Source organism: Manacus candei, unplaced genomic scaffold, assembly GCF_025592945.1.
Source record: "Manacus candei isolate 608988 ecotype Guabito, Panama unplaced genomic scaffold, ASM2559294v1 h1tg000033l, whole genome shotgun sequence".
NCBI classification, from domain to species: Eukaryota; Metazoa; Chordata; class Aves; order Passeriformes; family Pipridae; genus Manacus; species Manacus candei.
Genome location: NW_026138081.1, coordinates 4709672 through 4853152, shown reverse-complemented (window position 1 = coordinate 4853152; position 143481 = coordinate 4709672). Strand labels below are relative to the sequence as shown.

The window sequence follows — 143481 nt, the reverse complement described above, 5'->3', positions numbered from 1 at the left end:
ATTTTTGCTTTCAGTACAACTCTAGCAGTACTCTGCTGTAGAGCACTGGCCTCAGAATAAATATTTCATATGCGCAGCTCGCTGGTGGCTGGGGAAAGTAGGAAGATGCCCAGATAAAACATGATGACAGTAGAGGAGCACTTCAGAAGGGATGCTGAGAGGGAAAGGTATGGGAGGGAGAGTGAAGAACATGACCTGAAACATTCTCTTACCACTACTGTGTTCCATAGGCTCTCTGCCCACTCTGGGTCTGCTTTGCCAAGTGAGAACTTGGAATAAGCATATGATGGTGTTTAAGAAGCATGTAAGATGGCTGAAAGGCAAAGGGGTGTTCGCAAATACAAGCAAAAGTGGCAATAAGAGCAAGCTCTGATACATCATTACCTTATTTAAAAAATAATTCTGTACTGATTATACTTTACACCACTGCAATCAAGATCACTATGGGAGTGTTCTCCTTGGTTGTATAAACATCTTATTGTAAATGCTGGTTTTTAGCCAAAATCTTGGGGTTGCTGAGTCAAAACTTTTTTATTTTGTTTTTTAAAAGTTCTTTATATTGGAAAATTTTCTCATCTATCACTTCTGGTGAATGAGCATCTCTACTCTCCTTTGACACTGTCATCACTTCCCAGTGTTTTCTCAAATGTCTTGTGTTTCACTTTCTGTTCTTTGGTTTGTTTTCAGAAGCAGAATAAAAGCTCCCAGATTTGGTGTTACAGAATCACAGGATGGTAAGGTTGGAAGAGGCCACTGGAGGTCATCTAATCCAACCTCACTGCATGCTCCTGTATAGGCTCTGGGCATAAAGAATTGCTGTGGTTTTCCCAGACAGCCTCCCAAGCTGTCTGTATCCTTGTTATTTCTAGTTTCTGTCAAGCAGGAGGGAGAAGGCAGGCTGTGATCTTAACCTTTTGTTCACAGGAAATTTCAGTGCACACAAGAACTGCAGCACCTGAACCAGTGCGTTCACCTTCTCACATGAACAAGTGCTATCAGCAGTAGGCAGCTCCATTGTCTGGTAAAGACCAAAGAAAAGCAAGCAAGCAGCAGCATGTCTCCTGCGGGCAGCCAACAGTGAGAAGAGCTGCTCTGTGCAGGTTACTTTGCTTTGTTGTTGATTCCATGCATTGCTCTCTCCCACCTACACTGGGTTGCTCGCTGTGCTGTGTGCATGCAATTTCCTTAAGAGTGTTGGTGTATTCTTCTGATTGTCACTCCCTGTTTCTGGGAAAAGAGTAAGCTGTTCAGTGGAAAATGTTACAAATTTATATGAAGAGATTTCAGCCTTCCTAATAATCTACCATTTACTTAGAAACGAAAAGGTTGTGTAAATATTGAACTACCCTGTTAGTCACTATTTACTTACCATGCAGCTTGTTATGGTAGGAAATTTGCTAGGCCGCCTTGTACAGTTCATTTCCAGAAAATCTTAGTGGGAAAGAAAAACCCTCCCAGATCTTTAAAGAAATTCTTGATCTTTAAAGAAATTCTTTCTTGTATTTCTACAGTCTCACAGACTGTATTTGCTTATTTCAGCTTTTTCTATTTAAAGCATTAATGTCAAGCCAACCTGTTTGTGAGAGAGTCAAAGCTGACTCTTCCTCTGAAGCAGCAAACCCAAGGCTTATCTGGGCTGCTTTCAGAGGAGAATATGAGATCTATCAACCAAAGTTCATCTGAGATTTTTCCCGCTCTCAAGTGATCATCTTACCAAAGCTGGTGAGTCTTCTCCAAGGTGAGTGGCTCAGTGGAGATCACACTAAGCTGTTTAAAAGCAGCTTGCAGACAAAGCATGTCCAGAAAGATACAGCTGCCTTGAGAATGGAAGAGCACAGGTTTTGACCATGGACATATCAGTTGTTTGCAGTATGTTCTGAAATTTAGCCTGTCTCAGTTGGAATAATAATTGAGAAGGATGACTTATTTCTGAACCTTTTCTTCTCCAATCCATTTGCAGTGGATTTTTTCACCCTAAGTTTCATAATAGAATAAGTGATGGAAACTTGGTCCTAATCTCTATTTATAACACATGTCACTTGGTAGCTAGAAAATCACTATTCCTCCAATATTTAAAGAAGATAAATGCAGTTAGGTCCACTTCTGAAATCCTGTACTTTCCTGTACTTTACTAGGATGTCACATCCTAGTAAACATATCTCTTGCTTACTGTGGCCATCAGAAGTTGATGTGGCCTGCTATTACTAAAGTCTTGGGCTGCCTTCATTTGCAGTTAATTTATTGCAGACAAGAACAAGACAGAATTGTTGTTATTACTGCATTGAGTTAAAATGCTTCATGTTAGTGAGCTTTCATCTCCTTTTTACAGACACTACTATTGACAGAGGTGCCCTTTACACCTGATGCTTTCTCTCATTTTCACTCACTCAGATTCTCTGAATGTCTTGGTTAGACCTGGGAAGCTCAGTGCTGTGCTGCAGGGTCCGCAGAGTACCAGAGTAATGCAAATAGCTGCAACAGCTGAATTACTGTGCACATGCATAGAGTTCTTAGGAATTCTTTAATAAGCTAATTCTAGCACATACATAATTTATAAAACACATCAGTGAACTCCTGCAGCTGTGTTGGGCTCCACTAATTAGCCCAGCTAATGCTATACTGTTATGAACAAGAACTCTGTTTCAAGCATCTGAGAAAATGGCAATTCTTTAGGGGGAAAAAACCCAAAAACAAAAACAGAAACACAAAAAAACCAAAAACCCCCAAAAAAACCACCCAAAAAAACCAAACAAAAAACAACCAACCAACCAACCAACCAAAAAAAAAAAACCAAACCAAAACTAGCACCTCACCCAGTGCATACATACAAAAATACCCCACAGTGCTTATGAAGGCTCTAGATTTGCTTAAGTTTACTTCAGTGGTTGTGCAGGTCAAAAGCAGAAAGGTCCCAGATGTGGTGTGTTCTGTGGTCACAGGAAAAAAGCAATCTGAATTTGATGTTTGTACTTTGCCTGATTCAAGTCAAGGACTTGAACTTGGGCCTCCTGCTGTTCACTTGAGCATCCTAAGCATCAGCATATTGCATTATTCAGGAGTGGGGTACTTCTTTTGTCTGAAATGCAAAGGGAATGGAAACAGTTCCACAAATACCTGGAGCAGAGCCTTGAGCCCAGCTCTGTTGGTTTATGGTTTCCTAAGAAAATGCTAGAAGATTTTTTTTCCCATCTCCACCTTGTGTGATCTCTATTCCAGAGAGCAAGAATGAGATGTTGAGCCAGTCTTGTATGCATGCCATTTGTCTTAAATGTAGTAGAGTGGTCCTTTCCAAATTGGGTAGAGTGGATATGATTTTTATTTGTTATTTTCCCGTAGAGATGTAATACCTACCTCCTGAGTGAGTGTCTGAGCCAGTGAGCTGTTCATTTTGGGGTATGGCTGGCAGGCTCAGCTCCTCCATCTCATTAATATTTTCCTGTTCAGTTCTAGCCTGATGTGTCTGTCAGCAGCTCTGGAGTAGCTGTGCAGGTGTAGGTTGGCATTGTTGCTGCTTCCAGAGCTGATCAGAGTTGTGCCCTTGCTGAAGAGGTCATTTGCACAGTGTGGCTGTTAAGAAGTATGTGGTGCGAATGAGTAAAAAAATTTTGTAAGTTCCTATAAACAGGCAGAAAAACGCCTGATTTTGAACTTTTGAAGGGGGACCAGGTCCCTTGCAGCCAGACAATGCCTCTGGCTATATGTCTAGCACTTTGACCATCATATGCTATGGGGATTGTTGGTTTCTATGTGTAATATGGTCCTGGGACCACATTACTATGAGCCAGTGGTTTGCAGCATTTTGCTTCACAAATGATGGCTTCTTATTAGCAGCATTAACAGCTGAAAGCACTAGCTCTTACATACTTACAGGGTTTGCATTTTGGCAGTTTCAAAATGATCAAAAAATATGATCTTTGGGAAAAGTCCTGTGTGTCAGTGACCTGCTTCCAGAACAAAGACTGAAATAAAACTTGCTTTGAGGAAAGCCTAATGCATATTTTCAAAGAGCTTTGGCTTTAGCTCAGCATTTAAGGTTAAAATACTCATGAGATAAATTTTGAACTCTTTAAAATATGGATGTATGGCAGAAAAGGAAACAGCATGAGCTTCAGAACTGAATTCTGTCAGGGAAAGGGAAAGGAGTTGAAATACATTTAAAAACAAACAAACAAACACCTCATACACTAAATACCAATTGACTTCTGAATAAAAGTTCATCATGCTTCAAAGTCTGGTTCCTAAAAGCCTCAGCAATATGTTAACAGAATTGACTTATCACACTTGAGCTTGTAAAGCTGAAAATTACTGATCTGAAGAAGTGAGAAGCCACAGCCAGGCCTCACACCCATCACTCTTTGAACAGGCTGGCCACAGGTGTGTTACCCAGTTGGGATCACTACTTCCATCTGCAGCCAGCATGGTTTCCAGTAGCAAGGCTGTCCCTGGTTCTGACCAGCTGATTCTGCCTCTTTTTTTCTACAACTGTCTGCCTGTTTTAGCTTCATATTGCCTCAGACATGCTGAAGAAAGATCTCTAGTGGAAAGCACCTTGGGTTAAGTTCATGTCTGCCTTTGGATCTTGGAGGGAAGTTCTGAGACTATATTTCAGGGTGATCTTTATGCAGCCTATTAAAACGAGGGAAAAAATACATCCTTGCAGAAGAAACAGAGCCTTCTGTGACTTCCCCTTCCTGAGGTTTCTAGGTCTCCTCAAGAAATCATGTACATTTTCCTTCTCTCTAGGACCTAGAGAGAATTCCAGTGTCAGGTAGCTAGAAAGCAAAAATGAAACTTCTTATCTCAGAAAGTCGCATTGCTCTGCTTCAGTGACATTTCCAGTATATTATGGCCAGATCTGGCATTTCCTGGCTTGGAATTATATCCCTGAATACATTTTTTTCCAAAGCATGAGCAAAGTCTGCTTCCCACCTATCTAAGCTTTGGAGAGAGAGAAAGGAAAGATGATCTAGGCTTCAACAATCTTGGTATGAGAGATGTACATGCTTTGAGCTGGTTATAAGTCCTCTATTCCCAAAGTTTGTCTTTCACATACACTGACTTTGCCATGGAATGCACTTTTGTGCATGCAGGGACGACAACAGCAGTCCTGCATTTCCTTTAATTCAGGGACTGAGAGTGATTCAACATGTCCGATGGGGCAGATCTCCAGACTTTCCATAAAAGAAGCTTTTTTTAACTTGTGCATGTTTCTGATGATGTGGAAGATCTATTTTTAATCTGGGAAAGTCTGTAGCAATGTTTTGAATTCCTAAACGGCTGACTGACTGATAATCTATCTGAAGAAAACTAGAAGCAATTTACAGCCTTAGGTGGAGATTTTTGTTTACTTACACATACTTCTAAAGTCAAAATTTTACAGTTTGTCACCCAAGGGCATGAGGGCTATTCACCTTTCATCTCCCCTGTATTTGGCCAGGAAGGGTGAATTTTCTCCTTCCCTTCACTAATGATAGAGCCACAAAAGGTGCAGATCTTTTGTGGCCCATCTTCACAGCAGTTAATGAACATGCTGGGACAGTAGATTGTCTTGCTAGAGACACACGAATTACAGCAGACAGCAGGAGAAATGGCTTGTTAATCACTTTGCTATGCTCTTAAGTTGCAAAACTGCACAAACATTGGAAGGCTTCAGTCTGAGTGACACATCTTGAGGTCTCCTACTGCTGGGCCTGAAATACCTTTGATGTTTCTCCAATTTAATGCTGTAGTCTCCAAAGCCAGTGTTTGTTTCCAGCCCAAGGGCAAGCCTACTTTAGTCTTATTCTTACCATATGAAAATTAGTACAGAACTTAGAGTCAGTGTATTGCTTAGCTGATTACATTTCTGAAGTTTAAACCAAATGAAATAGTCAGCTGATCATGCTATGCAGTTATACTGCCTAAAGGGAAGGATTTAATCTGTCTGCAGCTGGAGAAGAAAAAAACCCAAACCAACCTACCAAAAAAAAAACAACCCCCAAAACAGAAAACAAACGAACAAACAAACAAAACACAGCCCCCGCCCCCCCCCAAAAAACCCAAACCACACAACAAAAAAAGAAAACCACCCCGAAACATTTTAAACTACAAACTCTGAGCAAAAAGGAGACTGATAGTTGCATGAGCAGCTGAGAATTGCTACTGTGAAACTGCTGCAGAGGGGAAACCTATTCTCCAGAACAGAGGAAGCCAGACCTGTGCTGCTGGGCTTCTTATGGGAACCAGTTCAACTTCCAAAGCCGGCAGAAAGCTGATGGGTTTCTCCTGGGTTAGTGTGTTTGTTGACTCACAAGAAAAACCCCAGAAGGACCAGCAGGAGTGTTTGGTGGGAGCCAGGCTTGAAGAGGGGTGCTCTGATCCCTGTCATCAGTGGTAAGAGAGGAAGCTCTCAGAATCACAAAATGGTTTGGGTTGGAAGGGACCTTAGAGATCAAGTTCCAACCCCACTCCATAGGCAGGGATGCTTTCCTCCAGAACCAGGCTTTTCAAAGCCCCATCCAACCTGGCCTTGAACATTTCCAGGGATGGGGCATCCACAGCTTCTCTGGGCAACCTGTTCCAGTGCCTCATCACCCTTATAGTAAAAAATTTCATTCTAATATCTAATCTAAACCTACTCTCTTTCAGTTTGAAGCAAATGCCCCTTACGCTATCACTACATGCCTTTGTAGAAAGTCCCTCTCCAGATTTCCTGTAGCCCCTTTTAGATACTGGAAAGCTTCAATAACGTCTCCCCAGGCTGAACAACCCCAGCTCCAAGAGTTTCAGCTTTTCCTCACAGGAGACGTTCTCCATCTCTCTGACTCCAGCAAGTCCACATCCTTCCTATGTTGGGGGCCCCAGAGCTGGACACTGTAATCCAGGTGGGGTTTCCCAAGAGCAGCATAGAGGGGGAGAATCACCTCCCTTGACCTCCCGGTAACACTATCTGGTTACTCTTCCACAAAAGCATTGCCTTATGGAGGAGTGATTCACTGGGGAAGGAAGGAAAGGGGGGCCACTAGGACTCCAGTTCTTTCCCTTGCCAATACCACTTGTTATGACACCCTTGCTTTTGATTTCAGGATGTGAAGACCCCATTTCACTGTTGCTGGTAGCAGCGTATAATGGAGCTGCCAGAGTATCTGTGGCTTTCTTCCCTCCAGCCCTGACTTAAAATGGTTTTAGGATGTTTCCCTAGAAAGTCCCAATGCCAGACCAAGAGAGCTGGGTACTGGTGGTTTGCAAATGAGATTGCGTTTGGGGACAGTAAATGCAGTAATAAAATACATATTTATAATTAGCAAACAGTGAAAAGGGGAAGTTCACTGCAATAAATATGAATTAGAAATGAGGAAACATGGACAAACAATGAGGGAAACAAAGGTCATAAAGGAAAAAAGTGGAACACAGGGCAAGTAAGAGTGTTCAGTTAAATCCAGATCAGAAGGAACCTGTTGTTTTCCCAGGATGAGCTGAAAGTGCAGTTTACCTGCAGTAGCACAGGGAGGGCAGCAATGCAGCAGAACCTCAAGGTGTCCTGCCCCCACTTCAGGAAAGCCAGTGAGAAAAGCTGCAACTCTTGCTGGGTGTCTTCAAACAACTAGGAGTGGATAATTCACACTCGGAAATTTTCAGCTAACCACACAGAGAGATCTATGAACTGCTAATATAGTGTGTGGGGGTAGTAATAAGCCTTGATGCTCAGGAAAGCACTGAGGGACTGGGAAGCAGCCATGGAAACAGGATGACCTAATTCCAGTTCCATTGGCTTGCTTTCAGTGCCAACAGAATGCCAGAAGACTTGATATGATATGAGACCTAAAAAAGAAACAAGAAAATATCATCATGGCTAATTAAATAGAGCAAACTGATAGGGAATGGCATAGAAAATGGATTGTGTTGAGCTAAGCTTATTTTCAAGCCCAGCTGACAAATGTGGAAGTTGCAATAATGCTTGGGCTACTGTAGAGGTATTTTCAATGTCCAAAGGTCCAAGCATTTTCTATTACACTAGAGCAATACACATTCAGTGCATTCAGCATTAACCAACATTAACCTCAAGCAGCACATCATTAGAGACACTTCTGGTGGACAGCATGGCCTGAAATTAGTACTGATACATGTATTATCTTTATCAATAGTTGGGCAATATGCACAAGGGTAACTATGTCCTTTGCAGCCTTATAGTACGAGCAGGAAGGGTTGACATTGAGAATGACACAGTTCTGCAGCCTGTTGTGCCAAGAAGCCCACCCTAGATCAGACCCTGATAAACCTGGGGCACTTGTCTATGGGAAGAAAACAGCCAGAGAGGCAGGAATTTGTATGGTTGAGGGGTATAAAACAGACAAGTCAATGTTACTTTTTCCTAAAATCTTTCAGGATAATTAAATGAAACCAGACTCCAAGCAGTTCCAACCCTTCATGTGTTTGATTGCCATGCTATTGATCACCTTGTCTTGTGCAGCACAAGTCAAAACTGGGGATTTCTCACAGAGAGGTGTTTACTTGCAGCGCTGTGTCTGGGTGGCTGCGTGTTGTCGACTGTTCTGCAGGTGTACCACGGAGATGTGAGCAGTCCCTGTAAATCTTGTACTGGACAGCCCCATTTCCTGTTGGAACCTAGTGATGCTATGCATAACGCTCTGCAGAGCCCTATGCTCTGCACCTGCCTGAGGTACTGGAGAGGCAAGCTGAGAGAGGAACTCCTGGAAATGCATTTCAAATGTCATTTCAGATGACTAGGCTGCATGTATCCATCAGAAGCTACATTAAGCCCACATATGCCATTCCTAAAGTACTGCAGCTGGCTGGTCCAGTTGCCTGGACCCTGGCAAACAGCAGCAGGAGTATCCCTGGTGCTGAATGATGACCAGAGAAGGAGGTGGGAAATAAGTGCAAATGTGATTGTAACATCATTGCATCCTGTCTCCAAGGGACCACTTGGGGCAATGTGCTGAGACCACGGCATTTCACAGAATCACAGAATATGAGTTGGAAGGGACCCACAAGGATCATCAAGGCCAACACCTGCCTCTGCACAGGACCATCCTCAAGAGTCACAGCACGTGCCTAAGAGTATTGTCCAAATGCTTCTTGAACTCTGTCAGGCTTCCTTCCCCACTTCCCTGGGGAGCCTGTTCTAGTGCCCAACCACTCTCTGGGTGAAGAACCTTTGTATAATATAGAACCTAAACCTCCCCTGACACAACTTCAGGCCATTCCCTTGGGTCCTGTCACTGGTCACCACAGAGAAGCAATCTCTGCCTGCCCCTCCTCTTCCCCTCACAAGGAAGTTGTAGACTGCAATGAGGTCTCTCCTCAGTCTCCTCCAGGCTGAAAAGACCAAGTGACCTCAGCCACTCCTCATACAGCTTCCCCTCAAGGCCCTTCACCATCTTTGTTGCCCTCATTTGGACTCTCTCTAACAGCCTAATATCTTTCTTATATTGTGGTGCCCAAAACTGCACACAATATTCAAGGTGAGGCCGCCCCAGTGCAGAGCAGAGCGGGACAATCCCCTCCCTCAACTGGCTGGCGATGCTTTGCCTGATGCCCCACAGGACAGGGTTGTCCCTCCTGGGTGCCAGGGCACTGCTGACTCATATTCAACTTGCCATTGACCAGGACCCCCAGGTCCCTTTCTGTGGCACTGCTTTCCAGCATCTCATTCCTCAGGCTATACTTCTTGTTAGTCCAGTCTTTAACTGATGTTTTCAAGTCTATGAATACAGACAGCTCTCTGGAAAATAATCATGTCATCCATTTCTGTATGGAAACAGAGGGAGGAAGGATGGGATATACAAATATTTTTATTTCAGAGTGTTTTCTGTGCTATACTTCTGTGGTAGCATTCAAACTTTTTGAGAAATAGTAAACTAATTCACTAAACAGTCATGCTCTTGTTCACTAAGTTTGTTATCAGTTCATCTATGAAAAGTAGCAGCTTGAGGATTTTTCTCCAAAAACTTGGATTTTGCCTTGGTAGTACTTGATTACCTTCAACAAACAGAACTGATTTAAGTTCTTTTCTTATGAAAAGTATGATAGGGAAGCTGATTTATTCAGTCAGAGAATTCATCATAGCATAAACAGAGGAAGAGGCTGAATTAGTGTTAGTGAGAGATCTATGAGTGTTCCTGGACAAATTTTATTACTTTAACTCAAAGAGTCGACTCTGGCGCTTGGCTTTTTTTCCTTTCTCTGTAACACTTTCTGGTGGACTGCTCTGTGATGAATAATACCTTAGTTGTTCTTCTTTTCTTAAATAAATCTAATTATGTTTTTTCCATGCAGGAAATGGAATCAAATTATAGGTATCGCTCATTCATCCTTTTATAACTGATGTAATATTAGCAAGGCAATGTCCTGCTGGTGAAGAAAGCAAATGTGCTTGGCCCTGGGCACTTGGTAGAGAGTGGAATTATCTGATCAAATTACTCAGCTTCTCAAAGAAATAATTTTTAGATTATTTTGATGATTATCCATTCATTGTATTGTTCTGATCGGGTTGTTCCTAGCCATGGAAAATCACAGTGGTGGAGGAGCAATGCTGGATGGGGGATATGGATAGTGCTGAGCATGAGGATGCCACCAAGGCAGTGGGCTGGGATAATCCATCAAAATAAGCACTTGGTAATCTCATATGTATCTTGGATTCTTCTATAGGACTTAAAGTATGTCATCACATACATCTTGAATTATATATGAATAGCTGATTGGATGTAGCATATCTGTGTAACCACAGTGTTATCCACCCGCCTAAGAGCTGTCAGCTCCACCAGATGGGAAATGTCTGCTCCTGCACAGCCCGTCTGCAGTCTGTGTCTTCGTACTGTGTCAGAGACCCCAGTTGCTGCCAAACTAGGGTGGTCTCCACCCCAGCAGAGGATCTGGCCCTGCTGTAGAAGGAGGAAAACCTCATGTATGAGCATCCCACAGGGGAGAAAGTTTCTGTCCCTCCATCCTGCCCTGGCCAGCCTTCCCCAGTGTTTAGTAACACTCTGGCCCTGAGGGGCAGGCAGCACACCCAGAGCACCAAGGAGCTGCAGCAGGATGGGTCTTGGACTACTGTGGTCACGGGCAGCTGGCAAGGATGGTTTCTGAATCTCCCACTGTGGGGGCTTGCGTGAGGCCTGCTGAGAAGTTGCTGCTTGTGCGTTTATACAACTGTGGTAATAGAAGGGAGGAGAGGTGTGGACCTCCAGCATGGTAAATCAGTAGCAGGGTGGGTACAGCAGCACTGGCCTGTGTGCACTGCTGGATGAACAATGATAGTCCTCTCCATCCCTTGAGCAGTCAGGATCAGGGTCTCCTGCCCCCAACACTTGTACTGGCATTTGGGCAGGTGCTGACCATTTCACCCCAGGCATTTTGCAGCCTGTGTGCCATGGTGCCATCCGACACAGCCAGCAGTGGGCTCTATGCTCAGGCTGGAGCACACACAGGCTCTCAGGAAATAAATCATCTCTTGCCAAGGGTTGAGCCTGGTGTCTTTAAAAGTGGAGTTGCGGTGAAGCAAGGCAGGGGTGGCCCTCTTCTCATGGAGATGGACTCTGGACAACAAATGTGGGCACAGTCCAAGCCCCTCTCCTCACCTGTCTGCAGTGGACACAGTCAAAAAATACCAAATAGAGATCTCCTCTACCTTTATTCCTTGTGAGTAGCTGCTAGAAAATATGTCAAGTGTAAGTGCAGGACTAGGTCTGTCCAACCTACCTGCAGGGCTGGTGCCCTCAGCCATGCAAACAGACCCAAGCTCTCCACACGTGCTCAGGCAGAACATGTTGCCAGCAGATGGGCTCAGCACCCCCTTCCTGAGAAGGGGGCTCTTCCTTAGTCGTCCCCAGCCTGGGGAACTGACCTAGTCTGACCCCAGCTCTCTGTTTATTTCAAGTTTTATAGCTTTAGAAAAATTCCTGTCTGATGATCTAGATCTACTTACACCCCACTGCTGTGTAGTAACATTCCACCAGTGCTAAGCAATATTTCATTCAGGGACTAAATTTGCTGTCTGAGTTTAGAAGCTCTTCACCATTGTGGGAGCAGATCTCTCAAAATCTCTCTCAAATATTTATCTATTGCATCATGTCCAGAAAATGACAATCTGAACCATTTTTTTTGGACTTGAGAACTGTGAAAATCACTGCCTATTTCTCTGGGCCTTTTCTCCACATTGGACTAAACTCTCTATCCATGTGCCTGGGAGCTCTGGAAAGTCTGGATGATGGTGATGAAGGCAAAGAGTTAAGGCTTTGTGAGCAAGGACAAGCAGGCTAACCAGCTGAAAGTAGTTCTGTAGATTTGCTAAGAAAAGGGAGGTACTGAGGCCCTGGGGCATTCCAGAGTCAGCCGCTGTGTTTGTTCCCAACTCCAACTGGCTATGCAGATACTTTGGTGTCTCACCTCAGCCTCTGCTGGACAAATGTCTACAGTGCTGGGTTAAGAAAGACCTTGCCTTTAATAGAAGGAGAAAAAATGAAAAGTTTGGGACTGGTAACCTTGGCAAGAAGACTGAACATAACATAGGTCATGGTAGCTTGAGCTTCAGAGTTTATGAGATTTAGGAAACCTCACAAAAGGCCAAGAATGACTTATGGCAGATGACAGTCTCATATCTGCCTGACTACATGATTCTCCACTTCCCTCTGAACTGCCTTACTTGGGCTGCTGCCAGACAAGGTAGACCTCAGGCTTCAATCAACACAGCAATTCTCTTGTCCCTTCTGCTAATTTTTTCCCACAAACCTCCTACCTCTCCAGCCTTCAGCCTTGTCAAGGAGAACAGGCTGTAAAGTCTGCAAGGGCAAAGCACCTATTCCCTGGCTGCTGGTCCTCCCCCTCTGCCATCATGGCTCCTCAGTGAGCTGGTATGAATGAAGTCTGAATTTGGGCAGCTTCCTGCATAAAGGGAAAAAATCTTTCTTCACAACTAGCTCTGAGACTTTGTCAGCAGCAATTTCAAGTTCACTAAGTAACACCAATAAAAAGCACCACAACTGAACTGTTTCATATGGTCTAGTCAGGGACAAAGCCCTGGGAATGGACCTGCAGCTGGAGGAGGGCATCATGTGCCCCTGTGGAGTCCGTGGGTGGATGCTGCTCCCACAGCCTCCCTGCAGGAAGGCAGGCAGCCACATACCCCTCCTGTGCTGCATGAGCTCTGGCCACAGGTGAGCTGCCAGCTGGTTCCTCAGTCTCCCACAGCTGAAAGGGCATGAGGAAATGACAGAGGGTCTCTGTGACCTGTGCCTGAAAACTTTTTCCCTATCTGACATTGCCTCCTAATAGAATTTGACTGGTCAATACTGGCTAGTGTGCATAGGGTGAGAGCGTTTTAAAATGGGTGTTGAAAACTCTTTTGTGGAGAATTTCCAGCCTGCTTATTGCTCCAGGTGGGAGAAGCCTGGAGGAAAGCCACATGCATGCAAGAGTCTAGACATGTTTGATTTCTTTTTGGAATTAAAGAACAGAAGTCCCATAATACCCTTTTTTTTAGCATTTGTACAAGTAGCCAATATAAACAATTCTCTCACTGCCCTGAAATTTGGAGTTGCTCACAGGATGAAGCAGTGACCTACTGAACCTCTGGGAAGAGTAATATTAGCCTTTGTCTGGTCTGCTGCCTTCTTGGCTTGGTCTGCAGCCCAGCTGCCCTGAGGACCAGCGCAGGCGCTCTGGTGTGATGTGTCTCCAAGGTGCTTGTGGGGCTGCTGCTCCCATAAAAGGAGAGGAGACGCACAATGCTGAACTCAAGGACCCCCCATACTTAAGCACCAAACAAACCAGCTGCTTCTCAGATGCAGCAGGTTTCCCAACTTCACTTCAATCCACCTAGAGGGCTAAGCTACCGAGGACTTATCCTGGGATCTGTGACTGGCATTAGATCCCATGTGTTGAACACCAAGAATATTTTTACCATCACACCTGAGAGCTGTTGCTCAAGATGGGTTTTGAAGTGGTTACAGACATGAGTACATGACAGCAAGCCCAGGCTGACTCGCTGACAGATGACTTCTACTTAAACTGAGGTGACTTCTGAGGTCTCCAGCACCCTCACTGCAGACTGGCTTTCGTGCACAAGTGATGGAGTTTCTTGTCACAATATGAAACATTAGGATAGGTGTCAAGAAGGCCAGATAATTATTGTACTTGCAATCAAGTAAGGATGAGGCTGCTGATTCTTCTCTCACTGGTGGTGGTGCTGCTCCTTTGGGCTTTCCTAAGCCTTCTGGCCACAATAATGTTGTCCGGAGTTCTGCTGCTGTATCTTCTCCAGCTTGTTTTATACAAATGGATTTTTCTTTCCTGGGTTTTATGTGCCTGTAAGTTTGGTTCTACCTGCACACTCATGGCTGGAATTGCATTGAAGAGACACAATAAAGAACAACACAGAGCAGCGGCCCATATATCCTGCTTGGCTTCAAGTGCAGTGGAGTAGACGACAGCTTCCAGGTTGGACTCCTGAGCATGAAAATAGTTCAAAAAGGGCCAAAATCATACTGAGTGAAAAGATCTACTCAGGAGTCAACCTCCCTGACAACACAAACAGCCAAAAATGGGGGGTTCCCTTTAGTGGTAGGATGAGAGTGGGTAACATAAGAAATTCTTAAATGTGATGAAGGGATTGTTGCCTTTCAGCCAAGCCCTTGTCCTTGCCTTTTAGGACTTCAAGATAAAGAACTGGCATGTGAATCTAATCAGGACTTAGACAAGCAGCCAGGCTGATAACATGTTTCAAGGCTTCAAGCCCTCTGGATTCATTTTGGTTTAATCACTGTGTAGTTAATTTTACTTCCCAAAGCTGTTTTGCAGGCTCTTGTTGCAGGCTTAGTTCTTCTTCACATCCCATCTCAGGCATACATGGCACTGGTGAGTAGCCTTGCAGAGGTGCTACATCCTGCAGGCTTCTAGGTTGGTTGACTCCCTGTGCTCCATGAGCTTGGAAAGGCCACTTGGGGTCCCTGGCCCAAAGGTGCAACCCCAAAATGAGCAGTTGCTGCAGTTATCATGGCTGAAAATTCCTCCGGTATCTCTCTCTGCACTTCATTTCCTGCCTTGCTCTGGCAAAGCTCCCCGTTTCCATGGTGATGGTTTATTCCTCTAAATAGTTCCCATTCAAGAACAATATCATGGGTCCTTCTCTGTTGTTGGTTTAAGTAAAAATAACCTACTCTTCTCCTGGCATCAGTCTTGGCTGAAGCAATTGGAATTGGACACCAACCTCCACCTCTCTGATCCACCCATTCTCCCACCCAGAGATGACCCTTCTGCCTCTCTGCCATTCAGTGTAACCCTTGAGGACTGTCCTACTGTTCCTGACCTGTCCTACAAGGAACCTCACACACGTGGAGCCAGAAGGAAAATTCAGAGAGGAGGAAAGGAGAGACCAGCTGAGCTCTTGCAGGACAGCACTGCACTGTCCGACATCTGTCCAGCAGTGGAAGAGAAGCCTGACACCCTCTGCAGCCCTGCTCTTAAGCTTTCCTTGCTACGAACAAGGAAGCCTCGTGAGAACAGCATGGCCTGTGATGAAACGGTCTGTAGTGCTGTAGTGCTTCCTTCATCATCACAGCCTGGATGTTCAAAAGAGCTGCCAGAGAGGGAATCTTTCCCCTCCTCCCCAGTCTTTGGCTTCTAAAACAGGTTTGTTTTTTTCCTATGAGTGGAGCAAGGACTTGTAACCTGAAAACTGGAAACAAAAAAGAAAGAAAATTAAAAGGCTAAACTGCATATTTGGTAAATTTTAAGATGTCCATTTTATTGCATAAAAGTCTGAACAGGCAGCCTGGTCTCCATACAACAGGGGCCATTCAGTGTTTCTTGGGACACTTCCTTTTTGCTTTGCATAAAGCAGGAGACAGAGCATCTGGTTTCTCTGCTTCTCTTTAAATGCCAATGCACCAGTAGCAGATGTACTCAAGAGCCTGGAGTTCAATCATCAGCAAGGAGAGTGGACTTTGGGGAAGTGAATTCCCATCCATGAAAGCAGTTCCTGAATTACTGCAGAAATATTCTAACTTGCTCCATTAACTGCAGCCAGCACTGGCTTATGCTGAGAGAGGGACAAAAATCTGTTCACAAAAAATAAAAGCCTATAACATAACCTTCCAATTGTGTTTTGCTCTGGCACGCAAAACAGCATCCTAGGAATGCCAGGTTGCTGGCTAATCCAGAATGGCAGGTACCAGGTAAGTTTCTTTCTGCAATACTCAGGCTGCAAAATCTTTTAAAGCAGTTGCAGCAGCTTTCAAACAAGCAGTGGAACTCATCCTTATAAGGTGGGAAAGCTTCGTGCTCTGGTGTTATAAGATAGGAATGTGAGCTCAGCAAGGATTGCTTCATGTGAGCCCTTTATCTGAGAGATTGTTGATAAAACTCAAGAAGTTCACGTGACATAAGGAGAATTTCTCCCTTATCTAGAGGAAGCCAGAGATTGTAAGTCAGAGGTATAACACACAGGATGAGTTATGAGAAGGAAATGATGTAAAGGAGCCAAGAGTTTGAAAATCTGGCTGCTTACTTCTGTCCTATTGTGTGCTTTGGAGCCTCTATGCCTCTTAAAATACAGTGGGGGAAGATGCTGTGTTATCAAACAGTTCATTTGCCTCTTAGCAGACACCCACAAAGTTTACCTGGAAGAGATTTTTCAACAATTTAAACCTTTGTTTTAAAATGGCTTGTTTCCTTTACAGGCAAAGAGGAAAACACTGCTTCTTGGTATACAATATAGGCATGTCAAGTGTTAAATTCCAGGTATTTCCTTCACAGTCTTTTCAAAGTCTGGCTAGATACATCTTGCAGAGTTGCAAGAAGCTTGTGTGGTCCTCAGCTTCTCTTGACATGTCACTTTAGACAGTGTCTCTCTGCATGCTCCCTGGTTAATTTTGCCACCAAAACCCTCTTGCTTTCATCCCTCATGTCACTGCTTCTGCATATTTAATAACCTCTTTACAGCCTCTCCTCCACATGAGTCCTTTTAGCTGGTCTCAGTGCTTGGCCAAAATGCTACTTACCCCACCCAGCACTGTGTAATAGAAAGGCAGACATCACATGGTCCCTTCCCTGGTCCATGGATTCAGTAAGGCATGGGACTCCTAGCAAAACCAGAGGGCTGTGAGTGAAGGGCGGCATGCTCACCTAGTTCTCAGGAAGTATCCAACACACTCTGTTTGGCCAGGAATTCTCCACAGTAAAACCCAGGTACCACAAGAAGAGGTCCCCAGCAGTATTGTAGTTGTGATGCTGTGAGGCTATGCTATGGCATATACTGTTTTTCAGGCATGTTTTTTTTATCATAAGAGCTTGTCCTTCATGAGGAGCTCAGAGTATGTTTATTAAAGAATAGCCCTGAGTTATTTTCATCAAAGACAATATGGGCACTAGAAGTAGCATAATGGGGCTCATTGTGACTTGCTATTTTTCCAGAACAATGGTCATTGTTCTGGTGGAGCTGAGGACAGTTTGAGCTCTTACCAATTGCCATTTTCCTATAAACCAGGGTAAAAAGCAAAACAGAACCCGGCTTTTTAAATGGGCAGAGCTGCAGTGGTTTTTGCATTGCTAGTGTGACTAAAATGTGGTAAAAACACACTCCAGTCTCTCCAGCCAGCAGATAGGATGAAAAAGAGAGTGTTAGTGGAAGCCAGCTTTTTTTGGCCTGAGTAGCCTGAACAAAAGTGGCCCTGCTCTGAGTCCGTGGTTAGATCAGCTGTCCTCTCGGGTTCCCTTCAACCTGAATTTCCTGATGGTACTCAAGAATGATAGACTTCTACTGGTTTGCAAAAAAATTTGTCCTGAACTTTCACAGGCAGTAAAACCAGAATGAGATTCAAGATCCTAATGCCATTTGGAATTATAAGCTCAGGACCTGATGTGGTCTTCTGGTTTTGGTTTTAAACAGAGCCAGGGTATCCCCTGGTATGGAGCTTCACACCAGCCAACCCGCCGGCCTAGTGGTTCAGCCAGTGCCTCCCACCTGGCAGTCCATGCATGTGCATGTCCTCCCTGAGGGCAACACCCTACAGTGGTAACTCTTTCCAAGACTCCCTACTGGAGCTGGAAGGAGTGAGAGACATGTCTGTAGCTGTACATCAAAATGCAAGACCTGAATTTTTCCTCGTGGGACTAAGTGTAGAGTGAATTCTGCTTCTGCTCTGCCAGGGAACGTGGAAGGCAGATATTGGCCCTCTTCCTTCTACAGAGCATCCATCATGGGTTTATTTGAAAATAGAGATGTACACTGGGACCAGGCTGGTCTGAAGGTCATCTTGTGCCTAATAAAAGTGGATGGTGCTAATGTGAGAGGGTGCCACATGCAGCACAGGGCTGTGCCCAAGGGACACCACAGCCCCTTCTCTGAAACATCCACATCAACAGTGGCCCATGGAGATCTAAGGGTCTCTGGGATGCCTGTGCAGGCAGAGATGGGGGGAAACAGACCTGCTGACAGGAGGGACAAGTTTGCTCCAAGGAGATTGGTACTTCTGCTGAACCAGACTGGAGAACAGCAGAAGAAATTTTTCAGCCGTTTACACCCGTCTCTACTTTCTCCCACCAATGCTCTGGCAGAGCTGAAGTCTATTGATGTTTAAGAAGCTCTTGGAGCAGGTTTCTTCTCTCAGGGTGTTTTAGATGTATGCAATATGCTGTGACTATGCTCCCAGAAACCTGTTGGATGGGCTGGATTTCATAAATATGAATGCTAAGTTACAGATGAATGAACAGAGCAGATAAGCAGGTACAAGAGAAAATACTGCTGTAAATCCAAGGTGTGCCTCTTCTATAGCTTTGTTTGTGAATCAGGAAGAAGCCAGCGCTCAGTCCTGTTCAAGGTAGTGCTAGTTCTGGTATTGGGCATACACGATTTGGACTGAGTCTGGACTCTATTTCTCCCTCTTTTTAAAATTGCTCTTGCCAGAATTACCACTACTGTTGTGTGGAGGTTTGGGTTTTTTTTCCACTTGTGAAAGTTTTCATTACTTGAGTGCAAAAGCTATGATGCAAATGGCAGTCACTCCCAGAGAGTGCCCAAGGGCTGGGATGCAGCTTCACTGAAATGGGTCATGCTGCAAAATAATAAGGGGTAGGGGCCTTGTTCCAAAACACCTGGCATTGGCGAAGATGTTGTGCCATTGCTGCACTGCAAAAGAAGTGCCAGAGTCACCAGCCTTGGTCATACCCCTGCATGGTTGGGCTAGGACTCGCCTCTCCTCTGTGGTGGTCATACAGGAGGGGTTGGGCTTTCCCCAGAGCTATTTGAAAGTCTTGGGCAAACAAGGAGACTGGCCTTGGAGAGGAAACTCAGCAATTCAGCTGACAAATGTTCAGAGACTATAAACTGCAAAAGCATGGAGAAAAGGGGGAGTCCTGTGCTCTACACTTTGTTTTTCATGTATAGGTATCTCGGACACCAGTCACAAAAAGACCAGATGTCTGCAGACAACCCCGTGATATTTACATTTATTTTTAGCTAAAGGAATGTAATTTGTGGCTAATGTGATGGCTTGAGAAAACAGAATCTGAAAAGAGTGAAGTTATTTATGTCTTTCACCAAGACCCACACAGCCTGTTCCAGCAGCTTTACAGCCCCAGCCTAAGCCCCTGGGCAGAGGGGACGTGCAGGGAGATGTCACAATGCTCTGAGATGTGCTCAGCTCTACTATTAGCAGACACTAATTGAATATGTTATAAAGTGGTATTCCAATAACCTTAAGCTTATATATTCTCTGCTTTCCTCTCATTCAAGTCAAGCTATGGTTCTAAACTGAACTCTGCACAAGGGAGACCTGGGTACCTTTCAAAGTCCAAAATCAAGTCTTGCTTGAGTCAAGTGATGAAGTACTTAGATTTCTTTTATACAGTGTCAATTGTGTACTTTTTGCACTGTCTGTCATTCAAAGAATGGCAGTTTAGGGATCCAAGAAGATGAAGGGGGATGTTTGGTTATTTTTTTGCCTTGCAGAAAATCATTCTTGAATAAAGAGCCTGGAAATATGATTAATCCCAAAGCTGTATGTTCCAGAAATTATGAGTATGTGGAACAGAGTCTATGCACAGTTATGATGAAAATTACTTCCCAGTTTTGTCTGCTGAGAATCACAGGACCCCACAACAAGGTGCTGTCAGGAGAGGACTTAACCAGAACTTCCCAGCAAACCCCCTTAATTAACCAAGTTTGTATTTGTGCAGTGCTAGGGCTGAATTTGGCAATGCCTTGGCAGAGGTTGGCAAAAGTGTAATTTGTTGTAAGTTCCCTTGTATTCTTACTCAAATATTCACACATTTTTTATTTTTATTCTTCAGTGTACCAGGTACTCAGTATACCCGAGGTACACTTAAGTATGGTTGGATCTGAAAGAAACAGGAGGGCTAAAATACATTTAAGAGCTGTAGATCGAGGTTTACCAGCAGAGAACTAGACTTGCTTCTCTGAGAGCAGATTTCTGTATCTGAGATGGCTGTGACCATTAGGACTGTGTGTCAGTATTGTAATGATTTGTAGTAGAAAATAACGTATTTCACTATATTTCACAAACAAATATTGTCAATTCATTTTACAAAATTGTCAGCTCTCTTAATTTTTTCACATTTTCCCCTTCAGAAACTACTTACTATTCAAAAAGGAACAAACCACCCTTATAAACAGACAGGTAGACTATGCTGCAAGGGTTTTTCTTTTATGTGGGTGTTGCTATAGAGGAAGATTATAATCCAGCGTTCTTGCCTGTGGGGTATCCTGAGAATCATCCAAGTTCATCTATAAAAGTGGAGGATATGGAACCTCATTAGAAATTGTCAGGATATTTCACAAAATCTCAGTAGCTTGGCATTTCCAACTTCCCTCTGCTAGACTTCAGTGCTGTGAACAGTGTGGCCCAGAGATGCTGGATGCCAGAAGGGTGTTCAGAAGAACAGGATAGTGCCACAAACTCAGCTGCAGAGCTTCTGAGTCTTACAGTAAGACCGGGGCACTTTCTTTTTCTTCACAGGCTTCTATTTTCACCATTACTCTTCAAACTCACAGCTGATGCAGTACCTGAAAAATGATTTTCTTAGCTCAACCTTATGACAGTGAGTAAAGAGCACCTATGGCCCTTTACCACAACAGTACAAGGAAGTTTTAGAGGCTCATGCTTCATTAGCTCAGTTTCTCCAGCCATAAACATTTGGGTACAACATACATAACCTGCATAATGATTACTGTAAGAGAAAAACCTTTGATGCTTTTTCTGCCCCAGGGTCTGTGCACTGTCATCAACTATGGGAATCTTTCTGCTGGCCCCGACTATATCTCTAATTCCAAATACTTGCAGCCTTGGAAATCACAGGAGTTACTGCAGTAAAAATATTCTGTGAGATGAAGTAATTAAAAAAAAATATAAAGTTAGAGATGAAGAGATGAAGAGACTGTCCAGCACACTGACCTTCTGGCTTGTTCTCATCATCTCTCTTTTCCCCAGGCTGGGATGTCCTCACTTCTTGTCCAATGACTTTGAGGTGGTGGTCCCTGCTTGGGATCAGCTTCTCAGAGCTGTGGGTATAAGCAAGATATACCAGCAAGATATATCACCAAAATGCTAAGATGAAGGAGGACACCATAGTAACAAGTATCTCAGGTGGAGAAATGACCTTGACTGAGTAGAAAAATGCTGGAGACACAACAGCCACAGGGCCACCTCTGCTAGTGGGACTGGTTCTGTTCTTCCAAATGACAGCTGCCACCTCTCTTTGTGAGATTCATTCCTCTGGAAGATATGAGTGCCACAAAGCAGCACACTGCTGTGGGAAGATGACACTTCAGCCTTTAGCCCTTACTTTTAGCCTTTCTCTGGCAATTTTCATGGAAATTGATTCCAATTCCTCTGTAGACTGAAGAAAAGCAAGTGTTTGCCATCCAGTACTGGTGTTTTAAGCAAAGGCTTGGACAGATGAGATAGGGCCAGTGATTCAGTGACAGAGGAAGTGTACTAGCCACATGCCAAGGCTGCAACAACCTCTTCCCAAGTGGATCCAAGTGTTGCCATGCAGGCTGCCTCCTGGTCAGTTGAAAGTGCGAGTGCTGAAACCCCATCCACTTCTACCCTCTGAAGAAGATGGGGTAGGGATGTTCGGGGTATTTTTGGCCAGAAATAATGATGGTGAGTTTGCTGTTGGCCTGAACATAGGAGTAAATCACATCTTCCTTTGTGTTAACAAGTGGCCCTCCTTTTTCATCAGTGGAAGACCCAGGGGAGCTGTAAGGGCAGCTTTGACTTTCCAGAGAGGAAAGTACCACTGCTTTCTGCCTGTGTCCTGAAGGGCAATATAAAGCAGCATCTCTTTATCTGCACAGTTATTTAAACAGTGCAGATGTCTGGAGCAGTAAGCCCACCCCCAGACTCCCCATTTGGTGTTCTTCCTCTTGCCCCCTTTGAATCTAGCCCTTCATTTCTCAACTTCAGCCCTAACAGCCCCCCGCTCTGGCTCAGGAGGGAGAGCTGGGCCTGCAGGAGGGAGCTGGCCCGGGGAGCTGGCCCCAGGCTGGCAGTGGAGCTCTGGGACCCCTCAGCCAGTGGGACAGCATCATCCCGCTGCTGCTCAGCCACTGCCATGCTCCATACAAGGCTGGAAGGTTTCCACCTTTCCTGCAGGGGGGCAAGCCGGCCTGCAGGAGACAGCCTTACCATAGATGGCTGTGAAAACTTTCAAGCTCCCAGCCAGGCGCCGTGGGGCCAGGCACCAGCCCATCGTGGGCGAAACCTGGGGTAAGGGTGTGGCATGGCCCACCAGGGACACTTGGATTTTGTCATCGCACCAAGTACCAGCCACTGCTGGAGCTGAGGAGAGACAGAATAAGCAATGGGGAGTTCAGTCCACAAGTGCTGTGGTGATCTGGTGTGCACCACTTATCCAGAGGACCCAGTCAAGACTGCTGGGCTGGACAGCAACTGCACTAAACCCGTTTAAAGCTTCAGATGATGTCATGTAAAAGCCTACAGTTTGATTCCCAGGCACCCCTCACAGGGCCACATCTGCCCTTCCTGGAACAAGAGCATAACTGCAAGGAAGGGGTCTGCTTAATGCCTGCCCTGGAAAAAGAGAAAAAAAAAAGTCATTCAGGAAAGAAACATGTACCAACCCATAGGGGTTAATTGGTTGGTCCAACAAAAGACATGAGAGATTGGACTTCAGGTTTAATGTGAGGTCTGCTCCACCACTTTATATTATTTCTCTTCAGCCAATTCATCTCCCCTCTCTGCTGTTGAAGAAATAGTTGGGTTTTCTCAGGGGTTAAAAAAAAAAAAAAAAGCAGAATATATAAATGGACAGCAGGATGCCTGGGGAAGAGCTCCCAGGAATGGCAGACGACCTGCTTATGAGACAAACTCTGAAAAGTAAACATGACTTCTGAGCTCTGGCCCTGACTGCTGGGCTACAGCCAGAGAGAGCACAACTGGAACTTGCACACAGTCAGCAGCCCAGCCTGAATGCAGTGCTGCCTGTGCTGCCCTGAGGGCCTACTTCCCTTGGCCTGAAATTGCCACTGTCTATGTTTTTCACATCTCTCTTTATTTGCTGTTTCAAAGCTGATTTTATGATAGGCTTGGAGGGAAGGCATGAGTGGGTAGTCATGGTTCAGAGAGTCAAAGCACTACAGGAGAGCCCAGGGCTTCTGCTGCTGGTTTGGAGCCTCCTCTTAGAGAAAACATTAAAGGAAGCTGGGGAGAGCAGCTTACCTAGTTTTCTTGCTGAGTGGCTGCCCCTGCTGTATGCTGTTGGTGCTGTGCGGCGGCATCTTCCTCGCTTGTCTTACAGCTCTGGATATCTTGCTCCAGAAGTGTCACCTTCTGCAAAGAAGAGCTACTGGAAATATAAAGCTGCTGCTTCTTAAACAAGCAGCTTTCTGATGCAGGAGATAACTTTGCACTGTGCAGTTTGATTTCTGGTAGCTGTGCACACTTGCTCCCACTGTATGGAGAAGAAACAGCAAGGAGAATGAGCTAGTTAGGAGACAAGACTAATGACCACAAGATGATTTTCTGTACAAAGGTTGCATAAGCCGTAGCTGCTTTTATGCATCAGTTTTTACTTGTGGAACACAGAAGATTAACCTGCTCTGCAGGGGCAGGAAAGCTGCTGACCACCCAGGTGCTCCCTGCACCCTCCAGAGAAAAGGGGTGAAGGGACTTTTTAAGCAAAGCCCACAGCCATATCTCCTTGTACAACAGATAGATTTAGGCTCCAGCAAGTGTACTTTTGGAGGGCAAAGTAGTGGAGCAGTGACCATAGGCTCAGAGTGTGTGCTCCACTTCTGAGAAAAGTCTGAATTTGGATCACAGCCTCGCTGACTCAGCAGCATGTTCCCCACTCACTGCTAGACCACTACATGCTGAGAAAAAGCTGACATGCCTGCAAGGCTGTTGGTATGTTTTCCAGCTGTACCAACTACTATTCTGAAAGCAGTGAGGTCTTCCTCCACACCATGCTGTGCTAAGCTGTGCCACCTCTGCTGCTGGTGGAGGCGAGTGGCTTGGCATTGTACACAAGAAACCGAAAACCTCATCTGTTTTTTCTGATCTCCCAAGACAGCCTTAGCCCCAAGCATGGATTGTGAATATAGTTTTCAGTTTGATGTCACTGTGACCCATCTCACTATTGAAATAAACAATTGATACTAAAAGCATGAGGAGACGGAGAGGCCATGAGAGGTGCATTTAAAAGCCAAAACCAAGAGTGAGTGACACATCTCCTATGAGCATTTAGAGTATTGATGGTGAGTTTTGCTGGTAACTGTAACACAAAAGAGAACTGCCACTTCCTTCATGAGAGAGCTGCAAGTGGATTTAAAGCAGTTTTTATCCATGTAAGTGTACATAAATGTCTTTTCTCCCACAGCCCCTTTCACCTTAGTCACCTCTCAGCTGCGTCAAGTTCCTGCAGCAGTCATGCTGCAATGTGCTTTACACATGGGCATCTGATGAGACTGTCTAGGTCAGGTTCCATATATCTGATTTTACATTTTTATATCTCTACCATTGTAAATACTTTTCTTCCATCATTAGTCTCTTTACAAGCATGCCATGTTGTTTCATGGTACTGTCTTACCCTCTGAAACTGACTGTATTGCAGGGTTATGAAACACAGGGGAGAGGGATCCCCAAAGATGACACAGGATTCATCTTCCAAGCTCAGGGTGGGGCGGATTGTCCTTAAAGTTAAGCCTTTCTTGTAGCTGTTCTACTTGTTTTTTAAAATCTCCAGCTGTGGAGATTCAGCAGTTTGCTTTGGTGGTCTAGTCAAGTGCTTTGCTTTCCTGACCATTAGCAGATTCTCCAGTGGCTATGGCAAATGGTGTACTGTGTTACACTTTGCAGTAAACTTTTACATATTTGAGGTCTGCTACTGTGTCTCACTTAAATTTTTTCTTTCCTAGACTAAACAAAGCCTGCTTCTTTCAGTCTCCCCCCAAAGGTCAGGTTTTCCAGACCTCTGATCCTTCTTGTTACTTCTCCTTTGGACTCGCTCCAACTGATGCATATCTTTCTTAAACACTGGCACCCAAAGCGTGACACAGCACTCCATCCACGGCCTTACAAATGCTGAGGGGAACAGAAGGTTTGCTTCTCATGTCCTACAAATGACACTGCTTTGTACCTGCACTTCTGGACATGGATTTCCTGGGGGAAGGCCTGAGAAAGCTGCAGCTCTGGCATTAGCATCTGCCTACATAGCACACATGCCTTGCCATGTCACTGCAGTTGCATAGCATTCCCTGGCCGCTAACAGGACAGTCTGCTCCATATCTGTTGATGTCTGCTCTTCTGTATTTGCTCTGCAGAAATAACTGACATAGCCTCAAATCTCACACCATGGACTGCTCTGCCTAGAATTAGACTGCAGTAGATGCCTGGCCTGCTCGTATTGCATTTTGCATTGTATCAGATTTCTACCATCCATCACTCTCCATGGTTTCCCAGGTCTGCATCATTGCACAGAGAAAAAACTGTGAGCAAATGAACTTGATGCATGATCAGGTCTTACACCAGCTCTCTGCAACTTGTCAGGGATGGAGGGCGTGTGTGACCACAGCACAGAGCAATCTGGCAGTGCATTTCTGCAGCAGTATCTTCATATGCTTCTTCATATATCCTGCAGATCTTCCCCCAGGAATGCTTCTCTTGTGCAAAAGTGTCTCATGGAGGGATGGATGAAGCCTGGAGTCTGCAGACAGCTACTGACCACTGCAACAGCATGTGAAAGCTTGAGCAAACACTCCCAAAGCGCTTTGCTCTGAACATACCTGAGCACAGTTGTGGGTTTGGTCAGGCAGGGATGGCTGACACACTATTGCAACAACTGTGACCTACTGCTGCATGCCATTGGATAATTTTACTCCTTAGGTCCCTCTGCAGAACCAGCTCAGCAGCTGCCCAAGTTGCTTTGCTTGCTTGATGCTCCTGTGCACTGCTGAGCAGCAAACACCTTGCCCTTCAGGGAGCAAAGGGGCCTAGATGAGCAATGTTGGTCAAGTACTCCTTGCAGGATGAAAGTAGATACAATAGGTATATGATAACAGGAACATAGGACTGGAGCTGTAGTATCTTTTTCTACTGTTGTTCAAGTGACATCGTGAAAGCAAAGGGAGCAATCTAGTGTATGCTCTGCTAGAAAAGTAAAATCATCATTTTCACAAAATTACACACTTCAAACAATATTAGCAAATATGTATGAAGACAGCTCTGTAAGTCACTTTGGCCTTAAAGCTCATGCTCTGAACAAGCATGGCTGAGCCCCAGTCAGTAGAAGGAGGAGATAACATCCTCTTCAAGTACTTGTGCTTGAAGTCCAGGGTGAAGGACTGGGGAGTCAATTTTGGAAGCTGAGATAACAGGGAAGGGAAGCAAAGGGAAAGAGGACTTAGGATAGTGAGGTCACAGTAGAAGAGGAACGCAAATTGGGTAAAGAGGCTCTGAAGGAAAGAAGATGTTTTGTATTTGGGAACATCATATGGGCTGCTTTTTTCTTTCCTCCAAGCACGGCATTCCCACCTTGGTTGTTCCTTTTTTTTTTTTTGTCTCATTTCCAGCTATCCCTGGATGACCATGGCAATTATTCTGTGGCACTTCTTAAAAGTAGAAGTTTTACCTAATTTCTGGGCACAAGCCCCTCCCTCCCTAGTTCCCATGAAGCATGGTATACCCCACTGAGCTCCACCAAATAAATGTCTGCATTTCATAGGGGCTGAGTTCTTACTGGTAATGTGTCCTGGATTGGGCAAGTAGAAATTATGGAAAAGAATTTAACTTGCTAAATTCTTTACCATAACAGCCCAACACGCAGTTCAAATTTAAGTGCCAAATTCCAGAGCAAAAAAGTTTTTGTGTACCTGCAGAATATAGGGACTGAAACGCAGTTGTGCGACTTCCCAAAACAAAATTCAAGGGCCACTTCAATACAGCCTTGTTCACTGTTGTACAGTGGCCAAGCTCACCTGCCAGACCTAATCATAGAAGCTTATGGATGTTCTTGGCAAGAAAGAACATATGTCCCCAGGGAAGCTTGCAACCTGTAGCTAACATGTGAAGCACAAAGAGAAGGAGCAGCAAACAGTAACCAGAAATACCCCAGTGCCCTTGAGCTCCTTCCTCTTTTCTCTGTTTCAGGCTGAAGAAGTAGGATGTACATCCAACTGTTCCCACGGTGACTCTGTCCCCTGGCCTAGAAAAAGCCCACCCTCCCTTCATTGGATCAGAAACACCATACTGGAGACCCACTTGGTCTAGCAGGGTTTGAATAACACCCAAGGAAATCAGTAACAAAAGGAAGGGAAACCAGAGTACTGCTGTTGTACAGACACCTCTCCCATCAGCAGCACTGGCCTCTGTAGCTCCCCTTGTTGCTGTGCTTCCCTCTCCTATTGCAAGCTCATCCCTTCCCCTTCGTCATGCTGGTACAATTCTTTGCAAGTGCAAAGGTCAAGTGGATTTGGGAACTATCCCAAGTTTAGAAAGTCTTTTTTTCCCATCCTCACTATTGCTCGTAAGTTCAGAAAGCTCTGGCCAAGAACACTCACTTCCTTTTGTTAAGGAGTTTGTGAAAAGCTGGGATGGGCTTAGGAGTGAAAAATTAAGATATTTCCCAGAAATCCAGGCAAGAATTTTGAGAAGTGAGGATGAGGAAGTTAGAAATACAAATGTCAGGGAAAATTAGGAAAGAGGCTCTAATACACTAGAAACGTCACAGTAGTTCTTGATTTTTTAATATTTTATTGCACTGATGGTGTACATTAAATTGTCTAATTCATCATTCTGCCCCATGCAAGAATAAGTACATGAACAGGATATTGGCAACTAAAACCACTTTTCTGTTTATAGTATCACCAGCCCTCATAAGAGAGATCACTGGGTGTATTTTACATAGGTAAGAATAAACAACATTATAACTATGGGGATAGTTGCTTTGTGACTCAACTCCAGGAACCAAAGAGGTAGCATCCAGAAGATTCAGCCTCACAGGAATGCACTGCATGTCTTAAGGCTTGGATCTCCATGATGTTCAGCATTTCCTGGAAAATGATAAAAATCCCCACTCACTAAATGGCAGCTGACACCACTCACCACATTTGGGAAGGTCTGAAATGTGGCTTTCAGTAATGGGCTCTTAAAGTATAAGGGTGGGGAAACAGTAGAGTAGGACCCCTGCCTTAAAATACAAAGCCTGGAACTTTTCTCAAGGAATGTATTTCCTTCCGTCCTCCTTTTGTTTCCCCAGATCTTACCAATTCCCATATTCTTCCACATTCATCAGGTGGAAAGGGTCTTGATAAATAATAAAAATTAGAAGATGCAAAACTTTTATACATGTTCATTGTCTCTATCATGCGATTAGGCTGTAGCTGTTGATTCACAATTTGTTACTGGGTGTTCACTGAATGGTTGTAAGATATAAAAAGTGGCCCTTTCTCTTCAAACCTTAATGATTTACCTATTTTCCCAATGTAAATTCCTCCACCCTGCTCCTCAAGAAACAGCCATCATCATCTGCACCTCTCTGCAGTGCAGAATGGTGGGGGAAGTTTCTTTTGAGTCCATTACCAGCTCTCTAGAGTAACATGACTATTTTGCATTCCCTGGCACTTCATCATGAAGCACATCTAGGAGGATTTCCGAAGTGCCTGGTAGTTCTGGCTTACTCAGCTCTGCTCCCCGGAGCTGGAATGCCCTCAGTAGCCTGGTTTCCCAAATGGTCTCCAAATGGTTACATCTTACATTTCTTTTGAAAATCATGAGTATGACTGTATTTATATATTTAAATAATCTTTCTATCTCGAGTGATGCATCGCAGAGTCAATACAAGTCTCTGAATGGTGCACAGCAATTCTGATAATTATATTTGTGGTTTTGATGTCTGCAAGAGTACATAAGGAGCATCATACGACACATGAAGACAGAGTACCATACAGAGCATCTGTCCATTATAGTCTGCACAGTTATTTATGCCAAGAAGTGAAAGAATATATCCAATTTCACCTCCAATGTTTCTTAAGAATCAGGAGAAAAATTCCCCTCTTGCAAGTGGAGCTCAGGGCTAAATACTGCTTGATGTAGAGCATTTCTGCTCAATTCAACCTGATGCTTTGCAGTGTCCTTCTCGTCCATTCTCAGTATCCCTCTCTTCCACATTCCAGGGCCTAAACTCTCCGCTTCCTCTGCATGTGGATGAATTGGGACACAAGCTTACTCTGCTCTGGATAGTGTTGTGGAATGGTGTTTCTTTGGGCTTCCTCTCACTTTTGTGAGAGATGTCATTGTGCTTCTCAGTGAGACCAGGGGAAAGTAACAATTCTCCTGTCCTTTTTTCCCGATCAAGTGTTTGCGTGTCAGTACATTCCTTAAGATGTGTTTCTCTACTAGGGAGCTGCTAGATGAGCCAAACACACTTCAGTTTAGTGTTTTCCTGTCAAACAGGATATTTGTGGCCAGAAAGCAGCAGGAGTGTCTCGGAGGCCCTGGCGCAGTGCTGGGTGCTCCATGGCTGCACCTGCTGACTCCGGGTGTGAAGCCTCAGCCGCCAGAGCTGGCAATCCCAACCTTGACAAGAGGTTACCAGTCAGGAACAGGATAAAATGGTCTTTTTTTTTTTGCATTCTGAGTGCAGGCACACCTGTGGGACCCCACAAGGAAGCCACGTTTTGAGTGGAGCAGCGGCCTGACTGCAGGGCTGTGACTGAGCACCCTCACTCCGGGGCCGGCAGGATGAGTCACCAGCCCTGCCACACGAAATTATCCTCGCTGTGACAGGACCTGACACACCTGAAGTTGTGTCGAGGAGGTTTAGGTTGGCTATTAGAAAAAGGTTCTTCACCCAGAGGGTGGCTGGGCACTCCCAGGGGTGGCAGGCTCCCCAGGGTCACAGCACCAAGGCTGACAGAGTTCAAGAAGCATTTGAACAATACCCTCAGGCACATGGTGTGACTCCTGGTCCTGGTCCTGTGGAGGACCAGGAGTTGGACTCGATGATCCTTGTGGGTCCCTTCCAACTCCGAGTGTTCTGTGATACTGTGATTCTCCGTAAAATGCCGCCCGGGCTCGCTCCGCTCAGCCGTACCGCCTGTGAGGGCGCTTCAGTTACAGGCTCCCGGGTTCCCGCGCCCCATCCCGCCGCGGGACAAATGCCCCGAAAGCGGGGCTGAGCTTCTCCGCACGGCACCGCACCGCACCACGCCCCACCGCCCAGGCCCAGCCCAGCACACCCACCCGCGGCCTCGGCCCCCGCCGCCGAGGCGTCGGTGGTGATGGCGGTAGGGCGGGGCTACCGTAAACCGCCTATCGGGTCTGATTGGTACCGTGACGGACGTTAGAGATAACCAATAAGAGAGCACTATCGCTGATGGGTGTGGGCTCTGCCATTGGGGTCGCGGCCAATGAGCGGCGCGGAGGCGGGCGGGGGGCGGGGCGGTGTGTCGCGCCCCCGCGGCTCTGCGCGCGGCCGGAGTGGAGAGGTGGGAGCGGGCGCCGCCGCCGCGCGCTCGGGCTGAGCGGCCGCGGGGCCGGGACGGGCACAGCGGGCACAGCCGCGGGACCGGCGGGACGGGACGGGCAGGGCAGCAGCAGCCGCAGCCATGGATCACTACGACCCGCAGCAGACTAACGACTACATGCAGCCAGAGGAGGACTGGGATCGGGACCTGCTCCTCGACCCAGCCTGGGAGAAGCAGCAGAGGAAGGTGGGCGCACCTCTGTCCTCTCCCCTCGCACGCCCATCCGCCGTGCTGCCGGGACCCGGCCCCGCCGCCCGCTCCGCCACCGCAGCGGGGCCGGTGCGCGCTCGGCCGGGGGCTGGCGCGGCGCTGCGCGGCGTGGCGGGGCCGCGGGGGCGGGCGGGCGGGCAGGTGATGGCGGAACCGGGAGGGAGGGAGGGATGTGCGGCGGCAGGGCCCCCACAGCAACAGATGTCCGCCCTGTCACCTACACCTGGCCCGCAGGTGCGGCCGGGCGGAGCGGGCACGCCGGGGGGCGATGGCGGGGCCCCACCGCATCCCCCTTGCACGCCCGCCGCCGCCCGCGCCCCGGCCCCGCCGGCCGGCGGCGGGACGGCAATTGGCTTCTGGTTTGAATGGTGTGGTTTAGGGCAGGGCTTGCGCGGAGCTCATGTCCAAAAATGGTAACATTCGGCCCTTTTTTTAAACCGAAAGGGTGGCGGTGGGGAGGGGAGCTCAGGAGGAGCTCCGCTCGCTAGTTATTTTTTTTTTCCCCTCCTTCTTTAAACCAAAAGCATCCTGTATTAGATCACTCAGGAATCCTAATCCCCGAAACATTTCCGTTTTAGTCACTCCATCAGACAACAATAAAGCAGAATTTGGAAAGGCACTCATGCTGGCATGGCTGGGGCACCGCGGGGTGCAGCAGGCTCCCGCCGAGCTTCCCAGACAGTCACTCGTTCTCTCTTGGCTCTTTTTGGATCGCGCCTTGAGCTTCCCGAGCTGCGAGCAGGCAGGAGAACCCCAAACCTTCCATGCGAGAGGGGACGATATTGCCTTTTATACATGGATGATATATTAATATATATAGTGTAGCCTGATGTGCAGGGCTTTCTGTAAGGAGCTGGGAACAACTGGGAAGGATAACACACCAGTGAGAAGGTGCTTATTCCTCTTTAACCCTTTTCCTCCCCCACTCCTCTGCTTCCAGATTATGGGTTTTCAGGTTTTCCTGTTCAGAGCTGTCAGAAATGGTGCCACTTAGAAGTCTTTCCCCTGGAGCCTGATGAGTTAATCGAAGGTGATATCTACAGACCTTCTGTCATTGGTTTCCTCACTCAGGATCTTGAGTGGTGAGAGTAGAGAGCATAAGAAGTAAAGTATACAAACAAGGGTATTTAATGGAGAAAGAGTTGATAGTGTGTGAGCTTATGTTTCAACAAAGGAAAAGCGAGGAATGTAATCTTGATCTGGGGTGTGAGTCCTGGATGGCTTATCGGAAGTCAGAGCTCTGTTCCTTTGAGGAGGGAAGTCTCTTCCTTTTCAAAAGATCTGCCTGGCTGCGAACTCTGTTTCCAGGCCTACGCCTACGTCTGGCCAATACATCTAGAAACAGCCAGTGGGGCCCAGAGCGAGATGGGCAGCCTTGCTCATGGGCTGTAAAGGGAAATGGTTGTCATGCTGTGGAGTTTTTTTGCCTTTCATGGTGCAGAGTGAGGTAAAATATTTTCTGTATAGTGGGACGTTGATTTGGTTGTCAGAAGCAGGAGTGCAACGTTTGGATTCAAAAGAAGTCTCAAACCCCAGGTTGTGGTACATGCTGTAAATATGCTTTTAATATTACCTCCTTCCAGGAGACTTTAAGTCCTGTTGGTCCTATCACAAGAGGGTGACAGAGAGCTACTCTGTTAACTTGGGTTACTTGTGTAGAGGGGAGAAGCCAAGAGGGATTTTTAAGGAATGAATACATCTGCTTCAGAATAATCAAAGCCAACTTCTTTTGATGGTAGACTGCTACCAGTTGAACTTGATGTGCTGGGAGTCACTCTCCAGCTTGCTGAGCGGGAGGGCTCTATATGGTTAAATGTCAGTTATTGGTGGTGAGATCACTTTATTGTTTCTCTTCCTGCTGATAGACAACTGAAGCTGTTCCCTTCAGCCATGAGTGCAAGCTCATGGTTTTATGGGGACCCACCCCTCTGGTGTCTGTAGTTAGGAAGGATCAGATCTGGGAGTGATGGCTCTTCCCAGTTGCAACCCATCAGGTTAATGACCCCCCAGAGGGATTGATGACTGGAGCCCAGCCTGGGCAGGCTGTGCAGATATCAAAGACAGTCTCGATCCTCTCACGAGGGTCTGAATGTGACTAAAAGCCCTGTTGGGGTCTTGGGGCTTGCTTCCTTCAGAGGTGTGGAGGTAGCAATATCTACCAAGCATAAGCCTGGGATGTGTGGTGCAGTAAAACTGTCACTCCTTCTTGCCTGTGAAATGAAATCATTGCAGTAGTTAAATATAAATGTTCATTAAAGTACATGTTAGTTAATAGCTTATGGAGATGAACAAGAGAGATTCATGCTTCCCAAGTATTTGTGTAGGTTCTCTTCAGGCTCAGTCTTTTCTGGTTGACTCAAGTGTTTTAGGTTTTCCTTCACCTAAGTCTGATTGAAGTACTACTGAATTATTGTTGTATTTATAGCACTGAAGCCAGCCAGTGAGGCAGACTTGAAAGTCTGATGCTCGGGCCCTCTCTGGGAGCAGGGACAGCACGTCTAAAGTGGTGACATGGTCAGTAATGGAGTGAGCAAGTGTCTGTGCAAGAAGTGTCTGTGTCTTGCTGGCTGTTTTCAACCCATCCCCTTTGTGTCCTGGCTCAGTAAGGCCCTGTGGGCTGGGTATGGCTGTGCCACAGTGCTATCCTGCAAGGCTTTGTGCTGCTGGAACTAATTGAAACTTGGGAAGCAAGCAGTCTAGAGATGTTGCTCAAAGATGAATTATGTACAACTTCCCTTCTCCTGGCTGCACGGATTCAGCAGAACTCAGGGTGGATGTCAGAAGTGGGAGCATCTACTGATTTTTAGTAACAGCCTCTACAGGAGCATTATAAGGACAAGTTTGCTGAGTTTTTGGGAGCTGGTTTGCAGGTTCCCTCCCTGCACTGAGACAGATATTACAGCCTTTACTCTTTTGGATGGTGCTTTGCAATAGGTAAATAGGCAAAGTGCAGAGTGAATTTCATATTTGAAGGGTGAAACCTGGCCTCTTGAATATGATACAGAGAAGAAATGATGGTCTCACACCTCTTCCTACCTGTCTCTTCCTGGGAAGCTACTGTTTTACGATGTAGGAATAAAATGACAGTTTCTGGGAGGAAAGCAGCTTTCCATATGAAGCCTATTTTTCATGTCTATCAGAAGAGACTTTCTAAGAGGTTTTAAAGAGCTTGTCACAGCATTGCTGTTCCTAAGTGGCAAAAAATACAATGTGCAGAATGAATTCAGCTACTTTTCATCTGATATAAGCCTCTGCACAATCTTTTGTGCAGGAGCAGGGGGTCTCTTCTGGGGATTAAAATACTTCCTCCTTTGAACTACATCTCAGTAGTTTGAACTGTTGAACTCATCTCAGTAGTTTCTTTTAATAGCCTTTTCTTTCTTCTGCCTTCTCTCCTGTCTGGAGTCAAGCCTCCAAGTAGCACTAGCCAAGGCATAACAAGATTGATCCTTCTGTTTCCTAGTGTTACAAAGCAAAACTTGCTGAAAGACAGCGCAACAGACTCACCTTGCTGTCGAGATAGACAAGCTTGCCATGTAAAAAATACACACATGGGTGTTTAGTGGCCAAGAGATTGTCACTTATGCCCACAAGGACATTTCTCCCAGTTGATGACAAATGGCCAGCTGCAGTGTTAATATTTTCCTGACGGGCTGGTTCAGGAGCTGGATTTGGCATGAGGGACTAGGTGAACCACTTGGTGCTCAGCATACCTACCTCATCTTCGCAGGTGAGGTCAGGAGTAATGGTGAGAAGAGCAACTTCCATCCACTGCTTCCTGAGCATCCCAGAGAGGTCAGGAATGACACTGGGGTGAAGCTGGTGTTGTTGCGGGGGGGCTGGTAGGGGTCAGCCTTCAGGCCCTCCATGCAACAGACTCTCCCATTGGCCACTCTCATTTCATGAGCTGGCTGCTCAAGGTATACCTCATTCAGGTTTATTTTAAAATCTGACCTGAAGCAACTGTTCCAACCGAAGAGCCAGCAGGGAAACTTTAAATGCCAAATTGCTTTTTGACCTGACAGCTGCTGTCTTGACAATATGAGTAGGAAGCAGTGTTCATTTGCAGCATGTAGAAGACAGCCATATGTAACTTAAATGCTGTAGGGAATGATAGTAACGCTTTTCTTTATTTAAAACAAAAATGAAATTGATGGACATAAATGTCCTTGTCTTTATCCAGTGCTGCTCTACCTCATCAGGTTTGACATCTCTGTAGCAATGTGGCAATAAATGATATCTCTGTCTGAGAGAACTGCACTGTTCAGATTTGTGGTGCTGCTGAAACAGTGATAGCACAAACTTTGGGAGCACCTTTTCTACCCTAAAGAAGTGCTTACTAAGCACAGTGGTTCATGAACTTACAGAAATTCCCTGTTAGAAACTGCAGTCTCCCAGAACCCCTCTCATCACTCTATGCCGTGCACTGCATGTAAAGATACAGTAAACTAAAAAACCATAGGTCTTGTGACCCTACTGTGTCTGTATCCAGCAGGTCTTACTGCTCTTGTTATGATTTGAATTTTGCTGTGCTGTTTGAGATGGGGTTGTTAATGATAGAAAGTATCCGTTAAACAGAGCCCTCATGGAAACACCCCACCTCCAAGCCTGCTGGTAGCAGTGCTCAGATCAGGTGGTATGAGTGTGACTTATTATCTCTGAGAAAATGTAAAAGTCACAATCACAGTTTCTTTTTCCCTCCTACTCAGAATGCTGTGTAAGGGGGGAAACTAAGGGAAAGTAGGCATGGGTTAGAGGAGACCATGTTCTTTGAGGGAGACTCTATAACAGATCCCAAGGATCAACTTATGAGCATATGATACTCACCAAACTGTATTGAACTTTTCCTTCTAATCCTCTAGGGAAGGGTGAAACACCTCAAAGGCATCCAGCTATCAGCCCAGTGATGTAAAGTGTGTCTGTCTGGGGAATTTCTTGCTGACTGCTTCAGGCAATCAGTTTAAATTCTTGTGCATGTGATTTAGTAATGACATTTTTCCTGTGCATAAGTGCAAAGGCTAGAGAGGATAACATTATTTTCTGCCTTGACCACTTGCCTGCTTGCAGTGCTCATGGCTTAGGGCATCTGTGTGCCACTTAGGGCATCTTTAAGTAGAAGCTGTTTGGAAACCAGTTTTCTTGTCTGTCTGGTGAGAACTTGTCCCCTCGGAAGGAACCAGGTGCTTTATAATTCAAGTTTAACTGGATGTAACTGAGAATGTGGGCTGGTAAACCTGTTCAGTAGACGTGTTCGTGAACACTGGAATCACAGTTTTAGAGCCATGTGTGTTACAGTGGTGAACCAGTGAACGATAACTGCTCTTGCCAACCCTGAGGTCCCAGCTGCTCCTGGTGTAGGCACTTTGCTCTTCTCGTGTGTGCTGTGTGAGAGGTGCAGTTCTCATGCGTTTTTAATTGGAGGAGGAGCAGGGTTCAGTTGGCCTCCCCAGCCGGGTTGTGAGTCTGTGTGCTTTTCTGTGCTGCCTCACTGGAATCCACTGAAAACATTGACCTCAAGTTCTTAAGGTTGGCACAAGCAGCAGTGACTGAGATGGTGAAAACTTGCATGGCTGTGCTGGGGAAGGACTGAGAGTATTTTCCAGCTGCCTGTGGATTATCACTGTTGTGCCTGACACCTCAGCTGCTCTCTGGGGTGCGCTTACGCTAGAAGAGAATGGCTGTGCTCTTTCTTACGATGAGGTGTGGAAAGCAGTCACTGTAGAAAAGAGGCTGAAGAACTGTCTAGGGAAATGTTGGGAAGCTGCAAAAATACAACATACAGTGGACTTGTCTCACTTTAATTTGTTGTGTCTGCCCCAGGGGCTTGCTGGATGTACTGCTGTGATTTTTTTAGAGATATTTTGTGCAATCTAAGAAATGGTGTTTGAGAAGATGGAAGACAGAGTGCAACAGAGTTTTCTTTTGTATGAGAATATACAACTGATTTCTTGCCATGTGCGACTATTGGAAACATGATGGTTACCATAAGGAATGTGCTTAGCATGACTTCTACAAATCTTCTATAGCAACTGTCATCCCCTCACATATGTGAACTGTGCCTAAAGGGGGGTAAAAGACATATAATATGCTTGACAACTGCTAGGGTAGGAAAAACATAACCTCAGCTGGAGAGGCACTTACCTTTTCTTCATAGAGGTGTAAGATTTGCTCTAACTCTGGGATTTTGGGGCTGAAGCATGTTACCCAGAGCTTGGATCTGTTGGGATGAGTTGGTGTAGAGTGGTGAGATGAACTTGTCAGCAGCAGTACTGTCTATCTGGTGCTGGTCATGCCAGAGAAGTCTATTATTGAAGTCTGTAGAGCCACCCACCACTTTATTTTGATCCTGGCATGTGACACTGACATACAGGTTCCCAATAGTTACTCAGATCCCTCAGACAGAACTGGGGTCTTCTTGGGCAAATCATGAGAATGCTTAAGTGAGCAAATCATGAATATGATTAACAAAAAAAAGCTCACTTCCTGTTCCCTTCCTGCTGTTGCCTTCCCTGCTCTTGTTCCCTGCCTTCCCTGCTCTTGTTCCCCCTCTGCATGAGAGCAGAACTTGGTCATAGGATGTTTGTGGTGTGGCCTGCTGCCAGTTTTACCTCTTGGCTCCCTATTAGGCAGTAAAGCAGAACTGTTTTTTTCCCATACTGGTTTCCTGTCGTTGTGTCTTTCCCGCTCATCTGGCAATGAGTGTATCCTATTGGTAAGGGTTGGGTCAGGCCTTTGCAAGCCAACCCTTGTACCAGTACTGCAGCTTGCCGTCCTCATGCCTTTACCTGCAGTTGTCCTCCTCTTCTTCTTCCAAATCCATGGCTGCTTTGAAGCACTACAACATAAATGAGGCTCTGCAGAGACATTCTCAAACCTCAGTGCTCTGAAACAGCTCCCACTGGCAGGGCTGGGGTATGTGTGCATAAACAGAGAGGATTTTGGTCTCTCATCCAGATGAGTTCTCAATTTGACATTCTATTATGTAGACTGGAAATGTGTTCAACACTGTGATGTGAGAAATGACAGCAAAATTTGCCTTCCTATTGTATTAGAGCCAAGATGGGAAGTGCTGGCAAGTGAAAAGACCATGTCTTGGCTACACTGGCTCCAGTGGACACCAGCGTTGTGTGCTTCCATAGCACCTGTCTGTCACTCAGATTGGAGTGGTTTCAAGTAGGTTTCTGAACACCAGCAATCCAGAGCTAGTGGGCAATCTTACAGAAACACACAGGTGTGGATAGTTGATAGGTAGGTGAGGCTGCAGGGCAGATTTCTTAAGCAGCAGCTTTTTCCACATCCTCTTAAATGGCTTATGTGGTCAATGGGAAGGCAGGGATGACTTGATGGATGAGCTGGTTGCTACTTTGGCAGTCTGCTTGACTTTGCAGTGACTGAGCATTACTGCCTGTCCTTCAGGATAGCGCAGGTGGGCTCTGCTCATGTGTCCTGTGCGTGGCCCTCATTTTTCAGAGGACCTTGTGAAATCTTGTGTCTCTGTCACACAACACAGCATGGATGTGCAACTGGTTCACTCTGCTCCTTCCATAAGCACAGTGCTGGGTGGCTGGAGAAGTTTCACACAGAATACTTGTGTTTCCTTTTACAACACTGAGGACACCTCCCGTGTCCTACAGAGATGCCGAACAAAGGCCAGTTGGCAGTGGAGGAAGGACTTCTGCTTTCCGTGGCCTTTGGATCAGGCAGCCAGGACACTTGCTACTCCTCACTGCAACATATGGTGCTACGCACTCAGACTTCACTGCCGCTGTAAATGGAAGTTACATCTTCACTGCAGGAGCTAGCCCATAAAGGCCTCTGAGAGATGAGAGAGAGTGAGAGAACCATGTATGGTCTCAGCATCCCAGCTGAGTGCGCTTCTCTTCATCATGGAAAGTGATGTGTACATCCTAGAGCTCTGTTTCCTGGCCAGATTCCGTGGCACTACAGCAGCTGAATTTCTCTTGCTATCCAATGTACTTCCTTACCTGTAATCCCCCTCACTTTATTTAAATCTACCCTTCAGTAGATGAAGAGTTAGTTCTGCTACTTAAATGTATTAAACCCAAGAAAGCTCTAAATTTTGACTCCATGGGTGAAAACAAAGCAAACTAATTTCTTAACTACTAAACAATGTCAAAAAAAAGAGGCTGTTTAAAGCTGTTTGGACCACACCTACACCAGGGTTTATCAAAACGGAAAGCACTTAATTTCCTAAGGAAAACTTTGATTACTGCCAAAATCAGTTCCTGCTTTTTAAGCATATTTATGCTTCCAGGTGAGTTTCCTACGTGGCTTCTCTGGTCTGGGAGATGTGGAGGTCTCCCACCAATGAAGTAGGGGAGAGCAGTAGCTCCAGTGCAAGAGTGTGGTGGCAAAAGGAGTGTGGGGGTACGTTTGTTCAAGCTTCTGCCGTCCCTCTAGCTCTGCTTGTGGTGTTGCCGTACAAGAGGAGCCTGTCCAGAGGAAGCATTGTTATTGGCACACCTGGTTCTCTGCACACAGCGTGAGATCCTGTGCTTCGTCAGTGCTTGCTCATCAAGCACCTTTTGACAGTGGCACTTGGAGGTGGCTGCGCAGTGCAGAGAAGGCTGGGTGGGAGCAGTGGGGGAGTACATTCATGAACAGGAACCAGTCTGTTTCAGAGTGGCTGACATGTGGAAACTTGCTGTTTCCCAAGGGTTTTGTTGGGCCGTTGGGGAACTCTGGCCAGGGATGAGACTACTTCCAGCTGTGGTGAGCCAAGTCTGAACTCACTCTGGGCAAGATGCCCAGATCCATTGGTTTTCTCCTGGCAGAAATCCTCGCTCTCCAACTGGTGATACCAAGCTCAGTTTCTGCCAGTCCGCAGCTGAAGACCTCTGAAGGAAAAGAAAACAAGGAGACCAAGCAGAGCAAGATACTCCTGAGGAAGGGGCAAGGGGAGTCACTGAAGAGCTTGTGCAGGGGATGCCAATAGTGGTGTGTCACCACTAAGGGCTGGCTATTGTGGGTGAGGGCTGGTGAGAGGTGTAGGGACCTGCTTTTCCTAGGGCGAGTAGAGAAGTAAAAGTGGGTGGTTCTGGTGCAAGGGTTTGGCTTTCCTTGGTTAGGCAGAGCTACCTGACCTGCAGGGACATGACATATTGCTGGCAGTACCATCAGGGTAGTCATCTGTAAATGAGTATTGTTCCTGTCATTGTGGTTTCAACGCACTGGGGATTTCTTCTGTGAAGTAGGATATTGCTTTCCTCTTTTGTGGAAGGTGCCCTTTAGGGTGGGGAGACTGTATATCTGGGAGTCTTGCCTTCCTCAAAAAAGGTATGGCCACAAAAAACTTAATCTTCCAGAGTTGGCAGTCCTTCTTGTGCAGTTTCTGCATTGGGATAGGGCTTTTTGCAGGGATTCATTGATCCAGTTCGATTTTCTGCAGACTGCTCTGTAGTCAGATGCCATAAAAGAGGAAGGAGATGTGTGTGGCAGGTGTGCAGGGAACCTACCTGCATGTTTCTTGTACGGACTTCTGGTCCTCCCAATGCTGGCAACAATTGCTAATGAAAGGAAATTTATGCTCTTTTTGGTGAGTGTTCTTGGCTCTTGATAGTATGGGTGTTTGTATGAGGCTGTTTGGTTAGAGCTAGCATGTCTCTGCTAAAGAGTTTCTAAAATGCCTGTAGTCACAACTCCTTGCATGCTGAAACAAAGCATCTCAGGCATGATACTATGTCAGTAACTTAGCATGCACACACCTGCCTGCATCATGTCTTTTCAGTCCAGTCATGGAGAGGTGGTGGAGCTGACAGGACCAGAGTATTAACAGAAGACCTTTTGTTCCTGCAAACACACCTCCTCCAACACTGATAATTTTCATGAGCCAGCATATCATTTAGTGACACATTACACTGCTCCTTGCTGTCGCAGCCTGTTGCAAGTAGTCTGACCCAGCCAGCTACTAAGAGCCTCCTACGGGGTGGACTGCTGAAATCTGTTTCCATCCTAAACCCAAAGGAGTATATTCCTCCCCCTCCTATAATGGGTTGTTTCTTTAAAGCTGTTAACTGGCCATAATCCAACCATTACTACTGTAATTAGTGAACTGCTTACAGTAACTAAAGCATTTGAAGCATAATATCCTCTGTTTGCAGAGCTTGGAACAACTTTTGCCTGCAGTCCTGTGGGAGGTAATTACTGCCGATGGCCCAGGGGTGGGTGCAGGGGACACAGGGCAAGCCTGGCACAGCTGCCACACTGCCTTTTGTGCCAAGCCCCAGCTGGTGCCCTGTGGCCTTCCCACAGCAGGGAGAAGTCTAGGAGCCCCATAGATGTGAGCCGGTGTGCCTAGTGCTTATGGTGGTGATCTGTTGTCAAAAAGGAGCCTTCTCTTTGGAAGCTGTAGCAGAACACCGTGATGTTGGGTGGATCTTGCAGGGCAGCTGGTGACATTGAAGGTGTGATGTAGTAGGACTTAACGCTTGGTTTATACATGGTAGAAAATTGCTATGTCGCAGCAGGGCTGATGTCTCCTTGCTGTCAGGCTACCCTCTTAGTCCTATGTGCGGTGCCTGTTCTCGCCCTCCACCCACCAAATTACTAGCTTCACAGGCAAAACCAAGGGACTTTAGCTTCTAGCCCTGCAGATTGATTCTGCAGGACTTGGGATTTCCAAGCAGGCACATCCCTCACTGCATTCTTCAGCCACTTCTTTTGGGAGCAGTGAGGCAGCTTTTCTGAAGGCTTCACCTACTCTCCCCGGTATACCCTGACAAGAGGGCAGTACCAGCATGCTTGTCACTGTTCTGCTTCCTCATGTTTACCTCCTGAGATGAAGCTTGTTGTAACTTAAGCTCTTCCTTCTTGGGGAGGAGGAGGGGCATGGTGAGGATCAAGTGTGGGCATCTTTTAAAATGGAGAGCCCTGCTGGATGAGGAGGAGTGAGGGTGGATGAGAACATGCAAATACAGCAAGAAAAGGCCCTGCAGTGGTAAAATACCTATCTGCCCAGCTGCCAGCCATCAGTTGGCAGGCACACTGTACTCAGTAGCTGAGCAGGGTATTTGTTTGCAATATTTGGCCTGTGTTGGGGTCAGAAAAATGAAAAGTCTTTTTGGCCTAAGGAGGAGGTTTTTCAAAAAAACCCAAAGAACAACAGCAACGAAAAACCCCCCAAAACAAAAACCCACCACTACTAGCACCACTGTCAAACCTACCCACCCAAAACCCACTCCCGATGCAGGGTTTTCATTTTGCTCTTGAGCAATTATTGTGCAATATCTCCAGGCTTCATTCCTATATGGTGCTGGGCAATAGAGGCACTGTGTGCAGCATGGCCCTGTCAAGTGAAATGAACAGAGAAACAACCTTTGAGAATGAGTTTGTTCAATGTGCTCTGGACTTAGCCTAGGAAGGAAGAGATGTTCTCACCCCTTTGGACCTTATGCATGCTGTCAGCCTCTGCCACTGCTGTCTAATATACTTACCTTATTTCCCCAGAAATCTACTGTTGTCCCTGAGCTGTGTGAAAGGTTGAAAATATGCTTGTTGCCATGTCAGTCAGAGTGGTCAGTAAGGTGGGAAGAAAGTCTAGAGTGCCAGTGGCCAGAGATTTATGTGGTGGGCACTGTGATATGCCAAGATCTCTGCCTGCTGGCCTGAGCAGAGTCTGCCTGTTGCCTTGCACTCTACCTGCATCTTTCTGCAGTCTCTTGCTGGGCTTCTAGCTTGGAGGGTAATTAGAGAAAGGGACCATGTTTCTGCTCCATGTTTGTACACCTCCCTGTGCCACAGAACTCTGACCTGTGAGTGTGGTTCCCGGATGCTGCAAGGCGAAAAACACTGAAAAGATGGTAACCAATTTTAAATGTTCCTTTTTTTTTTTTATTTTTAAGTGTTTAAGACACTTGTGCCAATTTCAGCGCATCCTGTTTGTAGTACTTCCATGCAATGCACTTGAGTCAAAGAAATGATTTTCAGTTCCATGTTCATTTGGAACGCACTATGCGTTTGACTGGTTGTTGGTTTTAGGTGCTGATGCAGCCACTATCACTACACCCTGACTGCATGCTTCTCAATCTCTCTTCAGGACTAAATCTATTGATGGATCACTTCAAAGTGGTGCTTCTGTATTTCTGTCATCTTTAGCTTCAGATGTCTGCTTTCTCCACACCCTTTCAACTTGCTACAGTAGCAGAGCAGTATTCCGTAGTGTGTTTCTGATGTGGGTGTAACTAGAGAATAAAATCACCACCGTGCTACTTTTGTTAAATTTTGCTTTAGTTTAAAGCATCTTGTAGTACTCCGTGATATCTTTTTATACCTATATTTCTTTATCCCAAATTCTACCTCCTCCTCTTCTTTGTTTCCTTGTCTCACCTTCATTAGCAGGAGTTGGGGAGGGAAATCTCTGTTCCCATCTTACTCTGCCGTTGTGTTCAGTGATCCTATGCTTTGGATTGAAGATTGCTGTTCTGCTTAGGTGGGTTGTTGGCTTTCATGGTCTGATACATTAACAAAATTATGTGGTGCTGAAAAGACATTTTAAACTTTTTGTTAGTAAGATTTTAATAATTATCTTCATCTCTTTCATGTAGAGACTATTCTGGTGGTGTCATTGTTCTTCAGAGGTTATTTGGAAGTCCCCCACTGGCACTGTGCTCCAGCAAGCCTTGCTCTGCTTCTGAGTGGGGCAGCAGCAGGAAGGTTTGAGGTAGTGTTTGTACTGGGTATAGTCAGGCTTTGGGAATTGGAGGTGTGGATTTGGGGTGCACAGCCCATCCAAAGCAACAGCTCTCTAGGCAAAGAGCAAAGCTCTTCATCAGTGCTGGGGCACTGTACACAGTACACAAGTACACAGTAAGAGATGTCCTTTGGATAAGCATGCCTCTGGGAATGAGTATTGTCCATACTGTAGCGAAGAGTGAGGCATCTGCAAAGCTCACTTGGGTTTGTGTTCCCCTCTGACCTTCTTATTTGGTGGATTGGTAAGTCACATTCTCCTATGACTTCTCATGTGAACCCTTAGCACAGTTTTGTAAGGGTGCTAATTTGTCATGAAGTTGCAGTGTCCAGAAAAACCACCAACTTTCTCATCTTAGCAGAAGAGAAGTATTAGCTAGATGTGCCCGTTTCTATCAAGCTAACTGGGACTTAATTTACCCACTGTTTCCTGCTTGCTTTGCCTACCTACCTAGTTGATAAAGGGAAGACAGTTGATACAATCTTTTTGGATTTTAGTGAAGCTTTCAGGACTGTCTCTCACAGTACCCTTCTGGATAAAATGTCCAGCCCACAGCTGGATAAACACATCATGTGGTGGGTGAGCAATTGGCTCATGGGTCGAGCCCAGAGGGTAATAGTGAATGGGGTGACATCAGACTGGTGACCTGTCACTAGTGGAGTTCCACAGGGCTCCATCCTGGGCCCTGTGCTCTTCAACATCTTCATAAATGACTTGGATGCAGGATTGGAAGGGATACTAAGGAAGTATTAAGGTAACAAAACTGGGAGGAGCTGTTGACTCCCTTGAAGGTGGGGAGGCCCTGCAGAGGGACCTTGACAAATTAGAGGATGGGGCAAACACCAACCGTATGAAGTTCAACAATGAGAAAGTGCTGGATTCTGCACCTGGGATGGGGCAACCCTGGATGTACATACAGGCTGGGAAATGAAATGCTGGAAAGCAGTGCCACAGAAGGGGACCTGGTGTCCTGGTCAATGGCAAGTTGAATATGAGCCAGGAGGGCCAACTGTGTCCTGGGGGGTATCAGGCAAAGCATCGCCAGCCAGTCAAGGGAGAGGATTGTCCCACCCTGCTCTGCACTGGGGCAGCCTCACCTTGAATATTGTGTGCAGTTTTGGGCACCACAATGTAAGAAAGATGTTAAGCTGTTAGAGAGAGTCCAAAGGAGGGCAACGAAGATGGTGAAGGGCCTTGAGGGGAAGCCATATGAGGAGGGGCTGAGGTCACTTGGTCTGTTCATTCTGGAGGAGACTGAAGGGAGACGTCATTGCAGTCTACAACTCCTTGTGAGAGGAAGAGGAGGGGCAGACACTGATCTCTGTGGTGACCAGTGACAGGATCTGAGGGAATGGCCTGAAGTTGTGTCAGGGGAGGGTTAGGTTGGATATTAGAAAAAGGTTCTTCACCCAGAGGGTGGTTGGGTGGTGGAACAGGTTCCCTAGGGAAGTGATCACAGCACCAAGGCTGACAGAGTTCAAGAAGCATTTGGACAATACTCTCAGGCACATGGTGTGATTCTTGGGGATAGTCCTGTGCAGGGCTAAGGGTTGGACTCAATGATCCTTGTGGCTCCCTTCCAACTCAGCATATTCTGTGATTAGTGGGCAAAATATTTTACATCTGTATATTGGGGATAATGCATTTCAGAGCTTATAATATAGTTTATGTAGTGCTTATCTGCTTTTGGCTTATCAGCTTTGCTACTTCTGCAGCCTTACAAAATGGATGAATAAATGTGTGGTGTAATTGCTGTCTTTAAAGTGTATTCTAGAGAGTTTGCCAGAGGGTGACATAAGGTATATTCAAATTTGAGTCCCTGATGATTCCAAATACACAAATCTTATGTTTCGCACCTAATTTATTTAACTTTTGCATATGCAAGTGCTGAGTGTTCTCTCTTCATCTGTTTACTTGGGATAAGACTCACTCCAGATGCAGTTTTACAATCTTTAGTCCAGTCTGACTGTGCTTATCTGTCACTTGTTCTCAGCTGGATGCACTCATGATCAGTACCTGCATATGCTGTGGAAAAGTGAGTTTTCAGCCAGGTAAGAGTTGATCCCACTGAGCCTAAGGTTAAGAGAAGGAGGCGTCAAGGTGGGGAAAGTGAAGGGTAAATGCAGAGTGGGACTACCCACTTTAATGGCAGCTTGTCAATAAAGTGATCAATGTCAGCCATGAAACCAATCCCTTTGGAGCTGCAGCAAATGTAGACAGGACCTGGCTCCTGGCAGTCAAAGGAGCTTGAGGTTTGTGCTTTGTTCCAGGCTTCTAAATACCTTTTGCTAGGTTGGAAAGCAAAGCAATGCTTTCTCACTGTATTTAAGCCCTGCCCAAATTCCTTGAATTTTTGCAGCTTGGTCCAGGTGATAGTTCTAGTCTGCATGTGAAAAGAAAAAAGCGTCCACAAACTCTCCATGGGTAGGAATGCAGTTTAAAACCACCTCTAGCCATGCAAGATATCTGAGACTGAAGGAAGGGTTTTGGAGTGGGGAATGGAAATCTGCCTGACACAAATAAGTCATGTTGAAAGCTGTGAGACTGTGCTTATGGCTTGATAGAATAAGGGGGCTTAAATTAGCAATAGCTGCTTGAGAAATAGCTGTTCCTTCCTCCCCTTGCAAGGCACAGCCTCTGCATTACTCCAACATTTTCTACTTATGGACATGAACTGTGAGCCAGATGAAAGAACTTAATTGGTGTTAAAATTAATTTACCAATACAATAATAGGGAGAAGAGTTAAACCTAGATCTCTCCACAGTGAGGGAGCAGCAAGAGAACGAGAAAGAACTGGAGAGAGTCTAAGAAAAAAACCCAATCTTGACTGTTTTTGCTGTGGAAATAAATCCCAGCACATCTGTGTTCTGAACATCACATTGCCTTGGTCCCCAAGCACTGGCCCTGGACTGGGATTTGGCATCTGTCTCATTTTCAAGTCCAGTGCAGTCTTCTGCCTTCTGGAAGCGAGTGCTTAATGGCTGGTCAAAGAACTGCTGTGCAGCAGCTGCTGAGCTGGGAAAGAAGCTGCTTCTGTTGCCTATGCAGGAATGTTCGCTGCCTCCTCTTAGGCCCTGTAGAGATTGCCAGAGCTCAGTGCAGTTCTCACAAACCCAGTTGCTGAAGCTTTGAAGAAACAAAGCTGCTCAGCAAGTGCAGTCTTTAGCCATCCAAGTTTGAAAGATCAAAACCTGAAGACTTTGCCATGCTGCTTTGCAGAACACCAAACTTCTTCCATGAACAGATACCAGTAGTCTGATACCCATCTTTAAAGAGAGACAAGGCTGCTGTAGGGAGTTTTGGGAGCAAAGGGTTGTGATGTGGGTTGGCGTCTCATTCCTGGGAGCTGGTGCTTCCCTTTAGGAATAATGCAAGGGGGGTTGTTTGCTACTCCAGTGAGGGGCTTGTTGCTGCTATAGTGAGCTAAATGGGAATTCCCTGACAACAGGGAGATGCTCTGCTGTAGTGGCTCCACTGATGGGTACCTGGCTCTTTATTCCCTATCCAATGCATAGTGCTCTAATCTGATCTGGTTTTGCTATCCCGTCACTGTTCATATGGACATCTGTTGTTCTGCTAACTTGCTTCAAATGTAGTTCAAAGTCGGCAGCATGAACATGTCAGGACGCTGTGCTGAGTCTTTGTGGGTAGACTTCAGCCTACAACAGTCCTAAATACAGAGAAACCACACAGAGAGCTGGAGACAGGCTCAAAATTATCAGGGTTGGGTTCTTAAGCATCAGGAAGTCAGGAAAAAAAAGTGCTAGAGTAGCCTGCTAAGCAAATGCAAGAGGCTTAGCTATTCTGCTAGCTGAGAAGGGTAGAAATAAATTCTAATTCACTTAACAATACTTACCTGTGTGCAGAAATGAGTTGGCTTGCTCATGGCATGGGAGAGAGTCTAACGTGGAAATGACTAACTTCCTCTGGCAGTTACCAGTACACTGTGTAGGATGTAGGAGGTAGGGTGTGAAGAGGTCCTGGGCCACTAATAAGTATCAAGTTGAATTTAATGCTGTGAAAACTCAGAAATTAGAGTTGGATTGCCTTATTTCTGCAGGAAGAAAATGTTTCCCTTACTAGCACTATGCTCTGTGGCCATCTGACGCATAAGAGGAAGCAAGAGTCTTGCAAAGGTTAGGTCCTACATGCCTTGATAATAGGATATGTGATCCAGTGGAAGGAAAGAAAATCCCATGGGAGAGAGGGCCTGAAATTCATTACTGTTATCTGCTAGCCTGCTGGTTCAGGTCACTTTCTTTTTGCAGCCTGTGGTGGGTGCTGCTGTAGGGTTGCATGGTCATAACTGCATGACACGTGTGGCAGCAGTTGGAGTGGGAGAACAGCGTGCAATGCTCTGCACTGGATGCTTGTGTGGCAGCCACTGTGTCCCTGGGTGATGGCCAATACCTACTGGGGAGTGTAACAATAGTGTGATTGCTTGCTGAGGAAAGGGTTGGGACAACTGTACCCTTGTTATTGAAGCCCACTCACTGTTTATTCAGCATGTTGGGAGTGGGATTATTTCTTCCTGGCCCACAGGCAAGATCAGCTCAAGCCTCCCACTGCGGGATCTTAAGTATCCATACCCTTTTCCTTGTGAGGCTGCATGTAATATTGCCCAGCCATATGCTTGGATAAAGGTGGGGTAAATCACCAAACAGCAGACTTCCAGGGGGCTGAATGTGGTCAGAATTGCATACATCCTTCTGCAACCTTCCATTGTGTGGCTCTTCAGAGGAGACAGCAGCAAGCTGAGGACAAAAGGCCAGTTGGTTCCTGGAGATAGTTTTGCTGTTCCCACTGCAACTTTGTGGTGACATGCAGCTGCCAGCAGGAAGAGGGTTAAGCCCACATATCACATGGCATGATTCTGTTTACTACATACTTCTCATAATCGGGGCTGGCATCCAAATCCGGATGATTAGCACTTAACAAGAGACCCTGAAACAAGGTGTTTCGTTTTGGTATTCCTCTGAAGCTATGCAGTCTGCCATCATTTCTCTCGCAGAGATGTGGTTCTCCCTGCAGCCTTCAAAGGGAGCTATGGGGAGAGCAGAAAAATAGTTTTAGGACAAAGACTGGATTGGACTGAGCTGCATTTATCCGTGGTGTAAGCTTGAAGCCAGGGGAGTTTTGCCAGGAATCCACTTATACCTTAACTTCATTTCTACTAAAGGAGTTTTTTGCCTGACCCTTGTCTGAGATTAATGCACCGGCTCAACAGTGACTGGTCAGGGAAATGGGACTGTGCACCTTGGCTTAAGGGTTTGGATGAGTGTCATTGAGCGATTTGTCCGGTGCTGAATACAAGCAGTGGTGGTGGTGGAGAACTAAGTGTAAAATTTATATTAGTTTTTGAGGTGTGGCTTTGGATAAGAAGGAAGTTGTAATTTTGCAGCACAGTCTATGCTTTATTCTTGCTATCAGCATGGCCATAAGTGTAGTAAACTTCCATGGGGCCCAAGGTGACAGTCCCTCTGTTTCTTTCTCTCTCCTCACAAACTCATTTCTGCCCATGTACATACACAACATGAGACTTTTCCCTTCAGTGTAGTAGCAGCTCACTTGTAAAAACCTGCATTGTCCTCTCTGGAGCTTCAGCATTTGGCAGCAAGCTGCATTGCTGCTGTTTCTGAACACAGATTGCAAAAGTCTGTTTTTCTCAATATTTCCAAAGATCTTTTTCCATCACTCTCTTTCTGTGTTATCTGAAAAGTCACATCATCATCATCCGTGATTAAAGTTTATATGAATCAAACATGGAAGAGGAAGGACAGAGTTGTACTTTTTTCTCCCTTCTCTGTGATGAAACCAATGTTAATGGAAAAGAACTTCTCTTGACCATTCTATTTGTTATTGAGGTCTACCTGCTTAGGAAACTCTTGAACTGAAGGGAATTAGGAGAGGTTTTCTGATCTAAGCACAAGCTTGAAATAAACCTGTCCATATGTCTGCTAGTAATGTCAGAAGGGCCCTCCTTTTTTTTCTCAACTGCAGCGACTTTTTTTTTTTACACAAAGGAGATGAGTTCCTGCCTCCTATTCTATCGAGTGCTGGCTGTGGCTGCTAACCTGTGGTACAGTTTCTTAGCCACAAGTATTAAAAAATAGCAGTTTGTGTCTCTCTTGAATTAACTTTTTTGTATTGGTCTTACACTGAACTGCATTATTGTAGGAGAAACAGAAAGCTACTTGAACTTCCAGAAACAGTCCCAAATTCTTCTGATTAGAAGACTCATGGTGGATGTCTTAGTGACAAGATACCTTTTTCCAAAGATATTGACAGACCATGTATGGACATTTCTGGAATAAGGTTTTTAGGTCTTCTGAAACAAGTGACAATAAATGTTCCTTGACTGCTTGTATCAAAGTAATTTGACTTCCAGGTGGTAACTTACACTGCTGTCTGTCATGTGTATGCACCTTACCTGGCTCAGATAATTTTTATTTGAGAAAACAGACAACAAACGTCATGGCAATGATGACTTCAGGATTGCACGTGAACTGCCATTCGAGTTACCTATTTCTTGTCAGTGGCTTGTTTGGGTTTGTTTTCATAATGTAATATGATGCATTGTTCTGCTAGTTTTATTATTCCTACTGTATCCATGCATGCATATATTGCAATAGAAGTTATTTAAGCATTCCCTAGCCAAGGAATAAAATATCTTGAGTGTCATAGATCTTGGGAGGGGGGAGAAGAGTAGGTCAGAAAATGAACCATGCTCAACAGCCATGCATTTTTTACTATGTAACCATTACGCATAGTCACTATGTGTCAGTTGTGAGACTAAGATGAACTGCAAATGTTTTGCTTAGCAACTGTTGCAAAGGAAAATTGTCAGGCAACAGCAAAATTAGGAATGGAGATTATGGAAGGTACTCTTTGTAGGAGATGAGCTGTACTCTGACGTGTTATCTGTGACTAAGTGATTTGGCATTTTCCTACACAAACATGTAAGAATATGAGCATTTCCGAATAAGCATCAAAGCAAGTTCAGTCTAATCCCTGAGCTTTGTCGGTGCTCTTGCTGGCTTGGCTTTTTGTGTATAGTTGATATCTCTAGGCAGGTTACCAATACAAGGCAGCAGGGTCAAAGAGCTTGACATGGTAGTAGCTTCTACCACCAGTGAAGCTGTCTGCAGAAGTGCTTGCTCAATAGTATTGGCAGTGGAGCCACTTGAATGGAGGGTGAGTCTACAGCAAAGTAGGCTATAATTTTATCATGTATAGGTATGCACATATTATAGAGAACACTGTGTTTAAAATCTCCAGGAAGGGGGCTGATCCAGCAGTCTTTAGGCATAAAGTCTGAAATAAGAAATTGGTACTAAGCTAAATGACTGCTTTAAGCATTTATGTTGAGCAAGGTCTGTGTTGATGTCTCCTGCCCTTGCTGCTGTAATCTTTACAAGAGACTGTCTTAGGAGAGGCATATGAGTAGCGGTTGGATATCGAAATACAAATACTATCAGGGTAAGAGCACTTTCATGTTACTTATTCATGGGAGAAATGATTAAAGGCAAAAGAAACCTACCTTGAACTGGCACATCACAGATGTGCCTCAGACTGCGTGGGAGCCTTTCTACTGGGTTATCTGTGAGAGGGTGCTTGACACTTGTCTTGCAGACTGCTTTTTACTTGATTATTAAATTTATGCAAAAAAAATAGATTAGAAAATTTTGTAAGGAAGAGTCGAAGTACAGCTTAAGAACAGTCTGCCCAGACTGCTTGCCTAGTCTTGACGTGAAGGTTTTGTTTTTCCCAGTATCCCAGTGTTGCAGTGAGGTTTCTGTAGTACTTTCAATGCCCTTACAGGCCAAGGTTCATTTAGAACCAGAGCACAGTCTCCTCAGTACCTGCCCTTTCTTCCTTGCCTGTCTCAAATGTATATCATGTGGGAGGGGGTAATTGCTGTTTTGCTTGGGTGACAACATAGCTCAAGTGGAAATTCTCCAAAATGAGAGCTTCCATGTTTGAACCAGGCCATGCAGGAAACTGTTTTCAGCAAAGTGTTATCTTTTTCTGAAAGTTGTTTCCTACCTGAGACCAGAATATTTCTGCAAGTCCTGTCCCTTCTGGTGGAAGGATGCTGGAGGAGACATCCCTCCCTGTGATGGGTCTTGGCAGATCTGGTATGAGCATTGATGCCACTTGCTGTAGCTTGGACTTGCAGTTCTGTCACTCTGTCTGCCTCATATGGGTTTTGTGTCCTTATCAGGAAGGACATCTTGTTGCAAGCAGTAGCTTCCGAATAAAGGTAGAATCCCTGCTACCTCATCCTACCCTCAAGTGACATGTCTTGTGTAAATAATTTGCCTTTCTCTGGGCAAGAGACCTCATGTTTATCCTTCACATCAGGAGTGGAAGCCTCTCCAAGCTCCTTGCCCTGCTGTACCTGTGGAGTTTAAGTCGTGGTAGTAAAGGGTGCATGTTGTTCTGTGCTGTAGCTTTTGTACTTGATCCCTCCTGCATCTCCTTCATCGCCATGCTGATGAGCACAGTGTGAAACAGGCCCTGGGGACCCTCCAAAGCTGCTGGAGGAGGCAGACACTGGAGAAGCCTGTGCTATCATTAGTGACTCACTATTCCTTGCAATTAATAAAAAAAACCTGTTTAAAAAAAAGGTGCTACTTGGATGCACCTGTTTTTCCAAAGGCTACGCAGCTGGTAGAAAGCAAATGGTGTCTCTCAAGAAGTGAATGGGGCAATGTAAGAAGGCATGCTGCACAGCTCCCAGGCCCTTTGCAATGTGGATGAGAGGGTCTAAATGATAGGGTTTAAATTAGATATAAGGAAGAAGTTTTTTACAATTAAGGTGATAAAACACTGGAACAGGTTGCCCAGAGAGGTGGTGGTTGGAAACATTCACCTGGAAACATTCAAGATCAGGTTGGATGGGGCCCTGAGCAACCTGATGTAGTTGAGGATGTCCCTTCTCACTGCAGGGAGGGTGGACTAGAAGACCCTTAAAGGTCCCTTCCAACCCAAACTATTCTATCATTCTATGCATCTCAGGAAACAAGGTGTACCTGTGTCCTGAAGAATTTCTAGGTGAAATTAGTGGTTCCAGCTATCCCTCTGCAAGTGTAAAGCAGCGGGCATCCTTATACTTAGTTCTTCCGGACAAGCCAGACTGTGAATCATTTCCTGTGGTCACGAGCCACATCTGAGAGTTTCAAGAACAACATATGTCAGTTGGGGACCTTGTAACTAAAACAACATACCTTTCACATGAGATCAGAGCTTCCTAGAAAGGAAAAAAATCTGAGGAAGGATATGGATTAGAGATATGATTGCATGCATACTCAGTTTAGGCAAATAATGTGTTGTGGTGGTTCACAGTGGTTTTGATAACCTGTTTTATAGGGGTTGCTGAAGCACTGCTTTTTGAAGCATCCTGGTTCTGATATGCACCCAAAATTAGTATCTTTGTAAGACTATTTCAAAACTTGCAGTACACGAGGTAAGAAGTACCCCATCCTTTGAATGGCTTCACTTATGTGTATGAGAGAAGGGCACCTCCCTATGCTGCTCTCAGAGCTGCTGTTGTCAGGGGTAGTTAATATGCAACCACAATGTCCACAGAAAGTCTAGATTTCCACAATTATTACTGTACTTTGACAATGTCTTTTTCAAGAGCGGCAAGGGAGGGGCAGGAAAGGGGAGATTTCCTTTGTATTGCCTTAAAAGAGCTAAACAAACTAACTGTAAGCCACAGAGTATTGATCTGACCTTCACCTGAGTCCAATTTGATATCTGCTGTATTGGTATGGGAACAATCGCTGCATAATTGTATTCTGCTCTTTCCTACTGAACTGTTAAGTAGAAGTAAATTGAACATCCCAGATGATTTAAGGAGTTTGCTTACAAAAATGTTTTGTTCCTGCTGCCTCGTTGTGCAGGTTCAGGACCTCACTGTGCTCTGCATGCAGGCACAGCATGGAGCAGTGTGCTCTTACTGTGATGTCCATAATTCTTGTTCGTCCCATTCTTTCCTCACCTGTACTTGCAGTCTCCTGTCTACGGTATTGCTGTTTGTTAAGTGTATGAGTTGGTGGCTCTTCCCTGTTTTGTCCAACTTTATTTTGAATTAATTTAGGATCTAGTAAGATTTTCCAATACAGCTTAATCCTTGAGGATTTATCATCAGTGAGTTTTGTCATGTTACTCAGCTGTCTTTGGTTACATCTAGTTCTTCATAGCTAGGCTGTGTAAAACAAAATATGTTTACACCTTACTGATCATCCTCTTTATCACTAGTAATTACATCAGGTGATATTTTTGCTTGTATGAGATGGTGTGTAACCTCCCGCTTAGTTGTCTCCATGATGGAGACTGGCCACTTTCATTTTCCATCTTCTAGCTAGTTTATATTCCAGGAGAGCTATTTGTCTTGGAAAGGTCAATGGTAACAGCAAAGTTGGGGGAAATAAGTCAAAAGCTGGGCAACAAAGACAAAAGGTGCAGACTGTGTGCTCATTTCTAGAGGTGTGGCAGGATGGGAAAAGCCAAATAGGTTCATTCCTTACCTAAACACCAGCACACTGGGGCAGTGTAGGGAGCCAGAACTGGTTAGTACCACTGCTTGTTGAATGGCTTGTTATCAAAGAACGAATAGGTTAATATTTGACTTTGGGGGTGAGGCATTACTTTTCAAGAAGAGGTGAAAGCAATTAGGAATTGAATACAACCGTATGTAGGAAAGTGTGCACTAGCATTATTTTGCATCTTTCAAGAATGGCACATTGCCTGTTTCATTACTATTGATTTGTTTGAGTTGCCAAGGACAGCTGATGTTTAGTGGTGCTTGGAGGCTAAGGCAGCTTCCTGGGAAAAAAGCCCTACTGATAACCAAAGCATCTGTGGGCTTTAATAGCCCAGCAAAGGGGAGAGGAGACAGGGACACTCCTTTCAGTGCTGTTTCAACTGGATCCCATTTTAATGGTTAGCCATGATCACTTAAAGCTTTCACTAGGAGGGGATGGTGTTGACTTAATGCCTGTGAAAGGTTCAGTCAATGTAGCTGTACTCTTGCAGCGGCTTGTTTGAGTGTGATGGTGATAATGTAGGTAGAGCCTGTTGTCTGGAGGGGCAGTACTCTTTGGGTGTGGTCCACTCCTGCCCTTTGCAATGAGATAGTACTTCCTGAAGTAATGGATTTCCATTCCTTTGCCTGGGAGGCAAGGCCTGTGATTGGGTACTTATTTTGGTCACCTGGCATAGAAGGCTAGTGGATTGCTCTTGGCACCACAGTTAAACTAACTTCTTGGTGGGGCTTTCTTTGTGTTGGTCAGCTCTGCTACAATTTTTGAAAGCTTTGTCTAAGTGGGAATTAAGCTTCTATGTTGACTGTACCACATCTCTCTTCAGAAGATAAAGACCACAAGTAGGACATACCTCAGGGATAGGGAAACCTTTCTAGGACCATAATTTCACCTGCAAGATTCTCTTTGTTCTTAGCTCTCAGGAGCTGTGAGGGCTCCTGGTGTATTAGTTGGATAGCCAGGTCTCAGCCTTCAAGACTTCAGGAAGAACACATGCTTCTTGGGGTGGTTGCAGCGCATGGAGGGCTCCTGAGTTCTCTGTTAAATTCAAACAAGTGGTACAGAGATGAAGAGCAGCATACAGGCCCTTTAAGAACCAATTGGCAAAAGAAGAGCTCAGTATTTAAATTTAGTGCAGACGAAGAGGGAAAAAATTCCCTGTAGCATCTGGTTTATATTACTGCTCTTTGCCTCAGTAGATGGTGTGTTTACAGTGAAGCTCTCTGGTGCATAGCGAGGGGAGTGCTCAAGGTGTTCGTTTCTCAGGAACTCTGAGCTCAGGGTATGCCTTGCATCTATCTCCATGTCCTCCCTTTGGCTGCCTTAACTAATCCCATCTCAGCTGCTGAGCAGAGCGGAGGGGTGCCCTGTTGGGCTGAGATGCCTGAGCATAGCGCTCCATCTTCCATGGTTCTCCAACATTGCATACTATTCTGGCTTCTTCCCATTTTGCTCAGCCTAGAAATGGAAGTAAATAGTCCTCTGGTTATGAGTTTATGCAGACATACGACCGGTGGCTGTGTGCAAAGACTAATACTGCTGATGCATCCGTGTCCTGGCTGTTTTAATGCATTTAACAGAGCCGGTCACTTCTGATCTTTCTAAATGTAAGTTTGAAGCTCAGTGTGGGAGGTGGAAAGAGCAGAAGGATGTCTGGGTTTTAGCTGTGGTAGAATTTCTCTTTTGTGTGTGTGTGTTTTGTTTATTAAAGCATGGTTTGTGGTCTCTGAGCAGTTTCAGCAGAGCCTGGCACAGGAAACCTGAACACAGTAGCAGTAGTGGAGTGAGCTGCTCATCAGAAAGTACCACAGCTTTGCACAGGTAGTGCTTTGCATAGGGTTGTGGTAATCCATGCAAATGCTCGCCTCCACAGGTAGCCTGTGCATCCTGTAGTGTATCTTCTTAAGGACTGACTGCACCTCTGATCATGAATGCTGTAAAAGTACAGCCGTTGGACTTGGCAATTAGCTCCTGCACTCTGTTTGGAGGACAGGGAGGTTAAAAATTCACTAAATGAACATATCACCTGATAATATATCTTGTATTGTAAATTTCACCATGTTCAAGGATAAAATACAATTTTTTTTAGACCTGAAGCTGTGGAAAAAATAATTCCTTGCCCACAGAGCTAGTGATCATTTCAGTGTTTGCTATTTGAAACTTTTGGGAATAGATGCCATATGCTTCCAGGCAAAAAGAAGAGAATGGAAAATTCTGTATTTATATTCTTGTATAATACAGATTTTTGTTGTGGTCATTCTCTCAAGTTGCTGCTGGACTAAAGCCTGTTGCCACCACTGCCAGACTGAGATTAAAACTTGTAACACAAATAAATTCTTCTCCCAGCTATTTTTGCAACTTCTCCCATCCAAGAAAACACAAAACTAGTCCCTGCCTTCCTTTTTGCCTTGTTCTGTCCCAGAACGAGTCAGAAGCAGTTCTCATCTTGCAATTTTCATTAACTCTTCTCTTTAAACAGTAGTGAAGGCAAATAATAATTAATCTTTGCCTGACCCCATTCAAATCAGTTACCTCAAATATTGGTCATCCATGCATCTCCTTACAGATGAATTGAAACTTAAATCCTGCCCTTGCCTCTCTGCCATCCTCTTTAAACAAACCTCCATCTTTTGAGCTGCCATGTTCCTTTTCCAGTGACTGTCCTCCTAGGGACAGCTTGCTAGCACTACACTCAGGAACTGCATGATTGATAGCAAAACTGGCAGCAATATGTGTGTGCCCTGTTCCTTGATGATGCTTTGGGAAATGCTGGTATGTAAGGGGATGTTCAGCAATTACTGCAAAAGGCCAATCCATCTCAAACTGTTAGAAATGTTCTTTGACCAAAAATGCATATACTCTTTATTGTATTATAGTGGGGGGCTTTTTTTGTTGTTTGGGGTTTTTTTGTTGGTTTTTTTTTGTTTGTTTGGGTTTTTGGTTGGTTGGTTTTTTGTTTGTTTTTGGGGTTGTGTGTGTGTGTGTGTGTGTGTGTGTGTGTGTGTGTTTTCCATGGGGGGAGGGGGGAGTGATATTGGGGTGATTTCTTGTTTTGATTATGGCCCCTCCTCCCCACCCCCCAGCCAAAAAACCCAGATCCTGGAAACAACAAAATCCCAACATTTTGGCCAGTTTTCTTTCCCTTCTGCAAAATACATTTGGGTATGCAGCTAAGAATTCATTTGTATATGTGGAGTGGTTTCCAAAGGGAATTTCATCTCCCATGATATGCACCCTGTAAAATACCATCCTACTTGGAAGCTTATTGTGGACGATGCCTTTAAACAAGTTCACGCACAGCAAAAGAAAATGGGAGCTTAAGACATCTGAACTACAGCTCCTGAAACACATCACAACTCCACTGCCAGAGAAAAATCCTGCAACTTGTGACAAAGTATTTTTATTATATGCACTGTTGCTGTTAACAGACCCTTTTCTGTAGAGCAGGAAAAAGATATCTCAAATTGTCAGAGCTATCCTGAAACTCGCTCCATGCTTTCCTAAAAGGGTTGCATTTGTACCTACTGATTGGGAGCACTATTTAAAAAGAAAATATCTGGGACTATGTTTAGGATTGAAATGTAGCTACAGAAAGGAAGGGAAAATAGTAACAAGTAATATAGAATTGTCTATAAAAATTTAATTTTAACTTTGGTTCTGCTGCGATTTTACTCTTCTTCTATCTTTGCTCTTTCCCAAGATATTTGCATTAATGCACATCTTGAGACCTTTGTCATAGCAAAAAAGAATTGTTCCAATCCTCTTTCTTCCAGCGTAGAGCTGGTTTAAAAAAAAAAAGCTATCTAGCTCTTTCTATTAAAAATTGCAAAGACACTATAAACTCAGAGGTGCATTCATTTTCCTTGAGGAAAATACATGATTTTTCTTCTCGAATCTCACTTCCAGTTCTCTGCCCATCTGACAGCTCCTCCTTCACGAGTGAAAACATTGGGGTTTTTTGCTCTCATCCCCTAACTGAGCTTTGGCAGCAGTGCTAACATTTTTATACCCAGAATGATGCCTCCTCCAGCCTACTGAAGAATGCGTCTTTTATACCAATGGCCTTTCCTATAAATGGAAAGGCTCTGGGTATGTGCGGAGCACAGTGGGGAAAAAAAAAAAGCTAGTGCTGGCACTCACCATCCAGTTTACATCATTTGTCCTCTCTTGTGGCGAACTCTTTGACCTCATCTCCTAGAAATGAGAAAATGCAAGAATTTGAACATGTCTGTGGCTAGGGCTTAAATCCCACTCTGTCCTCAGCCATTGGAGTTGCTGCAAATCCGGCTCCTGCCTTCAGATTATTGATATGCTTTCCTGACAGGCCTGTGTGCCAATTTCCCCAGACAGACACAGTAGAAATTTGTTACATTTGGGCTTGTCGCATGTCTTTAGAGGGTGACTGTGGAGCAGAGTATGACTTTTAATACAGAACGCAGTCCTGGGCTGATCCCCAAGTCCTCACCAGTCAATGGAGATGTCCATTTGCCCAGGGCATCGATGTTGGAACTTGTGTCCCTTATGTCCCTTTGTGCTCTGACTCTCAGAGAATGTAGTTTCAAGCCTCCAGCTCTTTGAGGTGGAAAAGTAGAAACAGCAAACATTTCCTGCTGGGCCAAACTGACTGATAGCAGTGTTTTCCTCCCTTCTGCAGTGTGTTTCCCGCTATGTTCCCTTAGATTTTCCTGTCATCAGGATGGCAAAAATCTTGCTACTAGGTTTAAAAAGAGATCAAATTTTTCTCAGTCGTGTCTGGTAAAGTGTTCTGCATGTCTGCTTTTAAATAATGCAGCAGCTCCTTATGGCTCCTTTGGACTTGGTTGGGAGTCATCAGACTTTTTCTGTCATTCTGCCACTTTCCCCCACAGCGGAGGGCCTGAACCCAACTCCCTGCAGTCACTGGAAACATTCTCTGTGGTAGCCTTTGCGTTAAGTCCAGAAAATTTGCTGACTGCCTTTCCCGGGCTTTACCTAGGGCAGCTATTCTAACAAGCTCAACACCCTCCCAAAGTATTGCAGATCCCTGGTGCATGTGTCATAAAAGTCTCACTTCCTTTTTTCCTTTTCATAAAAGTTTTGGAAAATTAGACTGTAAAACCACAGCACAACCTTTTAAAATAATAAACAATACTAATAGATATGAGCTTAGAGCTACTATGCTAGTGGGAATTGAAACTGCCTTTGCTAATGGTTCAGGTTGAAAAATAGATCAAAGAAAATCCAAACCTGAATGTTTCTCTTTTGCTTGTAGTCCTTGATATCAGTCCCACATCTGACTTCTTTTAGATAGTTCTTCTTCCTTTGATAAACTATATAAACAGTCTCAAGACAATATAATCAAGGTAAAAATAGATAAAAATACGAGGTTTTGCTCATGAGATCAAGTAAGTTTTTAAAGACTACATTCCCCTCAAAGTTAAGTCATATTCTCCTTAGATTCCCAGCCTGGAGTCTTGGTGACTGAGAGCAGGGCAAAGGAGCATGAGTTTGGAACAAAGACAACAAGTTGAAGGAAGCACAGGAGAGTGCTGTGCTGTCCTCAGCCTGGTGTTATGTTGGCTGAGCCGGCATTGCCTCTCTCTCTCCCCTAATGCAATTGCTACTCCCTTGGGTTTTCTGAAACATTGAACCACAGCAGTCTGGAACAAAGCTCCTGCTGTAGTTACGCTCTATCATAATGTTTAATCTTCAACTGCCCTTTTTTGTTACTTTGTTTTAAGGTCTCCATCCTGGTCTGAACCCAACGTGCTGGGAAGACCTGACCTGAACTCCCTGTCTTTGCACTACTGAGCCTCAGTTCCTATGTTTGCTAAGTGCTGATCTCTACAGGGGGCTGTGCCCTGGACCCCTGTAACAGCCTCTACATTGGATAGCCCTTGCCAAGCTGTGTTTTCCTACCACCACTCTTTCTGGTACCTTGGCTTAGATACTCAGACACCTCTACATTGTTTTTCACTGTGCTGTCCAGGTGTACCCAGAGCCTTGGCACAGATCACTCACACCTCAGTGATCAAGCACACCTCAGTACCAGTCAAGGCTATATATGATGCATGAAAATAGGAGATCCCATCACATGCAGTGCATGTGGTGGTAAGTCTGTGTTAGAAGCTTGCAGTGGCGTGCAAATGCCATAAGGCCCATGAAGATGTTCACTAATTTGACCCCTTCTTGGGCTGGGATGTACACTGAGAAATTGCCTGCTATTCAGTACTGCTGTAGATAGATTAAATCCTTTTGTATCCTAGCTCTTAGATGACATATTCATGCCTCATCAAGGAATATGTCTCAAGATTTCAGAAAAGACCATCTTCATAATCTCACCACCCACAGAAGCTTTAGCACTTTTGCTATCCAGTTGAAATTAAATAACCATGCAATTCAATTTTAAATATGGCTGTCACCTTATAAAATACCTTTTCCCACAACCACAGGACACACAGATGCTGATCTGTATCAATTTGTGTTGTTCTTAGTGGTTTCACGTGCTGGTTATTTTAACTATAAGAGAAAAAACTGTTGAACCTACAACTGTACAAATATGTGAGCCCACTGAAGAGTTACAGCCTGGGAGGTGAGATGCCTGTGGTCAACTCCCAGGAATTCACTGAGCATCTGATCATTCTGACATGGTTGTCTGTGTGCTGCTGAAGGCCTGCAGGTTCAATAAGACACGTAGTGGACACGCTGGCAAGCTTGTGCCACAGTAAAGGCTTACCTTCCCTTCATGCATGAGAAGGTGCAGATCTCAACCCTATCCCAATTGTCTGTGCTGGCTTCACAGACATAACAGCTATAAAAAGTGACAACTCCTGCTGCTCTGTGTGAGTGAAAGAAGCACATCTACTAAGGGATAGATAGAAGAGCAGTTCTACCTTTTCAAAGTCTCTCTGTTGGTCTGTGTTGCAGGGGTGGAGATGGGAGGGAGAAGGGGAGTCAAGGTGGTCCCTGTTCAGCGTTTCCAAGCCTCAGTTCTGTGTTTTGCCTTTTGAAAGACATTTACTGGTCACATGGATTAGCAGTGGGACTTTTTTTGTAGTGCCTTTACATAAACATTCAGTATCTTGCCTTCACCCAGATCAATTAAATCCTTTCATCCAGTAATAGATGTGACATTCCCTACTCTGACCTGACATTTTATTTATTCCAGAATGGCTGATGAACCTCCCATACAGCTCCCACATAGGCTCTCAATTATCTTATTTCTGAGTAATGGCAACATTCTTTTTTTCTGACCTCCATGAAGCAATCCAATCACACTCACCCAAACAGCTGCAGCAATAATTTGTCATCTATCACTTTTAAACATGCCCTTCAGTTCATGTCACTTCAGTAGCACCCTTTTCTTCACCTTATTAAATATGGGGTACCTGTCTTTGTTTTCAAGTCCCTATGTCACCTCTGCCATTCTTATCTCTCTGCTGTGAGATGTCACCTCACACTTCTATCAGCCCCTGATGCCAACTGTCTGCTCATTACATTTTCAAACAAATGCTTTCTTGCATTTGTTTGTGCCACCTCTCTCAATTAGGAGTGATCTGCTATAGACAAGCACAGTCCTTTTGTTTCCCCTACAGTTAGGTTGCCAGTGCCAACTGCGTGGACTAAACTAGAGCAAAATGCACCATGGCAGCAAGATGTAGCTATTGAGAACAAGGTGATGGCTCCAAACATTGGAGTGTGAGGGAATCAGTCCTGTGGTCTTGCATGGGAGGCTGCAGTTCAGACACATTTACGTAGCTTGTAGGGATTGTGAACTGTTTGTTCCTTTCTTCAGATAGGATCAGTCTTTTTCTGGATCAAACCTCTCTTTAGTTTACTATGATCTTGATATAGAAGGTGATAAGAAGTAGGTTGTGGGTGTGCTGAGACCACTGCCAGGCATCCTGACTAACACTGCCTCCTTATTTCGAGGTGCACTGTCTCCACCTTCATCACTGGGTCTCGTATTGAAAGTGCTTTGGAACACAGAGCAGCTTTTCACCCTGTGTATGGTAGTCCCTACCACAGTAAGATCCCTACCTCTGCTTCTTTGGTAGCACATGTGAATCACAGTCATATTGTCCCAGGAGCTATTTTCTTAATTTTGGAAAATCCCATTTCAAGTGAATGATCTTAACAATTGCAGATCTTGTTCAAAAGGTGAATCCTCTGGAGCTGGGATTGTGCTTCACAGCTGCAAATGAGCATGAGAGCTCTGAATGTTGACAGCACATTATGTCAGGGATAGTGATGATGGCCGAGGAGACAAATGTATCCATAAGTCTTACTTTTCTTCTGTATGTTTTAGCCAAGAGTTTGTGTTACTGGTGATGGGAGTAAAGCCCAAATACATAGTACATCTATGCCATGTAGCTTTCAGACACTCTGTTGGATATAGGTATTCTTCTGATTCCTTGGTCTTTGACAGGGACCTCTCAGGCTTCATGCCAGACACTGCTTTGGGGGTCTTTCTCACTGGAAAGGCATCTATAGGTTCTTTTATCCAGAACACTTGCCATCATACCTTAGAAAATCAGATTATTTCAAGTTTTTTCTATCCTCCAGAGCTGCAGAGTCACTAAAGTTCTGCAGTCTGTAAAGCCCAGACAGTGTTCTGTGCTAATTTTGCAGCATCCATACAGAGCAGTGGACAAATACATTAAGTCGTTTCGATTATTCTACCTGTTTACTTAGTTCTGCATTTAGAAAGCATGGATAAATGAAGCTGTAACTTCCTCTTCCTCCTGTCCCCTTCATCAGCAAAGTAAACAACCAAAGAAGAGCCACATAGAAAACACCACCTGTGAATCCTCCCAGGAAGCTCTGGGTAATCCCAAATGTCTCTCAACCTGCACTGCAGAAGGGCTTTCAGCCAGATCAGCTCCTGCACTGCTGGCTTCGTGGACTTAGTATAAACTGATACCCCCCCCCCCACCAGGGCAGAAGCTCAAGACAAATCTTCATCAGAGCAGTTGTGAAGCAATGTGAATCCACTGGAGGGAAGGTCCTTCCCTGACCTGCTTCAAGTTGAAAGACATCTCCTACCCTCAGCCCGTGCTCTCAGAAAAGCCAGAGCTGGCATGGAACTGCATGTCTTGGTTTGTGGTACAGTGCCAGGTGTTTGCTGTCTTCCCCCCAGCTTTTTCCTGGGCTCAGGTGGGTGACACCTCATGATAAAATCAGTACTGGGTCTGGATAAACATTCTGAAAGCGTTTGACTGGATGGTGAGATGTAAAGTGCCAGGCCTGCCATCAGAGGCATAAGGCTGCTTGTGAAGGTTCTCCTCCTGGTGTCCTGGCCCAATCCTGTACTGAGCAGTTGGAGTTCAGCCTCCATGAATCAGTCTGGCTTTCATTGTTTTGTTACCACTTTTCAGTCTATAAATAGTTGCATCCTAGTGCTTGGTAAAGTGATTTCTTCCATTATAACTTCAAATGCTGTAAAGCAGTTGAGAAACTCAGCATATAAAATGCAGAGACAAGCTCTGTTTAATTTTTCTTATGAGAGAGCTTGAAGCAAGTTGACATTTATGAGCTGATTTCATAGGAGAGAGAAGAGCATAATGAAGAGTCTTGCTAGTCTGAGCTTCAAGATAAACTCTAAAAGACCTTACTTCTAGCCAGTTGATATCCTTGTGTATTTTGTTGGGGTTTTTTTGTATGGTTTTTGCATGTCTGAAGGCTTCTTCTAGGTTCCTAGCGATTCATGCTCCCTGGTAACTCAGGGATAAAGAGAGCTTACACTTTGCTGATCTGAAATGCCAGCCAACTCACTGATTAATTGGTCAGTAGCTTTCAAATGCCAGAAGCAGATTCATCTTGAAATGGTGCAGTTCTGTAGCAGAAATGGAGTTAAAGGCTCCAGAGGCACAAATACATAGAGAAGAACAAATATTTACTCTGTGTTAGACAGGAAGTGTGCTGGATGGAGATTTCTGCCCTCACCACTTAAGCCCGTTGTTAGCTAATAAAAGGGAGTGTTCTGACTCCAAAGCAGTTAATACCTCACCAGTTAAAAACCAATGTGGAACATACTCTAACTTTTTCTTTCTTAGTTCTGTCTTCTGGGATAAGAGAATTAAAACCTGTGCAAGACACTGAGAACTGTAGTCCACTGAGCAACAATGAAAACTCCTGCATTGAATTACTTGCGCTTCTTGCAAGTGATGAGCTGATTCATTGCCAGTGTCCGAAAGGATGAACTGACTGTCAGGAGGGTTTATTTTCCCTATGCAGCAATTCTTAGCTACTCTGGACAAGGAGAGGCTTTGGCAGAGAGCTTCACATTGCCAGTGGGATCAATGCTGGCTTCTGGTGTTACACTTAGGGCTGGGATTCTTACTGCTGTAGTGTTGTTCTCATCCTGAGCTGGAGAGATGGGTTTTGGGAAGTGACTAAGAAGTAGTGACTGAGTTCTGTGTTTCCAAGTTGCAGGGGCTGTGCCCTGGAGTTGAAAATGCAAGTAGACTTACAATTTGCCTTTTCACCCTCGGTAATTCCTTATGCAGTCACCAAATGGTTCTTTACGTGGATACTGGTAACGCATGGTACAACCTCCTGTTTTCAGGGCATAGCACTTCAGAAACAGTGTGGGCTATGTTTTGTCTTTCATCTTGGAACTCAGCAGCTGCAATTAAACCAGAACAGGACATTACTGCTGATGCTAGTGGTACTAAATTCCTTTTGTGGAGGTGGAGAAATTGTGCTGCGGGTGTCTGTAATGATTCCTTCTGAATATCCACTTAATTCCTTCAGCCTTTTTAAAAGGCAAACTCTATTGGAAAGCAAAGCTCTTCATTGTGAAACATTCATCTCATTGAGCATCATACATGTAATTCTTTAGAGGTCACCTGCTGATAGTGTAACTCGTCAACACAAACCCATGTCCTGGAGAGTGGGCTTGGAACATAAATACCAAAAGGGTTTAGCAAATGCCTTTCTTCTTTTCAAAATTGTATTGTACCTTCAAATGCAAAGCAACGTTGGAGGTATTTCAGGTTAGAAGACGAAATTGGAGAGTATGGCAAATGGTGACTTTTAATTCAAGATCAAATAAAAGGCACTTTGGGTGGCTCCCTAGACCTGTGATGAGGTGTGTGTAGAGGATCTCCAATACCTGGAGCTCTCCTGCAGGGAGAGGACAGCTATTTGTGAGTATTTTTGGGCATCCTAGCAGACATCCAAGTACAGCAAGGACTAATCCAGTAGGTGTAGTATACAGAAGTGAAGGCTATTGTAGGTCTGCACTTCCTCTCTCACCGTTGAAAACCACTAATATGTATGTGTATAAAGCTTCTGTCACTTGCAGCATGTGGACACCAAAGATATTCAATGGGCCAGTTGTACTTCATGAGGGGTGCTTTCAATGCCCAGTTTTCTTCACTGAGGTTGTTGGTGTGATCTGTCCTGTCCAGCCATGTGCCAGGGTGTCAACAGGATCCAGGATTACTTTGTAATTACTCCCCAATTAAATGAGCACCTCCTTGTCAGCTTATATCACAGATTTGGACAGGAAAAGAAGCTGCAACCAAGCCTGTCAATTGAGTCTGTGTTGAGTGTGGGGAGGGTGTTAAGCAGCCACCCACGAGACCCCAGCAGTTCTTCCAAGTGTTTTAAGATGTAAAAGGAGGATTTGGAAAAGAGGGTGCCACAGAAACTGTCAGAGCAGTGCCATCAAGAAAGGGAAAATCACATCAGAGCCTGGGAGGTAGTGCTGGTAATGAGTTAATGCTGAGTGAAGGGAAACTGAGACGAGATTGTTGAGATTTATTTTTCATGGCCTGCCCAGCTTTTCAGTCCAAACCCTTCCAATTAATAAGCTAATGACAGCCTAGTCTGTCTGTTCAAGGAGCAAGAGAGAGATACTTGTGGTCACTGTGGGTTAGCATCCTCTTTAATTGATACAGTATATTCAGCTTCCAGACTACCAAGGTGGAAAGGATCCCATTTTAGGGCAGCTGGACTTGCTTTATTAGTAATCGTATTGCTTGAAAAAGCTGTATGTGCAGCAGTTTTCTGGCTGCTCTTAATAAACTATTAGTTATTAAATGATTGCCTCAGTCCTTGTTACAGATAATTCCATTTAAATAAAATTCCTTGCATCGTGGACTCAACTGTAGAATTTGTTGCAAGAACTAGCCAATCTGTCTCAGCAGTCCTGTACTGAATGTGTGGCATTGTAGTAAGCAGGTGCCATGGAGGGTTTGCTTTCAGGCCAGACAGGGAACACAGCCTGGCTGTGCAGTCTGAAGCCCAGAGGCACTGCTCTGTACATGACTACCAGAAGTGCAGTATTTGCAGCTGGGTAAATTGATTTTGTTTTCCAGCTGTGTATGATGTATTGTTTGAATATCCAGGCTTTCTTTTCTGGTGACTGGAAAGGGAATCCTGCTGTCATTTCCCTTACAACACCAGAAGAAAGCCTGGGCTAGCACCTATAGCTTTCAGCTTACTCAAGACCTCACTTTGCAGAGCACATGTATAGACAACATAAAACTGTGCTACTAGGCTGAGATTTGTGTGCTAGCAGGTCCATACCCTTCTTAACAGGAGCCAAACCTTTGTGGACACATCTCAACAGCAGAGCTGTGTTGAAATACTTGATTAAAATTCATCCCCCAGCATAAACACAAGGAAGGAGGGTGCCATGGTGGCTGTGAACACTGCCTCCCTTTGAGCACAGTGGTGGTGGTCCAGAGAGGCACTGCTCCAGTGAATTCTTTCTTTGACTGCTTAAGCCAGACCTTTCTTCTGTCAGAAAGAAGGCAAACAGCACTGCTCTGGCTCAGTTACAGCTCCTCCAGGGCTGTTACACAAATATGGCAGTCTCCTGGCTGTGTCAGAAAGTTTACATTCACCCATGGAAAGCAGGGCTATATGGAAGAGTGATTTAGCAAGGAGAGAAGTAAAGAGCATCTGTAAAGGTCAGATAAAACTGGAATGTCATTGCTGCAACCACAAAGAGATGAAACTGCCCATTTGGGTTTTTTTTAATATCTGTCATTTATATGGTTGTGGTAGCTTTGACATTTACATTGCTGAAATTGCTCAGCAGCTGAAGTGCCTTATGACTGTTTTCTTGCAGCAAAGAGCTCTCTAGATCTACTCCGAATGGTGTCACGGCACTGCTGCTTTCCAGGCAGAAGCATTCTTTAAACTTTAAAATATTGACTTACTGTCCCACTTTCCTAGGTTTCAGGAATATTGCCTGAGCCACTTTAGTTCCTGAAAGGTACTCAAATTGGAAAGGACAGCATGGACAGGAAAGGTTGTTGGCTTTCAGAAACAAAAGCAAATGTTTGAGAAGTACGAAAGAGTATCAGAGAGTGCATATGTGTATGCACAAATAATACAGGTAGGTTTGCAGTTGGCAGGACTGAGGGATACCTGGAAGGAGCTAGGTAGGAGACGGTATCTCATTAGAGTTTTGGCTGCAGGACCTTTAGCAGTCACCTGGCTGTTTTTTTTTAATTAACTCATGACTGGGCAAGGGCTAATACAGTGAAGAAGCAAGGACTTTTCATATTGTGTGAGAGAAAGGAAGTGCATTCCTATTAAAATAGGTATGCAGGTAGGCTTATAAAGGATACCCTAACAGTAAATATGCTGAGGCAGCAGAACAGTTAATCATATTTACTTGCTTTTAGTAACATTTGTTATTCTTTTTATTATCTGACAGGTTGTATTGTGGTAGAATATGAAGGTCCTATTGTTCATGCAGCACCCAACACACAAATAGCAAGAGTTGATCTTGGTGTCAGGGATCTTGCTGATGAAGCTGGGGTGTTTAAAAAAATATATATAAAAAAAAAGCAAGCTACAAATCATAGCTAGATGGGAGCAATAGACAGCAATAATGAGAAATGCATTTCCATGTGCATGCAAACTCACGCGTGCTCCTTCATCAGACATCCTCTATTGTGAACACTGAACAAGAGGCAGACCTGCAGGGGGGCCTTGGTGGTCTGATGTGTCCAAAAATGAAATTAAGTGTATGGAAAAATCCAAGGGCCAAGAAACACAGCTCTGTTTGCACCTCTTCTGCAGTTACCATAGAAAATTTATGGTGTGAGGCTTTTGCTGGTATGTTTTTATGCTATTATTTAACAGTAAGTAGTTTTCCACCTCTGAAATTTCCATAAGCCTCAAGATTGAGTATTTCTTTTCTTGTCTTTGGGGCAGGGAGTTAGAAGTAAGCAGGAGAATAATCTCCAGGATTCTGTGTCTGCAGACAGCAAGGAAGCATATCTGCTGCTTCAGAGCAGCTTCCCACCTGGCAGTGTATTTCTGCCCTCTGTACTTGGGTGCAACTCACCTCACCCCAGCAAATGCAGGTGGGGTGTTGGTGTTTTTTTTTATTGCCTGGCTGATCCCAGGGCTGGACCTGCACCAGAAAGTTGGCTGGCTGCTCTTGACAGGCCTTTCCACTTTTGAAAACTTGTTTGCTGGTGACAGGCAGCACATCAGGGCTTAGCAGCCACCCAAGCCAGTTGCCAGCATTATCTGTGACTCAGGGCTTGGGGAGGAGTGGCTGTGCTGCCCAGAAGGTGGATGGGGCGAGTGGGTGGTTTCGGTAGGTTTCCTAGAATAACAAAAAGTATCCTGTGCAGATGCGTGAAACCAAGGCAGTAAAAATGAGTCTAAACAAGACTGCCAGGACTACGAGACCCAGCGGGGACAGCAAAAATTTCGGCTCTCCCTTCTCTTGCCCCCCACCCCCCCCACACTTTTCTACTGCATTTCTCTGGGCTTCTCCTATCTGTCTGTCAAATCTCTTTCCATTTTACTACTTTTAAGTAAGAAGATATTTTACCCCTATGCAGTATATGCAGCAACTGCAACATAAAACTGTTTTCTGATGATCGTGTTTTGATAGATGTTGCTCTGGGTTGGTCTGTGAAGAATATAGCTTGTGAGTCCCACTGCAGTTATTGAAAGTATTCATAATCCTACTTTCTTGTAAAATGGCCTAATGCATTCACACTGGGCTGCTGATTGTTGCTGTTTGCATATGCTGTTGTGCTACTCATGGTATTATGCTTATTGGAGTTCATGTTGAGCCTGAAGGATGCCTTGAAAAAATGTCTGCACATCTGGGAATTATCTAGTGGGAAGTGTGTGTTCTGTCTATCAACCCTTCATGATCCATGGTCTTGAAAAGCTGAGGTGTTGATTCTGCCACTCATGGCTAATGGCAATGTTTTGCAGAATTGTTTCACTGCAGCATGTCTAAGGTCATGATGAGATGGAGATGGCTCCAATAGAGAACCTGGAGTGCTGGCTCTGTGACTTTGTTTTCCTTCAAGCCCTAGGTGACTTTTGCAGCAATAAAAATACTTTCACTGATCTAGCTATCCTGCCAGGCTTTATAATAATGCAAAATTTAGAAGATTTGCATATCATTTCATCTGTGTTTATTGGAAATGTAGACCTGGTCACCTTCTTCCACTCTCAAACTGGGCAGAGGGATGCCCTGTTGAGCTCTGTTAGGATTATCAGTGATTTAAAGCAGAGCTTTCTGGTCTGCTTTGGGCTGATGGAAAACAAAACTAAAATTATTTCAGAGAAGTCATACAAAAAATAAAAGTGCAGCCTTGTGGCCTGTGAGTTAGATCTCAGGCTTCCTTTTCAAGTCAATACAAGTTTTGTAATGTCACCCAGGACCAGGCACTACCTCTAAGTATCTTGCTTTGTCTGCTTTCCAAATATGAGAAGGAGGTTCATGGACATCCACGATGTTTCTGACATAACATGCTCTCATATTGTGATATATGATGATGATGTAGCATTTGAAAGCATGTCTGCTCTCATTTGCCCTTCTGGAGGAGTGAAGTAACCTGGCAGCAAAAGGGAGCCAAATAAGTTAACCTTTCTTCTTATAATACTGCTCAGGCACTAGAATGAAGAATATAGGGCCAAAAGGATGTACTTCAGGATACAGGACCCTTTTTCAATTAAAATCACTTTTATTTGAAAAAAAAAACAACTCACACCTCTTTTATTTCTCAGGGGATTATGAAGAAAAAGCAATAAAAGGTGCTTAATGTCTTACACTTCTTTTTTCCAGTCTTCCAAATCCGGGAGGAAACCAGGCCATCTTGAAAAAAGAGATCCCAGACTTTCACAATACATGCATGTGTCTAAAGGGCCATTGCCATGAAAGTATTTACAGCTGCACTGTTATCCTGCTCTATCCCACAGTCCCAGTGGAGAGCAAGGACAGAGCACAGCAGTGGGAAGCTCGACAGCTGTTGAGCAATGCTTTTTACAAGTAAAGATTCTGCCACACTATTTGTAGTCTGGCAAACTCAAATGAAAGCAGGTTAGTCGTGAAAACGCAGCTTTGATACAACTGAGAACAAGCCCTTTGCCATTCAGGGTAATGTTTCTTTTGAAATCCTGTGCGTGGTGTAAGCAGTCGTGAAGTATTTCTAAATTTTTGGCATGCTATTCTTCAGTATGAGTCCTTACTTCTGTGGTTCCCCAGTAGCCTAAGACAGAATGGCTGCTGTGGTCCACTCCACCCTCCTGCTTGGCCCATGTATGCCAAATTTTCTCCTGCAGAGGCTTGTTAGACTCTGCTGAACTGTCTCCATGCACTACTGAACAGAAGACTAGTCTTAAGAAAGTAAACAGTTCTTTGCTGGGTCAGTGAGTTGAATTGGCTCTCAGATCACATCTGGGAGAGGGAGAGAGGAGTTTTCTTGTAGTAGCACTGAGCTTGGTTATTTTTGAGAAACCTCACCCTTCTATTTAAAGAGTGATTGAGGGGTTATCAGGTTGTACAAAGGAAAGGGTTTACTTGGTGTCCTATTCAAACACTGTGAAATGCATTCGTTAGCACTTGAACAAACTTGTCCTCTTTAAAAGACCTGGTTTCTACCATTTACTCTTCGAACAGTAGTTTTGTGTCAAACAGCTTCTACGTCTTCAAGTTTGGCTCTATGATTCTCTCACCTGTTTAACTCTATGCCACACAGAGGTGTCTAAGGTGTTTTATATTTGCTTCTTTTGTTTTGACCATCAAATGGCAGCACTTTTCTCTTTCAGACCCTTTCACACAGTGCTCTTTTGAGATGATCCCTACTATCCCATCTCTTAGAAGAGGCGGTCTCTCCCCTGTCAGTGCCCCACATGCCCATTGTTCAGAGCATGGGCTTACAAATTGTAACCACAGAAAATGTGTCATGTCATCTGTTGTGGTGGAATTAATTTCTCTCATATGAGAGGTCCTTTTATCCTGACCACTTGAGATCGGAAGGTGCTTTCAAAAAAGAGTTTTGTTTAGCCTGAGTACTACTGGCTATGTTGTGGTTTGTATCTCTGTCCCACACTTCAAAGTCAAATTATTTTTCCAGTGGTGGTGCACAGTATCACTAATTACAGAGTGGCTGTGATTTTTATTATTGAGATGGCTGCAGTGGTGCATCTGCCAGAGGCTCTCAAATAGTGGGAGTTTGGAGCTGTGCTAGACAGTAGTGTTGCTAAGTAATCGTTACTTATATCCTTTCTAGGACCTGCACTTCTTCTGAAATGAGTGATAATAGCATCATTATTCAGAAAGTATTTACTCCTTCACATGATGGGGGAGGGGGAGAAGGTGGGACAGTCACAGGGTAGGGAAGTCTACTCAGCAGCTAGTGAGTGAGAATGGAGGCAGCAGGACAGACACTACTGGGATGTGGTTAATGTGGCTGAGGAGCTCAACATGTTGTCCCTTACTGTCTGTCTGAGGGTTGCGGTGTTTGCTGGGACGGAGTAGACCAGAGGCAATTGGATGTATAAGAATGGTTCTTTTTTTTCTCAAGCACCTGTCTAGCAACAAGAAGATCTGAAATGCTGTTCTCTGTTCTCCTTCATATTATGTTAATATGTGTCATCTAACATCGCTGGAGTCCCTAGCAATCTGAGCATGCTTTAAAATTGGTTTCGAGGTATTCTAAACCAAACAGAAAATGAGAAGCCTCTCCAGAAAATCAGATGTGCTGGAACTGTAATGTGACAGTCTGACTCAGACTCCCTCTTTTATGGGAACACCCTGCAACTTCTTTGAATATCTAGAGGTGCTATCCCTTGTGGTCCACAAGGACATTGTGTGGAAAGGTGATAACCTAACAAGATTTGAACCTTTGTCATGGTACCTAGCAGCACTGCTTTGGTTGTGAACTGTTGTTTTGTTTCTGTGAAGATTGTTAACTGCTTTTTTTTTTTTTGCTTTCTTTCCTATGTTTTAGACATTTACAGCATGGTGTAATTCTCACCTCCGCAAGGCTGGGACACAGATTGAGAATATAGAGGAAGATTTCAGGGATGGTCTTAAACTCATGTTACTTCTGGAAGTCATTTCAGGTGAGAGAGGTTATGTGTGGTGTTCTCAAGTTCTCAAGCATCTTTGTGCTGAAATCCGTCCTCCTCCTCCTTTCTTGCAGAATACGGACTGCAAGGGCTGTAATGCTGCAGATCTTGCTTCCTGATTCAGAACAGATTTCTCCCTAATGAATATCTGTCTCCAGCAGTGACCATTAATGTACTTTTGAAATGTACTCCAAAGCTCATGGCCTGTGCAGGCTGCCCACTGTGTTCCTGCTCCTGCCGCTCAGCTTTTCTCTGCCTGTCAGGAATGCACTGCTTCCTGTGAAGGCTCAAGCAATGGCTTTTACTGCTTGGCAGGGCTGATGAAACAGCTCTGGGAAGTGTGGGAATGCTGCACTGGCAAATCATACCAAAGCCACATGGCAGTGGGAGTACGATAGAAGTTATTTGAAGAGAGGAGTCAAACCAATAAATCTTTTGTGTTCTTCAGTTTCAGCTGTGACTGAAGTCATTCCATTCTAGTTTTAATCTGAACTCAGTGCTCAAACCTTCATGGGAAAATAAAATCCCCCAGAAAAGCAAAATCTCAAAAAACTCAGTCTGAAATAAAAGCAGTGGCATGAACAAATTAGGTTGTATTTGTTTTTACTCCGAGTCACAAATGTCCCACTACTAGATAGATATCTCCCAGGGATTGTTTCATATAAACAGTAATCCCTTTTGCTGTGCTGTTGAAATAAATACCTTAGTAAAGTGTTGTGGGAGGCACTAAGAGAGAGTAAGACTGTATGTGTGAAACTGGGACTGTATGCTCACAGACTGTCTTTTGGTGGCTTTTGAGCCAGTTACAGCAACCCAGTGACTTGCACTCCTGACCTTGGTGCTTGTTCCAAAATGGCCATGATAGAAGCACTCGGACTGCCTTCCCTCTCTCCCTTCTTTTCTTTCCTTCCCCTTCCTCTTTGCCAGTTTCTGCGAACGTGCTATCACTATACTGTCAGTGTTTTTCAGAATTTATGAATATAGAATGAAACCTCAGGGGTTTTGCCCATGCTTGTGGTTTGGAGGAATCAGAGTTCAAAACACTATCAGAGCTTTGCAGCATGCACATTTTTTCTCCAGTGCCTGTAAGAAATGAGGTAGCAAAGTCATATTGGTTTATTTTCTGTATTTAGGTACCTTTACAGAGGCAGGGCTGCAGCCTGGACACCAGGGCAGATGGGCCTTGATGGCTTACTTTCTAATCACTGGACTGGAAGAAAGGGGAGAGAAGTATGTAGAGAAGAGGGCAGATGAGGCTCAGTGCTAAAGCAGGGGGTCTCCTGTCTCACACTGCTTAATTTCCTTGCATTGTCTCCCACTCTTCCTCTCCTATAGTCCCTTTGAGAGCCCACTGGCAGGGCCTGTCAGATCTGCCTCAGTTTGAGAAGAAGCAAGTGGCTTCCAATTGCACAGGTGGTGTGGGCAGAGCATGTACCTATCCCAGTGCAGAGCAGCTCTGTGCCTGCAACTTGCTGCTAGATGAGTGGGCAAATGCACGGAGAGCAGCTGGGGACTGCATCCCACCAGAGACCATGGTCCTTCACACACGTAAGACTGAGCATCCTTTCCCTAGAGACAGCAGAAGGTAGGACAGCCAGGCACCCTTTTAGGCGATGACCAAATTTACAACGTAATCGTCACCGCACATGCCTTCGTTATAATTTTCTTTATAGTAATGCCTATTATAATCGGAGGGTTTGGTAACTGATTAGTACCATTAATAATTGGTGCTCCCGACATAGCATTAAGTTCTCCTAAGTACAGTGGCAAAAGAAGATAAATTTAGCACTTTTTTTCCCCATTTCATTTCTGTCATTGGCAGTTCCATTATCAGTTGTGAGCCCCACTGATCATATAGATCATATAACTGCTGGCTATACTAGCAGCCCTTTTGGTCTGTAGTTAGGGAAGCACCAGCCCATCTGAGGAGCAGCATGTGGGGGTCTCCTGATGTTTGGCAAGGGCTCGTCTGTAAGTTCTTGCCATGGTTCCCACTCATCATCTGCCAAAAGGGTGAGTCCCTGGAAGACTATTAGCCCTCTAGTTCCAGCTTCTGGCCTTGCCTTTCAGCTCTTGGCTCACACCTTCCTCTTCACATATACTGGGGAGCTGCAGAGCTGCTGATGGGAATTTGGCATGAGCAGTGTTACTCTGTGAGACTGATATCCTCTAACCCAGAGGATGATGGCCAGAAGAGCTTTCAGCCATGAGAGTGCTGGTCCAGGTTGGCTGAGAGCCATGCAGAGCTGAGTGCCTCCTCCACCTGGCTGTATGGATGGGATGTGTGGAAGTGAGGGAGGGAGCACTGTCTCCCTCTGCCCCTGCTGTGGGGTGGTTGCTCCCACCCTGCCATGGTAGGAAGGATGGAGCCTGCATGAGGGAAGCTACTGGAGGCCCTATGGTGGAAGAGGGACTTTGTCCCTGGGACCGTGGGAGACCTGTTTCAGGGCAGACCTCATGTGTGTCCTTGGGAGCACATTGCTACCAGGCAGCTAGGGCAAGTAGGAAGCAGTTTTCCCATTTGATGCAGTTTCCCAAATTGGGAAGCAGTGATGATCTGCAAGAGGAGCATGCTTCAGTTTTAGTCAGCCTAGTACCTTCTGGCAGTGAGCTGTGCTGCTGACAGGTCCTCTTTCAGCTGCACCAGAGCCCCTTGGTTCCCCAATCTCTGTGCAATGGCAGAAGTTCCACAGACAGTCCTGGGACTTCCTTATTGCAAGTCCTCTCCCGCTGGAAGTAACAACTGCAGCCTCCCCTAGAAATTGCCCCAAAAGATACAATTCCATTTTTCACCATGTGTTTCCTTCCCCAGAGAAAGCCATTTTAAAAATAATACTACAAGACTGAAAAAGGCTAAACTGACATTTAGTACTTTCAAAATAAAGTTATAAGACTCTTTCCCCCCCCCAACAGAAGGAGGGACTAATTGAATTTTTTCCTAAATGAACTTGTAGTAAACAACTTCTATGCCAACACATCCTTGCATTGTTTAGCGTTTAAAGTACAGCCTTGGGCTAGTACATGAGGATCAGAGAATGGAAGCGAGTAGACCGTTTTCATTGTCTCAGCTGGGAGAAGTACTGAGAAATAAAGCAATGATGCAAATAGCTGAAAGTAGAACATATTTCTAGCAGGCTTCCTTTTAACAGTCTACATCATTAATAATATATGACATGGAACCAGGTGATGCTTTTTTCTGGAAAACTAAATTTGTAATAAAGTCCAAGTCTGAAGGAAATAGCCACTTGGTTTTGGAACTTAAAAAGTACACAAAAAAAGGATTCTAATCTGAGAAAGGGAGGCTGCAATTTTGCAATCACCAGCATTGCTGTCAGGGGGAACATTCCTGCTCTTCCCAGCCTCAGGGAGAGCAGTTCAGCTGCTCTCCCCCTATATTGGCATTGCACATGCGGCCACAAGGTGAATTGGATCAGCTTGCTGTTCCAACTGAAACCTAATCGCTTGTCTTTATTTTTGTTTTTGCAAGGCTAGTTTACAGTCACATGGGCTGAAGAAAATGGTTATTTTTTAGCTGGCTCAGCCCATTTGTTGACATTTGGTAGCATAAGTCTGCTTAGGTTTGTTGTAAAACTAAACGTATAAATGTCATTGTGAAACTGTCACAAAAAATGCTTCAACTGTTCTTTAGAATTACTAGCATTGTCCAAAAATAAAGCAAGGTACCATGATGTGTACTTAAGGTTCCATTAAAGTAAAAGAGATTTTTTTTTTTAATCCTAGGATGGAGGTAGGAGCATAAAATACATTTTTTTACTTAAATTGCCAGAAATCCATGTTCCATTTTGAAAATTAATCTCGTTTTATCCTTAAGTGTAAGAGCTAATGACACCAGCCTACAGTAACCACTGAAACATTTCTATAGGATTTTAATTTCCAGCCTTTTTTTCTTGTAGGGCATGGTTATGGAGATAATATTTTTTCTGTTTTAGCTTTTCCTCACACCTGTGTTGGCAAACAAGACAAGTACTTTTCTTTCTCACACTTAAGCATTGAATAAAGGTTTTGAGTTAGCAGGCATTGGCTTAAATATTCAATTCAAGATACAGCAGGAGACTTTTGGAACTGAGTAGGTCAGGTGAGTAATTACTTGCCTAGACTTGCCTATTTGATCTCTTTTTAATTATAACTTTTTTTTTTTCTAAAGTGCAAAACATACTTGGACTTTCTTTAGATCTTTTTTGTGTTCTGGAGCTTGCGATCTGAAAGTGGACATTCTGTTCATTTTTGGTGTTGTGTGTCACACACAGATGATTCCTGATATCGCATCTAATTATATTTCTAATAGAGGTTCCTTTGAAAAGCCCACCTGTCCGTCCAAGCTTTAATTTGCTTACTCTGAGTGTTGGGTTATTGTTAGTAAAAGTAGACTGTGAGCATAATTACAGGCAGCCTATCAGGAAGGACATGACTGCACTTAATGCAACTCTTTCAAATAAATACAGTCAGGAAAATGCTTTTCCAAGTCTTTCAGCTTTGTTGCAGTCAGGAACTGTTGTTATCCTAAGACTGATTTCTATCAGAGATTAACCTGCTCTTACCTCAGGGCTGGGCTGCTTCCTTCTCTGTGCCTCATTATAAACATTTTAAATGAACGGCTGTGTAAGAGACCTTGTGTAGAGTTAGAAATACATCAAACTTAATGGAAAGGAGTTGAGATGACAGTCCTGACAGTTATAAAGCCACTTGCCAAAGAATTATTTTATTTCCTGAAAGAGGCAGTTTTGGCCATTTGGTGTCGAGACCAGAGAGGTAGGAGGTTTGTTTCTTGGATGGGGGTAAGAAAAGGCAAGCTATAAGATCACCCTCATATTTAACTGTAGGGACTTCCATGGAGAGATTTGCTTTGTAAATTGGATGTTGCAAATGCTGGAGGAGACCTCCTCACTTGTCTTTGTCAGGGAGGGAAATTTGTGCTGTTTCCAAGCATCCTCCTCATCTGTGGTTCGTGAAGGTTAGTTCTACTGCCTAGCTCAGAGGGGTTTCAGCTGACCTTTTCTCTGCTGATACAAACCTGCTCTGAAAAGGTGAGGTTCTGACAGGTTCTCTGTTACTAACTTATATCTGATGCAACAAAAGGTACTTTTCTGTCTTTCTAGGGCTGTCCAGGGCTGTGAGTGTGGTTGTCCTGAAAGGATGCTCTCTACCTGGCTGAGCCATGGGAGCCACCAGCATGGGAAACACTCACCAGGGAAAAACAGGTTCAGAATTGTTTTGTAACGTTTTTTTTTCCCTCTTTTCTTATTAGGTGAACGTTTGGCTAAGCCTGAAAGAGGCAAAATGCGAGTGCACAAAATATCCAATGTGAACAAGGCCTTGGATTTCATTGCCAGCAAAGGAGTCAAACTAGTATCTATTGGAGCGGAAGGTAAGGAAACCAGCTGGTTTGTCTGGGCCCAAGCTATGCTTAGTCATTATCTTTCTTACTGACTGCATGTCATTTCCCTTTGCACCTCCCTAGCCCTACCGTGTTCTTGTAGAATAAGCCATCGAGTTAAAAATGGGATATGGTAGGCCTTGACTCTGGATTTAAATCCTGCCGTCACACCAGACTGCTAAACCTGATTCCCACTTGGGCTTATGGATCAGGTCCTCCTGCTTTTCTTCTGGTTTTCATGAGTTAAGGAAAACTTTGGGCAGTGGCAGAAACAAAATAATTGAGATATTTCTTTCTCAAATGAAGAAAAGTCTCAACTGAAGCATAGCAGAAGGAAAGTATTTAGCTAGTTGCAGAGCTGCTGGGGAAGATCGCCTGTTGCTGTAGGACACTGCATGGGTCAAAGCCGGGTGCAGTCCCCAGCATAGGACAAAGACCTCAGAGATTCCAATTTTCAGGGCTTCCAGTCTTCTTTTTGTGCACCCCAGAAAGCTGGGTGCTTGAAGCTTGTGTATTGTTGTGTAGAGATCATTGTGGGCAGCACCAAGGGATGCCCCCAAGAAGAACTTTGCGGATCATGCAGAAAGCAGGCCGCAGGCAGTTGTGTAGGATTTCTGTCTTTTTAGCAAAGATGGTGGGTGTTTTGCAGATATGTCACCCAAGACCCAGAAGGGCTTGCAGGTTTTTCTGACGTTTGTTTTGCTTTGTTCTGGATCTGTGTGTAAATGCTGCCTATGGACTCAAGTTGTCACTTGCTGTGGAAACACTCTGCTTCTATGGTATTTCTAGGTTTGTATTTACAGTGACCGTGGAAAATGGGGGAGGTTTGTTATCTCCACCTTGCAGATGGAAATACATGGTTTCTCTAGGGAAATTCATGACACAACCGGGAAATGAGCCCATGATACTGTTCTGGATGAGCACTCCTCCTTTGGGAGGGTCTTGGAGCTACGGGGCTGAGCCCTGCCTGTTCTCAGCTCATGAGGTCAGTGCAGTCTCAGTGTGCTGTCGCCAATTTTGGCCTTTCAGGATGCTCTTGGGGCATGTCCAAGACATGTACCCACTCTATGGTTCACTTGTTCCACGTTAGATCAGGCAGAATACCTCTGTCACTGCAGGTGCTTATGTTTATCTTACCGAGACCTTTACCTCAACATGCTGCTTTAAATTCATGGAGACTTTGTAATAATTTGGAACTAGTGTCCAGGGACATTGCAGACACCTCTTTACTGTGTTGGGTATAGAAGAGCAAAATATAAGAGTGAATGGCTGAATGATATTGATATTTTCCATGCAAACCAGTGGTAGCACCCTGAGGCTATTTTTGGCCCTGAGTATTGGTTATGTAGCGCAAATACCTATCTAAGGTCATTTTTGCCTTTAAAAAAAGACTGATGTCTGATCATTATATTGATGATACTATTGTATCATCCAGTGTCTGATAAAATAGTCCATCTATGTGGGACCATTTTCAAGCTAGAAGTTGGACCTGGAGTGAGAGGTCTTCCACCTTTAGACAGCTCCTGTTGTCATTTGGATCTCAGACAGACATTTGAATCCTTCTGGGAGTCTAAAGCATGTGCAAAGTTTACCTTTCTTTCCTGCTCTCCTGCTCTATTCCCCTTTTTTATTTTCCTGATTCTGCGCTCCCTGGCACTAGTTTGTCTTTTCCTCTTTTTCTGCTGGATTTTATTTTTGCTCTCTACTCCTTAGTCAGCTGTGACTGTACCCTCAGAGCACGTAGAAATTATTTGCAAGTAAAATGATCTCTGACCAAAGATCACTAGGGCCCAGTTATTCAGTATGGTTTCGTAGCAGTTACCCTGTTCAGAAATAGACTCTGAGGTGCCATTTTGAGACAGAAGTATGTTTCATATCAGTCTGAATGGTGATCCTATCCTCCCCTGCCAAATGTTTCCTGGCTTTCCTTTGTCCTGTTTCCTATGTGGCTACATGGTGAATACACATGGGTTTCTTTATACTACCAAAAGTAGCACGGCACTGAAGTTTAGACTAAGGGTTAACTTTGATTTTTATAGAGAGTGCTTGGGCCTGTGCAGTGATGCCAGCTCAGGACATGTAAGTGTGATCACATCATGGACTCCCCAACACCAGTGCTTACCCTGCACACAGACTGAGCCCAGGCCACTCTGGTTGTCAGCAAGAAATATAACCTGGTGCAGAGGCTTCTGCCCAGCCCATCTAGGTCTTTGGTGTACAGTAAATTGCACATCAGCTATAAAAATAGACTTTTGCTTTAAACAGCACAGCAGTTAATTCTGTCCGCAGAAGGGATTATAAACCTTCCTGGAGCATAAATTTTAAGGACTTACTTCCAGACTTTAGGAAGACATCATGCAGCAGCAAGCTAGAAGATCAAAACCAATGAGTCAGTCATAATTCTGCACCAAGAAAATAAGCTGTAGATGCCTCAATCAGATTGGACTGATGTAGGAAGTTTTCTAGGTGGCTTTTCTCCCAGAGGAGAAAACCACCATCCAGCAGCAGCGTAGTGGTACTGTCTAGGACAGCACACTCCTTACCTCAGGGTGTCTTGCTCCATCTCTGGGTATCTGCTGGGCAGGCAGATCTGTATCTGCAGGCCAGCTGTAGTTCTCTGCACACATTGACCATCAATGTCCTGGCTTCTATTTATTTATTTATTTATTTATTTATTATTTTTATTTTATTCTAAACACTTTGTTAACCAGAGTGCATAGAATCGAAGTAGTTCTAGCATTCAGCATATAAATGTAAATCTGGATCAAGGAAGACACTAACCTGGTGCAGCTTCCAAATGGTTTTCATCTGCTTTGAAATCTCACTGTCATCTGACACCTCAGAAGCCTTCTTTTGATGTGATAGATTCCATTGTAATGTCAAATGATCCCGGGATTTAACAGATTGAATAGGTCAAGTATGTGACCCTAAAACTGTTTTATTTTTAATCTGTGTAGAAAGTTACTGCTTTCTTAAAAAGATCTGGTTCCCTTCAACATACAGATAACTTTGAATAAACTGATCCCTATTCTCACCTGTGAAAGTGAAAGGAAAAATAAAACTTAGAGATTTCAACATTTGTAGAAGTCCCATCTGAGCAAAACATCTACTGAAGCACCAGGCAGTGCAAGCAGACACAGTGGACAGTGGGGGAAAATAGGGTCCCTCCATGTCAGTGAGTGAAACACAGCACTGTATTTGTCCCTATGTCCTGTCCACTAACAGTTAGGGACTCCAGAGGTACACCCTTAACAACAATGCCAGCTATCTGTCCTTAATCTGACTGGACCATCATTAGCAACTTGCTTTCTGAAGATAGGGTCATGGATACTTGTTAGGATAAACAAAATGCAGAACAGCCTTGATTTATGTCACCGTTGTTGTTCTATGTCTCCAATTCCCAGATCATAACACTATCCTACCAGTTGTTCATACCCTGCAACAACTTCTCTCCATAGGTAACCAGAGGCTGTGCTCTCATGGGCAGCTCAGAAGTAGCTGGGGGGGATAGCAGTTTCTATATTGTATTCTGCTTCTAACTACCCAGGCCATGGCAGAAAAGTAATCTTAATAATCTTTGCATTTTTCAAAATGAGTTCATGCATTTAAAAAAGGTGGTGGCATTTTAAAAGGCACATCTCTATAGCCAGCCAGGCTTCCTCCTGAGGGCTGGATATTTGTCAGATCCTTAATTGTTTGTCAAACAAGTGGATGAGAGTATTGTAGTTTTTACATACTTAGTTCATGTTATTTGGTACAGTAATGGGAGGTAGGTGGAAGCATATTCATTGACACAAAAAATTTCCTTCCAGTGGACACAGATGCCTCACCAGCTTTAGCCAGCTTTAGCCAAGTTGAATGTAAATCACATTAATAACATGTGCTTGCTGCTGCTGTTCAGACAACAGCTGCTAGTGGTGGAGGAAGTGCAGACGGTGCTTGCAGAGATCCTGCCTAGGAAGAGCACTTGGAAAGCACAGTCAGGCAGAAGATACTGTCTGATTGCTAGCCTTTTAATATGTGAATTGCTCTCACATTACTGAGCATTCCTTATATCAGCAGGGAACAAACACAGTATCTTTAATTAAACATTACATTGTTCTAGCTTTGTAGTGTTACATTCAACTTTTTAACACTTCCTGTGGAGTTTCTTTTTCTTCATCACCAGGAAGCAGAAAGCCTCATGCAAACCTGTTTTGCAACCACGTTTTTCACTTTTGTTTCTTGGCCATATTCCACTATATTAGAAAGAAACTGGCAGCAGCTGAAGAGTGCTGAAGGGATCCTCAAGGAAAAGGAGGTTAGCATTGGGGAATGCAGGGGTGGAAAACCAAGTAAGTGAGGGCCAAAGAGCATAAGGCCTTTCTGATCAGGCTGCCTGAACTGTAATCAGGTTGCCAGGAGTTTTTTAGCACTAGAAATGAAAAATGCTTACCTACTTCCAACAAATAATAAAAATTCTGTCAACTCTATTTAAAAGAGAGAAAAAGAAAAAGACTGGGGATTGTGTGGCTTGTTAAATGTGCATCCTGGGATGAATCACTCAGTAATCTCACTGACATCAGTATCTGCTTGGTAGGTGGTGAATTTTCTCTATATCAAGAAAAAGAAAATGATATATAGAGATGAAACAGTAGAAATACTTTGTATTTCTTCCAGAGCAGCTTTGTTTTGGTTCACTGCTAAGGAATAATCAGATGGGAGCAGGGAGTACATCCTCCTTTTTAAATGAGTAATGTAGTGAAGAGGACTGGGGAAGAAGGGGTGCTTCCACCTTAACTCCACCAACTAACTTTATAAAATTGGAATTTGACAATGTAACCAGAGCAGAGTGCTGAGTTCTTATGCCACATTAGCAATTAGAGCTATCTGGTTTTATGTAAGTGTCTTGACCTTTATTTCTAATTAAAATCCATGGAACAGTAATATTAATTACCTGTTTCAGCTCACTGATTGATTTATTAGTGTTCATGAAGCGTTTTCAGCATTAAAGTATTGTCATCAGATTTTAATCTAGCCCATTAAAATAGAGAGCTCTATTTAGTTTCAGATCTTAAATATATCCTAGGGGAGTCCTGCCAACTGCTGTGGTTTTTAAAAGCATTGGGTTTTTTGTTTTTTGAAAATCCCCACAAATATCTATCACATGAACGAAACAAGCAAGCCGAAAACATAGATGCTTTCTTATATATTTTAGCTGCAGTATCTCAAGTATCTGTAACAATAGTAAGGATTTTCCTTTAAGTTGATGGCAGTGCTTTTTTGTAGGGGCAAAAAATGCAGGAAGTGCAGAACTGAGTATACTTGCCATCACATGGCATTTTCTTACATCAGCCTAGCAGACAACCCCCTGACCCTAAAATGCCTGTAAAAAATTAATTTGTGAGAAAACTGTCAACAGGCAAGCGTAGTTTTTTTATGCCAGCTACAGTAAGTGTAGCTCTTTTGTACTGCAGTGAAAAGTTGTTGGCTGTTTAATTCTGGGCAAACTGATGCCCCACCATGGTATGTATGTGTACTCTGAAGTGCAGAAAGGAGCAAACACAGGCGTTTACTGCTGTAAAACAAGGTGGCATGTCTTGTTTTCTATCTTTTACATCTGTAAATCCCTAATGGAGGTTTGTGTCAAAGGACAGTGGAGCTTATCATTCTAATTTACACTGTAAGTTGTGTGACATGTATCAGTAAATCACAAGCTTTCGGGAATTTGGACCAGGTAGACATGGTACCTAAAAAGATGTGTTTGGGGTGTGTGCTGCTTGTCTGTTGGTTTTGAATACAAGACTCACATTTTGAGGTTTTTTTCATAAGAAGAAAAGGGGTATTTTTAACAGCTTAAAAGGAAAAATTCAAATATTGTTTCTTTTGTATCAGGATCCAGACAGGTGACAGTTGCCTATACTGCAACTTCCTACTTGTCCCAGAACACAATTTGTTGCTGCTGGGCAGCTTTATGGAAACAGTGGCACAGAGGTGTCTACAGGAGTACAAAAGGTTTCTGACAGCCTTCTCGGGACTTGAATTATTCTGCCTCCAAAGAGTGGGTTGATTCTAACCATTTTCTTGCTGAAAATACTCTTAACTTGTCAGTTGTTTGAGAAAGGTCCTGCAATGCAGAAACCTGCTAGAGAATGAGTAGGAGGAGGCAACTCAGCTAGTTTCACTATACAAAAATGTGAAGGCTGTAAATTCTGTAACGTGTGTATATATATCTCTCTGTGAAATTTTTGTAGATGCTGAGTATCAGCACTTAAGACCCATCTGCTCACTGTTTGGACTGTTTGGCTCTAGTCTATACATCGTGGAAGCCCCTTTCTGGGCCAGCATTGGCCCAAATGCCTCCCACCAGGACCTTGATCCCCATCCTAAACAGACTCTACCTCACACACGCAAGCAGTCACCTTGTAAAAGCTCCAAGTTGTTGACCCTTGCTCATTTATATTGTGGAGTCCAGTGAGCAATAAATCACAATCTGCTTAACATCATAGTTTGTTATGGTCTGTGCAGACTGGTCAGCAGGAGTCTTTGCTTCCACTTCCAGCAGGATGCATGTACTTTGAGAAATGCTCTGTTGTGTCTTTGGCAGTTACAAGACTGAAAGAAGTCCTATACAGGCAGTCTGATGTATTTAGGCTTGTTTGAAATGGCAAACGTTTAGGCTTGCTTGAAATTAAAATATTGATGTCACATGGTTTTCTTAGTGGTATCTTGTTCACAGGACAAAACTAGCTGTCAGAGCTCATCTGCACTGGGAAGTCTCACTGGTTCTTCTGGTATGATTATGCTTGGGCAGTTATATAGGTGACTTGGAGGAGACATAGGAGAGTAAGAGAAGGAAGGCTTTTTTTTTTTCTCAGTTTGGCTTCTATGACTTCCAAGGAATTGTAATTAAACCTGAACAAGGTGTTTTTAGGCCCCTGTGGGAAATTACACTGATCTAAATTGGTCCTTATTCCTGATCTTTGGAATCATCTGTGTCTGTTTTATTCTCAGTATTATACTGCAAGAGAACCAGTCTGAGTACTGGGTACTGAGCTGTACCAGCAGAACATCTGGGAAGGCAAGGAAAAACAGTTTTTAGCAGGAATGCCAGTTCTCCCATCTGCAAAAAGAAATGCTCCCCAATGCTCCTGTTTTACAAGGATTTGTATTTGCAGTTTGATGTCTTCTATTTCTTCTCTTTCTACCTTTTTTTTCCCATAGAAATTGTGGATGGCAATGTTAAAATGACCCTTGGAATGATCTGGACCATCATCCTTCGTTTTGCCATTCAGGATATCTCAGTTGAAGGTAAATTTTAGTTCTTTCCAGCCAGTGTTCAATAATGAACAACTAAATGGTTTTGCTACTTAAAAGGCCCAAAATGTGCTCTTAAGTGAGTCACTGAAAGATCCTTGGAAGCTACCCTTCCCACACTGCCTTGTCATGTCAGTGACATTTATGGCCAGGTTCAGGTATACTGAGAAGAATTTTTCACATCCTTCTCTTACAAGAGATTTCAAGGGTAGCTCAAAAGGATGACTAAGCCTGAAAACCAACTTTAATGTTGGAATCTGTTGGATTTCTTGCAGACTGATTCAGGCACTAGCACTGAAAATGGACCTATCTCATACAAGTCCTACAAGACTCTCTGGTCTCAAAAGGCTATCTCCATATTACTGAAACTCATTAAGAAAATAATAGTAACAAAGCTATCCCAGTAGACTCTTCCAAACAAGAAATTTTCTGACAAGTGAAATTAAATAAAGCACAATTCAGTGCAGTCTCTACCAAAGAGAAGTTGATGATTGTTTTCTAGCATATGCTCCAGAGGCTCCTGTTTTCTAAGAAAATGAGTTCATTGCTGTGTTTTCTTTCTTTCACCAGAAACATCTGCTAAAGAAGGACTTTTGTTATGGTGTCAGAGGAAGACAGCCCCCTACAAAAATGTAAACATCCAGAACTTCCATATCAGGTGAGTCACAAGCAAGAACTTAGCTTTACAATCTCTATTATTTTCCTATATCTCTCAGTGTATTCAAGAGTGTTCTTGACAGACCTCCCAAGGCAATGCATATGTGCATTACATAGTAACAGTGTAGTCCAGAGAGATGCCTAGGAAATTAAAGGCAGAGATTCTAAGAGGATCCGAGTACCTATATCCCAATTCCTCATTCTGGTTACTATTGCTGCTTTCATGAAGTTCTTCAGACCATTGGGTCCTCTGAGAGCAGTGTATGTGCTGTGGGCTAAGCAAGAGAGCATTTGCACTGTGAAAACTCAAAACACTTTAGGAACCAAGAAAAAAGGACTGCACCCAGAGCTTTCGTAGTATGGAAGAGTTGGGAAGGCATAAGAGGTTTTCTTGCTCTGGTCTTTAGTATTTCCAAACTGGCAGATGTTCCAGTGAAGATTCTGCATAATGGTGCTTTTCCAGCACATCTTGGAGAGTTGAATATATATATGAATATATATGAATCATATAAATGTAAAGCACTTTTAAGAGCTTAACTACCATCCATGCTAGCCAGTACTGTAGTGGAGCTAGCTGTGGACATTTGCCCTTTCCCTAAGGAATGCATTTATTCCTTCTTTAGGGCTTGTGTCTACACCTTTTTTCAACCCTGAGCTCTGTACCTGTCCTCACATGCTCCGCAAGATATGCACAGAGATTTCAGCACAGAGAACTGCCAAAAAGGAGGTGGCAATTCAATGGGCAAGTCCTAATCACAGTGGATTTTTGTAGGGACTGAAAGGAATCTTTGTTGTAGTCTCATGCACATACAAGACAATCCCTCCTTCCCAGCACTTACAGAAGCACTGTTAGTTAGAAACTAAACCAGAATTAGTTGTCCCAATGCCTTCCCTCATGCTCATCACTGTGTGTCTCCCTGGCTGAGCAGTGTTCATTGTTCTCTCTTCTGTCTCTCTTGTAGTTGGAAGGATGGCCTTGGTTTCTGTGCTTTAATTCATAGACACCGTCCAGAGCTCATTGACTACGGGAAGCTACGAAAGGTACAACTCAATTTGTTTGTCAGAACAGATGCTTGGCTCCTTTGAAGTAAAGAGGGAGAAGAATTAGCTTGATAAACATAATTGGAGAATTTCAGCACAAGCTGGCAGTTGCAGGACTGGGGGGGGGAGGAAAGAGGGATGAATCAGTACATTCAGGCTTCTTAGTGAAGCATGAACTTAATGAGCTTCCTGCTTGACTTTTCCTGCTTTCAGACTGCTTTGTGTGAGACACACATGCCCCAATCCCAGCTGATGAGCAAAAGCTGGCAAACTCAGTAATACCAAGTGTGAGACTAGTTCTATGCTAATGCCACAGACTGGTGAGACAAATCAGACTTAAAATTTCTGTGGATAGAAACCCGTTAGCTGTGTTCAAGTACAATAGCTCATTGAAGAGTTTGTGTCCCCTCACTGGACACTTATCACATGCTTCCAGCTTAGCACTGAGTCATCTGCAGTAGTAGGCTTCTCCTAGCATGTAGGTACCGGGTGCCAGAAATACATTTGTCACAAAGCTCAATTTTACTTTAAAATTGCCACTGGTAACATGATATCAAGCTGCTCCAAAGTTTGCTTCCAGTGTTTTTTGGAGACAAGATTGTTAAGTGGATGATGAGAATAACCATTCAGTGGTTTGTGCTTCTAGCAGTGTCTTGACCCAGCAATGCAATGGAAGATCAAACTGGATTCTTATCCTGCAGTATGCTGAGATCCAGTTTCACTGTATCTGTGTGCATGTGGAATGAAATGCCACCAAGAGCATAATTCATGTGTCGTTACTGGGTTAACACAAAAAGTTTGTCCATCAGATCTCATGGGCTGGGTGTTATAAATGCGTACGTGCTAGCTAGAGAAATAAACGTAGAAGCCCATCACCAGTAGACCTGGGCTCTTTGATCACTGTGAGAATAGACAAAATGTAAATGACCTAATCAAATTAGCTGCATGCCTGTTCTGCTTTTCAATAACCTTTTAGATCTTTACTCTCTTGCAGAGCAGTTAATTATATTATCTGATCAGTTTTAGTGTCTGGAGTCAGCATATGGTGAATAAATGGGGGGGGGGTGGACTGTACCTGTTTACATAAACAACAGCAATAAAAAAAGGAATTATTAGGGTGACGTTTTCAGTGCCCAATCTTGGGAAAATAAAGCAGCTAAGCAATGTGTGTCTGACAAACCCAGCCAGCTAAATGTTACGGTGCTCTCTGTTATCAAAAAAGCCCTAGGCCAAACCCAAGCAAAAACAGAGTAAAGGAAAGTGAGTTATTTAGTGATATTACTTGCAAGCTTTTTAAGGTGAAAGGTAGAGAGATTGTTCTAACCAAATTTAATGTACATGGGAAGAGATTTCTCCTACTTGGAGTAAGGTTAAAGGAAACCACCATCTTTTGATCTCTGCTTGCTTTTGATCCCATCCTTCATCAGGTTCCCTGTGCCTTCCTGCAGTCTTCTCACTCTTCCTGTATAATTTTTATTGTTGTTCTGCCTCAATTACTCCAAAGGCACGAGATTAAATGTATGTTAGAGAACTCTACAACAGCTGAAATCTTGAGCAAATAGCTGGGAAGAACTTAGTTCAAAGCTTAGCCTTTAGTTCTGGCAATTCATGTGTGCTGAAGGGAAGTTGCCTTTTTTATGCTAGATCTTTGAAAAGCATTTGTGGAATGTATAAACACGGAAAAGGCTGCTGAGAAGCAGCCATTTCAGTGGGTGGTAGATTAGAGATCCACCTCAAGTTCTTTTCCAACTCTAGGGAGCAATTATTGGCATCTCAATTGCACCTTTGGCAATGCTACGTGTGTTTCTGTGTACACACACACACACAGGTACAAGATAGGTGAAATCAGTCCAACCTGCTCACAGTTCTGCATTTTACCTCCTGTCTGGGCAGTGTTCTTTTGCAGTTTTAGTGTTTTCTGCTCTTTCACAGAGGCTATGTCTATGCTACCAAGCCTGTATTGGCAGTGTATGCCTGCAAAAGGTAGCCAGTGGAGTAGCTCCATGTCTTCTTCCCAAAATTTAGCCACTTATTCTGTCAGCATTGTTTTGTATTGAGTTTGTTCCTAGTTATTTTTCCTAGTCTGGCTATATTAGCAGAACAACTACAATTCTTTTCTACATATGTGCACTGCCTAGGTAAAGTTACTTGTATGGCCCAGGACTCAAAATAAAAGGTGCAAGTCCACCTAGCTTGGTGTCAGTGATTCCCTGACACCACAGCTTATTTAGTTAGATAGTTTCAATTCAGTGCAGGTCTGTCTGCTGTTGTTCAGCTCACTGTAGATAAGTTCTCAGGATTCAGCTCATGGTTTGCCAAGTGAGAGGTATGCAGAAGATGGGATTTCCCTTTCTCCTTTTACCCCTGACTGTAGCTCAACCATGAGCTGTATCTGAGATATTTTATCAAGTATAATGACTGACTGATGGCTCTGACACCTCCTCATATACCACAGTCTGCTTAGAACAGTGTACTGCTGTGTTGTATGCATTTATTACAAATCTTTCTGAAAACATGAGTTTTGGATTTCTTTCCTAGTGTCTTCAAATCTAGCAGATATAGTAAGTGCTTGCTCTCTCTCGATTTTCCTCCCCCTCCATCTCCTTTCCTGATTGCTAGGTAATAGAAGATGTTTTTTATGTCACATTGCAATAATTGCCATAGCAACCTTGTGTGCTGCAAGGATTTGGAAATAACTGGGGGAAGAGAGAAGAGTCCCTGTGTCAGTTAGGGTTGTGGCAAAAGATGAAGACCTGTGATAGTCTTTAGTTAGCAAAAGCAGAGAATGTGCCAGATCGGCATCTGTTTAGGGCAGGTTTGCTGTCTGCCACCATTGAAACAAAGTAACTCCTCCATGGTAAAACTGCACATTTCCTCGTGGCTAGCCCAGCTAGAGCCTGGCAAGTTACTGCTCGTATTCGTGCTTCTGCCATTGCTATGGTCATGTAAATGAAATGACAGCTGAGGCACCTCTGCAGAACGTCATCTGGGTCAGTGCCCTTTTGGCTGTGTGTTTCAGGTGTGGAAGGAATTAGGGGATAGGTGACTTGGCCTTTGGGTCCCTAAAGTGTGCCTGCAGCCATGGTGCTGCAGTGCAAGGCTTGGAGCTGCCTGGCCGGTCTTTGTTATTTTATCCCTTTTTGTCGCTGTCAACTGAAACAGGCGATTTGAAATAAGGATTAGCTGTTGTTCAATGGGAACTGACAGTGGTGGAGTCTGGAGGAATTTCATAGGACTTAAGATGCTAGTTGTAGTCTTGGACAAGCCCTGGGGAAACTCTGTCACTTGCATGAAAAAGTATCACTTTTGCGATGAGCAGCTCTACTGTCCTTGAGGGGTGAAGCTTTTCCTACAGGGAACAGGGTCTTACTTGGGTTTAGCTCTCTGCTTGTCTCAGAGCTAGTCTTGGACTTAGATAGCTTGCTTTAAGTATTGCAATCTTTAGTTTCATTCCCCAAGAGACATTGTGATCACACATCTTTCTTGCATTTGAAGTAGAAATGTGCTGGCTTTATCTAGGTGAGTCTCCACTTTCCCACATGTTAAGACTTCCAGCCCTTCCTTTGGGACTGCCCAAGCCCAGTAAGTTTTCCCATCAGGAAACCTCTCCCAGCTTCCAGCTTAAAATTTCGTTTTAACCTTTGGCAACATTGCTCCTGGTGTTGTTACTTGCAAACTGATAGGAAAGCTATCTGCATTGAGTTTGCTCCTCCCTTTCCTCCAGGAGAGGCTGACAGATCTCCAGGCATCTCATTCAGATGGGTCTGTGCTAAGGAAGGATTTGTGTTAATACTAAACAATCTGTAAGGATGTTAGCAACCCCATGGTTGTCATGGTCAGCATAGGTTGAAATTTGTTACATAGTGGTGACATTTTGACACGCGTAGAAAATGGCACGTGGGCTAGGGGGAAGAATGTCAGGGGAGCTACCACTTGGTATTTCTGGATGCTCCTGCACTTGAGTGAAAGAAATGCTGTTAATTTTTCTTCCTAAATGGAGGACCTGTCTACATAGAGTGAACAAGATATGTTATATACCAGCTAGTCTCATCTCCTCAAATAGGGCTTTTGGTTACACTTTGGCTCCACAGCAGGCACAGAAGACAAGTAGATTGAAGTTGAAATGGTACCAGCCTCTAATTCCATGGCATAGGGTGGTTCCTTGTGGCTGGTGGATAGTAAAAATCCACTACCTGTACCACTGCTAAGCTCCAAAGAGGTGGATATAGATATATCTGATGTAGTCATCATTGAAGTGTATTATATAGCAATAAAGTACTGTTTGAGACTGTTACTGTGTGTGATAGCTGCTGGCTTCATCACAGTATGCCTGTGCAACATTTCCTTGCTTAATATTGATTTATTCCAGTGGACTAAATACAGATCACTGGTCACGTCTGTTTTCATGGCCTCTGTGTGTGATTTACTGTAGTAGGTGAAACAGTGCTCTCTACTGAAGATATTCACCTGAAGGAATATGATGCTGATATGGGATGCCAGCTTAATAAATGCATTGATTCCTATGAAAATGCTGTAGGAAACTACTTTTCAGAACAGCTCAGTTTCCTAGCTCATGAAGGCTGTCATCTGAGGACTACATAGTGGCCAGTGCCATAAAGGAAGTTTTATATGTGCCCATACCCTGTCTGCCCAAGCCTGCCTAGCTTCATCTTTCCTGTTGGGTGGATTCAAAGGAAACTGCCTGTTGATTAGAGTTCAGGCACAGCTTAATCTTCCAAGTCAATGCAATAAGCAAAGGCACATGATCTCAAATAGAAAATAAACAGAACATGGATGCCACTCTAGAAGAAGGCAAAATAATTATACTTCTTATTTCCTAATTTTTTATGTCGTCTCAGTGTAAATGGCACAAATGACAATATGGAGAGTACCACTCCATCTTTCCTCTCTGCCAAAAGACACCAAAAAAGGTGTCTAAACATTAGCAGTTTGCGCATAACTTTTCATCCAGCAGAAACCACATGTTTCAACAGTAGAAACTGATATTTCAAATGTTATTTGTCACCCATGAAGTGGATTGATCCTTCAAAATAATTATCATAGTTATTCAGGAATATAGGAACAAGCTTGTATGAGGTTCTCATACGGGTTGGCAGGTGTCTTATTGCTGATTATGTTTGAATACTGGAAACAATTTGCAGAGCTCTTTCATTTCCAGTGACATTGGTGTTTCATGTTCTCTTGTCTTGCTCTTTAAAATCTACTTACCTTTGTGATATTACTCATGATCATAAGTCACATTTAACTGTGTTTAGGATTTGATTATTGTGTGTTGATGTCTGTATCTGAAGTGTACCCTGCCATAGTAGAAGATTTATATAGAGAGGAATAGAAATGTACTAAGGAAATTACAAGTCCTGTGCAGGAGGAAAAACAATACCCAAGGCAAAATGGGTACTTTTATATGTATTTATTTTGTAGAGATTTGTTAAAACATTTCTCTTCCTCCCACTCAAGTGGTGTTCAACAAACTGTACACTAGCTAAGGACAGAACCCGTTGCAGATGTTGCGTTACTATTTTAGTATTGCTTAGATGTTTTAACAGATATACTACTCTGCAGTTCTTTAAAATGGAAGTTGCAAGCCTAATATAAATATGAGATGTAAATGTGAGATATGGCCTCATCATTTACTGTCAGTATGATGTGAAGCTAATTTTACTTCAAACTATGTTCAAGACAAAATGTATTATTCCTTCTTGTTGCAAGTACATAGACTGTATGTTAATTATCCTGTCATGAAGCTTTCAAAAGAAAACTAATTATTTCATCCTGCTACATGAGGCTTCACACATAATTTTGTCTGGACAGCACAGTTACCTCAACCAAACCAAGCACAATAGCTCTTTTTGAGAGAAACAGTGTATACATTCTTATAAGTTGATGCTGATGCTCTGCTTCTGTTTCTTTCCCAGGATGATCCTCTCACTAATCTAAACACAGCTTTTGATGTGGCTGAGAAATATCTGGATATTCCCAAGATGCTGGATGCGGAAGGTAAAGTAGAACCCAATGGCTTTTAACTTGCTTTTCTCAAGAAATTTTCCACTCTTCTAGGTGGACTTCTTTTGTATGAGAATTCAGTAACCTCTGAATGCTCCCTCCATGACCATGTAGTAAATGTATAGGGAAAAAACTACTATGGAATAGTGAGTCACATGTTCTGCTTCCCTATTCCTCCTGTGCCCCTCAGTCTTTTGAGTCTGGCATGGAGATCTTAACATGGGGTTGACGTGCTAGGCAGAGATGAGTAACACCTGGCTATATAGTCTGCTGACTGAAGAATCAGGCCAAATAAGGAGTTAATGTACGGTGTAGGACTGTGTTCTTTTTGCTCCAGATTTTTTTTTCTGGGCTCTTTCTGACATTGCTGATGCTCTTCCTTTTGAGGGCATGATATTATTATTATTATTATTATTATTATTATTATTATTATTATTATTATTATTATTATTATTATTATTATTATTATTATTATTATTATTATTATTAAACTGCTTCTTCTTGACTACTCGGAAGTGTTTGGCATGAAAATCCTTCACTGACTAGGTCTGGAGACCAAGGCAGAATTCCATGTTGTTCAGAGATGCTTTTCCTACCGATTATGACTGCTTCCCTGGGCCACTGGGACAGCAAGGATTACTTTTCATAACCTTGTCAGGACCAGCTTGGCAGTAGATTTTGAAGATTGTAACTCTGGAGTACAAACAACGGACTGAAATAGTTCACTGGTTGTTGGCTGTTTGCCTAAAGCCGTCTTGAGTTGGACAGGAGAAGCAGTTAAAGACTTTTGTTAAATAAAGGAGTGAGAGGAGCAAAGAGGAAAGGTGGGAATAGCACAGCCAAACCTAGTGAACCTGTATTTCAGTAACAAGGATGTTCGTATTTCTAGGTAGTACTTCCCATCCCTAGAGATGAGTCTTGCTTTCCCTGCATTCATCATGCTGAAGTAAAAAAAAAAATCATGAGGATTCCAGAGTAGATTCAAGTGTTTCCTTGCTATTCTGTAGGAAATAAAGTCACCTCCAAAATAAGTAGATCTCAGCAAAGCTAGCAGCAATGAAGAAGGACCCTGGCAGGAGCTCTCATTGCTCTTTACTGATCACTCTCCTTCCTCATGGAGTCCAACTAATGTGCATACCTCCACACCATTAATTCTGATCTCTGGAGGTGTTGAGTTTCCCCTGAAACTAATGAAAGGGCCATTTGAAATTCAAGCTGTCATTGTATTGAAATGGATGTCGGAGGCATGGAAAGGAAGGGAGAAAGGATCTTTCCCAAAGAACAGAACTGCATGGAAGAATTGGAGTTTAATATGTTTATAAAAGTCATGTCAACCTGCTGCCAGTTTGGATTAATTCAATCCACCATTCACAGTAATGTTCTCAGAACAGGGAAGTGCTGTGACACAAGACATGCTGACATACAGCTGCATTAGCCTGGCCAGACTGGAAGAAATTCTATCATAAGGGAGGGGAACCAGAAAGGTCATCCTGGATTCTGGGGAAAGCTGGGAAGTCCTGTGGAGTTGCTATGACAAGCATATACCCCAGCAGGCCTCCTGGACAGTTGTGGTTCTACCTCTCCTTTGATTTCCTCCCATCAGCTGATTATACTCTTAACGTGAGGTTTTTTTTGACAGACATTGTTGGAACTGCCCGTCCTGATGAGAAAGCCATCATGACCTATGTTTCTAGCTTCTACCACGCCTTCTCAGGAGCCCAGAAGGTATCGCAGGATCCCAAGCTCCCTCCGCAGAGCACACCTGGTGCCGTTGCTAATGTCCAAACCTTTTTTTCTTTCTCTCTCCTCTCTAGCTACGGGCATCTTTATTATTATGTTCTTGGTAGAGTTGGCTGTTGGTTCAAAGTGGTGCCCCAAATATAATACATGGGGCAGGGGAGCCAGGAGTTCCATTGTCCTGTAGTCAGCAGTACTTCCAGTGGCACTTAGGTATGCCACACTTTGGCATGCACACAAATTTAAGGCAATGGGGAGCTATGCCTTGTCCATTTGCTTTATGAACCACTGTCCTAGTGGCCGAGAACCTGTACCTCCTGTTTCTGGTAAAACTGAGCTAGGATTGGTTTCACAAAGGTGGAGACCACCACATAGATGCTTTGCCCAGCAGGAAACTGCAGCCTGCCCCCACGGGAAACAATACAGATACTTATTCACTTTTTTTTTTCTTTTTCAAAGATGGAGAAACAGAGCTGACTTAGTGGTTTTATGAAGGGTTTAATGAATACCCAAAGCTTTATCTTTTGCCTTACATATGCTGAAGGTTCCCGCACCCTTGCTTCAAGGTCTGAACCTGCTGTTTTCTCAAGTTGTGCCATAAATTCAGTCCCAGTTCACCTAGGGCTGACAAAGCATGTCTAACGAGTACATCCATGGTGATTTTGCAAACAGAGAATTGCTTATCATGATGGAGATGCCTGGGTTTTTTCATTTGTTTCTTTTTTTCCTCTTTTCTCACCCACCGTGTTGGAAATTGGGCAGTTAAGTCGTTGCTGCTTCTGTCTTAGCCCTTTTCCTATTGGTAATGGAATCACTTCAGAAAAACAGTTTGTGGGTGAAACCTTGTACACATCTCTTGCCAAAACCAAGCAGCCGCCTGTACTTGAGTGCCTTAGGAACAGGCAGTGCGCGTCAGCAGAGCAGATACTGTGTAGGAAGTGCACTGTGTAGGAAGGCTCTGATCTCCAGCTCCTCGGCATACAGAAGGGCCTTGAGCGCGGGCGTTCAGACCTCCAAACAACCTGTTTGCGTCCTTGGGCCAGACCGCAACTGTGAAGGTGTGGAGCCCAGATCCCCATCTCAGGATCCCCCTGGATTGGGGGGGGAGGGAGGGGTGCCGCTTTGAGCCACAAGCCAACACTGCTAGCCATCTTCTGATCCGAATTCCCAGCTCTCCGCATGGAAATCTGTTTGGCCTGTCCTGCAATGCATGATGGGAAGTTTTCTCCCCCTCTCTCACGCCACCCATGATTGTTTTGTTTTATCCTATGTGCTGCTTCTTACTTTATCCTTTCAACCTCTTTTCCTTCTCTGCACAGATATTATAGGCACGCTAAGGCCGGATGAGAAGGCCATAATGACCTATGTCTCATGTTACTACCACGCCTTCTCAGGGGCGCAGAAGGTGAGACTTTACTGCTAACAACCCCTCCCCTCACCCTGCCCTGCCCACTGCTCCTCTCCACTGAGGAATGCGCCAGACTCCCTGTCTGCCCCAGGGCATTTGCAGGGAAGCCCAATGCATCCAGGTATTCACTTGGATGTGCCATCTGTAGTCTTGTTAGAGAAGTGATGTAAATGTCCTTTCAGACAGACTTGAGCTGCTCCTTCCCTCCAGTTTCAAATCCCAGCAGAGGAGAAAGCATTTAGTAAAGCTGACATTGAAAAATGAATGCATGTCTGCTCTGACAGAGGCAGTACCCTTTCAGTAACTAGTGGGCATTGTCTTGGCCAGGCAGTGTGCATCTAGAAGTATCACAATCAAATCCACCCACTCCAGGAAATGACAGCCTATTCTTGGGCTGCCACCCTGCCTTCCACACCCAGCCTCCACTAGGTCTTTTCCCAGGCTGAATCATCTGTGAGCTGGTTATGTAGCGCTTTTGTGCTCCAGCCACAAAGTTCATTTCTACCAGGTCTTGAGCTTTCCCAGACTCAAATGCTTTTCCATTCCTTGTTTCTCCCTGGTCATTCTCCTATTTCCCAAACCACTTGTATGTTATATTTCTCTTTCCTCTACCTTGCCCATTTCTATAGCTTCAGGCCTTCCTTCCTTCTTCTGCTTCCTCTTTACTCCAAAGTCTCTTTGTCTGACATCAAGACACTGGGAACCTAATAGGTACAGATCTCCTTCGGACAAACTTCTTCGAAAATGGCAATTTCCCTGCAATCCTTTGAATGGGAGAAAAAGATTCATCCTTTCCTCATATCGTAGCCTGCCTGGGCTATGGCCTTTCCACAAGATTACTGCTAATTTCAGATTGTAGGTTTTGGAACAATAAAATCCATAGCCCAAGACTACATTCTTCATGTTATGAATATAATTAAAATCTCACTGTTTCCCCCAGCCACAACTTCTTTCTCTCATTAAGCCTTTTCTATTTGAGACACAGTCCTTGTGTAGCCCAGCTTGAGGGCTAACCTGACTCCTAGAAGATTCTATCTCTTTTGTACAAAGCAGTGCTGATGGTCCCAATGTTGATGCAGATACCATGGTGGTGCTGGCTTTCAGAAGGCAAATGCAGGTAGTAGGTTCCAAGGAGCAGCTCTTTAGTTCAAGCTTTTTGTTCTCTGCCCAGTTTCATATAAATTACATGATGCTGTCTTGCTTCCAAGGAACTGGTAATATGACCCACTGCAGTGCAGTAGACTTGCCTGTTTGGCATAATTTGTGTAGTCATGACTTTTCTGCTAGGATACTGCTTTGTGATCCTGTGGTTTTTTGTTCAAAACTTTTAAGACCAGTCTGCAAGCTCCAGCCAGCTGATACCTGCCCAGGAAGACTGTAGTCTCAGAACTCATGCCAGCCTGATGATCAGACCTGCTATTTGCCAGGTGCCCCTGAGGGACAGCTCCATGCTGTCTGCTTAACCTGAGGAACTCCAGATTGAGGAAACGGCAAACCACAATATGAGGAGGGTTGTAGCCTGCTGCAGGACCAGCTGTGCCCCTCACCAATCCCTTCCTCTTCTCTTTGCACCCATTCCATGATTTGGAAACCTGTTCAGCAACAATTTCATCAGCAATTTAGGTGGATGCTAGGTCTTCTGGGATAACTGAAAACAACCCCTTACTTGCCTCAGGACCTGAACCAAGTAGCTGGGACAAGAACTAGAGATGAAGCTTCTTAGTTATTGAAGTTTCAATCCCATGTAGTCAAACTGCTTACAGGGAAGATTTAATAATTTATTAATTTTTTAGCAGCCCTGATGGGCCAGCAACTCAACTGTCCTGTGGCAGGAGGGGCACAGCTCCTTTCTGGAGCTACCCTAGGCGTACATTAGCCAGCTGATAAGTGACAGAAATTCAAACCCCCAGGCAAATGTAAAGTGATTACTGAGTACAAGCCCCAGCCCAGATATTACTGTTGCTGCCCTCATGCACAATTAGGTGACTTACTGTGATATCACTCCATTTATCATCCAGATTTTTCATTACTGTCACCAGTCCTGAAGGGGAAGTCCCATGAGCCGCTTTCTGCTTCTTTCACTCTCTTATACTGAGCCTTTGAAGGTACAGGGTCCTCAGCCTGATGTGTGTGTAGATGGCTGCTTTTTCTCTGTGCCATTTTTTTATATATATATATTTGTAGGTATACTTGCTTTGGTTGGTTTGCTTGTTTTCTAACCGCTTCTGATTTTCACACTAAATGCATGCAACTACTGTTTGGCTTAATATTTTGTAAACTTGATTTCTGGGGTGAAAATTTCTAACTAATGTTTTACCATTTTATTAAGAGATTGTGTTTGGTGTACAGTATTCTGGAGTGGTCCTCTGAGGCCAGAGGACAGCAGCAGGCAGGCATCTTCCCCTGAGGCCAGAGGACAGCGGCAGGCAGGCATCCCTGCATAGTGCACTGTGGGAATGTCTTCCTTTATGATTCGCTTCAGCAGAAAGATTTGGATCCATGAACTAGAGAGATGGCAAACTCCACTCTTATCCTAAGCAGTTCAAGTTATGGTTGAGAAGTACAGAAAAGACAAAAGTCAGATATATTACTGCTATTTTGGCTATTCAGTTTTCCATTTTGATTCCATCAGACAGCACATGCATATGCACAACAGAGTGGTTTCAAGAAGAACGTCCTGGACGTGCCCTCCCCAAAGTCTCTGAGTGCAAGTAGTATAATATATCAGCACAATGCTGCACTGAAGCTGATGAGCTCACACAGGTTCTCTGAGAATACAGGTATGCAGCTTCCAGACCCCAGGATGCTGCGTCTTCTCAGTGCTCCTTCCATGCCTTGTGAGCATCCTGTCTTTTTTTGGAGCCAGCATGAGCATCCTAAATGCACTGTTGCCTTTAGCAGTGTGGGGAAGCCAAAAATGGCTTTTGCAACTCCACTAATGAAGCTGTAGGGGGAGCTGCCTTGGCCTCATGTGAACATCTTGTTGTGTCACTCTTCTTTTACCTAGAAGTGTTTTACTTCAGTTTTGAGGTTGTCATCACCACAGATCAACTCATTAGCAGCAGTGTGGGGTGTATTGGAGAAGGTTACCTGAAAGCACTGGGATTCTTTTGTTCTACCTTGCTCAAAACAAGTCAGTGTATTGTGTTGCTTGTGACATTAATGGTGATAGTGGCCACAGAGCCTTTCCTGTGGCTGTAGCAACAGCACACTATTGCATAGAGCAGTAATAAGAGTAGGCAAGAATCATAGGGAGGCAAGTACTGGTAGGGGAGAGAAAGCCCCTACATTTCTGTTATTAGGATAATACAAATAATGTCATAACTGCTGACATTCTTGGGGTCTTTGTGTTTGGACAGTTGTTCAACACACGTATATAGACACACATATTTAAACTTGGGCAGCTGGAGAAAATCTATTGTCAGATACATGTAAATATGCCTCAGTGAAATGGGTCCTGCCTGCACAGCTGGCTGCTGCTGCAGTGAGTCCATGGGGTGTAAAAACAAGAAAGTTAAGAGTTTGCAGTGAACACCTCTTCTGGAGTGATTGAGATAAATATTTTGTACTCCCAGTTCCCTGCAGCCACCAGGCATATCATGGTAGGGCTCTGGCAGTGTCTTTTTGACATACTGTTTGAGCCCATATCTGTAGTTTTCTCTGGATATCAAAAGCACTCCATTAGAGTACAAACTTTAGTAAAAACAGATCAAAGTACAAGCTTTCTTAAATGTAACCATTGTTTGCACTTTTTGCATTTTTTTTTAAGTGAAATTGCTCTTTTTCCTGTACAGGTCTCTCTGATGTGTTTTAAATTAGTTGATATCTATGTATCTCTTAGCTGGTCCACTTTAGTAAAGGGGCATATGACTGATACTTTTACATCTTCTTACAAATTAATAAGATTGCCATGTCCCCTAGGACCTTAGCAATCCATACATCACTGTACAGCCTATGGTTTTATTGCTATTCTTGCTGCTCCACATCAGCCGCAAAAATTAGAGGATTTTTCTGAAACGTCCTTGGAGATTGAATAAACAGATAATAAAAGGTCTTTTAAAAATAGAAAGAGGTTGAAATTTAGCAGCTCTAAGCTCAGCAAAACTTCTTTGGCATCAGTCCTAAATGTAGTTTTAAGGCAGGACACAGTGTTCACAACTGGTCTGTTGGCATGTACATGCTGGCATGTACCCTCTCCTCCTTATTTCTATTTAGCCTCTGTAAGGAGGACTGCTCCATAGGAGTCCTGTGGGTGCCTCTAGCACCTTTCCCAGGCACCAGGGCAACAGCTGTACTGTGGTAAGAGGGTGCTGAGCAATCTCCTGACACCCATCACAGGGGCACATCCTCCGAGGCTTTGTGGCATGGTACACACCATGATAATGATAAAGGGAGCTGACACCCACAGATACAGGCTGTGCAAGGATCAGCCTGCTTGTATGTTCCCCATACCAAACACATGCATGGCGCGCCAGGGCAGACTGACTGCTTCTGAGTTCATAGCTGGGATTTCTCTGATCCTTACTTTCCAAATTAATGGTTTAATGCGTTCATATCCCTCAAGAGAATAAAGTTTTGGTCTCAAGGGAAAGGAAAAAAAAAAAACAACCAAACCTAAATAGGAACAATAGGCTCTTTTTTTGGTGAGACTTGTTTTGGAACAGTAAGCAGAAAGATTACCCAGGAAGGGGGGAAAAAAAAATCCTCTTCTCAGCTGGATCATGAGACCTTGACTACATGGTAGGTATCATGTGGCAAGATGCTGGAGGAGGTGGCCCTGTAATGAGTGCCAGAAATACAGAGAAAGCTGGAAGACAGCTCTGTTGGGCAGAATTTAAGGTTAAGAGCAGTATCTACCATTTTATCTTCCAAATAAAATTACAAATTTCCAAAAGTCCAGTCTACAGATAATTCTGTTTAGATAGATCTTTCCTGAGATAAACATATGGAGACTGTCTCATCAGCTTGACAGCACTCAGTTACTGCAACCAAGTTGCAGCTTGGAATGCTGGTATGAAGAGTGGAGGTGTTGACAGAAACCCCCTGTCTTTGTGAAGAGGCAGCCAGGGGCCCTCTGGTAGAAAGCAAACAACAGGGCCCTCTTGTAGGAGCAGCTTCAGAAAAGGCATAGAAATGTTGGTTATCCCACGACATATAGGGTGGAATCAGTAGAGCTGAGAATCTCTAAAGAATGTATTCACCTGAGAAGGGAAAAATGAATCATTATAGAAGGTCAGATGGAAAACAAAGAAGTCAGGACAGACAGGTTACTAGAGACAAGGGTAGGAGACTTTACCTGCAGGTACGTAGCAGAAAACTAAGCTGTAAGTTTTGGTTTGTGCTTTTTTTCACAGTTTTCCCTTCTTCTGTTTTTCTTCTCTTTGTCAGGCGGAGACAGCAGCAAATCGTATCTGCAAGGTGCTGGCAGTCAACCAAGAAAATGAACAGCTCATGGAAGACTACGAAAAACTGGCCAGTGATGTAGGTGTTGGTTTCTGAGTGGTGGTATGCAGAAAGAAATTGCATTTAATGCTGATAACTAATCTTGGAGAATGCTATTGGCCCATTGCTAGTTTCCCTGGAAAATTATTTTTTGCCCTTCCTACTTGAGAATAATTAAAGATTAAACTTACCTTAAAGGCAAGAGCAATTTACTTTAAAACAGAAAGCTTCCACAGAGCACCTTTGAATTTCTCAGTTTATTAGAAGCAGACACAGAAATGCTAAAATTGAAGGAAAAATCAAGCTGATTTAACTTTCATTCCTCAGGACTGTACAACTTCATTACATATTTCATCCAACTTGTATGCTGATATAGTATAGAAGTCAGGAATTGGATCTGAGAGAATGGAAGTTAGAGATAACTGGGGAAAGATATATGCATTTGCTGATAATTGGAAAGAATCTGTGCCAGATACAACCTGGAGTCTGCTTTGGTTAACTGAGAAGGCTGACAGACTGACAGCAGTGAAACTACAGAGAAGACCAAATGTAGACTGGAGTATGTTTGTGGTAGATAAGTAGGGAGGGGAGGGTGGATGACAGAAGGGCAAACATAGCTCATAAGCCTGGTTTCAGCCTCATCTGAAAAGCATAGGGCACTGCTCCATTCACACTACAGACCACCCATTGCATTAGCATTTTGCCAGCTCCCCAGATAGGTTCACTGAGGAGATCTGTTCAAACAGCATCACTTTGAGGAACATGACTTTGAGGAAGCTAGAGTGTGAAAAGTGTAACCAAAGGCAAAAACTTGATTTCTCCTGTCAGATCCTTCTGGAGATAATATGACTTACTATCTTTTAGTTATGCAGCAGTCCAGCAAAACTCTGAGGCTTTAGCATAATCTGAGGACATAGTTTTGGTCCTGGTTGTGCAAAAGCTGTGCCTTAAGCATGTTGTATTGGCACTGCTGCAACAAGTGGTACTACTTAGTGTGGAAGGGAATGTGCTGCTCATTAAAGAAAATGTACTTCCAAAAAAGCTGGCAAACTTTTCTTTACAAGCCCTGCTAGTGGCAGAATCTTTCTGACAGTGAACATAAAAGTAAATGGTCTCTAATGAAATCAGAGCAACATCTGCAGTTTTAACACAATTTTCAGTTCAAGACTTCTCGTCATTGCTCTTTCCAGCTGCTGGAGTGGATTCGTCGCACCATCCCCTGGCTGGAGAACCGGGCCCCAGAGAACACCATGCAAGCCATGCAGCAGAAACTGGAGGACTTCAGGGACTACCGCCGCCTGCACAAGCCCCCCAAGGTCCAAGAGAAGTGCCAACTTGAGATCAATTTCAACACCTTGCAGACCAAGCTGCGGCTCAGCAACAGGCCAGCCTTCATGCCTTCAGAAGGGAAAATGGTCTCGGTGAGTGGGGGGAAATGCTTGTATGTACCCCAGTCATGCCTAAAAAATGAGACTCCCTTTCAGCCTGTGGATGAACAGAGCATGCCCACCTTTGGAGTGAGCTACTCTGTGGGAGGAACCCTACAAAGTATGAGGCCATGATAAGAGATGATCAAGTGGTCATTGCTTCCCTGTGTCTAAATCAGACTCTGAGGCTTTTCACAAGTTGCATGTCTTTATGAGATGTCTGGGTGCTTCTCATTCTTTCTGATTCAGAAATCTTTGGATTTTGTTAAAAGTTTCACGTAGGGAAGCATTTAGAGAGGCATTTTTCTGCTGACACTTATATCTTGACACTTCTAGTTCCACTTATCTTAAGTCTGGCACTTGGTCTCCCTGACCAGTCTGCAGAACACTGTGAGATGAAAAGCCCACATTCACTCGGAAAGCCCACATTCACTCCCTCCAATCAGTTGGAACCATATAGCTCACTGAAACTAATGCTGGTGAACCTCTTCCTTCCAGCTTCTAACTTGCCTTTTCTTCTCATGCTTCTGTTTCTAGGATATAAACAATGCCTGGGGTGGCCTAGAGCAGGCTGAGAAGGGCTATGAGGAGTGGTTATTGAATGAGATCCGGAGGCTAGAGAGGCTGGATCACCTGGCAGAGAAGTTCCGGCAGAAGGCATCCATTCATGAGTCCTGGACAGATGGTAATGCCAACCTGCACGCTTCCTACTACCTGACACAGTGCTGTCAGTTATGTAGGGAGGAAAAGGTGGATTGTGCATGGGTCCTTCCGTGAGAGTTTCCTCTCAAGAAGACTAGATATATTTCTTATTTTATTAGAAAATAGCATATGAAAACCAGGGTGATCTCTCTTCTGCATCATACAGTCAACATTGGCATTCTCTAACGGTGGCAAAGTGAAAACTTTGGATAGAAGAGAGCACCTACAGGACCAAGGCAAAGTTACTGTACAGTAAATGCTACAGTTGGCGTTTACAGGACCAGCATACCCCAGTTTGCACATGCTGAGACAAGTCTAGTGTAAACTGTGACAGTGCTGGCTTAAGCTACTCAGTGTGCTTCTCAGCACTAAGTGTGCTTCTCTGTTTTAAATGGCAAACTCACACCCCTTGGTTTGAAAGTGAGGATTGTGCTTCTCTAGGCCAACAGGCATGGAGACAAGCCTCGGGCAGGGTGGCTGTAGTGGGGTAGATGCCTTTTTGAGGGTCCCCAAGGCTACCTGGGTGGCAGGGAGCAGGCTTTGGGGAGTTTTGGTCCTGTCCTTCATTCTTCTGTCCTTTGGCTCCCTCCCCAGGTAAGGAAGCAATGCTGCAGCAGAAGGATTATGAAACTGCAACCCTCTCGGAGATAAAGGCCCTGCTGAAGAAACACGAGGCATTTGAGAGTGACCTGGCTGCACACCAGGACCGCGTGGAACAGATTGCTGCAATCGCACAAGAGCTGAAGTACGGCAACCCAGAGCATGTCTGTCCTTGGGGCCAGGGAGGCTTAATGAGCCTTGCCCTCTGCCCTCTGGAGAGCTATAAATCCATCCCCATGCAAAAATGCTGGGAATTTCCTCTGTTTCTAAACAGTATCTAGGATACTGCTCTCCGGTATCCGGACACACCAGAAAAGCAGGCCAGAAAACGGATGAGTTGTGGGTGCTGTTGAGGAGGTGGCAGAATTATATTCCCAAGCCAAGTTTCCATCCTTTGCCAGCTCATTATGCTGCTGTGAACCCTTTCCTAAAGAGTCTGACCTGCTACTGGCACCTGCTAGGTTTCAGAGTTGTAACACTGTCATACTCTTCCTGGAGCAGAAAGAAAGAGGAGAGGATAGCAGGCTCTCAGTTTGCTCTCTTTTAATACAAAAATCCTCTTTATTCTAGCAGAAAAAAACCTGCTTGAGCCCATCGTGGCCTCACCCTTTGCCCCAGGAGTACTGCACTGTGTGCACTTTGTTCAGCGCTTGCTCCAGGGCATCCTCACAACAGCTCAGCTCTCTCTCTGCTTCCCTCCAGCTTGGAAACCTTCACTTCCACTTCTTTTCCTGGAGTAATACAGCTTATCAGGAGAAATGGGGGCTCATTAGTGTAGGAGTCTAATTGCTAGAGGTAGCAGGCAGGTAAAAACCTAGTCTCTGCAGCACAGAGAGATTCTGAAATCCTGCATTTTTCTTGGCAAAAAACAGTCTGAACAACCTGGTTTTGACTCTGTTTCCTATTTTAAAAAGATTTATATATCACACTGGTCTATCTAAAGTTAGTGTCTGGGCTGAGATCAGTACTCTTGGGCTGAAAAGCTGTTTTTCTCTAAAAATTTCGGATTACTGGATCAAGACCATTATCTCCTTTAACAACACGTATTTACACAATTGCTCCCTTGTCCACTGGAGGATTGACCTTGGAACAGGAGGAGGGTTCAAGGCAATCCTCCGTGTCTGTAAGATTAAAACTGAGGCTGGCTAGTCAGTAAGCATTACCTGACCTGTCACTTCCAAAGGACATGCTACATGTTAGCCAAAGCAGCTGCAGTTCTAAGAGCAACAGGGAAGACTGAGGCCTAAGCTGTGAGAGAGGTTACGAGGTACTTCTTCCAAAGTGTGAGAACAGCAGGCTCTGCCATTCTTGCAAAAGGCGTCTTCCATTTCAGCAAAGAGGCCATGCCCTGAAAAACCATGGCAAAGCTCTTTTCTTCCCCAGAGATACACTGCCAGATTGATGCAGCGAGTCTGGAGGAAGCCACTGCAGCTACAGTACCAGGCATGTTTGGGGTCATGGCATGTTCCCCTCCCCAGCAGTAGTGGTTTAGCATGGGTGTGCTACAAGTCAGACTTTCAGGAGTTCTTTCATATGCAATGCTGCTCTGCAGCAAAGTAGATCAAGCAACTGATCTGGATTAAAAACCTAGCAAAGAAGTTATTTTTAGCCCAAATCAGTTTCCTGACTAGTTTACTGGAGGACTCCACCAACAGTGGTGCCCACACACCTCAGGAGGGCAATACAATGGCATGAAGAAACAAGGCTGGGGGAGGCAAGAGCATAACTTGTATTACTGCTTAGAAAAATGCTCATCAGATGGCCCAGGATCACTCAGTATCCCTTTTTCTTTCAAGGCTGACACTTCCCAGCTCCTTCTGCCTGCAGATTTCTCCCTCTTTGACCATGTGCAGAACCATGAGCACAAAGCAGTGCAAGACCACGTGCTTCAACTTGCCCCTGTAACTCTCCTTTCCCCAACCATACTTTTACCAGCCTGTCCTTGATGAGTGCCGGCCTATAGATATGTCAGTAAAGCAATCCCTGTCAAGCAAATAGGAGAGACCTACACTTTTATTCTGAGATTGTCCTAAATAAATTTATTGGATTGTGTAATTAATAATTCCTTGCCACCTGTGCTATGCAAATCTTATAGCTATCTTAGAAGTTTCTTAGCATTCCTAATAAAATATTTGCTTTCCATTCTGATGTACAAGATGCAAGTGGTTAGCCTGCGTAATGTTCTTAAGCAGAATGCAGGAGCAGATTGCTCTGCTCATAATCTGCTTATTCCCCGTTAGAGCAAAAGTCTGTTCTCCCTTCCCCCAGTGCCAGGTTATTCCCATCAGGTAGCCAGACTCAGTATTTGTTGAGGCCTTGTTCTGTGCTGTTTGATGTACTATAACATACAGTGTCTCCAAAACTAAATACTGATATCTTCACTTTATTTGCAGAGACCATGAGCATTTTGTTTGAATCTGTCCTCAAGACTGATCAAGATTTTTAATGGGTTTCTCATATTTCTCCACAAGGTCTTTATTTGACTTCTTGTCATTTTTTCCCCCACCTGTTACAGTGAGCTGGACTATTACGACTCTCCCAGTGTCAATGCCAGGTGCCAGAAGATCTGTGATCAGTGGGATAATCTGGGTGCCCTAACCCAGAAACGTAGAGAAGCCTTAGAGGTGAGACATATTACAAGTTGGACCTTCAGGATTATGTTGATAGGTCATTTGTGGGAAGCAAGCTGCTGTGGGTACAAGTAATTTCAGCTCATTTGTGAACTCCTAGAACATCCTGGACTGTAAACAAGGGCTACATTTCAGTATATTTAGGCTATTTTTCTTCCAGCCCAATTATGGTGCCATTTGTTTGCTCAGGCTATTGATTTATTTCTACTTTTTTTGAGTGTTTTGTCATCTCACTCTGCTTGAAAAGACTGCCTTTATTTTGTTTTATTTCAAAGAATCTTAGATTTATTTTATTTCTCTCAGAGGAAAAAAATCTATTCTGTGTGTAATCTCTAATAGCAGAGAGATTTTTACAGTAGTGCTATCCTGGGAACACCAAAAGGTCTGAAAAGAAGGAGCAGCTCAGACAACTCATATGTCTATGTGATTATTCTTCTCTAACTTCTTTCCTGATTTTCTTTTTTTTTGTTTTTGTTTTTGTTTTTTTTTTGGTGCATACCCAGAGGACAGAGAAGTTACTGGAAACAATTGACCAGTTGTACCTGGAATATGCCAAACGAGCTGCCCCTTTCAATAACTGGATGGAAGGGGCCATGGAGGACCTGCAGGACACATTCATTGTTCACACCATTGAGGAGATCCAGGTACAGAGCAGTCATTTGCATCAGTTAGGCTGGGATAGAGAGAAGTTGGGGATCTCCTGGATTCAGAGTGGTGATGAATTTGTAGGTGATGCTTTGGCGCTTCTGCTCTATTGAGATAGCCTTACCCAGAGAAACAAAAATGAGTATGTTTTTCCTTGATTTTCTCCAAAAACCTGGACACCACCCTAGCTGGACACAATGAACTGAAAGCAGCTTTTTCAGTGTAATTCCAGAGGCATATTAATGGAAGCCTGAAAATAGAGAGAATCCTTTCAGATCTTGTGGAATTTTTCTTAACCCACATGAGCAAAACTTAGTGCTACTCTCAGGGTCTGCAGGTCAGTTCTCCCATGTAATGTCACGTCTAAGTCATTTGGTCCTACGTGATAGGATGTACCATGAATACAGTTGTTGTGCTGCCAGCTGGTTTTCGGTACTGAGCACAAGAAAAATCAGAATTGACCACTTTGGTCCTGAATTACCATTTGAAATGCAAGTTGTCTTGCCTCCTGTAAGACAACAAAGACAGTATCTTAGTTTTTCCCCTTCTGGAAGGGTGTTAGGAAAGCAACTTGAGCTATCTACTGGTAATTTTCAAACCTCAGAGAGCAAGCATTACTCTTTCCTGGACTGCAGTGGGGACTTCTATTTCTCGTGCTTGATGGCCTCATGAAAAGAATCCAAGTCAGCTCTTTGCCAGAATGGCTGACAGCAGTGTGACCATCAGTGAGAGAGCAAATGGGACACCAACAGGGAATACCATGCAGCCAGGGGGCGGAGGAGTAGTGACATAGTTACTGAGCAGCTAGTTGTTTCTTCCATCCTTTTCTCCCGAACAAGGGTTCATTAAGTCTTTCATAACGCAGAACAAACCTAAACAGCATTTAAACACTTCTGTCATCTCTTTGTGACTGTTTGCAATATCTTTCCCAGCCCCCTACGCTTGTATTACATCTCCATAGCCTGTGCAGCAGCTGCAAAGTAATGAGTCACCAAGTAAGGAAGGAATTTTACAAAAAGTAGTTGCACTGTGTGTGTTGTGAGAAGGAGTGGTTAATCATGTGGTTTACTTTCATTCCCTCTTCTATCCACACTGTTCCCTCAGTTATCCCTGCACACACCTGTTTCCCGTTTATTTTGCTGCCTCTTTCCCTGCATTTGCTTCCCTAGACTTGATCTTCTAGGTTGCTAGGATGAAGGCCTGTAGAAGCAGTGGAAGATGAGCCAGGACCAACTGGCTTGTCAACTGTCCACAAACTACCAGCAAGCATGCCCAAACCATCGGTCCTTGGAGCACAGCCCAGGCACCACAGCAAGATGGGGAGCAGAAAGGCCCTGCTGCGTTCAGGGAGAAGGAGCTGTTTTCCAACAGCAGGAGTATGTGTTGCCTGTGCGAGTTTGCTGTTGGCTGGAAGACCTTCACCTGGTTCTAACTGACTCTATTCAGACTGAGTCTGACTCCTTCGACTCATCTGGAGTTACCTTGGATGTAGAATAAGTACATATTTAGTGGGAGAAGAAAAACATGGCCCATTTAAACTATTGAGACATGACTGTTTTATAGCAATGGTAGTAGTCAGATCTTCTTCCCAAGAGAGCTGATGGGCAGTTACTGAGCAGTGTTGGAAAAATAGTTCCCTCTAACTTATGAGACAGAATTATTCCACAATTTTTTGGTATGTGATCTCGGTCACTGGTCATCGTGGGACAGAAACAGAGGGAAAACAAGACTTCATATCATTTTACTACTTAAAACAGCCCATTTAGTGATACTGAGAGAACCTGAAAAGTGTGTTAGAGTAGACTGCTTTGTATCCTGGGAATATGTAAGCTTTTGCAATCACTTCTGCAGGCATCCATTTGCTGAAGAGGTTATTCCGTAAGTAATGCTCTTACCCTCCTTTTGCTGCTGCCTTCCTTCTGCAGGGCTTGACCACAGCTCATGAGCAGTTCAAAGCCACATTGCCAGATGCTGACAAGGAGCGACAGGCCATTCTGGGAATCCACAATGAAGTCTCAAAGATTGTCCAGACATACCATGTCAACATGGCAGGAACGAATCCTTACACTACGATCACCCCACATGAGATCAATGGCAAATGGGAACATGTGAGTTCTTTCCAACCTTGCAAGTTAGCGAGGGAGAATGTCACTGCTCAACCACTGGGGCCCCAGGAACTGGATTATTTACTCTGCAGTTACCCCCTCATGCTTACTGCTGAGTTTAGTGGAATTTTGTCATTTGTTTTTGGCTCAATTGCCATGTGCTTGGAAAGTGGAAGAGATCTTTGATACAAATGCCTGAAGTGTTTCAACCCCTTTTACGTGCTATTTTTAAATGAAAGATGCTAAATTTCAAAGCTTTGAGGTTTTCAGTCTTCAGTTGACCTGCAAATAAGTATAATAGCATCCTTTGTCACCATTCAACTCCTCAGATGTTTTATCTCCACAGCCAAGTAGCCTTTCTTTGCTGTAATCTTAAGAGTAGCTACTGTCCATAGTAGTTGTGGTGATGATTCTTACTACAAAACAAAATCGCCCAAGTGAGATCCTGCAACTCAGTTAACATGAGCTGCCAAAAACACAACTACTGAATGGAAGCCTCTTCTCGTCTTCCATGTCTGGAGATGAGTTTGCAGTGTGCATCCTACAGCAGATAGCATTCACATTCCACGCCCATCGTGACATAAATGTGACTTTTCAGTGCAAACACCTACTCCTCCCTCCCCTGCAGCAACCTCTACATTTACTGTACACATGCCTTTATGTGTCTGAACTGCACACTTTGTTATGCTTTGCTGTAGGTGCGGCAGTTGGTTCCCAGAAGGGATCAAGCCCTGATGGAAGAACATGCTCGCCAACAGCAAAATGAACGACTTCGTAAACAGTTTGGTGCACAGGCCAATGTCATTGGACCCTGGATCCAGACCAAGATGGAGGTAGTGCTTTGCAAATTTTGAAACACTGTTTTCCTTTGTGATCTTCACTGATATTCTTATCCTTGATCTTTCTTGACCACTGTCACAGCCATTCTTTCTTCCAAGTTGCAGTAAGAGAAATATCATAGAAAATACAAAGAATCCCAAGACTGATATCGATTACTGAAGCGCTTGTACTTTTCTCCCTGTAACTCTTTAGTACCAGACAAAAAGCATGACTTAAGATGGGGAACACTGGTATTTTAAGATTTGTGTTTATATGCAGCAAGTTAAAAACTATAGATCAGAGACATAGTTTGTGCAATTGCTTTCACAGCAGTGGTCTTGATCCACATGACAAAATAAATACAATTAGCATATCAAATATCTTCAGAGGAGACATTTTTAAGGGAGATCTCTTTTTAGGTAAGATTTGAGTTGAAGTAAATGGAGTTGATGAAATGCAAGAATATGAACCTATTACTGATGGCAGAAGCTGGAAAGAAGAGAGCGATTACAGAAATATGTCTGTATGAAGGGACTAAGTTAGTGGCAGACAGTACACCAGAAAAAGATCTGGCTTGGTACATTACTAGCTTATGGACTGCAGTTTCCTTTTCTTATGTATCCTTGTGTTAGACACATCTTATGTGATTCACCTCACTTGGAAAATGTTCAGGGCTCTGCTAAATTTTTTGCTGACACTGTCTCAGTTTATGTGAAGTAACTGCTCCATGAGATTATTTTTTTTTGAATCATCATCCTGTGTGAGAGTGAAATCGCTGCAATAAATGTCAAGCATGTTGAGGCTTGTCCTTTCAGTGGAGTCTTAACCCCTTTGACTTTGCTAATGCAGGAGATTGGCCGCATTTCAATAGAGATGCACGGGACCCTGGAGGACCAGCTCAACCACTTGCGGCAATACGAGAAAAGCATTGTGAATTACAAACCAAAGATTGACCAGTTGGAAGGAGACCACCAGCTGATCCAGGAAGCACTTATCTTTGACAACAAGCACACCAACTACACCATGGAGGTAAATGTTTTGGCAGCAGATTAGACGCCCTCATCTGCTGTGGCCAGGTAGTGTCAGCAACATCTAGCTCAGGCAAAGTGTTTTGGTTCTTAGGAAAACAGAGAGCTTGACAATGTGGCCAAGCATGCAACAACATGTCACTGAATTTCATTTTTGCCTTGCTGTACTTCATGCCAATCCATTCCAATGCACTTCCAAATATAGACAACAGAAACAATCTGAATGAGGTCAATAGTATTGCTTGAAAAATTGTCAGGTCTCATTTCTCCTGCCACTCTATTGTGGCAGCCTATTAGCTGGGATTAGAAAGGAAAGTGCTGATGATTTTGAGCTGCCACAGCCTGGCAGAAGAAAAAAGTCCAACAGAAGTTTTTTTAAATCTGAGACTGGATTTCTGTTGACAACATGAGGTTTCTTGGGAGCAATCTGAGTTCAACATGAGTCCAGCAGAACACAGACAGCCTTTGGAACTTGTCTTTTGGTATCTGGCCATCTCCATTAAGCAACAGGAGAGACAGTAGAGCACCAGTGTCTTCCAAGCACTGTGTTTTATTTATTTTCTCAGTAAGGAGGGTTTTTTGCTTAACTAAGTCCTAGAAGCATTGGATTTGCTTCTCATTTGTGTTAAAGGACCCCAAAATGTTGGGAGCCTTTCTGACTAGGCAAAGGAATTTTGCAGTAGGACCAAGTCTTTCTTAATATCAGGAATTGGCCTCCTTGGTATTTTTTTTAGGTCAAAATTCAGATTTTAAATATCTGACTGGCTCACGCTGCAGATGAGAAGGAAGCTTTTGTGAGAAAATGGACTTCTGCCTTGGACACCAGGGTCATTTAGTTTGCAATAAGTAGCACATTTGATCCACTGGCCTCAGAGGCTGAAGAGCAACTTCTTAATTTTAAAATTGTCCTGACCTCTTTTTCCAGCATATCCGAGTGGGCTGGGAACAGTTACTAACAACAATTGCTAGAACTATCAATGAAGTGGAAAACCAGATTCTGACCCGTGATGCCAAAGGAATCAGCCAGGAACAGATGAATGAGTTCCGGGCTTCTTTCAACCATTTTGACAGGGTAAGTCAGTGCTGACTGCAGCTTGGTAAGCTACAAGCTTTCATGTAGACTGCACAGTGCAATAAAAACAAGCAGTCACTGTGACAAAATAAGATCAATAGAAGATATTTTATTCTTTAAAATGCTGTCAAGCAGTCATTTCTGTGAAGACTGCAAGTGATCATTAGTCTGGGAGAAGTATATCTTCACAGGAAACTGCCACGTTTCCTGGTAAAGCTAAAGTATGGAAAGGTTTGAAGGGTTTTTTAGGTAATTAGACTTTTACCCCATCTTCTCCAGAGAGCAGATTATTATCTTGATTTATAAAGTTCTTTGGAGCATCTGTTCTCCACTCTGATATGCCATCTCTGGTATATCTGGTATATGATCGCTGGTGTATCTGAGGGCAGCCTGCCCTCAGAGATTGGCAACACTTTCAAATTGCTTAACACTGGCTATTTCAGCCCCTCTCTAACTATCTAAGAAAAATAAACCATGGCTTCTTTTCTTAGAAGAGGGACCCATAAAGTTCTATAGAGATTTTAATTTTGACCTTCATATCATTTGCCCCTTCCTTCACAGTCTGAAGGGGCAGAACATGAGTTTCCCACCTTCAACTCTCTATTTGATTTGGACATTGACTTTAAAAGCTGAAACTTCTGAGGAAAGTCACTTAAAATTGTCCCCACCATCCTGTCTGTAGCTTCCTTGATCTGGCAAGAGATGGTGGCAGCACACAGGGGGTCTTTAGTGCTTGGAGGCTGTCCTGAGCTAAAATGCTGCAGGGTGGATGGCGATTCTTAGTTCCTGTGGTAGCTTGTGTGTTGTTTGATTGGTATATCCAAACATTGGGGGAGTGGGCATGAGCAAAAGGAAGAGCAGCTGCCAAGCCATGTCGTGCTGTGCTGTACATCCGTGCTGTTTGCAGAGCTGAGCACTTGAAATAGCTTTGCCAGTCAAAGCTCCACCTCATGTGCAGGTCTCATAAATACAGCCATAATGCTGCTCCCCTGAGCTTCAGCTGTTTTTCTTTGTCTATTCCTGGGGTGCCCTGACAGCTAAGCTTCCTTGGGTGTGTTGCCAAACATACCTGCCCTCGCCTACTCCTTTAGTGGAACTTTTGACCATAAGATTAAGGCAATGCTTCCCACTGCCTCTGCCTGCTTACCTGCACTCCGGGTTACTAGTGAAACACAGGGCTTTTGACACTGGATAACAAGCAGTGATGCAAGTGATTCACGTGGGAGATTGATATCTTGAGGCTTCTGAGCATCAACTGTTTTTGTCATTCAAATGCTCTCAAGATGGGATGAGCTCTCTGAGAAGGAACTGTTCCAAGAGCATTTTTAGCACATCCTGAAATGTCATTGTGATATCTAATGTTGTGCACTTTTATTTTTCTTCCCTGTCTTTCTATCTGCATGTCATTCTTCCTCTCCCTCTCTCCTCACCCACTGCATGGTGCACCTATTTGTTGTCCTTTCACCTCCCTTTGAACTTCTCTGTGTCTCCCTTCCTTCTGCCCCACACCGTCACCCCACTGGCACTGCATGTCCTGCTGCCTGGCACACCGCATAACCAGGACCACTCCGGCACACTTGGCCCTGAGGAATTCAAAGCCTGTCTCATCAGCTTGGGTTACGATATTGGAAACGATGCACAGGTACTGAATGCTAGTGGTGAACACAGACAGATATTAAACTGTGAAAAAATAACAGTTTTTTCCTTTCTTTTCTTGTTTGTCTTAATCCGTCGTTGTTCTTGTGTTGGACTGTATATACATCACTTTTCTATACTGCTTCCTCTCTAAATGTACTTTGATACCTATTCCTTTTTAATTCCCTAATTTTTTGTCTTGGGAGAATTTCTTTTATGTCCTCAAACTGTTCAATTTACTTCTTTGTCACTTAAAACTTTTCTTGTCCATCCTTCAATCTGTCTTCCTTGGTATCTTAATTCCTTTTCTTCACCATCAATATGTTTCTTGTGTGTAAACAATTCCATGTCCAAACCTACCTTTGCTCATTCATGGTTTCACAAACTACCTTTCCTCTGTTGTCTTTCATTGTCCTGTAAATCCTTTCTTCCATCATCTCCCTGCTGAATCTCATTCTTTGTAATGTCTGCTATGGGTTCACTTCTTCCTGGACTGGTCTCCCCTTTCTCTCTTGGCTTTTTCCATCTTTGTATCATTCCCTGTAGAAGAAGACTGGTATGATGGATTGTGAAGATTTCCGAGCCTGCCTTATCTCCATGGGTTACAATATGGTAATGTAGAGCCCTCTGTCACTCCTATTCAAAGTGATTCTTTTAGGCACCTTCAAAAATAAAGGGAGAATGTGTAGTGAATCAAGGTAAATATAGCCTTATTTTCCAATATTATCAGCAATGGACGTTAAAACTAATCTTAGTTGTACATGTAAAATTCTTGTCTCACAGTGGTAGCTAAAGGTAAAAAAAAATGGAAATTATTGTCTCATTCCTGTGTGGTTCAAATAACAATTGTATTTATCAAACTGTGTAGCTACCAGTGGAAGAAACAATAAACTTCCTCATATTGATACCTGCACTCTGCACAGCACACACAACCTCCCCCAGCCCTGAGTGTCAGTTGAACTTATTGTGAAGTGTATACAAGACCTCGTTTCTAAATACACTCAAAACACTGCTCCTCTCATTCCTACCATTTGTTCAAGTTCCAGTCATTCTCCCCATGACTTTTTCCTCACCCGAGTACCTGAATATTCAGAGAAGTAACATGTGGCACCTTGACAGGTATGACAACTAATAGAAAGAGCTTCACCAAAGACTGATGCTCACCAAAGGGCAGAAGAGTGCAAACATATTCAGCTGCACTCTCAGTGTCTTTGCTCCTGATATCAGTCAAAGCAGTGTTTAATCATCTTACTCGTCTGCCCAGGATAAATATAGACTCTTCAGTGTAGCATGCCAAGACATGGTAACATTTGATTAGGTGCCTTAATTACTCTTGAAGGTGTTCTGTTCTAGATGTGTTAGGAGAGCCTGTTCCCAGGAGAAGACTCTGCTCTGCTCTCCCCTCCTTCTCTGGGAAGTCCCAGGGATGAGAATAGATGATCTTGGTTTATATGCAAAAAGGAATGCAAAAACCTGCACTACAAGGTTTTGGCTTCTGTAGCAAAACTTTGCTGAAGGATCTTCCCTGTAAAAACTACTTTCCTGGGCTACTCCAGATATGCAAGTCCTTCTTTCCAAAGCTGCCTAGTAAATATGAGTAAGATAACAATGAAATATCCCAGAGACATTTCTCTACTGGTTTCTGTTTTGTCAGCTGAAGAAAACTGTAAAAGTTCTCTTTAAGTAAATGAAAGTAAAAGGATTTGAGGAGTGCAGATCTTCAAATACTGCTACAGACATCTAGCACAACAAGTATAGAGAAATTTGGGTCTTCCTCTGAAGTCTGTATGATATTGTTCCATGATAGGAGCATTGTCCTAGAGCTAGATGGAGCAGGATGTTATCCTAGGGCACAGGTGACAATATTTTATTCCAAAGGACGAATGAATGGGAAGCATACGTACGCAACAGCAAGCTAAAAAAGAACATCCTGATTACAAAAAAAAGCAAAGGTGGTTTCTGTTTGGCTTTGTTTTTCTAGCTGTGAGATGGGCTGCTGAACAGTTTCTCCTCACTTTCATAGCACAGCTGCCCAAATGTCCAGGCTTACATAACTCTCTTGTTCCCCAGGGAGAGGCAGAGTTTGCCCGCATCATGAGCATTGTCGACCCTAACCGTTTGGGTGTAGTGACGTTCCAGGCCTTCATCGACTTCATGTCCCGGGAAACAGCAGATACTGATACTGCTGACCAAGTTATGGCTTCCTTCAAGATCCTGGCTGGAGATAAGGTCAGGCTCTACACCTTCATTTCCTGCATCTGCATGGCTCCTGCTTTCCTTTTTCTCTCTTGTCTCTGAGAGAAAGTGTTGAGGGAAGCACTCTCCAGTGTGGACGGTATTTTCACAGGAACATTCTGTAGTGCTGGAGGAGTGCAAGGTTAAAGCGTGGGTTAATGAGCAGCCTGCCAAGGCACTCAAAAGTCCTGTTCAGCTCTCAGTCAGAAGTTTGCTGCCCACTCTTGCTTTAAAATTTTAATTAAGAGCTTGGTCGCGATTTGTTATTTTAAAATGAATAAGTTCAACAGACGGTTCTTGATTAGTCTTGAAAACTATTAATTACTGACAGCTGTAAACTTGAGATGACCTTTCTCAGATATACATGTGTCACTATCAGTTGTTATACAACCAACAGATTTTCATTGAGGATATGCTGTATTTGCAAGAGGAGCATCTTTTAATCACAGAAATTGGTCGAAAGTAGGAAAACTCAGGGGATGATACAAAAAGTAATAATTTTCTGAATTTACATCGTCAGTGGAAGCAGTTGATAAAAGAATATGTAATCTTATTTTTATTACATGCCCACTAATCTTTTATGTAACTGAACAAATAATATGTACATGTAATATTAACATATTTCTATATTTGCTAATTATTTATCTCACATGAAAAGTTGGATACCACTTCTCAGATTATAATGAGTTGCCCTTAAATCCAGTACTGGTTTCTATGTTTCACTAAGAATCTTTTTGTAATCATGATGTAGAAACCCCTGATACCAGTCCTTTAGACATCTACCTGGCTGAAGCCAGTTCTATTGTCTTTTGAGGCCTGAAAATTCCATGTTATTCAGATAAACTAATCACTGAGGTACTTTGGGATGCAGTATTACTTATTAACTCATTTATTCTGTACAGTACGTTAACTATATTTGTCAGTGTTTAATATGCTCTGGTGACTATAACATGAATCAGTATTTCATTATGAAGAAAAATACCTTTTACCCAGTCATTAAACTGAAAAGCAGGGGGAAAAAATAAGAAGTCACAGGAGGGAGAAGGATGGTGTGAAACCTGAACTATTGTTCAGACAGACTGAAAATGCCCATGAGTCAGTTAGCTAAAGACAATATATTGATTAGCAAACAGGCAACTACTGTTGCCCACTGCATGGAGAGAAGCCAAGCTAGCTAGCTCAGTGCAGTGAGTCTCCAGAAGTCCAATGTCCATAAGTTTTGCTTGCTTATTAAAAATGTCTGCAGTGAAAGGCGAGGATTGTTGCTGGAACTGTGGAAGCAATACAAAGTGTTTGCTTGTCTGCTGCCTGCATTGGTGCCACCAGCAAGAGCTGGAGGGGATGGCCCCTTCCCTTGTTCTGAAGAGAGGGAATGGCAACTCTCAAGCAGCACAAGCAGTTGTTACCTCCTGCTGGTGAGGTACAGCATCCGAATTATATTACTGCTACCTCACATTTGCTTTCAACAGGACCTCCTCTATCAACAGGAAGGCACAGTCTTAAACTAACAAGTTACCTTACTTACCTCCAGGTGTTTTCTTTATGTGCGCTGGCATCTCTCCTGCAAAACCAAGTTTTCTCTCTACTGTAAAAACCTCCTCCTTGTCCATATGGTAGGGAGCGAGAGCATGTCCTCCCGAGGCGTAAGCGCAGAGAGCTCCCTGTGCGGGTATATGTCCCCAGCGTAGTTGTTGGGGTCCTGTCCCTGAGTGTTGTCTGCTGCCCTGGTGGGAGAGGGAGTGGTTGTCCCTCTGAGGAAAGTCAGTTTTCTGAAAGTAATGGTTGCCTTATCATTTGTCCTCATTGCAGAACTACATCACTGTGGATGAATTACGGCGGGAACTGCCTCCTGATCAAGCTGAATATTGCATTGCTAGAATGGCACCCTACAATGGCCGTGATGCTGTACCCGGTGCCCTGGACTACATGTCCTTCTCCACAGCGCTCTATGGCGAAAGTGACCTTTAACTTTTTTCTCTCCCACCACACGCTCCCTCCCCTCTCCCCCGTCCAACATACCCTACCTTCTCTTTGCAAAGCAACCTCTGCTCTGCTCTTTTTTGTGTTACCCTCTTTTGCTTCAGATAATCGATCACATTTTTAAGTAGGGGGGGAGGACATTGACATGGCACCACCTACCTTGCCCTTGAAATAACAGTTTACAAAATTATTTTGTGCAAAAAAGTTACGTTTTAAAAAGAACAGACATATTTTATTATAGAAAAGGTATTTTTCTCCACCAGATTGAAGCTTAAAAAGAAAATGTTAAAATATTGCACCAAATATTTTTTGTTGTGACGTAGAAAGTCAAGCACAATGTTACATTCCATCCTTTCCAAAATGAACCAAACTATGACAAAACTCCACCTGTTCTGTTAACTATTACATTTGCGTATGTCTCTCTTATCACATTTATCTTGGGAGGGGGGAAGGCACACAAGTGCATGTATTTGCTGGTTCACTCATTTCATGAAGATATTTTATGATAAACTTTTGAAATTGCTGTGTTTTCTAGGGAAAAAATAATGTACACAGCTCATTTTTTCATATTTAATTAAAAAATACAATACGCCTCCTATGTTATCAGTGCACAACTTTTTTTGTTCCTGAGCGTTGTCTGGTTTCAGAACATGAAGCTTGAGAGTTGATAACTTTGATATTGCTTGTCACAAACCATATTAAAAAATTCTTGTGATAACAACTTTAGACTTTATTCATTTGTATAGTAAAATTGTTTACCCTGTTTAGTTTAAAACAACATGATGAAGAGAATCCAAAATTAATGTTTTTAACTGAAATTACAGTACTTTTAAAGGTATACTTCCTTGCCCCATAACCTTTTCATTTTTACTGAGTGGTGTTGGAATTTTCACAGCTTTATGACCACTTTAAATCCCTGATACACCCATATAGCTAGGAACAATATTCTTGTTATTCCTTAAAAACCAGGACAGAATTAGTTACTAGATCTGTACAAACAACCACCATGTCTTGAACCTTCTATGAAAAATTAATCCACTGTTCCATGCTCAGCACTGAATATCTCACTGGTTTTGATACCACATCTTTTGACATCATAAATTCCTCTAGAGATCATCCTTCTCTTGGATATAGAAAAGAAACCAGCCTTAGGAACAACTCCTTTGGGACCTTTAGTGAGTCATGTGCCTGAAAATCAGCAAAGGAAGCAGCTAATCCTTCCAGCCATCTCATATTACAGGTGCATTTCCTGCCCTCCCACAACTTTTTTAGGAAACACAGGGTCAGGAGCAAAAACTACATTACTGCTTCATGACGTGTTTCAAGTGTTTTATAGGTGTAACTAGCTAAGTCCTGAGAAAGGCATTATACATGGTGGGTTGGGGTTCAGCACAGCTTTGTGGTTAATTCCTGACCTTCAGGAGGACACAGTAAAAATCACATCAACGTGTTGTGATGTATCCCAACCTGACAGTATCTGCCTATTGTATTTGGGAGAGGGGATGCTAATATCTGCTACCACACTACTTACAGGAGACACCCAGATCTGTGTTCTCCTGTAGGCTGGATAACAAGTTTATGGGGAGCATGGTAATAAATGCCATTTAGCTTCATACATAGATAAGGCCAGACTGCACTCACCATAGTTTGTCTTCAAAGGTTTAAGAAGAGACAGTTCATGTAACTTACTTATAATTGTGTTGTTAATGAGGGCTGGAGTTGAGCTGAAGCTGAACTTTCTATTTTTAAACCATGATACTGACAAGTCTGGAGGGGTTGATATGAGTTGTCAGTAATGTAGGACTTGCAGCCACATCAGTATTTGATCCACTCTAGACTCATTTTTAGCTATATCACTGCCATGTTGCTACAAATTAGACTGTCCTCTTCAAAGATATGGGATGTTTGGGAATGGGATTCCATTGCCATGTGTTAATGTACACAGCATAGGTTATCTCTTTGAAAGCTTCTGAGTAGTTGAATAGAGTTAAAAATATTGACAATAGGTGTGCCTAAAATATATTAGTATTTCTTCTCAGGTGGCACAGCCTCTGACAAATTGGCTGGAGTTTACATGACCTCGTCTTTCTCTCTTGGCTGTAGATAAGGCCTCCCCATTCCCATCCCACACAAGGAGGAGTGCTAGGATGCTGCAAGATGTTCACCTTCCTCATGTGCAGCACAATATTTATCTTGCAACCATGTGGCCTAACAGTCTCTGGCAGTTAAGATGCTGAAATCTGAAAACAGCTTTTGGTATTAGGCTCATGGTTTTGCAGCTAACGTGCCATTCCTTAGCCAAGTCCTGACATCAGCCTTGATGAAATTAATCTCTGGAAGCAGCTGTTTGCAGCTCAGTGACTGTCCCTTCCTCTGCCAAGAACAGAAGCAGCAGACAATCCACCTTAATCTCACACCTTCCAATAACGGGTAAACCATTATTGTCAATCTGCCATACTCTCTATTTTGAGGCATGGAAATTGAAATAATGCTTTTGCAGGAAATTAACCAAGAAATGCCTTTCATGACCATTGATATCTTTGGCTGCTGAGATCTCAGTACCTGCCTCAGCCTGACTGTTTGACAGTACTGGGGCAAGAACTCTTCAGTGCTCAAAAAACGTGGGTCTGTCTTGCCTGCCAGAATGTCAACCCCATTTCCAAAAACCTCTCATACCTATCTTGTGACTGTGTGTGTGTTCAGTGCTGCCAGCATCTGGTTTGAAGCAGAGTGGAGGAGCAGAGCCAGGAGTCTCAGAAGACAATGAAAGGAAACAGGTCTGCAACCTTTAATGAACTTGGTTTCAAATATGGATATATTTCCATATATCCATGGAAATTCCATCCAGATGAATCAGACTTACTGGTCTTATCAGGGAAAAAATGGAGAGGGCAAGGAATAAAGAGTGGGTGGGTGTTTGTAATGGCTGTGAAAAGGGACAGCTCAAACTAAAATGACTTGTTAAAAAACCAGAAAGCAGGTACAATTTTCATACCATAACAAGAAGATTATTTGTACAACATTACTTGCACTACAGATGCTGGGGTAGGACAGACTAGCCAAGTACGAAGAAATCTTAATCATGTTGAATTGATTAAACTGTTGAGGTGACTCTGGCTACTGAAAGGATTGCTACTGTGTAAACCCTTAAAATCCATTGCATTATCTCTAAGCTACTGGGAAAGTCTTAGCATAATAAACATAGATTAGCAAAGGGTAGGACATGTCCTGATGCAAACAGGTAATCAGAACATTCCCCTTCAGGCACTGAGAAAATGTACTCAGTGTTGCAGTCAGTAGAGTAGTCAGTCATTGTGATGAATAAAGTTGGATGATTGCACCTTGTACAGGGAAGGATGTTCTCTAAGGCTATTTCAAGTAGATTTAAATCTCAGTAATTTAAACCCACTGGAAATGCAAGGAGAAAAATAATCTTTTCTATATTCTGAGGACTCGGAGCCATTATAGACTACATCTCACCAATAAGATACTGAAATGGATTCCTCCCATGTCTTTGAACACCATACAAGAGTCAGGAAATAATTTCTCAGTTTTGTTCTCTGCTTTGATTTCTGGGACATACATGCAAGAAAATATGTTGGCAGAAACTGCACAACCTCCCATATCTGTCTTTTCTCAGCAAGTCTGTTTGCACCTTATTGCTATTAGTCAGCTGTTCACATCCTGGTGACCTAGCAAGCATTCGAGCAAAATCCTGAGAAACTCTAGCTATTGTCATACCTCAGTGACCCTGATCCTGATACTGTCTGGAAAAGCATGATCTCTCACTACTGCTTTGGGAAACATCTAGTGGTATTCCCACTGTGCAAATAAAGAAGGCACATGGGGGAAAAGGGCTAGATGTCACTAGAAGGTAGAAATGCAAAGCCTGTATTTACAGTTGCAATCCAAGCAGTCTTTGTTCAGCTGCTGCCTGAGTCTGGAGGTATTGCTCATAGGCTTTTCCCTCTTGCACCTAAGCCTTCTCTGTACACCTGTTTCTGCTTTGGGGCAGGCTGGAGCGGGCCATTGAAACTGCTGGACACCTGGACCCCTGTAACAGTCCCCTTTAGGGCCCGAGCACTCCTCTCGCAAATACCCCACATCACAATATCCTGGGGGCCACAAATCTCACCCTGAGTACAAAGACCAGTACAAACCCGCAAGACTGGTGGATTCCTTTGCAAAGTCTCAAGGTGGGTTTGCCACCCATTTGCTCCATAAAAGCCTAATTGCCTAAAATATCTTCACATGAGGAGAGGAACACAAGTTCAATGCTTCATCCCTACCTCCCAGCCCTACACCCTAACCAGGAGAAAACCTAATAGGCTGGGCCAGGGAGCATCTCCTCAGCCTCACCGTATCTCTCTCTCTGAAATAAATAAGCACTCAAGCAATAGGAGAGAAAGCATGAATCCATATCCTCATGGTTTAAGCATTCAGTTTGCAGAAAGAATGCTGCTTCTCTGTCCCTGACAGAGGTATTTTTTAGGTATTTCCTATTAAGCAGTCAAAGGATAAAGACCCTTAGGGTGGGAAACAAGCCCTAGGATGCCTTTCCCAGCACCCCAACCACTAGGTCTCTCCTTACACTTGCTCTCCCTCAGTTTTCCGCTCCATAGTGGCAAAATTTGAATGAGAGGAGCCTCCCTCCTCTACCACCAGAGGCTCACACTGTGGTTAGGACACTTTGGCAGGTGGGAGCCTGAATCTTCAATCTGAGGAAGACAGAAAACCCAAGCTTCCAGAGTAATAGGTATTTTAAACAATAGGCCATTTTACAAAATGTAGCTGTTGGTCTGAACATGTCTTTTGGCAGCCAAAGGAAAGAACAAGTCCTAGTTGGTCCTTGCTAGAAACAGATGTTGGCACTCTTCTATGAGAAAAGACCGTGCTCTGGTTCCCAAGTGGAACAAGGCTCTGGTTTCCTAGCTGCAGAGAGGTGCATCTATACTGAGCAGGGGCAGGATGCTTAGACCTACACATCTCCCCAGTGCTTCCTAGCAGCTTCTCATTCATTCAGTAGCATGCAGGCATTTTTGGTCCCCAGATGTCCTGTACAAGATAGCTCTAGGTCTTGAATGGATTCTTTCTGGACGGCTGGCACCTCTTAGGTGCTTCAGGGTTATTGTCTCCAGTCAGGAATGACTTGCCTGTGGTCCTTAGGAAGGTTCACAGTGGAGCAATGAACTGGGCCCAGCTCTGTCACATTCCAGTCTAAGTGCTGCAGTCATCCAACTATTTAAAACCTTTTCCCAGACCATTGATCTAGTTCTTTAATTGCTGTTGTGACTTTTTGTATGACCCTGTGGCTTTCATTGTACAGATTTGCCTAAAACCAAGGACTACTTTAAACTGCAGAATTTAGAAAGCATTTTATACCCTCTTTATTATTAAGCGCATTCAAACATCACCACCATCACTTTAATGAAGAATTTCTCTCCTGCTACTTCTTACTTGAGTAGGACATAGTACTTAATCTGTGGTACTGAGCCACAGCATCCTGCTTTCTGTCACAGAGAAAATAAAATGTCTTCTTCAGGGAAGTGAGAAAGCAGTTCATTTATCCCAGCAGTAAACAGATTGTGGTTTTTAAGTATCCTGATTCCAGATAAGTATTTGTTTACATTTGTAGGTGTGCAGTCAGGACACTAGTAGCTCCCAGTGGGCTTTCAGATGTGCTTCTGAGAGACCAGTCTTTTTGTGCAACCAAAATAATGAGGGAAATAAAACACAGCTTTATTACTAAAGTTGACTTTGTGTGCGATAGCTTCCAGAAACACTATCCATATACTAGATGCAATGCTACAGATTCTCCTAATGATATATTTCATGCCTTTTACCACCCATGCAGAGTGTCCACAACCAAGAAAGCGAAAGCAGGACTCCAGCCCAGCTCAGGCACTGCCGGAACAGCCGGAGCTGCGTTCCAGACACACAGCTGCATTCTTTCCCACTGACATGACCCCAGAGGCTGCAGAGACACAGGCTAAAACCGAAAAAGCTTTAATTGGGCTTCTAGTATGACATCTTTATTATTGCCAGTAACTCCAATCCTTATTACTCCCATACCATTCCAAGACTGCCACCTAAGGAGCTTTTTTCTGCTTCTGAGCTTCATAATGCAGCAGTTCGAGCACACAGGCACACAGAGACTCTTCTGCTGCTCCTGTAATAGTCCAGCTCTGCCACCTACATAGAACTTGCACAGAAAGTCACAGTGTTGCCATTTTGAGTGTCCAGGACAGTCTTATCAAATAAAGAAGTAAAACAGCCTTACAACTGAACATTGTATTCAAAGTTCTAAGACATACTTGCACCAGCTACAGCCACCCACATTTTCTTTTTTAATCACAGTTAGCTGTGTTCAGCTGTCACATTCCTCCATTTTCTTACTAAATAATAGTTCACATCAGCTGCTTTGTGATAAAAGTCAACAGCATCCTGGGCTGCATTAGTCAGAGCACTGCTGGAGGGTCAAGGGAATTGATCTTGCCCCTCTATGCAGCACTGGTGAGGCCATACCTGGAGTGTTGTGTCCACAAAAGAAACATGGACTTGGTGAAGCAAGTCCAGCACAGGGCCACAAAGATGACTGTGGGACTGGAGCATCTCTAATATACGGAGAGGCTAAGAAACCTGGGATTGTTTAGCCTGGAGAAGGCTGAATGTGTATCAATACCTAATGGGAGGGAATGAAGAAGAGGGAGCTGCACTCTTCTCACTAGCATCCACTGACAATTGAAACCCATGACATTTTATCTGAACACAAGAAAACACTTTTTTTACTCTAAGGGCAGTCAAACACTGGATCAGGTTGTCCAGAGAGGTTGTGGAGCCTCCATCTGGGGAGATATTAAAAAGTTGAATGGACAAGATCCTGGCAAGCTTGGGGGATTGGACCAGACGATCTCAAGGGGTCACTTCCAACCTAAAAGATTCCGTTTATTACATGGATGTTGAATGTATAGGTTATCTCTATCTTGAAGAATAATTAGAGGGCAGTAAATTTCAACGATGCCTAAATTTAACATACAATATCATAAATGTAACTAAGATATTTACTCCAAGTTAAAGCAGGAAATACAGACATGATGCTGTCAGACAATGGGGGGAAATGGGCAAACCAAACTGTCATTATATTTTAAAGTACTTGGACAGTGAAGACTTAATAAGCTATGCTACACTGAAGAAACAGGTAACAATTTTTATCTTGATCATCATACTGTAAAATGTCATTAATGACACTAAGAATTCCACAAAGTGAGTACATCTGATACTGATAAACCAGGAAAGTAGTGTGCTGTTTATGCATGGAAAAACTGCTTCTGCCCTACAGTCCTGGATCTTCACTAGCCACTTTTCCCCACCCAGGGTTTCCCTCTGGGGTCAGTGACATTATAGCAGTATTGTGGTTTTATCCAAAGCAGTACAATTCTGTGTGCTGAAGAGGAGAAGAAGGTGGTAGTAAGGGGCTAGCCACAGCAACCTTTTATTGGCAGAACTGAGTGGCTAAGTGTAACACTTCAGATGAGTTCTTTGGACGTGTGACTTTGCTCCCCCACTTATTAAGCAGAAGTGACACCCAACTTTTTTGCCGTGTCTTAGTCAAAAGTCAGAGGCAGTTCAGCACCAACAGCTTCCCCAGAGACGCTGTGGGTGCCCCATCCCTGGAAATGCTCAGGGCCAGGTTGGGTGAGGCTCTGAGCAGCCTGGTTGGTGAGAGGTGTCCGTGTCCAGGACCTGGCGCTGGAGCGGGATGACCTCCGGGGTCCCTCCCAACGGCCCCTCCGCGCCTACACTTCCCGTGGTGCCGCGCGGCGCGGCGCGGGCGGGGCGGGTGAGCGCAGGCGCAGTGGGGTGGCGGCGGTCGGAGCAGCCGGCAGCCATTGTCGCCGCGGCCGCACCGAGGCTCCGCACGGCCCGCAGGACTCGCCGCTCCGCGACGGTGTGTGGCGGCCCCTCCTCGGCTTGGGGGAGGCCGGGGCGGGCGCGGGGAGCCATCGGTGGGGTTCTGGTGGCCGGGCCCCGCGGTAGGGTGGGGACGGGCCGAGGTGGGGGAGCCGCGGGCGGAGGCCGCGCTGGCGCCGCGCGGCGCCGCAGGCCCGGGCGCTCGGTGGAGCCGCGGCCGGGCAGGCCCCGGCGCTCGGTGGAGCCGCGGCCGGGCAGGCCCCGCGCTCCATCGCTGCCCCGCGGCGGGGAAGGCTGATCCCGGCGGGGTGGCCGGGGGCCGGCGGTGTTTGGAGGCGAGCGCAAAGCTTCGAAGAGCCGGAGGGGCCGGCGGCTCTGCGTGGGCCGGCGCCGCGGTGGCGGCGGGCCTGTGCACAGGGCCCTCCTGCCTTGGGCAGGCGGCGGGCCTGGCGCAGCCCCGGCCCATCTCGGCCGCTCGAAAGGAGGGAGGAGCAGATGGCCGGTTGCTGTGGGGCCGTGCTTCTCGACGGCTTTTCCTTATTTTGTGAGCCGCCAGCGAGCGAACTCGGTGGGATTGCGGTAGGAACAACGTGTGAAGCTCCGCGCCTTGCAAGTGTCAATACAAATCTCGCAGCGACTGTAGTCTCTGATGGTTGAGTAAATAACGCGCAGGCGAGTTGTTCGCACCTCTTTCGCCTGTCCGTGACAGTTTCAGTGGTGGTCAGTTCCACCCACCCACCCCGTATTCATTTCCTTCTGCGATTAATCTCCCCACCTTGTTTTCCTACAGCTAAAAATACTGAACAGCAGCTACGCAGTCGTTTTAGTCTTTCAAATCTGTGTTGCTCCCCAAATGAGCGCTATTGCCAGAGTGGCTATTCTTGCCGTGTTTTAAAGCACACAGTTACGTAAGGCTGTCTTTTCTCTGCAAGGGCTTGCCTTTCCCTTAATACCCGCTGCTGGCCTTCCCGGTGTTTGCGTGGTAAGGGTGCACCAGGGAAACCGGGGTACTCCACTCTTCTCGAGGGAGGTGAACCAGCCCACTGAACTGAATTTCTGTGTGGGCATTAAAATGCACGTGTGAGCACAAAGGAGAGGATGGCTACAAAGGGCAGCGTTGTGGAGGAAGCACAAAACTTTCCACATGAAAGTGATTAAATAAATAGCCATCACCTCAGGTCGTGGTTCGGGGATGTCTGAGGCGAGTCTGAGTGCTGTCACAGTTCAACCCCTCGCCCCATAAAAAGCCCAGTACCCAGTTTTCCAAAATTTTGGCACTTCTCACATGGCACAGCGAGTCTGAGTAAAGAAACTAATCAAAAGAGACCTAATGGGTGTTTGTTAAATCGCACTAATTCAAAATACTGTATCCAAATTGACTGGAATTATTTTCACAGCTAATATGATATGTTGTCTGTTTATTCTGCCTGCTTTACAGCCCAGTATTGTAAGGCAAAATCACATCGTATTTTCATTCCGTACAGCTTGGATTATTTGTTTATTGTATGACAGCAAGCTCACTGAGTGAGCCAAATAATATTTTCCAGTTACAAGAACTTAAAAAATTTCTAAATCACGTAAACTGAAAAAGTGACACCTCAGGGTAAGCAGTGGTGTTTTCATAAAGTATCTCAAATTATGTATCCTAGATCAGTAGATAGTTTTGAAAATACGAATATCCAAAATAGCGATTTTTTAAATTTTTGCTGTTGTTGAAATCTCATAATGAAAAAATGTTTTTTCAGAACCTGGCAGACTGTTAAAATAAGGTATTTATGGTTACTGGAAATGGAAACAATTTGATGATGACCGTTTATCTCTTTTATGCTAATACAGCTTTTATTGCAGCAGTTCTTCCAGGTCAAAGCAAAATTTTTATGTTTCAATGTTTAGTATAACAGTTTTGTTCTTTTTTTTTTTCAACTGCTGCTAACCCAGTAATTTAATCTTTGAGGTTATAGATTAGGGTTTTCTTTCATGCTTTGTGATACAAAAATCTTACTAGTCTGACAGCAAACAAAAATGTTATTTCAGGTATAAGAAGTCGTTAAGTTACATGCTTAAAAAGGAGAAAATGGGGAGTTCTGTGTGGGTTCTAGCAGAAGTCAACAAGACAGGATTTTTTCACTTCTCTTGATATAGAGAATTGGGTTTTTAACATATACCTGGAGGACAGTAAAATCAAATCCTATTAAACCAAGATTTCTGAGATGTAAAAGTGATCTTAATGACCCTATTTTAAGTTTGTTAATCTGATAAACAGTGCTGTTTTGTTTCTTAGCATCAACTTTAAGATGAGTGGCTGCCGTGTCTTTGTTGGACACTTGAGCTCACGTGCTCGTGAACGGGATGTGGAGAAATTCTTCAAGGGATATGGTCGCATACGAGAAATCCATCTAAAAAATGGATTTGGATTTGTGGTAAGTAATAACCTTGTTTTCCTTCCTCTTGCTTGTAGATACTAACCTTGCTAGGCTGATGTCAAGGAAGGGAAGATGATTAAAAGAATAATAGTTGCAATTGGAAATGGAAAATATTAATATACATTTCAGACCGCTTTTCAGAATTTGGGATTACAGTCCAAGTTTTGCTCAAAGTCTTGGTAATATTCTAGCTTCATTAAATACATTGTTTGATCAAAGGCTTTCATGGATTTAAAATTTATCTCTCATTTCTGAAGACTGTATAAATATCCTGTTATGGCAGCGCAAAATTTTACAGAGTCCTCATCTGGAGAAAAGTTTATACAGAACCACTTATGTTCCTCTCTCAGTCCTTATAAGCTGTCTTATAACAAGTCCGCTTGCTCATATCTCTAAATCACGGCCTGACATAAAACCAGAGTCGCTGGCTAAAACAACAGGTATAACAGGTGCCTGCTGGTGGACTAAAGCAGCACAGCTTTTGATTCTTGTAGCTGAAGTTAGTCACATTCACCATCAATACGTGTTAACAGGGCCTATGTGTCTGTCACACTGTTGAATGAAATAGATGGTTCATTGGATTTCAGTTTCCTGGCACTGCTTTCTAGAGCTCTATGCTCCTAAACTGTTGTCCAAATTTTGCGGTTCTGCGGGTTCCCAAATTGACTCAGGATCAGCCCATCTCTTAAATATTACCTCCTGAGAACTGAGAATTAGCTGTTCTGCAGCACTGAGTTCAAACTGGAAAGGGTGATACTGCCCTCACACTGTGGCAGGTTTACATGCCGTTCTTTCTACCAAGATCAGTCCCTTGAGTGAAGTTATAGGAAAAGATAAAAAAAACAGGCTTTGCCTACTTTAGCTTTGTATGAGTATTGTTCCTTAATGCCTACACATGCTGGTTCCTGGTTGCCCTGCAGTATGAGCTACTTCTTGTTGACTGCCAGTAGGTAAATATGTGTCTCCTAAAGTCCGGAGGTAAATGGCTGATCTAGACGCGAGCCTGGGTTTATTTAGAGTGCTTTTTCCAATTGCCGCTATTTCTCAATCCCCTTTCTCTGAGTGTTACTCTTCTCTTCTTGGGCAGGGCTGTTGACTCATTCAGGAACAACTTCTGTTCAACTCCTGTAAGCGAGTCAGTCAGTCCTCCCTCCTCTCTTCTCTGGTTCCCAGGCAGAACCATTTTCCTTTCAAAGCTCACTAATAAGATTGAATAATTGTCTCATAAATTTATCTAAAAATTTTAATTGTTCTCAGGATAAAATTTTTTTTCCTTTCAACTAAAGAAACCTTTCCCCCCCCTCCCCATCATCTCCCCATCCCCCCCATCCTCCCCCCCCCGGTCATCCCATCACTCTGCACCCACATGAGGAAATCATTTCTGTTGTCAATGTGACTATGTTTTAGGTTTTGGAAGATTCTGACTGGATCCCCTTGGAGCTGCCCTTTCTTCAGGCTGAACAAACACAGCTCTCTCAACCTTTTTTTGTTCTCCAACCTTCTGATCAGTGTTGGTGGCCCTCTGGTAGCCTCATTCCAATTTTTCAATGTCTTTCATGAGCTGGAGGGACCAAAACTGGACACAGTGTTCCAGGTGTGGCCTAACAAATGCCAAGTAGGGTGGGATAACTGGATCCCCTGGTCTGCTGCTTGTGCTCCTACTTATGCAGCCCAGGATGAGGTTTGCTTTCATTGTAGCAAGGCCACACTGCTGACTCATGCTTAGCTGACTTTCCACAAGGATTTCCATGTCCTTTTCGGCAGAGCTACACTCCAGCCCCTCAACCCCCAGCCTGTTCTGCTCTTAGGACTATTTTAACTCAGGTGCAGGACTTCATGTTTGTATTTTGTTAAAACTTGTAATTCTTGTTTGCTTTACCTTTCAGCCTAGCAAGGTCTTTCTGTGGGATGGTTTTTCCTTCTGGTATATCTGTTTCTCCACCCACTTTGGTGTCAGGCACAAAATTGGTGAGGGTGCACTTGATCCTGTCATCCGTCTAATTTATAAACACATTGAAGGCATCATTTGTGGCACTTCCCTTGCCATGTTTTTGCCTGTTGATCTGGGTTTGGTTATTTAAGATCTGTATTTATAGAGCCACTCACAAAACCAAGTGAACATTGTTGTAGTGTTAAAAGCATGTTTCATTGTGCTTGATTGAAATCATTGCTTGTTCTGTGAAACTTATTATATCTACTTAAATTTTGTAGATTTCAGGGTGTAATGTTTTTAAACTTCAGATCATAAAGCTAGATAGACTTGAAGACATTCAGTTTGTTAGAAACTAGCTGAAATAATGGGAGTTGTAGGTGCTGACTATTGATACTCTTAAATGCTAGGCGTAAATTTTCTCAAGATAATCTTTGCAGCATCATGCGAAGATGTGTGATGTTTCACTTGGTAGTGAAACAGATTTGAGTGCAGAATGGGGAAGATTGATTAAGTCAGTATTGCTTCTGAAAAGCAGTTTACGGTTATGCAAACACTTTCTTGAGAAACTTCTTCTCTGTTGTTCGTTGCTCACAAGCTGCAGTTCCACTATTTTTTCTCTCCGTCTACACTTGCTTCAAGCAGTCCCTACCCAGCTGCTTGTTCTCTCTGCTTTATTTCTTTCCTTTGTCCCCTTGCCTCACATGGCGTTCCTGCAGTTGTACAACCACATAATGAACCTACCTGGGGAGCTGATCTGTTTGAAAAACAACACTGTCTTTTTCACCCCACCTCCTGCACAAAATGTGCTATTTTTCATCTGGGTACGTTTCTTGACCTAGTTTCCTGCAGAGCTGTACAAATAGCTTTGGCAAGAACCAGTGGGCTGGATAGTGGGCAGAGGCTACTCAGGCTGACTAAAGCAGCATTTCTGCCAAAAGCGAAGTGAGAGATTCCGTTGGAACACTGTATGGAATTATGCATGTTATAGCTAATCTGGACCTGCAGGTGGCCAGTGCTGAAGACGGGCTTATGTTTCATACTCTTCTTACAAGGGCACCTTTTTGCCCAGCTAGTGAGCTGAATTCACTCAGAAAAAAATTAGAAGGGCTTTTTTTCTGGTTTACTCTTTCTTTGCCAATTCAGTAAGAACTGAATTAGCCCCAGAACTCTTAAGAGGATTTTGGGAGTGCACAAATCTCCTGCTTTTGTTTGCAGTTGATCAGCTCATGTTATTATGTAGGATTTCCCTGTATATAGGGCTGTGTTTTAAACTGTATGCCTTGAAATAATTCTCTCCACCTCTCCCCAAAAGTATTTTAGATACATCTATAGTAAACCAGGTCATTTAATTAATTTATTTCATAGAGGTCCTGCAAATAGTTATTCTGAAACAACTGAGAGAGGCAAAAGGAGTTTATGGGGTGGAAGGAGAAGAAAGGGTTGTGAATAGGAACACCTTTGCTTTTCAGTCATAAATGTACTATGAATTCACTTTCTTGTTCAAAGTTCTGGGTGATACTTGCTGCAGAAATCTAAAATTTATAAAGAACACATACTTCCTAGTATTTGCATATAACGTGAGGGAAAAGATTTTTTTATTCCTATTTTCTTTCTAGGAATTTGAAGACCACAGGGATGCTGATGATGCAATTTATGAACTAAATGGTAAAGAGTTGTGCGATGAAAGGTAAGCGTGATATAATTTCCCTTAAGAACAGAAAAAGTGCTTTGCATCCAAATGCAGTGTATTATCTTGTGCTCTGATGCCCATTTCTTTTGACTCTGTGGTGGGATACTTTAAAGGCATTCGTGTTGATTCAGGCTATAGTCTTCTATAAGACATTAGTTTGGGACTGGAGGAAGAGTGATTTGGAGCAGGGCTGACTGTTTTCTCTACTTGCACTTAGTTCTCTTTCAAAGCTAACTCAGGGTCTTGTTATTAGAAGAAATATTAGTAAGAGGGAATTAAACTTATTTATCTGTCTGTTGACCAGAAAATAAGATGATAAACCTGTCATCATTTGGAGCGTTGCCCTTCAGTTTTCAGCAATGGGGACTATGGTCATTGTATGTTACTGTAATTTTTATTATGATTGTGGAAGCTGGATTTTAGGTCATTAGGTTTTTGTTACTTATTTTGGTACTCTTTTGTCTCTGTAGTTATTCTTGGGCTCTAGTTAAGCAAATTCAGGTGTATCAGTCTAAATTACAGACCTGTGACAATTTTCATGAAAAGTCTGAGGGATATGAATGAGAAAAGAGAAACCCACTGGTCTGGCTCTTTAAGAAATGCCAGTGATTGTGTTATAAATCATTCTTTGCAAGGGCAAGATAATTCCTGTTTGTGTACATGTGCTTCCAGTTGTGAAAGATTTTTAAGTCAGTGTCAAATACTTGAAGTTTGTTGGTTTATTTTTTCATGTGCTGTTTCATTTTGTTCCTGTCATAAGGGTCACAATTGAGCATGCTCGAGCCCGAAGAGGAAGGGGGAGATTCTCACAACGGTTCAGTTACTATCAGTCTCAGAGTGGATCTAGGTAGGTGGTCTGGACTCTTTTTCCTCCCAACACAGTAACTGAAGAACTGGAGTGAAAAATTGTTTTCTTCTTGTGATTTAGGGATCCAGCACTGCTCTTGTATAGCTTCACAAATACGTTCTCAAACTGTGTAGGTCCATTACTATTATTTGCCTTCTCTGTCTGAGAAGAGTGTGGATTTTAAAGCTGTTTAACTGTCTCACAGAGGTTCACAAACGTATTATGAAATGCTCCTTTGCCATATTGTAGGCACTAGGTTGGTCTTGCTTCCTACCATCACGTAAATTATGTGAAGGAGTATTGTTGCAGTTGTAATGGCTGTTTTTAACACTAAGTCAAGAAAAATGCCAGACTTAGCATCTTGAAGCTTTTGTCATCAAACTGAGCTTACATGCTAAGTAGAATTATTGTAGAGCAACAGTTCAAGGTACTTACTGTCTAACCAAGCTTTCACATTTCCAGTTGTATGGTTATCAAAATGCTTAGGTCAGCACAGGCTAGAAAAGGAGCAGTGCTAGGGCACAAGATACTAACACGTGCAGAAGTGTTAAGATGCCAGTTGAGTAAGTTTGCTGACAAAGCAGGTGCCTTACTAAAGGAGAATCTCTGTCGAGGGATGGAATCTGAAAAACAGGACGTAGCTCTTCTCTAGAATACCTCTAGTGGACGCACAGTATTTGTGGAGTTTTTCATTTTCAATGATTTGAGCCAGTGGTGAACCTTACACCAACTTGCATTGAAAGTTCTGCAGATTTGAATATATTCCACCACACAACTAGTCATTACATCTTTGTACTTTATATCTGCCTGTGTGAAGTAAAAACTTATGGAAAAGTTTGCTCTGTAGAAGCATTTATAGCTGTGGCCTATGCAGAATAGAGATTGAAAGAAAGACAAAGATATAATGGATAGAAACCTTTGTTTCAAAGTCAGAATTGCTGCCAGTTACAAACCAGTGTCTAGAACATCTGATTTGCATATGAAAGTATGCTAATTAGATTGTTTTTTCTTAGTGGCAGTAACCTTGATGTGGTATGATTGGTCTGAGGTCCGGCTAAAAGGGGACTTGTAAAGTAAGAAGTGTGATTTAAGGTTGTGGGCATCTGACGCTATAGTCAGTTCATGATGTCAGACTGCCAGTGCCAGACAGGAAGAGACTGTGGTTTGCTATAATGGAAAAATGAGACAGCCTGCCAGTTTTGTGACTCTGGGACCTCTGTTTAAATACCTGGAAGATACGGATGTTCTGAAAAAAATTGGGACACTTTGAGGTATGCACTGAAATGAAATTGCCTGTGCTTCAGTGTACAAATCAATATGCACAATTTAGGATTGTGTTTCTGTAGGAGGAGAAGATGAGAATAATTTTCTCTAAGGTCAGTGCTCTCGATTCTTGAATCTTTTTTCTAGTAAAACAAAGTAGTGTCATTGTTAGAATCCTGCATTACTTACCAAAAGACTGGCATACCTTTTTCCGTAATTCTCAAATCTCTTTCTATTCGGAATGACTAGGATTGGGAGCAGAAAAGCCTTGCAAGAGTATTCTTTTCAGATTTACATTCTTTCCAGATGTTTTACTGTCCTGTATGAATATTTTCAAGCCACATATTTTCATTTTTGAGAGGGTCTTTAATTTTTTGTTAAATTGAAAACATCAGCTTTCATTCAGGAACTGTAAACTGCCATAGTTATTTCAGGACAACCAGTTCATTAGCTCTCATTTTACTGAAATAGGAATATTTCTATCAAAAAAACCCCCCTAATATAGATCATGGTGGTATTTAAAAATATTAACAAGTTATTTGGAATTTAGAAGCATGAACTAAAATGCCTTTGAATTGTGCCTTCTAGCTCCCTGACCTGAAGCAGAATGGAACAGCATAAAAAAAGATAAAAAAAAAAAGATTGTCTTTTCCATAAGTATAAGCCAAGCAGGTCAAATACCAAAATTGAACTAAATGTCTTTACATTATTTTCATTCTACCAGACATTTATTTTGGTGTATCTAGAAAAAAAATGGCAACTATATTGACTGCCTTGGTAAAAAGTTCATCAAAATTCTTTTTAATCCCCGTGTAGCAGCTTGCTTCTAGTAGTGGAGACTTAAATATGTTCTTGACTAGGGAGAAGTCTGCAGTCCAGCAACCAGGAAATTACTTCAATCTTACAGTAAACTGTAGAAAATGTCAGATTTCTTAAGTTCAAAATTCCTTACACTGGAGAATTTTTTTCTTTTTTTTCCTTTGAATTCTTCCAGCCGATATGGACCTCCTGTTCGTACCGAACACAGGATCATTGTTGAAAACCTTTCCTCCCGTATCAGCTGGCAGGTGAGTTAGCATCTTATCTTTTTTTCACACCTTATTTTACTACCCTATAAGTAGACTACTTTCAACCTAGTTTCTTAATAAAGCCATCATAAATATTTAATGTGAACAAAAAGCTTCAGTGATTGCTAAAAATTAGCATTCCAACACTTGAAGAAGTCTTTTGTTTCATAGCTGTACAAATAGCTCTATAACTAGATTTTGTAGTTAGGAAATTATTCTCCCTTACTTGTGTTTACCAACTTTTGAAGGCTCTAGGTTGTTTCTAAAATACTGAAGCATAACATTCATTCAAATGTCATATCATCCTTTTGTATTGTTACACCTGGAAGTGCATGCCTTTGTTTTGAGTGAAATTTATGGTCATTTCATATGGTTTGCAAGAGACTGTTGTGACCTGATGCATGATTGAGAAGTCTGGTAATACATTGTTATAATGGAGGGAATTTTAAGAGAGCTACTGTATCAAGTATGCTTACTGTAGATATTTTTTTAAAAAAACCCCAGACTTTCAGTACTTGTCATGTGAAGATTTCTTACCACCTTTCATTTTTGTTTTTTTCACCCTTTGCTAATGTTTTGCTAATATCTAGCTGGCTTTTAACAGAATAGCCCTATAATCAATTCCTTTAGTTGTGTTCTGCGTAGTATACAGTCTATATAGAAAGTTCACTTTTTAAGGGCATAGCAACAGATGCTATTTACGAAAGGTGAGTGAATAGTGGAGTTTAGTCTTGCTCTTTAAGCTTTATTCATTAACCTGTATTCAAAGAATATAAAGAGACTTTAATTAATGTACTGAAAGATGCAGTAGATGATGTTGAATGTCCAAAGCCTCAGTCTTGAAGCTACGTCCCCGCGAGGAGGCTGCTCAGCTTGCCTGGAGCTCTGCTGGTGTGTTTCATAAGAGTTTGGGTGCAGTCCATGCAGATAACCAGTTGAACTAATTTTGTTTATCTTCTGCATCACAGGTTCAGAGGGTTCATAATTGTACAGTTGTGTTAATTATTGAATAGCTAAAAAAAAAACTGAGTTGATGTGATGAGCAAGTGGATTTAATCTAAATATCTTCTGGGTATGCTACGCGGTTACATTTATGAAGAGATTGTCACTTGGAAACGACAGTAGGGACCAGAGAAGTAAGCTATAGTGGAGTGTCAAGGAGAATAAATCGTGTTTAGTGTTAAATTTGTAAGTTGAAAAAAAAAAATTAGCATTTCTTTAAGTTTCTTTTACTTGTGAATATTTATAATGGCTTTATGTGTACTTACATTTTAATCTGAAGCCTATCCAATTCAGATTTCATACTGGTGAATCTTAAGTATTCTAATTAAATGTTTTAATGACTTAAATATATGATAAGTTAGCATAAGAGACTTGACTTCTTGATATTTGCCTAAATAGACATCATTTGAAGCTAACAACCACATGTAAGCTGCATTTAGTTTTGAAGCTGTACTACTTTGATACTGACTATAGTGTTTTAACTTCTAACTATGCTACTTACACAACAGGTTAAAATAGCTAATGCATTAACAGTAGTGGCATTATTCTTCCCTTCTAATCCTTGAGCTCCTAGGAAGCACAGTTGGTATAGAACCTTGCTTTAAAACTTATGCACCTAATTTCATCTTTTGTGTGTCCAGATCCCCATGCTTTGAGAACATCTGTCTCCTTTGGAAGTTATTATGTTGGGATATAAAAAAAAAACAAACAAACAAAAAAACAAACAACCAAGCCACAAAATTGTTAATAGATAATCTCATCTCTAAGTAGTAGACAAACTGTTAGAATTCTCCTACTTTAACGAACGTATTTTTCTGCATGTTCAGAGCTTTCCAACCACCCTCGTTAGTTCTTCAGTATCTGTGAATTTTCAAACAGTTGAGAAAAGTAGGTCTGCGTTACATCAAGATGTATTTTTTAATAGGTGTTTGTTTTATTTATGTTTGTCCTACACTTTATATTTTTTTACTGTGAAGGACAACAGGATTTTCTTGTGCTGTTTAAAGTGAATCAGAACAGTAAACTTAGGATAAAATTTGGTTGTTCCACTGGTTAAGTAAAACTAGGTAACTTCAAAACAATCTTCTTAATAACAGAACGTCGAACTTTTATAACACATGCACACTTACCCTGTTTTGAGCAATAATGCCAGCGTCTTAATCACGTCATTGCTATTACAAAAGATACTTCCTGTTGATGATTCTTAAGATTTAGCAAGACTGGCAGCCTCAATTTTAAAGCCTAAAGTTACTGAATTAGGAAATAATTATGTAGATTAACAGTTTAAATTTCATTTTGACTTACCAGTCCTGGTCTGGTTAAACTCTCATTGACTTGAGCAGAGCCAAAATCTCTAAACTGAGGTAAACATACGGACATTGGAAGTATTGTTTTTAATGGTACTATAGGGCCTATTTTTCATTGCTATTTCTTTGTGTTAAGTAAGACCTGTGAAACAAGAAAAATTGCTACTTTGCATATGCCGGTTTTTAACAAAACTATTGAATTTTAATTAAAATACTAGATAAAATTAAGCTTTCTCATATTCTGTGGCAAATGTTCTAAAGTTTTTCTTGGCTTTTTGTTTTGTAGTCTTTTCTTCCTTAAGCATATTTCTAACCAAGTGCATTTTGAACCTCTTCTAACAACCTTGATTTGGGTAACCTTCATTTTTCTTGTGTGGAGGAAAAAGAACCAAAGATTTGGGGGTTTTCTAGTGACTGAAATTCTAGGGTTTGGCCTGTTCTGAATTTTCCTTTTGGTTCCTATGACACTCCTGTTTTTTGGCGATCTAGATCTTGGTTTGCCTGGGTTTGATCTCGATTGGCTAGCACAGATCATCCTCGGGTTCTTTAGCCACTTCTGGAGACTGGAGACTATGTCCAGTGCTTTCAGGGCCTCTGGTACCTCCGTGAAGCATATTGCTATGAGCCATCACTCTGCCTTTCTCATGTAAGAGAGTTCCTCTTGGCCAGCTAGGTATTGGACAAGCAACTCTTTGCTTAAGGTACCTTCTTATATCACCTGCCACTTGTGGCATTTTGCGGTAAGTAGTCTGGGATTATAAAATACCAGATACTGTTTGGTAAAAGTGCTGCCTTAACTTATACAGATGTTTAGCTTTTTTGTGACCTTTTGCATTATTTGTTTGTGCTTTATCTACTGCTAAGCAAGTAATTTTACTGTTTCTGCGTGTTTCGCCTCTGTTAAGTTTAATACGAGGATTCTATTGACGTGACACTGTAGTGTGACAGATATTCAAGTGAAACTTAAGAAAAACATTCCCTTTGGAAAATTTTTGATCATATAGTAATTACACGGTTTTGCTTTTAATTTTATTGGGAAGTTGGGGGAGGTGAGCATATAGGATGAATTTGTCTACATATATTGGATTGTCATTTAACTGGGGTGTTAGTTATGAAAATCTGCATTTATACTATGGTACTTCTCATCTCTTATTGTTCTGATTTCAGTGCACATGTTGGTATTTTAAGTATTGCACTGTGTTTTCATAACACCTGTTTTTGGGATGCAGGATTATCTTAAAAGCAGTGTTTTATTCACTGTAGTTGTAAAATGAAGGCTCTTTTCTAAATGCAGCTGCTATTACAGTTTCAAAAACTTTTTTAAAATTATATGTATATTTTTATACATATAAATTGAAAAGCATTAAGCAGTTTTAGCAGAGAAAGCTTTAGGGGAGTATTACTGGTAGCTGACTCATTTGTGTCATGTTTAAGACTAAAATGTTAACTTTTGCTGCAGGACTTGAAAGATGTTATGAGAAAGGCAGGGGAGGTCACCTATGTGGATGCTCACAGAAACAACAGGAATGAAGGGTAAGTTCACTTTGTGTCTAAATCTGTATAACCAAAACTGTTAAGGGCACAATTATTCTTGTGATATAAAAGAAATGAAATATAAATCTGTGTTGTGGCTTAGATGCTGAAATTTGTCCAGTTAAAAAAAACAAAACAACACAAAAAACAATCAGTCAGAAAGTAGTTCAGTATTGAACTCAAGTCTCCATACTCTACCATGAAAACAATGTGTGAAAGCAGAAAGGAAAGGGAGAATACTTTTCAACAGTTAATTAAGCTGTCTTTAACTTACTTTCATATAATCACTTATGAGTTGACTCCTGAGGCTAAAATACCTCCTGTCTGTGCCTGGTTTGCACTGCTTCAACAGTCAAAGTCATGGGAAACGAACATAACCAACCTCCACAGAGAACACCTACTTGCCTGCTCTCCATTCCTGATTCTGCAGACTACAAAAGTACAAAGACTGAATTTTTTGTATTCACTGTTAAAAATTCTTAAATAGGGCAGGAGAATCTGCAAGTTTATTTTGTTTCTTGGACAGCTTTGGAATGCAGTTTAGTGGAGGACTGAAAGATACTTCCTCAGCTGGTGTAGGTTTGTGTAGCTTCTTGCATTGTCTCTCATTGCAGATGAGAGTTCTGGTAATGTTAAAAGTATAGATGTGAAAGGTATAGGTGGCTAGTACTGTTAGTGTAATATTTTGCTGTTAACCAAGTTAAAAGTTCGTTTTCAGAAGATAAAACATCAAGCCATGAATCAACAGATTGAAAAAGGGCCAGACGTGTTATCCTTTTTCAGTTTCTCTGAAACTTTTTTTTCATGATGCTAAACAGGGTTGTGGAGTTTGCATCTTACAGTGACATGAAGAGTGCACTGGAAAAATTGGATGGCACTGAGCTGAATGGACGCAGAATTAAACTGACTGAAGACCACAGAAGGCATAGGTATGTCACCTGACCTGATAAAATTCTGCTGAGGGCAGGGATTTGGGTAGTATTGATGCCAAAGTTTTATTATCTAATTTTTTGTCCCCAAGCTAAATTTAAATATCACTGCACAGAACCACTTTCTAGCAATGTAAACAGATTAAGATAAGAAGTAACTTGCTGAAACAAGGTAAATAGAACACTTTGGGATGAGAGTAAGATTTTTTTGTAAGACAAAATGTGATATTATAATGAAAGAACTTTTAAAAAGCTATACATTTTGGTATTAAAAACCTTTAATTTAATGGAAAGTTGTTTCACAGTCCTGTGAAATGTTGATAAATAGTTCTTAAGGCCAGCTTTTTTGTGACAATAAAAGAAAAACAATTAGCTTGCTTGCATTATTCCTAAGGCAGTTCTGCCACTTAGTCATTAAAAAAACATGTTGGCTGAGCTTTTTAATTGTCTTTCTTAAAAATAAATCCATTTCCTTCCATGAAAAAAGGGATGCTTTACTAATTAAGGTGTTAAACTTTTAAAGTGTGCTGGTGTTCCACACCTTTAGAGACTTTTTTAGCATCTAGAAAGAAACTTACTAATTTTCATGGGCATTTCTAGAGAGAATAAATACCACAGGTATGAAGTTTCATTTCTGTGTTTTTCTTGATAAATGCCTAAAAATTGGTTTGTCTCCTTCTGGCAGGAGCTGGGGGGAGGCATCTTTTATTCAGCAGTTCATATTTTGCCAAACCAGAAGAGAATGTTAAGGCCAGCAGTTCCGGATAGCCTTGACCTAAGATACTGTCATGATGGAGCATAACAGAAATCTAGCAGCACTCTGCAATAACTGAATGCTGTGAATAGTGCATTCAGATGTTCAGATTGATGTGCCGTGCACACCGAGTAGTTGAGAATTTTAATTGATTGCTTTAAATTTAGTAGGAGTCGAGACTACAGCTTTTAATTGTGTTTCTCTAGAAGCAGATCTCGATCAAGGAGTTACTCAAGATCTCGCAGCAGGTCCAGGTCTACAGGATCTTCCAGATCAGACAGCCGGTCCAGGTCCAGGTCAAGATCAAGGTCCAGGTCCAGGTCTCGCTCTCGATCCCGATCTCGCTCTCGCTCCCGGTCTCGTTCTCGCAGCCGTACTCCTAAAAAGAGTTACTCCCACAAAAGCCACCGCTCCAGCTTGATAGCTTCTTCCCCATCTCCCTCTTCTTCTAAAAGAAAATCTCGTTCTAGGTCGAGCTCTGCTCATAGCCGTAGTTAACCTGCTCTAAGAGATGCATTAAAGCATTTAATTTGATTCAAGTTTCTCGAAGACTTGAGACAAATTATATATGAGAACTGGGAGGGGAAGAGTTAACATGATGAAAGGGTGACCTCCTCTTACATTGCCAAAGTGCCTGTCATCAAATAGGCCATCTCTGTGAGGAGGGGCTGGCTGTCAGCTTTCTTCTTTCAGTGAAGTCTGGAGTGGGAAGTCTTTTTTATTTTTTTCCCTGCTATTAGTAAACATTTCTATCATAGATATATTATGTACACATAATGCTGAGGTAATGGGATGAGACAATACGCTGCTTTCTCCCTATCTTGCCCCCACTTTCCCCTCCACCTCCAAGGCCTTTGACTTCCAAAATACTATGTTAGCTTTTGTCCTTGGTATTAAGTCCGAGAACAGGAAGTATAGATTTTAATCCTTTAAGGTTCTGTGGCTACTTTTCTGTGCAAGAATGAATGGACCAGATGAAATTAGTTTAGAGTTCCCTTTTTTCCCTGTTGCTTGGCTTAACAGGCTGTTTTAAGTTCCAGCTTTACATGACCTTGACAATATGCTTAATTTGCAACAGACTTTCAGGAATACACATTGTTTAGTTGAATATTGCTCATTTGGATAGTGAATCAATACAATGTTAAGCAGTAATGAAAGCTGGAATTTTCTGTTAAAATGAAACATACCATCCAAATGTCAGGATTATTGAGAATCCATTATAATAATTTTACAGTCATTCACTAGTATGTGGTATTGTATGTATAGGCCTTATTTGACAGGTGATTCCATAAAACTGCACAGAAATGTCAATATGCATGTCCATGTTTTTGATGTTTATAAGAGTGACATAGCTTTCATACCCAGAAGTGTGATACTGAATAACATGTGTATGACTAGCAATAGTCTTGATGGAAAGGAAGGTTATTTTAGTAATGAGAGCAGCAAAAAATATCCCAGGAAAAGTGTAGTCAAGTCTCCTGAATGCACAGTTGTTTTGATTAATAGAAATTTCCACTGCAAATACTGTTCGTTCTTAAAATTTGGAATTAGGTACTTTTTTTTAACTTCTGTATTGTTAAAGAAGGGAAATGTTTTTGGGAAAAAATATGTAAATTAATCCCAAAGTCTTACATGTGTTTCAATGTACCATTCCTAATAAAATCAAACCTTTTTCTGGCTTACTTTGCAGTTTCGTTTAATAGTGTTTGTTGTTTACTTCATAAAATCTTTCTGACATGATCACAGAGAAATTTATCTGAAGGTATACCTGTATGGAAGCAAGCAAAATGTAAACTAGAAACAAGTTATGACATGTAAGTAACGAGATCTGACTAACAGGACAGGATAGGATTTTACCGTCATGGCCAACAGTGGCTGTTTGAATGGATGGCAAAATATCTTTTCCTTGCAGACAGGTTTGTGTGATACCTTCTGTTCCACCAGTTCAGCAGAGGAATCAACAACCAAGTGGCCGTAAGTGTTGGAATCTTTCTGTAGGTAAACTCATTTGGTAAACTTTTGAAATACTGTACTAGAGATTCTTATTATAAATATGCACACAACTTCTGTGCATATAAGGCTTCAAGGTTGATACCCTTTATAGAGCCAAGTTACTGGTGACCCTGCCCGTAGGAGGA

General features: G+C 43.3%; 2 protein-coding genes across 7 annotated transcripts; both read left to right on the top strand.

The window, feature by feature from the left end:
* The first annotated feature begins 30983 nt into the window (after positions 1-30983).
* On the top strand, positions 30984-119405 carry ACTN1 (actinin alpha 1). Of its 6 annotated transcripts, none has more exons than XM_051791386.1 (22): positions 30984-31189; positions 72686-72800; positions 78073-78192; positions 85405-85491; positions 86068-86155; positions 87117-87195; positions 93132-93213; positions 94859-94984; positions 96276-96361; positions 101753-101845; positions 102997-103227; positions 103771-103918; positions 104530-104680; positions 107051-107159; positions 107669-107809; positions 109736-109918; positions 110614-110748; positions 111584-111763; positions 112688-112834; positions 115016-115081; positions 116540-116698; positions 118514-119405. In XM_051791386.1, exons 1-22 carry the CDS (start codon positions 31085-31087, stop codon positions 118670-118672), a joined length of 2790 nt encoding a protein of 929 aa, XP_051647346.1. In that variant the 5' UTR covers positions 30984-31084; the 3' UTR covers positions 118673-119405. The 6 variants fall into 6 exon arrangements, with proteins under 6 accessions (XP_051647346.1, XP_051647344.1, XP_051647342.1 ...); XM_051791385.1 differs by lacking the exon at positions 96276-96361 and adding an exon at positions 114396-114476 and having other exon boundaries at positions 30986-31189; positions 94859-94944; XM_051791384.1 differs by lacking the exon at positions 94859-94984 and having other exon boundaries at positions 30985-31189.
* Positions 119406-126492: 7087 nt separating this feature from the next.
* On the top strand, positions 126493-143025 carry LOC127472782 (serine/arginine-rich splicing factor 5-like). Its single transcript, XM_051791464.1, has 8 exons — positions 126493-126632; positions 128877-129015; positions 132568-132638; positions 133402-133488; positions 135746-135818; positions 139587-139660; positions 140479-140589; positions 141550-143025. Exons 2-8 carry the CDS (start codon positions 128890-128892, stop codon positions 141839-141841), a joined length of 834 nt encoding a protein of 277 aa, XP_051647424.1. The 5' UTR covers positions 126493-126632; positions 128877-128889; the 3' UTR covers positions 141842-143025.
* The last annotated feature ends 456 nt before the right edge of the window (positions 143026-143481 follow it).

What these genes read in the sequence shown, in the direction of transcription:
- ACTN1 (XM_051791386.1), top strand. Translation starts at nt 31,085, where the DNA reads ATGGATCACTACGACCCGCAGCAGACTAACGACTACATGCAGCCAGAG. An exon ending in ACTACGGGAAGCTACGAAAG is followed by an intron (nt 87,196 to 93,131) that starts GTACAACTCAAT and finishes TTTCTTTCCCAG; the next exon opens with GATGATCCTCTCACTAATCT. An exon ending in AGATCCTGGCTGGAGATAAG is followed by an intron (nt 116,699 to 118,513) that starts GTCAGGCTCTAC and finishes TCCTCATTGCAG; the next exon opens with AACTACATCACTGTGGATGA.
- LOC127472782 (XM_051791464.1), top strand. Translation starts at nt 128,890, where the DNA reads ATGAGTGGCTGCCGTGTCTTTGTTGGACACTTGAGCTCACGTGCTCGT. An exon ending in CAGTCTCAGAGTGGATCTAG is followed by an intron (nt 133,489 to 135,745) that starts GTAGGTGGTCTG and finishes GAATTCTTCCAG; the next exon opens with CCGATATGGACCTCCTGTTC. An exon ending in AGAAACAACAGGAATGAAGG is followed by an intron (nt 139,661 to 140,478) that starts GTAAGTTCACTT and finishes GATGCTAAACAG; the next exon opens with GGTTGTGGAGTTTGCATCTT.